General features: G+C 38.2%; 4 protein-coding genes across 8 annotated transcripts in view; 3 read left to right on the top strand and 1 right to left on the bottom strand.

The window, feature by feature from the left end:
• Nucleotides 1–23,269: 23,269 nt before the first annotated feature.
• On the top strand, nt 23,270–48,972 carry etv4 (ETS variant transcription factor 4). Of its 2 annotated transcripts, none has more exons than XM_079851761.1 (12): nt 23,270–24,103; nt 24,697–24,787; nt 25,010–25,057; nt 30,106–30,159; nt 41,134–41,263; nt 42,233–42,442; nt 42,933–43,219; nt 45,731–45,799; nt 46,375–46,422; nt 46,814–46,986; nt 47,867–47,968; nt 48,519–48,972. In XM_079851761.1, exons 1-12 carry the CDS (start codon nt 24,047–24,049, stop codon nt 48,744–48,746), a joined length of 1,497 nt encoding a protein of 498 aa, XP_079707887.1. In that variant the 5' UTR covers nt 23,270–24,046; the 3' UTR covers nt 48,747–48,972. The 2 variants fall into 2 exon arrangements, with proteins under 2 accessions (XP_079707887.1, XP_079707888.1); XM_079851762.1 differs by lacking the exon at nt 23,270–24,103 and adding an exon at nt 24,122–24,302.
• A 377-nt stretch (nt 48,973–49,349) lies between these two features.
• Nucleotides 49,350–61,781, bottom strand: dhx8 (DEAH (Asp-Glu-Ala-His) box polypeptide 8). Of its 2 annotated transcripts, XM_079851760.1 has the most exons (24): nt 61,618–61,777; nt 61,013–61,098; nt 60,833–60,905; nt 60,489–60,580; nt 60,100–60,206; nt 59,637–59,990; nt 59,360–59,504; nt 58,335–58,538; nt 58,143–58,230; nt 57,901–57,998; nt 57,632–57,779; nt 56,574–56,755; nt 55,533–55,727; nt 55,243–55,428; nt 54,296–54,506; nt 54,026–54,207; nt 53,765–53,905; nt 53,521–53,676; nt 52,597–52,734; nt 52,344–52,472; nt 52,014–52,210; nt 51,451–51,630; nt 51,122–51,355; nt 50,604–50,681 (listed from the first exon to the last, which is right to left on the bottom strand). In XM_079851760.1, exons 1-23 carry the CDS (start codon nt 61,724–61,726, stop codon nt 51,136–51,138), a joined length of 3,621 nt encoding a protein of 1,206 aa, XP_079707886.1. In that variant the 5' UTR covers nt 61,727–61,777; the 3' UTR covers nt 50,604–50,681; nt 51,122–51,135. The 2 variants fall into 2 exon arrangements, with proteins under 2 accessions (XP_079707885.1, XP_079707886.1); XM_079851759.1 differs by having other exon boundaries at nt 49,350–51,355; nt 61,618–61,781.
• A 295-nt stretch (nt 61,782–62,076) lies between these two features.
• spata20 (spermatogenesis associated 20) lies at nt 62,077–106,585 on the top strand. The gene is made up of 16 exons (XM_079852223.1): nt 62,077–62,356; nt 63,549–63,686; nt 63,796–63,860; nt 63,938–64,092; nt 64,171–64,314; nt 65,218–65,419; nt 65,626–65,756; nt 65,846–65,950; nt 66,226–66,300; nt 66,901–67,113; nt 69,498–69,690; nt 70,681–70,849; nt 78,919–79,127; nt 81,683–81,882; nt 83,987–84,067; nt 105,910–106,585. Exons 1-16 carry the CDS (start codon nt 62,151–62,153, stop codon nt 106,078–106,080), a joined length of 2,457 nt encoding a protein of 818 aa, XP_079708349.1. The 5' UTR covers nt 62,077–62,150; the 3' UTR covers nt 106,081–106,585.
• Nucleotides 106,586–127,523: 20,938 nt separating this feature from the next.
• The window catches only part of cacna1g (calcium channel, voltage-dependent, T type, alpha 1G subunit), a 211,292-nt gene continuing 194,636 nt past the window's right edge, over nt 127,524–144,179 (top strand). For all 3 annotated transcript variants that reach the window (XM_079851286.1, XM_079851287.1, XM_079851288.1), the window contains exons 1-2: nt 127,524–128,012; nt 128,555–128,862. In XM_079851286.1, the coding sequence (XP_079707412.1) occupies nt 128,562–128,862 (301 nt within the window). In that variant the 5' untranslated portion in view covers nt 127,524–128,012; nt 128,555–128,561. The remainder of the gene's footprint in view (nt 128,013–128,554; nt 128,863–144,179) is intronic.

Consider the following 144,179-nt stretch of genomic DNA (forward strand, 5'->3'; position numbering starts at 1 on the left):
TTTTTGTCCCCAAAACTATAGCTAGGTCATAAATACACTTATTCACACAAGTTTCACAACTAGAGATTCATAAAAATGACAGAGGTAAGCTTATCAACAGTATTCTGACATTTTTCAAACAGTTAGCATGTATGCTAGCATGTCTACAGGAAAGCTAGCAGACTACAATGCCATTTAGTCACCGGATTTTTGTATAATCACAAGTATTTAGACTGTATTTATTACAACTAAACAACGAGGAAGCGAAATAAATAGCCCATTTTGTGTCATTTTTAACAAGTCAGCACATATGGTAGGGTGTCTACAGTTGTGCCATACATCTCTCATACACACATGGTATATACCAATATATACCAATAAAAATAAGTTGACTTGAATTTTTTTATTTAAATCATGATTATTTCCAGCACATACAAGATTCTTTGTAAATTAGGCTTATTATTATTATATCTATTATTATAGATATCTGCTTACTGATCTGGCAGTAAAGTAGGCACATGACAGCTGGACATAGTGACGGATTGCAGTCTTAATCCTGCGACACGGAACAGCCTTTTTGATGGACTGCAAACTAGCCTTTGATTTCCATAACACTGCTGTAAATTAGCTGTAGACTGGAACAAGATCCAACATGCTGTCTGCAGCCCCTTTTCCACTTGTCTCCATCCACCACACCACCAGGACTGCGTTCCCCAGTCACCTGCTTTCATTTCCCCCCCGACCATATGAATGAAAGACAGGAAATCTACCCTTGCAGTGATTACAGTGAAATTTGTTCGAGTCTGAAGAGGAAGTCTAACCAGCTCCTGCCATGCGATCGGTTTTCAGAGCAGGCTCTGGAGTTATTATAACATAGTCCATCTCAGTTGAGGACCACTCATCTCTTTGAAGCTACACGATTGTGGATCATTTGAGAATCACAATTTTTTGTTGTTGTTGTTTGTTTTAAACATCATGATTCTCCCACGACTCTGAACAGACAACTTTACAAAATAACATGTAATTTACTAGAGGTTATGACTTCTGCAGTCTATTTAAAATGTTTAATGAATTATTTGAATTTGAATGAATTAATGATTCAATGACTCACTACGAGAGCCTATATCTGAACTATAAACTTTATCCCAGTTCTTCAGTGATCTTCTGTTTGTAACACAGAAATAACGATACTGTGTGGTTTAAAGACTGTTTGTGAAGCTGTTTCATACATATACATGACAACTGCTCTCTTTGGGTCAGTGACTGATTTGAATTTTGGCTGTGATTGTACTTGTCAAAGGATTAATAGACACAGGCGAATCATTGTCATTTTGGAAATGAGATAACGTGGGTGTTTGAATCGAGATCGTGATCGTGATCATTTAACGATAAATCACGCAGCTCTAAGTCAGGCCCACTGCATTCTGCATCCACAGGTATGTTGTCTCTTTCTGTCTACCAAATCACAGTCTCTTTATTGTTTCTAAACTTGGTCTTTTGGTTTGACTCACAGTTCACATGCAGCTCCAGATTGTTTTCATTTAGCATTGAAGATCTGACCCTTGACCCGCACGGACTGCTCACTCTCCTCTCATTCGTTTTCTCTGCCTTTTACAACTCACAGCAGCTGCCTGGCCTTGGTATCCTCATGGGATTCCTCTGGAGAGGTTAAAAGAAGAGGCAAGGTAAGAGACAGAGATGAAGGAAGGAAGAGTCTGAGTCATTGATTACAGCTTACAAAGAGTGAGTTTGAGAGACAAGAAGTTGAAGTATGAAATTATGTATTCATTTTATCCTGAAGTGTGAATTCCTCCAAAATACACATAGTGTGGATCACAATTATATATGATCACAATTCATAAGTTTATATTATATTATATTATATTATATTATATTATATTAAAGGTATGGGGTTGGTAAGATTTTTTTATGTTTTTGAAAGAAGTCTAATATACTCACCAAGGCTGCATTTATTTAATCAAAAATACAGTAATAAAAAAAAACTAATATTGTGAAATATTACAATTTAAAATAACTGTTTTTTAATATATTTTAAAATGTACTTTTTGTCTGTGATGACAAAACTGAATTTTCAGCAGGCATCAGAACAACCTTTATCTGAAATAGAAATATTTTGTCTTTACTGTCACTTTTGATAAATTTAATGCATCCTTTGCTGAATAAAATAATTAATTTCTTTCTTTATTTAAAAAACTGTTATATTATATTATATTATATTATATTATATTATATTATATTATATTATATTATATTATATTATATTATATTGTTACCATGTTTTACATAATTTCTGTACTCTTATGGGACACAGTCAGACACCGTGGAGACCAAATAGACGGAACAGGAGCCACACTCTCAGAAACACCTCATTTTGTCCCTTTTGAAGACCGGTAGACACTTTGGAGGAAATCTGATACATGGCAAAAACAACTATGAAGTCAGACTTTTATTTAAGGAGCTCGACTGCCGATCTCCGATATCCCAAGTGCTGGTGCAGGGGCTGAGGGGAGGGAAAGGGGGCTCTGGGTGAGGTTTGCTCTGTTGTTTTCTGAACGGCTGCCAGGAAAAGTTTAATGGCTGTGGAATTTGGACAGGAAAATAGCAGGCTGGAAGTTTCAGAGGAAGCAGGGATTTGTGGCTCACGCAGCACCTCTGTTTGTGTTCTTCTGGGTTGGCTCCACTTCGGCCACCTCTCTGCTCCGCTTCTAGCGAGGAAGAGCGTCAAGCGCTTTTCCACATATGAGTGTGGTGCCTCAAGAGAATACCTACCGGCGACTTGCAGGCCACAGCCTATAGACCTCCACCCCTTTCACACACACGCACACACACACACACACACTGCTGGACAGATCAGATGTATAGTGCTAAAACTCATACTCACAAGCTCTAATTGAAAACAATACAAGCGTCGTCTCAGTTCCAAAAAAACATGATGCTTTAACCTATTCCTCCATTGTCTTCAGGGAATGTGAACTTGACCTTTGAACTCAAATTCCATGATGGGATGCAAAACAAATTACTTTAAAAAAATAAACTTGAGACAAATCGAAATCATTTTACTCCAATTTTCATTTAATCAAATACGCATACAAGCTCCAAAAAATCCCAAAAACATCTATAGTGGTTCTTTCTTTTTGAGTTCGACCACAGTTATGTTTCCATACATGACCTCAAACATGGTTACTTGAGTTTGTGGGCTAAAACAGCAGTTTTGCCAATGTAAGTCTACATTTGATATATTAATAATGCACTGACTTCAATGTGTATATCATATTGCTTCCATTTCTTCTTTCAATTCACATCAACAATTGTCCCTAGACATTAAAAACTCTGAATATTTTCACCATAAAAATCTCACTCCTTGCAACGTGCACGTCACCATGCTCCAGATGTTTCTCAGTCCCCGTGGGTAACGACTCAAGGAGGAGCTGGTTATGAGGAAAGGGAAGCTTGTATCACTGAGATGATGTCTGCAGTCCCTGTCAACAGTAATCACCCCTGCTCCCTATCGCTCAGCTCACACCTCCACACATTCCCTCTCTGTCTCGCCACACAGGCCCAGGCTGAAGTGTTCTATCCAGCCTCGGTCAAGCATCACTATCCAACCAAGACCATTGATTTTCTGGAACAATTTCCCTTCTAATTTGTATAGTCTATTCTGTGTTTGGATTAAAACTGGTTGTTGACAAGCAAATCAATGCAGACTATCACATACTCACCTTTCTTTTTTTTTGTTGCATTGAGTACCTCCACATCCCCATCAATAGGTATATGTCTTTAAAAATTTTCTTTTTAAAGGAGTAGTTCACTTTGAAATGAAAATTAGCCCATGATTTACTCACCCTCAAGCCAGGTGTATATAACTTCCTTCTTTCAGACGAATACAATCAGAGTTATATTAATAAACACCCTGACGCTTCCGAGCTTTATAATGGCAGTGGACAATAAAGGCCTTCTGTAGCAAAACGATGAGTTTGTGTAAGAAAAATATTCATATTTAAAATAAGTAAAATAACTAGCTTCCGGCCAAACAAACATACAGCTCCGATTTAAGTGTAAAGTGCAACTTACGCAACTTATGACGTCGGAAGTAGTGTAGTGCGTCACGGCGTGGCGTAAATGTCAGCAGTACGTCGCATTACTCGCATAAGTTGCGCTTTACACTTAAGTCGGATCCGTATGTTCGTTTGGCCGGAAGCTAGTTATTTTACTTTATAAAGTTTTAAATCTGAATATTTTTCTTACACAAACTCATCGTTTTGCTTCAGAAGGCCTTTATTAACTTCTTATATAATGGATGGATGCATTTTTTGAGCAATCTGATGGTTGCAATTCACTGCCATTATAAAGCTCGGAAGCGTCAGAAAGAAGAAAGTCATATACACCTAGGATGGCTTGAGGGTGAGTAAATCATGGGCTAATTTTCATTTTAAAGTGAAATACTACTTTAACTCATATTACACTGGATATCATTCAGCATTATATCATTAGGATTACATCTCTCTCTCTCTCTCTCTCTCTCTCTCTCTCTGTGCGTGCGTGCGTGTGTGTAAAATATTAAGCATCACAGCTATTTCAACATTGAAGACAATAAGAATTGTCATGTGACACTGAAGACTGGAGTAATGACTGACAAATTACATTTTAAAATGTAATGAAATGGAAAACAGTTAAATCGTAATAATATTTCACAGTATTACTGTTTTTATCAATTACATGCAGTCTTGGTGAGTCTGCAGCCTTGTTATTGCCAATACATACACCGATTCATGGCTATGAGCATGTACTGACATACAACTAAATTACCCGTGGCAGATCTATACAGGTGGAGCTGGGGAAGGTGAGGGGTTTCAGAGCATCTCTGAAAGTGCGCTGCAAACTGCTATAGTGAATGCTAACCAGTTGAGCAGCAAGCTCATTGCTATGTTAGCTCATAGCACAATAGCACAATATTGTTCATAGCACAACATAGCTCAAAGCTATGTTTAGCAGCAAGCTCATTGGTTGCAGATGCAACATGACCCAATAAACTTATGCCATTAATGATGTAAATATCATCAGGTTGCCCACATCAGCCCACATCATCTAGAGTTTCATGACAGAACTTGGTATATATAATTTAATTTGTTTCATTCTGTTGTTTTAAACAAATGTTACTAGTTTGTACAGATTACATATGAGTATGTTTTTTTTTGAAAAAAGTCAATACAGTAATACAGTAATTAACTTTTAAACAATCGATTGAAAAATTGACCCACAAAGAAGTAGAAATATAGAATTCTATAAAAATAGAATTTATAAATAAAGTATAAAATCATGAATTGTATTTCCTGCATTTAGTTACAATGGTTTGGCTTTAAGCCATTCATTAAAAAATACTGAAAAATTAAAACATAAAAAAAAAAAGAAAATGTATTGTTTAAACAGTGCTAATAGATATAAGGCACATATATATTTTTTTTTCAAAGCAGTAATTTCAAAATAAAAATCTTTTCAAGTACTCCCCGTACCTGTCAGGAATCATTGCTATAGACAATTTATGGCAAAAAACTTGAACAACCCCTAACAAGTGTTAAGGTGAGGCTGCCCCGCTCAACATTTGTTCAAGAGAAAGCAGCTTTGTGGGTCAAACTTTTGTTTGTTTTGAGGCCAGATTGCTCTTAATAGTGTAATTGGCCATGTGTAATGGTTTTGCGATGGCTACCCTTCACATTTGGGTGAAGGAGGCTTGTAAAGGTCCGGTCATTAGTCAAACTCAATGATCAGCTCCAGTTTGGGAGGTGTGAGTTGAGACACTACGGGCAGAAACATAAACAGACAGAGGAGGAAATGCTTATGGACAAATGGCCTAAAAGTGAAGTGAACGAGAAACACATAAAACCCTGGTGAAACACACAGAGGGAACAGCCTTCGTAAAGCTCGTACTGTCACTGCGGAAAGCCCCCTGATGAGTGGAGAGTACAACTTTTGACACCAGAGCAGCGTATAGGAAACAAACTTCTAGCACCCCTCTCCTTCCTAAACAAATAAACTAAAGCCTCATGTACTCAACAACTGAACAAGTGGATGGGATTCTCTGTGTCATCCGGAAAATTAAGATAATAATAAAGGAAAAGAGAAATGGTAAAGTATGTAAAAAAATCTCTCACTCTCTCTAAACAAAGGCCATACTAATAAAGAAATAATGGTAAAAAACAAAGTCCCAATTCCAGCTGGAATGCCGTCTGTGGTTGGATCAAGTAGGGAAAGGCGGTGGTTTTTGTTCTCTGATATCGATCTTCACCAGTGTGTCGAGACACAGAAATGTAGTAATCAGTCTTCCAGCTCAGTGCCAAATGAAACGGGCACAATCTTGAATAGTCAAACATCAGCATTCAGTCACGGTGCCTCACCAAGTGACTTATTGAAAAAAAGTTCCAGTAAAATGAAACGGCTCATTTTAAAGATATGGTTCACAAGAAAAATGAAATTATCTCAGCATTTTATTCACCCTCATGTCTTTCCAAACCTGTTAGACTCACTGTCTTCTGTGGGAGAACAATATATATATATACTTTTTTTTTTTTTTTTTGTCCATACAATGAAAGTCAGTGGGGTTAAAATCAACACTGGAACCTATTGATTTTCATTGTATGGACAAAAAACACTGAGACATTTTTCCTTTTTGTGTGTGTTGAGGGTGATTAAATAATTACATTTTTATTTTTGTGTGAACTATCCATTTAAAAATGAGGGAAAAATTTAGCACATTATGTGATTTTAGCTCCAACAAAGTTTCTCTCCTCCTGCTCTCCCCCTCATCGCCCTCTGCTGTCCCCCTGTGCGTGACGGGACCATCCCAGGAGAGAGCCAGGGGGTCTTGGGGAGTTGTGCGGGACAACCAGGGGATTTTGGCAACCTGTAGCTGAGCTCCCAGGCAAGGCTGGGCTGGAATAACGTGGCCTGTTTATTCAGCTGGTTTAGGGGAAAGAGGATGTGTTCAGGGCCTCATTAATCACGGGCGCTTCGGAAGAGATAAACAGCCAGGACCCAGTGGGGGTGCTGACGCTCCAGGTTAGGCAGAGCAGGGGAGAGTGGGGGTCTGTCCTCACCACAGGGGGGAACGTCTGAACACTTGCTGTAGAGTTGTTCGGGACAGCTTTGTGAGGCCTGAAAATATGTCTTATGAGCTATTTAAGACATACAAATTATTTAAATATAAATAATTTGTATGTCTTAAATAGCTCATAAGACATATTTTCAGGAATATTATACATTTGTCTACAAATTAAAAATGTACACTACTGTTCAAAATTTGGGGTTGGTACTATTATTATTTTTTTCTGAAAGAAATCTTTTATGCACAACAAGGCTCAAAATACATTAAAACAGTACTATTGTGAAATATCATTATAAAGGTTTTATACTTCGAATGTTTAAAAATATAATTTATTCCTGTGATGGCAAAGCTGAATTTTCAGCATCATTACTCTTTAGTGTCACATGATCCTTCAGAAATCATTCTAATATGCTGATTTGGTGCTGAATAACATTTCTTATTATCATCAATGTTTTTGTGGAAACTGAGATGCATTTGTTTTCAGGATTCTTTGATGAATAGAAAGTTAAACAGCATAATTTCTTTAATAAAAATCTTACTCCCAAACTTTTGAATGGTAGTGTAGCCTACATAACGTCACACTACACATTAATTTACATATACATTAATTGAAGTTATTGTATATTATTACACTGTTATCTTATGATTAGTCTGCATTTTGTAACTATAGTTGGTTTTCTTATTTATTCTGAAACGGTTTTTAATGCAATATTTGTTTCAGTATTTCAGTTCAGACTACGCATCCATTAAGAAAAATCCCCAAAAGACACATTTTAAAAGCATAAAAACATCAAATTTCAAATGTACACCATCTACTTTTAATATATGTTTTTTGAGAAATAAATGCCTATAAGAAGCTGTTTATACAAACAACATTGCATTAAAAAAAAGCAGTTTTTTTTATGTTTTTTACCTATATTTTTACTTTCTTTTACTCTTACTCAAAACCTTTTTTTTTTTTTTTTTTTTTTTGTAAATAGGCTATCTGTGAATAGCATGTATACAAAACTGAAAAGACTACGGAGAGCACAGTTATCATTTATGTTACATTTATTAAACATTTCATTCATACCAGTTGTCACCTAATTTATTTATAAAATCCTTTTTTAGTTTAAATATCTTTAATATACTTAAAGTTCATATGGACGGCAGAGAAACATTTAGATCTGAGGTAAATAAAAGCTAACAGACATCTGCACCTGTGACAACAAACAAGACAGAAAAACACAAGCGCTGACAGAATATGAATGATGAATATGGGAAAGGGTCGTTTATCTGACGAATTTCAAGAATGAGAAGTTTTGCTTCACTTGTTTCGCTTATTTCAGTGTTTTTTTGTTTGATTGTAGTCTTTCTTCGACATGTTTGGAAGTTTGCGCAACGCCTTCATAAAAAGTCTTATTTGAACGCAGGAATATTCCACAGATGCATCAGCAAACAGGCAGAGGAAAAATACAGAATCTGTCATCTACTGCAGCCGCCCAGCCAAACGGGTGTTATTCTACACTTCCAGATGTTCTCCTGTCTTCTCTTCTTTTCATCAAAAGAATATAAAATGCTGCTGAAATCCTGGTCCTTTCCAAAAAAGCCTGCCATTATTACCTGCCGACCTTGTGCTTCTCGCACGGCCCATGAGGTTCACTACAGGCTGGCTTTCACTCATCCTCCTGTTCATATTTCACCAGGGATGGGGGGAGAGGGGGAGAGGTGGTGAGGAAGGCGGGAAAGAACAGAGGGCATGAAAGAGATGGAGAGGGAGAATAATGAAAGCAAGAGGAGGAGATGAGAAGTGTATAGGTGCATGCTGGGAGGAACGAAGCACATAAATGAAATGTTTTTGAGGTCTAATGACTGATACTGTCTACAACCTGGTGAATGTGTTAAAGATTTTGAATTTCTCTGTTTAGGTCTGATTGGTTTTAATGTTTATATAGGATTTTTTATACAGTAAAGGTACGTGGATGTGTGTCTGTGTACATTCAGATGTTAAAGTCTAATTGGTTTTGAAAAGATCTGGAAAGAGCAAGACACACTTTTCTATAGATTTCTCTTATTCACATGGTATTAGTTGTGAAAGTAGATCAATGCGAATTCTTGTTTCTTATTATTTCACTCAAACACGCATACAGACTTTGGATATGTTCATGCACAAATTATGTTTATAACTATTATATTCGTATCATGACTATAGTTTCATGCACAGTGTGCTTCGCAGTACATGTTCATGTTTCCATCATACGTGTCTTTCTGCAATATGTCGGTTAAATGATCAATGGGAATCATGTTAATTTTCTTTTATTAAAATGTTACAAATAAGTAATTAACTTAAAAAAGAAAAACTGCCATTTTGTTAATAAATATGTCAGGTGTTTCTCTTCTCCTTTCTTGAATCAAAATTGTATCTTTCTTTTTCCTTGATAATATTGTATTTTCCTTACATCATCGGTATAACTTTTAGACTTGTTAGACTTTTGCAGTATCACTTTAACAAACAGGACCCTAATGACATCATTCTCCAGAAAATGACATCATTTTGCTGGGAAAATGACAGCAGCACTAATAAATAAACATTTCCTAACTACATCCTGTTAATGTTCTTACATTGTGTAAATAATCAGGTTATGTTTAATAAAGTTTAAGAGCTTTGGCCAGAAGATATCGCTGACAGTTTGGTATACCATATTTAAGTATTTTTTTTAATAGAACTACTAAAATTACAACAAGAATATTCTTTTAATGAGATATTTCATGCTTACCCTGCCATCTACTGGATAATGTAGGTATGTATATACAAGCAAAAATACTTAAGCTTATTTAGGTCTACTAGTTGATTGGATTAAAGAAAAAAGTTATTATTATATATATGTATTCTCTTTATTATACAATCACATTAATGCATGCAATATATATTTATAATTAATAATCCTTAATGCGACAGTAGTAAGCAGTTTCTGACGTCTACCAGTGGAGTAAAATACAATAAGTAGGCTAATCCTGTTGCCACTGAAAAACAAAAGTTTTAAATTTTCCCAAAGAATTTTGGCCTAATTCAGTTTTTTGGCCCAATACAAACAAGCCAAACTGGAACAAACTGTTCTCACAATGACCACACGGTGGCGCAACCTACCACAAATATGGTGGTTGGAGAAGGTCAGCGCCGCCACATTAATGGTGTGACATTACAATGATCTCATTGCTAACTGACTCACTCTAAAAAGGTATTGCTTTACCTAAAATGTCAATGTATTGTTATGAGGCCATTAAAACAAGTAGCCTACTTTCAGCATTACTATAATGCGAGGAACCTAAAATAAGCTTTTTCCACAAGAAACTGGCTTGTTTCTCTCGGGTTAATAACTATAGCATAGCCTACAGCTCAACTGTATAGCGGAAGACAGGTGCTTTACTGAAACCCACAGAGCTTACCTTATGTTTACCTCTGACAAACAGGCCTCTGGATTTATTTCATTGGATTCTGTTGCTGTGCGATAGAGCCATAAACCTTATCGAGCACTTTTGCTGAATGACCCCATCTGTTCCACTGACATCCACTGAAATATGAACGTAAAAGTGAGAACGCTCAGGCCTGGAACGATGACGACGTGGGTACATAACTGTTTAATGTTTGCTCAATGACCTAAGCCTATTTTGCCACCTTCGAGCATTACAGAGGCTGTATTGACTTTCACCATGGCAGTGGCTGGATGCTCAGTTATGGGTAACAGGAGATGCTCCCAACTCCCAGATTGCCCAGGGCTGAATGCGACATGATAGTCTCAATGAAAGATGATGTGCCCAGCTATTCTGTTCTGTGCATGCAGGGGTAACAAAGCTGACATTAACCTTGGTGCTTTGTCCCACATGAGTTGAACTAAACTGTAATATAAAAAAAAAACTGAAAATATATTGCAAGTGTATTTGAGAAGATAAAAAAAAGAATGTGATATCTGAATGTCCCAAGAAACAGGGCCACCAGTCACAGTAGCAAAGGTGAAATGAATCCTACCACAGATATTCTCCCACGGACTGTGATGCTCTACACAAACAGGTTCTCAAAAGTCAAAAGGGTTTAAATAACAAGCGGCGACTTGTTTTGAATCTCCGGTGATTATGCAATAGCAAGTGTAATTGAATAACTAAAAATAAACGCAGCCGGTCAGACCCACCCATTCACACTAAAACATATTTGGCAGAAGAGTCACACTCATTTTATTTTGTCTAGACCTAATTAAAAAGTCAATCATAATGTAGAACAAAGCCCCAACAAAATAATGAAAGGCTTGTAAAGAAAATCACTGTTCATTGCTTATTAATATGTCTGCCAAATCAAAGTCATGTGGTGCAACCAACATGCAGACAAATTCAGAAAAAAATAAATGAATTAATAAATAATAAAATTTTAAATAAAATAAAAACCCCTGCAGACTATCTCTGTCTATGGATCGAGGTCAATAATGTTTTTTTTTTCTTTTTTAACTATTAATATTAACATTAACATTATTTTAAAACTCCCTAAAAACTGAATTAATAATAAAAAAATATAATTATCAAATAAAATAATACTTTTTGACCTTGAAAACAGTATAAACATTTTTCAAAGCTAGCTATGTAAAATCAGCATGAATACAAAGAATACAAGACCTGGTACATGTATTCATTTTGAATTATTTATTTATTTTAAATGGAGTCACCATTAAAACAGTGTATTGTATTCTGGGTTCCAGGTTTGCTGTAAGCCCACCAGTAATGATTTGCTACTCAGATAGGACAGAGCAGGTGAATGTAGCAGATGCTGTGTGTGATATTCAATGGCTAAATACAGCAGACATCAAATGCTCACTGCTATAACTCAACTGAATCATCACCTTCTGAACATCAGAGAGATCAAAGTTAGATGGCGTATACTTTGTTCCTCATTTAACCCGAGATTAATTTAGTTCCTAACTGTACAAGGGTCACAGGAAGGTATAACATCTGATACCATTCTTTGAAAATGTACACAGAGAAAACTAGTCGCTCCCTTTTACTCTATGTAATGAGATTCCCAGCTAATCAGTGACTTTCCTGCGTTATCTCAGCCATCAGGACACTGGGGAGGATGTGTAACCGAGACAAGGGCTGATGTCATGGCGTGATGGATAAGATGGAGGTTTTGAGGGAGAGTGATGGAGAACGTTTTGATGTTGTATACAGCCCTATTCGATATGCAACCCTCAATTACAATCAGATTATTGTGAAATTGCACGGGGAAGTGGATGCGCTTGTATATGAAGATAAAATATGGGCGTGTGTTAGTGTGTGTGTCCGTCTTTCTGTGCGGGGGGTGATATCTGTAGAGTGAGGTTTCGGGAAGGTGAGAAAACATGATGGTGTGCACTCATCTAATGATCTAAATTGAAGTAGATGAGGTTCTCTCACTCACTCTGAGTGGAGGTGTCTTTTACACTGAACTTCTGTGCAGCATGAATGGAAAAATGAGCTCATGCCTTCAAATACCACTGACTTCATTTACTGACGTTAGACAGAGGTCTGAGATCAGTCACAGGCTACCTGCTACACTCCTGGAACAGAGGGCGATGTTTATTTAATATAGCACTACACTTAAGCGATGCAATACACCCATTTTGCATTCATTAAGTGAACAACAAGACTAAAGGTCCACCTTAAAGAAAAAGAATTCATGTTTTTTCTTGTCCCAAAAAAAAGTATTCATATTTATAGTTTATTTAACCATGTTACATGTGGTTATTTTTAATTTATTACTATATATTGTTTAACCCTTGTGCATCCTTATGGGCATTTTTTGTCTTATTCAGTTTTGTATTTTTTGATAATTTTGCCTGTTTTAATGCCAACTGCATACATTTTGGCACAAGTGTGTATTTTTATTGGCATTTTACTATTTCACCCTCATTTCCTTTAATTAATCAATTTTACACTAGGTACACAAAATACTTACACTCAGGACTTTAAGGGCAAAAATGTCCCCATTGAAACCCATTAAAACTGCAATTTTTTTAATCCCAAGGCCATTTAACTATAAAATGATGCAATTTTTGTTAATAGGCCTTCATTCTGTTGGCAAGGCTTCAAAAATTTATATTTTTAAAAACATTTTTTACCAGATGGTGCCATTATATCAGGTTTAGCCTATAAAGCATATATTCGCTTCATTCCTGTTTTCTGTTTTTTGCACATTATAGGGCCAATTGGATAAATTATGCAGCTATAGGTGTTGGTGTGGATGTCAGAGTGTGGTTTGCATGTGTGTAATAAAAAAAGTGTGTGTGTGCGTGTAATATTTGAGAGAGAGAAACACTACTCTACTGCAAATCACAAATCCAACCACTGTGCACCAGTGGAGCTTTTCTGGCATCTAACGAAAAAAAACAAAAACAAAAAAAATCTTACTTTAAGCAAATTTTTTGAGATATCAACTTCAAATTTGGAACACAAATTATTTAGATGTATGGCTTTGATTTTCTTGCAGTTTTAGAGTTCAACATGTTTCATAAAATATATATTTTACATGAAATAATGTTCATAAATTATTTTCATAAACTTAAACATCTATAACTTTTTTTTATTCACTTTTTAAACTTTTTTTATTTAAACAATAATCTGCAATGGGTCTTTTTTAAAATGAGGCCGAACTTAAACTTATTATGCCACTTTTCACAAGATGTAATATAAATCTATGGTGTCTCCAGAATGTGTCTGGGAAATTTCAGCTCAAAATACCCCCCAGATCATTTATTACAGCTCGTCAAAGTTTTGGGTGTGAGCAAAAACGCTCAGTTTGTGTGTGTGTCCCTTTAAATGCAAATGACCTGCTGTTCCCCGCTTCCGTTCAGAAGACGGCCGATGCTTTACACGGGCTTCGGATACTCTGCAATAACAAAACATGCCATTTATCTCAGATATAACAGTAGTGAAGTGCAGCCTTACGAGAGATTCAGGAAGAGGTTGCAACTTTCAGACTGTACCTGGACATTTCTGAATGGTTAGTGGATACATTTATGTAACGTTAGTTGTTGTTGTTATGTTATGTGGAGTTACATTGTTTCATCTAATCGACTTGCATGTACCATCATGTTTAACTTTTACACAAGTTTACACAGTTCCATGATTTTTTATAAGACAGCTGTTAAATTTTTTGGTGAAATAGTGTTCTGTGCTCGGCTGTGCAGCCAACGGCAGAACAGTTAGCATGCTTTGCTCGAACTTTTGCCATTGCTAACTGGTTAAGTGTTGACGCTTGCGAAACCCAAATGGCGGCTCCGTGGGTGGAATTGTGCAGATTAAGGGGCAATATTATAATAAAATCCCCTTCCTAGGTCAGAAGAAGGGGAGCGAAATCTGATCGGCTTATTTTTTGACATGCTTGCATAGAAAGGCTTAACGTTACCAAAACAAAGTTACTGGGCTGTCACTTTTCACGTTTTCTGGGTTGATAGATTTCCAAAAAAAAAAAAAGTATGACAATTTTGGACATGGACCTTTTATCCTCTAGACCTACTATGTGTAATTTTTTAATTGACGCACAAGGGTTAATAACCCTACACTAGCGTTAAAAAACAAAATTGCATGTCAACCTAGTTGTGACAACTAACCAACTCCCACATCCAATACGCGGCAAAGTAGACATTGCAACTTTTCTCTATTTAAGGATATGAAGAAACACACTGGTGAGTGACCTACTCAATTTCCCGCGGTCTAAAATATAAATATTATCTGACTTATTTGTTAGTGTGAACTCGTGCAACTTGTTTAGGAAAATATTTAATACATTTTATTATTTGAATGATTATTGTTTTTATTTAATTATTCATATCAGGGATGGGCAACGTTGGTCCTGGAGTGCCGCTTTCCTGCAGTTTAGCTCCAACAATGATAAAAAAAACAAAAAAAAACGACCTGCCTGTAGCCTCATACCCAAGGGGGTAATCCAGCACCCGGAAAGCATACCTTCCTTGGAGGCCGCCATTGGTTAGCAAGCCATCACCTGCTGTTAGCATTCCATTGACTCCCATTCATTTTGGCATCACTTTGACAGCGAATAACTTTACATCTGAGGCGTTTAAAGACTCTATTTGTCCATTGTTTATTTCTAAAGAAACACGACAATGTATAAAAGGCTCCATTACCTTGTATCTTACGTTATGGCCCCGTAGAAGCTGTTTTTGTAAAAATAGGCTAACGATTGCATCATAACCACGCGACTCTTTGTCGCACAGTAGAGAAATTACCGTATAGACAGGAGGAGAAGCTCGCAGGCAATCGGGGGGATGTGGAGGCAAAATGACAAAATAATTATTCAGAATACTTAGCAAAAGTTGCTCCTTCTCCTAGCTCATGGACACCACCTACTCGCGCTCTCCGTCTCTGCAAGTTTCGTAAGGGAATGATTCAGATTTCTCTTGGCACAGCTACTAGAAGACCGACAGGTTGCTCACGTCACATCTACGTCGCCAAGCTCACTTTGAGTCTGCGCAGTACGCTCAGCCATCAGGAAGTGAGTGCTTCTAATTGACTTCACTTTTCTCCGTTGAAGTCTATGGGGTCGCTGTGTCCATTTCTTTTACTGTCTATGCTCGTACCCAATACAAAAACCTAGGCAGCTGACTTCTTGTCTTGCTGCCTTGAGTTAGGACTTTGCAGGCAGCATTTGCGCACAAAGTAGCCTATACCTCACAAAACTGATTTCAGACAGACTTCTGAGGCTGCGTAATGGTTTAATGAATCTACAGCAAAATAGAGAGAGCTTTGGGGATAACTAAGCAAATGTTTAAAGGAGAACTCCGGTCAATTTTAACATTGAGCTCATTTTTTTGTAAATTTGGAGTGCTGTCAATACAGAGAACAACGACAAAAATCGGTGTTGCCTACACCGAGTTATTCTATTTTTAAAATTTGCACCCTGTTGACTTCAATGGGGCAAGTACTAAACCTGCTTTTAGCCTCTTAACATCCTTGATGTGTCATTACAAGTGCACAGAAAATGTGAGTGATTCCTTCAGAGTGAACACGAGTGAATCTGACTACAGTAGATGTGAAAGAAATGTATAAAAATGATGTTATTTAAGCCAGACTCCAAGACCGACATTGCCCACCCCTGATTTATGTAATTATGTCATGTGTGCCTTTTGTTTTTGCATGTGATGACCTCATGCCTCCGGAAAATTTTGCAATTCATAATAATAAACATGTTTAGGAAAATACTGTGATGTTTTTGTTGTGGTTTAGTGTTTTTGGATTTTTGGAGAAAATAAATCAAAAGAGCCTTTTTCCTTTTTGGTCAAGAGGCCTATATGATCTTTGAACAGCAATAATCAAATTCTTGATAAAATCAACCAGCTGGTTGAGTTAATTCTAAATTCATGTCTTGATTTATTTAATCCTAAAATGTAGCACTCTTTCCTGACAAAAACTGACCAGTCAACTGTTTCTGCAGCGAATGTGAGCCATCACTCCATGTGGACACATTTCATTACAGGGGGCTGCATGAAATATGGAGGCATTTTCAGCCTTGAATGCTTCCCATAAACAAATGCCACTGTACTAGAGCTCAGGTTCCACATGCCAGACATGCAGATCCCAGCCGCCTTTCATGACCAGAGCTCAAGGCAAGCCTGCGTTTAACATGGTAAAATGTTCACACCATTCTTCACATGCATGTCCTTTGTTGTGATTGACAAGGTTTGGAGAAAGTTAATGCCTGCTCCTTAAAGGATAGTTCACCCCAAAATGAGACTTTTGTCATTACTTACTCACCCTCAAGTTGTTCCAAACCGGTATGAGTTTCTTTCTTCTGTTGAACACAAAAGAAGTTATTTGAAAGAATGTTTGGCAATCAGACCGTTGACGGCACCCATTGACTTCCATTGGAGGAAAAACTATGGAAGTAAATGGGTGCTGTAAACTCTCTGGTTACCAACATTTTTCAAAATATCTTCTTTTGTGTTCAACAGAGGAAAGAAACTCATACCGGGTTTGGAACGACATGAGGGTGAGTAAATGATGACGCAATTTTTATTTTAAGGTCAACTATCCATTTAAAACAAGAACACATAGGAAGTAGGCTATCTTTAGGACTCATCAAAAGCCATGCTGAAAAGGTTGACAGTTTTGGTCTAACTTTACATAATTGAACATACATGCAAAATGCTATGAGATATAAATTATAAAACAGAATCAATGAAACCCAGTGAAACATATTTTCTCAGCTGTAAGAGGGTGTCAAGTTATACATCTGTGGTCAAGCTGAATGTTATCAGGCAACACAAAACCGGATAAGCCTAAACTAAACACTCAAACCTTTTTGTTTGCACTCCCAAATGGGCTTGTGTTCATTTAGAGGAAAATCTGGAGACATTGTTTATATTGCTCTGTTTGTAAGAAGGCTGACTAATTACAACTCAAAATCGAACTGACTTTACAGTAATCCCTTCAGAAAACTCAACAAAAAAGAATCTGGATGGGAATTGCTATTCAGTGATTACAAACAGAGCCAAAACTCCTACGGCGCACTGTTTTGTGCACACTTATATTCACAGACCACATGTAACTCAGAGCATCATTTATCCCTTTATACACTTACAAACACACTTACACATTTTATTTGGTGACTGCAAATGGCAGATTAAAAGAAATTGTAACACTAATTTACAGATAAAAGTGCCAATTGCCTGTTTGTTTGTTTTTTCCTCGCATTAGCATGAGCATTAGCTGACCTATTTTTTTATGACACCATTGTTGTCTGATTTTATGCTTGATTTGAAATATGTTGTTTGAACATATTGAACAAAGTTTTGGAGATTTCAGTATTTGCCTATCATATGCGAGCTGTACAATATGACTGAAAATAGCTTTTTTTGGAGGCGTTACCAAAATGGCAGCCAGTGCAGAGTGACCCGAGTTGCTTTAAAGCAGTGGTTCACGACCAGGGAGCCTCAGCAAACTTCCAAGGAGGCCTCAAAATGACTTAAATGATTTAAAATAAGTTAAAATAAATAAATAATCAAATACATTTGTTTTCTTCTTTTAATTCATGCCCTCACCCCTTTTGAAGAACCAGGGTTTCCACTGGAAAAATCATATATTTTCCACCAGTTAATCAATTCTACCAGTCAATAAAAAAATCCACATAATTTCATGGGCATCTTTCTAGTGAATATGCTTTTTTTAAGATATGCCAGTCACTAAAATATTTTCGTTTAGAAATTGTGAGGAAAATATATTTCTAAAATCCAGTAAATCACAAATAACTTTGAAAAGTCATGGGGCCTTTAAATATTGTTGTTGACAAAAGGGGGTTTAAGAGTCAAAAAGACCCACTACCTTAAAGGGACTTTGACAATATAACAGACATACTGATAATATAAAATAGTGGATTCTTTGCATGTTGTTTTGGTAACACAGGAACTTTGAGTTGCTTCAGCATTGCAGTTTTCAAGTCTTTCATATCGCTCTTCCCCATGACTCCTTCTGTGGACCAGACACAAGTGGATTACTATAGCTGGTGTACATGTGATTTTGTTTTGTCCTTAAATTAGCATGGAAATGGGCTATAAATGGAAATGTCAGCTAGTTGGCTGAACCAACAATTGAGCATGTAAACAAAAGCCGCATTGTCAGAGATGCTAACAACACTCCTCTGTGTCTTCACGCTGCCCCGATCCCACCAGACTTAGAAGACACACACACAAAAAACGGTCTTCTCCATGGACTCCTGATGTGCTGCTGGCAGCCAGAGAAAAGCTGTCAGAGGGAATAAGAGGGAAAGGCCATTGTGTCTGATGTATACATTCAGCTGGGCTGGTGCAGCTGTGCGGGCATCAGAAAGATCTCGCTGGAGGACAGGCCTATTGTGCCAGTCTGATTGATCCTCTATGGCACTGAGCTTACGGAGAGACCCTGACTTTAACAGGGACAGGGCCTGTTGACAAACAAGCAGGCCTCTGTCTGAAGCAGGAGACTGAGGCTGCAGGTGCTTGGGCCATGCTTGGATTGAGATGCGTATGCCTGCTCAGATGCCAGCGGAGGCATTTCCTGCCTAGTCTGACATAGGCTGGCATCCTGGCAACGGCCAAACACCAAGCAGGAATGAATAAAAGGCGAGGACCGGTATCGAAGCCACATAAATGCCCATCAGACTTACAAAACTTAGACAGAGGCACACTTAAAAAACATCCACACAGTGATTCAGCTGTACAATTTTAAAAATAAAGGTTCTTTATTGGCATTGATAGTTCCATGAAGAACTTTTAACATCAATGGAACCTTTCCATTGCACAAAAGGTTCTTTATAGTGCTTTAGGTTATTGAAATGTTCTTCAAACTAAGAAAAATGCTTATTTTATGAACTGTTCTGGTTCTTTGGGTTCTCCAAAATGGTTCTTCTATGGTATCACTGCGAAAACCACCTTTTGGAACCTTCTTTAGGTTATTGAAATGTTCTTCAAACTAAGAAAAATGCTTTTTTTATGAACTGTTCTGGTTCTTTGGGTTCTCCAAAATGGTTCTTCTATGGTATCACTGTGAAAACCACCTTTTGGAACCTTCTATTAAAATGTTCTTCAAACTAAGAAAAATGCTTTTTTTATGAACTGTTCTGGTTCTTTGGGTTCTCCAAAATGGTTCTTCTATGGTATCACTGCGAAAACCACCTTTTGGAACCTTTTTTAGGTTATTAAAATGTTATTCAAACTAAGAAAAAATGCTTTATTTTAAGAACTGTTCACTGAATGGATCTTTGGGGAACCAAAAATGGTTCTTCTATGGCATCACTGTGAAAACCACCTTTTGGAACCTTCTTTAGGTTATTAAAATGTTCTTCAAACTAAGAAAAATGCTTTTTTTATGAACTGTTCTGGTTCTTTGGGTTCTCCAAAATGGTTCTTCTATGGTATCACTGCGAAAACCACCTTTTGGAACCTTCTATTAAAATGTTCTTCAAAATAAGAAAAATGCTTTTTTTATGAACTGTTCTGGTTCTTTGGGTTCTCCAAAATGGTTCTTCTATGGTATCACTGCGAAAACCACCTTTTGGAACCTTTTTTAGGTTATTAAAATGTTATTCAAACTAAGAAAAAATGCTTTATTTTAAGAACTGTTCACTGAATGGATCTTTGGGGAACCAAAAATGGTTCTTCTATGGCATCACTGTGAAAACCACCTTTTGGAACCTTCTTTAGGTTATTAAAATGTTCTTCAAACTAAGAAAAAATAGTCATTTTAAGAACTGTTTACTGAATGGTTCCTTGGAGAAGCTTTATTCTATGACATTGCTGAAAAAAACCCCTTTTGGAATCTTTTTTTGACACGATGATACTCAAACTTTCAGATACAAAGACAAACAGCTGCAAATAGGCATGATCTCTGGCTGCGTCTCGTTTTATACTATCCCACTGAGTTGAGTATTCCACGGGGGCTAGACAGAAATCATTTAATGTGAGCTGGTGCGGAGCAGCAGGCAAAGACAGTGTGACACAATGACCCGGTGCCAGAGAGTGTAAATCTGGCACAGCGTCTGCCATCACACCACACTATGATTTACAACAGACCGCAGAGCAACTGTAGACAGACCGATCCGCTCCTTTTCTCCTCTATATAGCATTTGTATCTGCTACAATCATGGATGAGATGCTTCAATATGGTAAATAAATGAATGTTTCAAGCATCTACTAATCTAAGATGAACACAGCAATGCATGGTTTAAAATCAGCTCAAACTGAAGGAAATCAGAGGACGTGCGCACAGGCGCCTTGGTTTCTGCTGTACAGGATACAGGGCAGCCTGGCTCCAAATTTGGCAACGTGGCATAAAAAGGATGTCAGATAAGTCAGCGGCCAGCCAGTCTGTGGGGCTTATTTTTAGTCATAGAATTTAGTAGAGGATTGAAGAAAAAGTTTGCCCCCATGCACTGTTCCCGAGTTTCACACGGCACTGTTTGCACTGGGAATCTCCTTCCAGTTGACATGGCCCAGCCCGGTGAGCTGCCCTTCCTCACACCCTCAGTGCACTGTAAACATCCCAGGGTCAGCACCTTACCAAGCGCCTGCCTATGCACACACTTTACTTCCTGTTTACTCTAAATGCTACAAGCCCCACTGGACATGCCATATTATTGTCTTATGGTGTGGAAAGTGGGATTTTGTCTCATACGCGGTCTGAGAGAGTTTTATATGATTTATTATTTTATATAATATATAAGACAATGGTCAAGAGAAAAGATAAATATTTGGCAGGAAAAATGTGAGCATACGTTTCATGGCTTGAACACATGGCTCTGCCCTGGCAAGGGAGATAATGGAAATCCCAACAGGAGGTCAAAGTACAGATTGTAAGCCAAGGCTTCACATTATTTAATGTTATTTTGATGTTTTAATGCTTAGTGTTATTCTTTACATTTATTTACTTATTTTTATGTTTCATAAAATGCATTTAAGTAAAAAATATAATAATAATAATAATAATAATAATACAAATAAATAAAATAATTTAGAAACCTTAAAGTCACCACAGAGTCAAAATGGACAATTCTTGCTTTCATGGAAAATTTTAAATATATATATATATAATTTTTTTTTTTTTCATTAATGTGCCCTCGTAATTTTTAATCAAAATAATTTCCCCTACCATGACTTATGTTCTGTTCTTCATCTTCACACTTTTCGGCTGGAAGGCGGGACAACCTGTTACCATCTGTCTCACCTGAGAATAGCTATAGCAAACCTCAAAGGATCAAATCAATTCCCTATGGACAAAATCAAGTCACGCCTTACATTTTTTCTTGTTTGTGAAGCCGTTTCATAGGCCTATGTCACTGTTGGGAAGAAAAGACTATCCCAACTTCCGTTTCATGCCGACTTGAATGGGTTTTATATTTTATATTTTGTGGCGAACATTTATTGCTTTTCAATTAATACAGTAACAGCCCCTTGAAAGAGCATAATGAAGATCCCAGCAAGTCTAGGCTATTCCTTTTTTATGTGCATGCTATATATTTAGTTGGGAGAATATCCTCACAAAGCAGTGTTTTGACTACTAGACTTAAGTTACAAGCTACCTTTGGGAAATCTCTTTTTAATCAAATGCGTACGAGTAAACATTGCTCTGACACGAAGTTGAGAAAGAATGGAGGGCTTGTTCTATGATAGGGTGGAGTGTTTATGTGTGTGCTAAGGAACAACCGTCCTTGGCTCCTTGTATTTCTCATTCATCTCTCACATCACATGGATGACTGGTACTAACTGAAAACACACACAGTATAGGACTAGGTTCTGTGACCAGCAGTTCAGGTTCAGAGAGCTGCCTTATACACAACCAGAAAAAGACAAAGGCAGTAAGTGATATTAATCATAAACCACATTTTAAAAGAAACCCCCTCTTTGTACTATTTTAATATTATGCAGTATTACTATGCTATTTCTTTACAAACGTATAGGCTACACAAAAAATATATAAAACACACACACACACACACACACACACACACACACACACACACACACACACACACACACACACACACACACACACACACACACACACACAAGTTTAACATATGGGGCTTAAGTGTAACACTCTTTTAAGTAGTTTTAGTTGGCCACAGTTTTTACAAACACTATTGTAATTAGGCTAGTTCGCCAGAATCGACACACAAACTGCTGATGTTCCAAGATGTCCGCGCACAGCGCATAAAATGGCCAAACATTACAGTACGTAACTTCCAAAACGCTGTTTACAAGACGTTTAATGTTCTTAGAGAACGTCATTGTTTTGCACCCGTAATTCTGATTTATAATGGAAATTATGTGTCGCTGTTTGCGCATTTCGCTGGCAGACTGTAGGCTCATTTAAGTACACTTCTGAGATTGCAACCATCCACATGCTGTTCCGAGCCCAGCAGCTACCACGTGATGTTTTCGCAAGCTGTATCTGTTGTTAATAGAGCAAACGCTGAAAACAACCATAAAAACATTCCTGCTGAGGCAAGTTTTTATGAATGGCATTTTTCCTTCCTCGACTTTCCCCTTTTTTTGTGAATGAAAAACAACTGGAAACGTACTAGGGAAAACCCTTGGGATTCTCAAGCGCCGATTGGCTAAAAGAATGCAAGCTCTGCCCTCTGTTGTTAAACGTTGAAACGGATTGGTTGAGATTTGCAGAGAGGTTTCATTCATAAGGAAGGACAAAGAGAAGAAATTTGAGCTCTTGAAAGAGAAAATCCACCAATCAAAATCCTTCAGACTAAGCGAACATCCGACAGCAAGAAAAGCAAGTTAAAGTCAGCAGTATGATTTAGTAAAAGTGTTTTGTTTTTTTTTTCTTTAATCAATGCACTGTGGCCACACATACACTGCATATCCCACTAAAATTAAAAAGTTGAGTTTTATTGCTGCCTGAAATTTTCAAACCTAATTTACAGTGATCCTGCAGAGAAAATGGTGTTAGAAATAACATAAAGTAGCCAATAATGACAAGCTAAAGAATTAAAACAAATACGTTTTGCAGCGTATAACATCACTTAAATCGATATAGATTATATAAAACAATGTAAGTTCCGATCCTTTTAGGCCAGTGGTGAAGAATATCACTATACCAGCATAAACGTGGCATATACATCAGTTAGTTGTCAGATTATACGTGTAAAATGTTTTCACCCCACAAAATCCATTGCAAACTCTTTAGACAATAGCGTCTTGCCTCAAATGAGGCAAAGAGCAGGTCTCGAGCTGTCCAAACTGTGATTTAGCAGAGACCAGTGTGTGTTTATACGCACGCTGGTGGTTTTTTGTGAATGGAGCTCATTACGTATGCAGCCTTCTCGCGCTCCATTCACAAACTGCTGCTGCTGCTGCTGCCTCTGTCCGTCTTCCTTCCCCTCTCAGTCTGCGTGGATCTCATTAAAACACAGCCTAAATGACCACAAACGGTTAAGGCATGGATTATAAGATGGATGGATATCTGGACCAGCAAGTGCCTTATACTTTAGCTAATGTGAGTATGGCTTTATTCACTTCAAAGCTTCGTTGCGCTTCACGCGGGGATGTTGTGCTGTTTCTCTGTCGTCGTTGCATGTGATTTGTTTTAAGCAAGCGCTGTTGGTTTGAAAACTGCTTTCAGTTTGAACTGAAACAAAGTAAAACTGCCTGCTAAATATTGTACTTCTCCACATGTTGTACGTTGTGCTCAAAAGGTAAAGTTTTTAATCATTTCAGCAAAAGCTTTTCTCAAATTTGAATTCTTACTTGAAAGGAAATCACAACTTCCCTTTTCAGGATGCTTGAATTGTCAGCATTTGCTAATGTAAGAGGCAATGCACTGAATTAAGTTTTGATGTTGAATGGGCATCATCCTAAACTAACCAATGACAAAAAAAGTATTTAGTCTCAACAGTATCCTGTGTTTTTGTACCTTGTCATAGTGCATTGTAACAATTGTAAAAAATTTTTTTAAAATTTTTTTTTTTACTTCTCTATAGTTGGTTCTAAAATAAATAAATATCCACCCTTTTAATTATGAAGTTACACTCTTCTTCTTCACTGTGCGTATGTATTTTTCACTTACATAATGTTGTTTCTGTTTTGTAGAGGTCGCAAGGAAATGGGCCCCTAAATAGACTGTTGATGGCGACGAAAAGGAAATACATGGACACCGAATTACCCCCTCAGGAATCTGAAGGTAAAGTAGCAAGCAAGTTTAATAAATTTGATATTTTGTTTCATCTACACTGTACCTAGAATAGTCAGGACGGTGTCAGTAAAAAGGCAGATTTTACAAGTGAATGAGTTAATATATGTTGGACTTATTTTTCTTATAATTAGATAAACAAATGCATAAAAAAATGAAATAAATAGTTCATAAAAGAATAGATCAGCATGATAATGACTGTTTCTTTTTTAGATCTCTTTCAGGATTTAAGCCAACTTCAGGAGACGTGGCTCACCGAAGGTATGCACCTATTCTAAGCATTTATTGTGTCTATATTGTAATAAATATGTCCCTCTAGTGGTAATGGGCTAGGAAATGTCACATGAGGACATGCTATAGAAAGTGCACACTGCTCAGTGAGATTTACACAAAAACAATAGATAGACTATTCAGACTGGGATGGCTTATTTGCCCAAATAAGGCAGAACAGCAGTTACAAATAATTCATGTTTTCAATTTAGAAGTTCGGAAACAATAATCTTTTTAATAGGCGTGATACAGTATTTAAGGCCTAGATTTTACGATTCATTTTGATGTACGTCAGGACAATCGTCGTGTCAACATAATAGTGGCAAATATGTTGCTTGTGATAAATGTACAAAAATGCCTTGATTGCACAATGCTGCTGGTTACATTTTATAGAAAAATCCCAACAAAGGCTCTTAAAGCCAGTACACCCAGGCAAAGCAAACAAACAGCATCAAAGCTAGACAGTCAGGAGGCAAATAGTTGAAATGAACCCTGCCAGAAACAATTTACTGTGTACATGTCAGAGTGTGGAGAACACAAAGGCTGCTCTCAATGAGACCGGGTGGCTGGAACCCTGCTGTTTTGAATGAATTATACATCTGTCCCATAGCAGCAAACCCTCATATGTATTTTAGGATAATAATTAAGAGGTGAAATGAATGCAATTTAAAAAAATGATTTTGTGCACATTTAGCTTATGAGAATGTTTAGCCTTAGTGAGAATGTTAATGCGTAATTTTATCTTATGCGCATATCTGAAATTAAAACAGCCTGGTTGTAATTGCATACAGTTATATGAGATGGCATATGGCAAATACGGGATCCAAGATCCAAGGAATGAATAAGGGAGATAACACAATAATAGGACACTATTAGGACATTTACATTTAGTCTGGAATACCTTAAAAAGTACATTGTGTCCATAGTCAAACCAGAGTTCTCAATAAACTGTGTCATCCTCAGAGCTATCTGCTATTATTATGCAGGGTCAAACTGTGAACTTCACACATCAGTCAGCAGACAGAGACGAGGCAATGACCATAAACTAGAAACAATAGAGAATCCTCCTTGACTCCACAAGTACACAGAAATTTAACAGGTGAAGCACAATCACTTCTTGTATTACTCAGTTGTAAGTCACTTTCAGTGTCTGCTAGAAAAGGAATAACACTTTACAATAACAAAATGATTTTAGTGTTTTGAGAGTACAGAGTAAGAACAACTTTATTGGTCACACTCACTTGGTTTTTAAAAGCAGCTACATTTTTTTGCCGGCCATGAACTTTTTTTTTCCTTTCATCTGGTTGGAGGGAAAGGCTTATAATCAGGTGACTATGATGAGTAATTCATCATATTGTTAAAACAACCACCGCTGCAGGGATTTTGCACTTTAAAGGGAAAGATAAAACATTGAAGGAAGCCAAAAGTTGTTAATAGAAAAGCTTGTCCAGTCATGTGAGTATTCTTTACATTTTAAGACAGACCGCCTGGCTCCTCCCAGGATCTGCCGAACCAAAAAAAAAAAAAGTCATTCAGGTTCCCTCAAAGAAAAAGGAAACATGTCTCCATGCGTGCACAGACAAACTTTGGTCTTGTGCTGACTTGCATTTCAAAGCCCTTGACAAGATATTCCTGGAAGCCCACTGACACACACACACACACACACACACACATGGTCTGATGCGACCACGTATGCTTTCGCATACACACACACAGACTAAATACTCTGAGAAATCGGGTTGGTTTCAATTAAAGAGCTTGAGGGACTCACATTAAACGGATTTTTTTTTTTATCTGTCTTAAAATTGCGTGTGTTCCTTCTCAAAAAAAGTTGAAACATGTCTAAATGATTTATTGCATGATCTGGTGGGCCAAAATAGTGGCTTCAGCTTTGTCTCATAAAAACAGCCTTACTAATCTTCCTCGGGGCAGAAAAGAAGAAAACTTAAATGGCTCTAATATAATTACAGTATAGCAACAGGATAAGAGCAGCATCTATGAAATTAATGTAATTTCTTTGAGCATGCTCAAAGGGGCATCAGTACTGTTTCCGTCACACAGGAAGTGCCAGATTAATGTTAAAGAGATGGATTTAAATCTCCCATCGTTCTGGTTTTTGTGTTTATGGTCGGCTGGCTGAAAGGGGAGAGGGAATACGTCCAAGAAAAAAGGAGTATGTTGAAGTTTCAAGCGTCTTTGTCATACACTAGTCCACATAACTAAGAGCTATAAATAAGAGGAATAAAAAAGAACAGTGTGCAAAAGAGGAAGAACTTATGTTTCTTTTGCTCGTGCCTTTATTGAGCCAGAAACACTGACGATCCTTATAATAATTGATTTTTTTGGCACTAGATTTATATATTTTTTTCATTATTATTCATTATCATTATTAAACGCCAATTTAAGGGTAAATATTTTGTGTTGCTTAGGGAAGTTGGTTTGAAATAGAGCTGAGAATAAAGGCCTGTTCACACTAAAGACGATAACGATAAAGATATAGTTCTAAAAATTGTTCTACATATAAAAGAACAGAAGACTCTACACCACAACTATGAAAAAAGAAGAAAAAAAGAAGAAGAGCAATATGACTATGACAGGAAATTCAAGCTGCTTAATTTAAAGGCAACTCAATGTGGCTACTTTTATTTATTATTTAATTTATAAGCATAAAAACAGTGACTTGTCGTGCCTTTTTGTCTAACTGTATTGAGTGGCAATCCTTGGAATTATATTTCATTATTGAACCAGTTTGCAAATATACAAATGCACAAAAAGTAGAGTCAGCAATATTAATACCCTTTATGGGACATCATTGATTGTTACTGTACATTATTATGTAATCGGTATGCAAGACATATCCATTGCTTTCGTTTGTGTCTGGAGATTTCACCTAGCACAAGCTTTAAAGAAACACACAGCCATTTAAAGCTCAACAGAATCTATTCGCATTTAATTTGTCTATAAACACCTAAGAAATGACTGTACTCAATGGCAGGCACATTAATCTTCTAATCGTATGCACGCAACGTGAAGAAAAGGTTCAAAGCAGTCTTTTCCTTGTCTGAGGCTCGTTAAAATTTAGGAACTGCACTCTTCTTCTATACTTTCCCTTACCCTTATCTTCTCTATTCTTTTTCTTGCTCCCTTTCTCTCCACAAACACTTATTGCATGACCTTAAAAGCCAGCGTTCAAAGACTTCAAAGCAGGTGATGAATTCCAGAACACTTCACCAAGCAGAGCTCATCAACATTGTCTGAGAATGTCCTTCAGTTTTTTTTTTCTTCTATGTGCGCAGGAAGAGACGTTTAGTATTAACGCTACACTGCAACATTTACTCTGAATCGTTTCTTATTCTGTTAAAACATGCTTACGATGGATAAGCGAGGCAATTGGCTACATCAGCTTGAAAGTCTGTAAATCCATCAGCAGGGTCGGGCTATAGTGTTGGCGATGAGTAGGGGGAGGACATCACTTCTTGTGGTCTGACATTGATCACCATTTTATGTTTGAATAAGGCCTATATGTTACAGATGTGTGGGAGTGCTGGACATGCAAGTTTTGAACCAAGTGAATTTTCAATGCAGCATTTTTATCTTTGATAATTAGGTTGCAGGTTTAGCATAATGATGTGACAGGACTCACTCTTTTACATCTAAATTTAGTCACTCCAATCAAGTCAGTCCTTCCACACGCCCTCGCAAAATCACTGCCTGTTATTTTCGGTTGATGTTAACCTGGAGAATTAAAAGAGAACTGTATCACTTAATTAACAATCTAATATATATATATAATTTTTTTTCTGCTTTTGTTATGTCACTTAAGAATTAAGGGTACGTTGACACGACAACAATGTACTTAAAACAAAAGTTTTTGTTTTGCGTTTTTCACGTACAAACAATGTCAAAATAATCCCTGTTCATATGGATCAATGAAAACGTAAAAAAAAAACACGCTGTATTATGCATGCCAGACCAGTAGTTGGCGATACCACTGTTGTAAAGAAACACTATGCGCCTATAGGCTGAACACAATAGGCATGTGCATTATTATTTTAACAAATTCGCATTTTTGTAGTTTACATTGAGACGATCACGGTATCATTTTCAAAAACTCGTTTTCATGCCGCTAATCTGGCGTTGTCGGGTAAATGAATGGCCAAAACGCAGAAAAACGCAGAAAATGCACTGGTGCTCCTTCAAAAAAAAAAAAAAAAAAAAAAAAAAAAAAATAGATTCAATAATTTTTTTTAATATTAATATAGATAAAGCTAAAGCAGTCAGAAATACAAGTAAAAAAAGAGGCAGAGAGCTAATTTTTTATCGAAGAGTAATAATAGCCCATCTACTGTTCATCTGATGGAATTCAGCAGTAATCAAGATATCTGCACACACACACACACTCAGTGGTGATATTGATCTGCTGCCTGTGGAAAAGTGCTGGCACATGGAAAAGTGGAGGTGAAGGTCACGGGCTGTCCAGAGGCAGTAACTCAGGTTTCACATGCAGGGATGATGAAGGGATACATAGGCTAGGCTAATGGACAGCCCATCCCTTCATCAAATCACAATGTCCATTTAGGCTATGTGTGCTCAAGAAAAATGACTTGGTTTGAAGGCATATTTTGAGTCTGATCTCTGAGTCAACGATGCAAAAATTACGAAACACAGGAAACCATCAATAACATTTGAACCCTAATGGTATGTTTGTGGTCAGAAAGAGAAACCCCAAATTGGTCAAACAACATATTTAACATTAAAGTATGAGGTTGATACTAAACGATGGTTTAATTATACTAAATTATAGTTATTTATAAATTCAAATTATTTTACTTTTATTTTAAAAAAATTTCCCCACAAATTCCTCCCAAACAGAAACAGCACTTCTATTTTGCAAAAGTGCATCTCTACTTAGTGGTAAAACTTCAGTAATATACTGGGTTTCAGAGGAACTTCATAAAAGAATATAAAGAGATAAACCTATTTGAAATTGTCATTATATAGTAATAATGCTTATTTTAATGTTTTGGTGGTCTCTGCAGCTCAAGTTCCTGACAACGATGAGCAGTTTGTTCCTGACTTCCACTCAGAGAACTGTAAGTACAGCATCCCTTTTGATTTACGTCTTAAGCATGAACATTTCTGAACTTGAAACCCGAGAGGGTGAGAGAGGTGACAAAAACAAAAAGATAAAGAAAAGGAAGTAGGTTTGTCCTCCAATTATTTGTCCAAAAAGTGACTGATTGACAAACTGCTGGAGGCTGAGGCGTGGAGGTTTTCAGGAGAACCGTCCTGTTCTCATGCTCTCTGTAACAGAAACATTCGATACATAACCTGCTACGCTTACACTGACGCATTTAGATGTTCATACTAAAGAGCACCTTCCATTTGCATGTGCCTGAAAGACTCAATTGAGCAGCCAAGGAAGCCGGTAAAAGATCATTCATGAGTCAAGCACAAAGATTCCCTTTTTGTGTCCGTCAGAGGTGTAAATGGGGAAGCAAATTCCTGTACCGCGCAACGCAAATGCCGCCTTTTCAACTGCTTTCCTCATTTTGTTGTGTCTCCTGTCAATGGCGTGCCGGGCTTTGTGGTGAGCGCTCTGTAAACACTTCCCCTTGAACCTTTTGTTAGAGCCATTCACAACATATTGGGTTGGGCCTTTACCACTCTGTTATGGTGACATTTTTTTCAAAGGTTGCAAAGTTTATGGTATGAGTCAAGATCTTGTTTTTTTCAGTAACATGAACTGGTCCTTGGCTTCCTAAAAGACGCAGGCCAGTCGCAATCCCAAAACTCATGTGTGCAAACAGTGCTATAGTACCCCATTCTAGATCTGACCTCAAGTGACAGATGCTCCCCATAACATATTGTTCTTGTCTGTTGTGCAACAATGAGGGGGAGGAAGTGGAGATGAACTCTGGGGCAGGAAAGGGTCATGTCTACTTAACCCCATCAGGACATAACCAATCACCACTGCTCTTTGCCATTGACAGCCTTTCCTAATACTCACAGAGGAGATGGGAGTTCAGGCTGACAGGCTTGTCACATTAGTTAAGTGGAGCAAAGCTTTGAGTGACAGCAACACCCGCCCTTTCATTTAGACGTAATGGAGTAATAACTCACGGATTGGTCGCCGTTTGAGGTCGCTAGTTGAAAAAAATACTTGAGTTGAGAAGGCAGCTATAAACATAAACATATTCTCCCACGTTTGTGGTCTCTATGGTGTGGGTCAGTTTATGCCACCGGCTAAGATCCAAACACAGCCTCCTCCCTATCGCTTGGCTAGGTTCAAACTCTCTAAGATTACCATGACACTCAGGTGAGTCAGATGTTTTGCTAAACCGTGCCAGCATGTTACGTTTCATAACTGTCTCTTGGCCTTTTGTCTGTAAACACATAAGGGAAAACAAGATACATAAAGCCAAGAGTTCGGTTGTTTTGCCAGTCAAGTTGTTTCCCATCTGGGCACGACCGCGAGTCTGAGACTACGGGACAGAACGGAATGCCAGATTAAAGAAGTGGGGGAGGTGCTGGACATGCTGTTGTGCAACACCTGCACATCTGGAAAATCTATCCCCATCCCTCTCGTTTTTCCACATTGAGAGTCTCCATTTGGCGTAACTGTGACCTCTTGTTTGTCATTATTAGAGATGGAACTCAGTTATTTGGTTGAACGCTTCTACTTGGTTCATAAACTTGGGCTATAAATGTGAACATGAATAGTTTGACTAGTTAGGGAATCATTAGCACGTTAAACACTTTAAAATGACTCCTTTAGGCTTTAAACTACTAGACAGTGCAGAGTGGCCACAGACAATGAATCAGAACAACAGATCACAAAGCAAACACCAAACTTCTCATAAATTGTAATAAAATAAAATTGTACATTTTGTCTTTTATCATTTGTGAACGTTTACATTTTTTTTCATCTAAATAAAGCAAGCTTTTTTTTCTTCTTTTTCCCCCAGTTTTTCGCGTGGAAATAAAACAAGTTAATTGAGATTTTTTTATTTATTATTTTACTTATTGACTTAGTCATTTATTTTTTCCACTTAAGTCTGTGAAATATATTTTTTTCACCACAAAAATTGTTAATATATATTTCAAAATCTCTTTTTTACTATAGATTAGTACAAGGAGTTTTTCTCCTGTTTGTAATGGCACTCAACGAACAGGATTCTTTCTCTCCTTTCTCTCATTCATGAAAATGCCCAAGAACAGAACTGACTCCACCCTCATGGTTCCTTTTTCTGAATGGAGGTTTTAACCCCACCCCCATCCTGTTTCCCCTCCAACTGTACTGAAATGTGATAATTTAGGCTGCCTTTTCTCTCCCGTTCTCTCTGTCTCAACACTGAGTGTTCCAAGATGTGAGTTAATCCTGCAAATGCTGTGTTGTGAGAGCCATTGTTTGGTTTTGTGCCTTGTAGTAATTATATAGGAAGTTGTGGCTATAAATCCAATTCCAGAAAAGAGAACTCTACAGTAAAAAGAGCAAGAGAGATGAAAACGCAAGAGATGTGCAAAGGGATTTCTAAATTTACAGTCCCAAGCTTGTTTGTATTGCGTTGCCCTTCCGCTAGCTCTCTCGACGTGTCTGATATATCACTGGATCGTGCTGTCGTGCTCGCCCTCCCGCCCCTTCTCAAACAAAATATGCAGCTCTACAGCTTTCAGCTTTCCAAAATACAGCTGCTATGCAACAAAGTCTGCAAAAACAACCTCAAGAGTGCCAGAAATGTACAGAGACCAGTCATTCTACCCCATAGAGGGGGCCAGGCTTTCCTCTTTCACTAACTTTTTGCAGAGAAACGAGCCACACGCGTACACACACACCGACACACGCGCACATTTAAGCCCCACGTTTTTTATGAATGGGCTGGTTGTGAGGGACTGGCTGAGGCAGCACATTAAGAGAAAACGGAATCTCCATTCATGATTTGGACTGACTGAGAGCTGCGCTCAACACAGCCGTTACAGCGATGTTTTTCCTCTACCTCTTCTTTCTTCACCCTCTCTCTCTCTCTCTCTCTCTCTCTCTCTCTCTCTCTCTCTCTCTCTCTCTCTCTCTCTCTCTCTCTCTCTCTCTCTCTCTCTCTCTCTCTCTCTCTCTCTCTCTCTTTGCTGTTTCGCTCTTTCTTTGTGTTTTTTTTCTTTTTCTATGTTGCTTGTTCTTTCACTTTTCTGCTCTCTTTTTGTCACTCTTTTTTCTTTCCTTTTTTGCTCTCTCTTTTACAGTTTGCTCTTTTGCTTGTTCCGTTTTCTAAGGCTTCACAATATGTGAATGTTACAATTAATTATAGGTATAATGAACTATAGTTGTTGTTTTTTTACAACATTTATTAATGTCAGTTCATGTTAATTTATAAATACACGACTTTTCCAAAGTTTGTGGTCAGTGAGATTTTTTTAAAGAAAAATAGTTTATGTATTCAGCAAAGATGCATTAAATTGATCAAAAGTGTCAGTCAGTAAATACATTTATAATGTTACAAAAGACTTATTATTGTAAATAAATGCTGTTCTTTTTAACTTTCTATTCAATCCTGAGAACTAAAGTATCGCAGTTTCCACAATATTGAGCACCACAACTGTTTTCAAAATTGATCATGAGAATCACCAAATCAGCATGAATGATTTCTGAAGGATCATGTGACACTGAAGACAGGAGTAATGGCTGCTGAAAATTCATCTTTGCAATCGCAGGATTAAATTACATTTTAAAATAAATTAAAATAGAAACAGTTATTTTTTCAGAGGTGGACAGTAACAAAGTACATTTACTTGAGTACTGTACTTAAGTACACTTTTTGAGTATCTGTACTTTACTTGAGTATTATTTTTTCTGAAAACTTTTTACTTTAACTTCACTACATTTGAAAGACATATATCGTACTTTTTACTCCACTATAATTCTGTCAGGTCCTTGAGTAGAAAGTAGTAATGTCAGTCAGGGGATGATTTTGGTTGCAGGGACCCGCAGGGGTTGCATTTTGGCTGGAAATGAAAGTCGGATTGACGTCAGAAACCGACTGATGTTGGTTTCTGACGTCAACCCGATTTTCGTTTTCAACCACAATACAATGTCTGTCCAACGTTGGAGATAAATGTCAATCTGGCGTTGGATTCTGACATCAACCTGATTTTCATTTTCAACGTTGGGTTTGGTCTTCTAAATGCGAATTTTGTCATTGTTATGGAGCACACTAGTTTATAGATAACAGCAAGGCTAACATATTCATACTAAAAGCAAAAAAACTTTAAATAGGGCAGTATTTGAGGGAACAGACATTTGGGTGTCCGAAACCATTGTGGACGTTATTGAGTGCACTTATTCAATCTCACATTCAATCTGGAACTGTGTTCTAGAAATAAATTTGATATTGATATGAGGGTAGGTAGGCAGGCATCGATTCAGAGGCATAAGGTACTGTAAGTATTACACACAACAATACAACAATGCAACAATAATAAAACAATGCATTGAAATTTACTTTTGATACTTAAGTACTTTTAAAAACAAGTACTTCTGTACTTTTACTTAAGTAAAAATCAGTCTTTACAACTTTTACTTGTAACGGAGTAATATCTGACAAGTAGTATATACTTTCACAAAGCAAGGAAGTTGTGTACTTTGTCCACCTCTATTTCACAATATTATTGTTTTTACTGTTAAATGCAGCTTTGGTATGCAAGAGACTTAAAAACACAATTAACCAAGATTAATACATTCTATAAAAGTATTGTGTGTAGTTTGTAGGATCAATGTTCTTTAAATGATGTTTTTAAGATGTTTTTGCAAGTGGATACTATAAGTACCAGTAAACAGCAGCTCAGACGCTTATGTAAAACATGAATTTAGAAGCTTGAAAACAGTGAAAAACAAGTTAGAACATCTACTGCACAGGGTGAGGTATGGCCGCCAAGGCATTGAATGGACAGTAGTGTGTATTTTATTGAATTGTGAGGACAGAAGCAACAGGGCCAACACTCTAAACCTACCCAGGCAATTATCTTTTCTCTCTGCTCACAAAGAGGGGCTCTTTTCCTCCCTTCTCCTGCTGATAGAAAAGAAACGGAGGTGGGGGGGCTAATGATAACATAAAACATATGTAACATAACATACACACGTCCACACACATCAGAGATTTCCAGCGCACTGCGAAAGAGACAGTGTTTGGAGACACTGAGTCTTTTCAAGGTAAATAGTGCAAGTCATTGCTGGTCTAAATCACTTCGCTCAGTTCATTGTTTCAGCATAATCTTAGGGCAGTTCTGCTGAAATGCAACGCGCCACGTCTCGTATTGAAAAAGCAATGATGGATCTATTGATCCAGGGTGATCTCAGGAGTAGATCAGGCACCTTAAGAAAAAAGCTTGAGTGTTTCTTTATCTCTCCCTGTATAATTATGATATCAGCCCAGATGGGACTCAGAGAGACAAGTCTCGGTAGAAATGTATTTCTCACCGGCTTGACAGAAATTCAATGAGCAGGTGTTATCTCCCTTCGGAGATAAAAACGTCTCTCTCTACACATCTCCATTCTCTACAGAGTTCATTATATAATTTCTGCAATGAGCAGAAAATCAATATATGCATTAAACATTAAGAGCGGACTGCAATATAGTGATGGCTGATGAATGTGAGGTTGAGAGTTTGATTACTCTTTCCACATGAAAGCACGCATAAAACACTATCATGTTGCCATGGATGACATCATTCTATTGCGTTTACAGATTATGGTCATCCACCTTTCGCATTTTCACTTTCATTTATGTTTTTCCTAAGTTAATCTTTTGGTAATGGTAAAATATAGCTTAATGATTCATTTTTAAAGGCGGACGGTGCATTTCTTTTATTGGCAAAGGGTGTCATAGGGTTTCATCGGAAAAAAAATGAATCCAATCATAAAGGGAAGTGATACCGTGTGGTTAACAGAAACGTGTCGATGCCATTCAGACGTCTTCAGCCTGTCTCATCCACACCCAATAACGATGTGACATTTACTACTCAAAAACACTAAAAAACCATCCAAAAGCTATGCAAACAAAGGATGTATTGAGAGCACACAATTTAGCTTCACACGAGACTCAATTTATCCTGTCATTCAAGTTTGTCAACAAGTTTGAGCTACCAATAGTCGTCTGATACCCAAAAGGGAAGTTGCTGATACTCTGAAGTGACAGTCCAACCCAAGAAAGCATTTTTTGATGGAAAACCCCTGGCCAATCACCATCTGAGAGAAGCCAGAACTTCCTCTTTTGTTTGCGTTCTCTTGCTTGCACTCTCTTTCATTCTGATCGTGTTGACATGGACACCACATGTCCGCCATGTGTTGCTGTACTGTGCTGAGATGACAGCATTGTTTCTGCAAAATCTCTAGCTGAAAGAACAGTCTTTTCTATCATTCTTGTCCCTCCCCGGACTTTCCAATGATCATTTTAATAATGGTGGATTTATATAAACCTCCTCAAATGAAAAAATCAAAATAGCTTCTTTTCTACTTAAACCAAAAACAAGGGGTCAGTAAGATTTTGTACATTTATTCAGAACGGACATATTAAATTAATCACGTGTCAGTAAAAAATACATTTATAATGTTACAGATTATTTCTATTTCAAATAAATGCTGTTCTTTTAAACTTTGTTTATCAAAGAATTCTGGAAAAAGAGTATCACAGTTTACACAAAAATGTTAAATAGCACAACTGTTAATTTATAAATGTTACTTGAGCATATTAGAATGATTTCTGAAGGATCATGTGACACTGAAGACTGGATGAATGCTGGAAACTCAGCTTTGCAATCAAAGGAATAAATTAGATTTTAAAATGTATTAAAATAGAAAATAAGTATTTTAAATTGCAATATTTAACACTATTACTGTTTTACTGTATATTTTTTATCAAATAAATGCAGCCTTGGTGCACATAAGAGACTTTTTTTCAAAAACATTTTTAAAAATCTATATGATTGTTTGGGTACGTTTACACGACAATGATACTAAAAACGAAAACGTTTTTCTTTTGTTTTTTCGCGTACAGAGAAAACGACAAAAAAGGTTGTATTGTGCATGTCAGGCCAGTAGTTGGCGATGTCACTTTGTAAAGAAAAACCAAGCGCTTGACAATAAAAAATGCGCGTGACGTCACCATTTCCACAAATTCGTGTTTTTGTAGTTTACAACCGCACAACTTTTTGTAGTTCACAACCGGTTTTGTTTTCAACCGCACTTTGAATCCCGTTTTCAAAAGTTTATGTTTTCAGGCCCCTAAAATGCCGTTGTCGTGCAAATGAACAGCCAAAACATAAAAAGTTTTCCGTTTTTAATTGAAAACGGTGTCATGTAAATGGCCCCTTAGACAAAATAGTTTTGAATATTATTATTGGCCATAAAAGTACCCTAAGCACTGCAACGTCTACAATTAGGGGTCTTTGGCTGACTAGAATTCTGTTTTGACATTCCCAAATGAATTATTATAAGAGTGACATTCTGTTTTGCGATGCTGTCACTTTTATTTCAATTAAACACTTGATGTACTTCCTATGACAGGCTGTACTTAAAAGGAAACAAGCAAGCTTTGAGAGCCGTGTTAAGTGGGCTGCCCAAAATCAATACTGCCATTTCAACCTTTAAGCCATTCAGACATAATTGGCATCCTTGTTGTTCTTATTGATTTGTCATTGTTGGTCTCAAATGGACAGTGGGAAGCCAGGTGGCATCTCTTCACTGACCGTCAGACTGTTATCATAATCTAAAATCCGATTTTATCACATCAGCTCATATATCAAATGCGCATGAAGGATTCGTTCACATCACTCCAGACTAAAGCAATACGATAATCCTTTGTTCTGTGTTTTTTATCAAACAGTCTTTGCATAAAGACTCGTTCTGCTCAGGATTTGTGTTTTATCTGACGACAGGCCACAGCAGTCACATTCCTCTGGTACGATATGAAAGGTTTAGAGTCTTGAGATATTATTACTCAAACTTTAGCTCATTGTACCTGTTGAGCTGATACGGTTGGCCTCAACTGTAGCTGTCATAAGCTGAACATTTCCAGGATGTGAGCCTGACATGAATATACAATACTGTCCAGATGATCAGTAGAGTTATGGTTTAACTCAGAAACAAAGCTGTCTTGTCTTAACAGTGACTGAAATCTGATTTTCTTCATCCAAAGCACTGCTCAAACACTCCCGATTTCAACAATGGTACTTTTATTCTAAACAAATGTACTAGTGATTGTACTAGTTGTAGTTCTCAGAGGACGATCCCCAAGAGCGCTTGGCTAAAGCCACCATACCTCCATCTGTCACAGCTGGTGGATCTTTTTTTTTTGTTTGGGGCAGGGGGGTATCGGGGTCCTGAGATTTGTTTGTGGTGGGAGTTGACTGAATGGCCCTCCATAATGATCCCCTACTTCCTAAAGCACTCAGCCATGACCATCACCTTTCACCCCTTATCCTTTGCACTGAATCGTGCTATTTACATATGTAAAGTCCAGCTCTCACCTCTAGCCCAGCCTGTCTCTAAAGGCTCATCCTGAATGGAGACACTCTTGTCGTTTAGGTACAATGCTACTGGTTTTTCACACTTAGATGTGGCTTGAAGGGAGGTGTGAATGTTAAATGCACTCGTTTGTAACGAGAGCATTATTTAAATCTACATGTCGCCAGATTTATAGCCTTATGTGGCAGATTACATTCACCTGAGGCGTCAAACTCATTTTAGGTCAAGGGCCGGAATTCTCATTCTTTTTTTTTTTGGTCAAAACTTTAATGTTTAAGAAAACGTGCAATTAATGCTTTTCTATCTAGAGGATAATAATTCAGAATAAAATTTGTGTTTTAATAATATTGGGATAAAACAAAAGGGAGCACATATAATTTATGAATTTCCCTAATCAGAGGCTTTCAAATTAATATAGGGTCTATATGCAAAATTGGTAATTTAGAGACATTAATAATAAAAAAAAAACATGACTGTTCTAGGTTGAATAACTTCAGTATACTTTAAAAAGCCATTTGAAACCAAACATTGGTAAAAAGACTAAACAGCTTGCCAACAATATTTTTGATAATTGAAGTCATTACAGTAAAATCATGAAGTCATTATATTAAGTCAAATATGAAATCATGAAATCAGGATGAAGACTCAATGAAGAAATATGAAGACTTTTATATGTAAAATATGAAGTCATTATATATATTTATAAGAACAGAACACATATACGTTCACAACCCTCAACCCCCCTCTTTTTTCTCGAGAAACACAACCTAAGAAATATGAGTGGTTTTAGGGAACACTGATGTAACCTTCACATGAATCGCCAGGAGAGAAAGCAGAAACTAAGAGCTTTGGGCAAATTACACCAAATAAAGAACAAGAGCTTCCTTCATTGTCAGATCTCTGTTTACTCGACTGCCTTGAGTCTGTAAACTCAGGGAGATTTAACGACAGACGGATATGTCTTGACAATGTTACACGTTCCCGAGGTGTCCCCTTTTGAAATCCTAGATTGGTGCTCCATCCCATTTTAGTGCATTTAGAGAGGAATGATTCATTACATTAATAGGATGGTTTTAGTGTCTACAGTGATTTTATGTTCGTAATGAATTTCTAAAAGAACTTGCAGCCTTATTGATCAAATGAGCAGTCCATTATAAAAGCATTGTATTGATATAAGATTATTTTTCAGTCTGTCAAATCTTTAAATATTTTATATTCAATTGACATTTATTTTTAAAGCGCTTTTCACAATACATATCGTTTCAAAGTAGCTTTACAGAAAATCCATGTGTCTACATTACATTTTAGAGTGATCTGTTATCAGAGGTGACTGTGTCCAAATAATGCATTTCAGAAATGTATATAGACAAATCACGCAGTTAGCGTTAAGAGTCTTTATATGCAGACTCATTACTCATTCTGTTCAGATTTCGTCTCTTTCTCTTTCGATTTAAGTATTGCCTTTGAGAGGGCAGGACGCTGTGCTGCTGTGTTACAGTATTGGAAGGCCTTTCCCCCATTTTTTTCTTGTTTTTGTGAATGAAATATGCAATTACCTGGGCTTGGGTTTCAGCAGTGCCTGTTCTGTCAGGTCTGCGCCCACGACAAATCAACACATAAACAGCCATAAACACAGAGCTGCTGCTCAGCTGGAAGAGCACAGCTGCTGCTGTTTACCCTGAGCGGCCCAGAAAAACATCCTGTACCGTGCCGTCTTTGAGCCTGGCTGCTCCCCTCCAATAATAAACAGCACTGCGGTTTAGACCCAGACCCCACGCATGCTGGGCGGCTCCTCTGCTACTCCTCAACTAAATGCCAAAATCTCTAAAAGCTGGACTGAAGAAACAGAAAAAAATTCTTATGTAAATGACCAGCTGTTGATGCGTTTATTAAAGACATACACATTTAACCACAGCCAATGAATGTTCTTTGAAAGGGTTGAAGGAAAACCTGGAAATAATTATGAATCTAATGCACATTAATAATTAAACTAAAATGATTATGTCCACTTTTCAATATTGATTAATGGAAGTGATTTTAAAACAGCTTTTTTATGCTAGTGGATGTTTATAGTCAAGTCTAGGGGACAATGGCCTGGTTTCACAGACAAAACTTAGATTAAGTCAGGATTAGGACTTGGTTTAATTTGGACATTTATGTAGCTTTTATAATCTTGCATTAGAAAAAACATTACTGGTGTGCATCTTGAGACAAAACAATGACACTGTCATATTTTAAGATATGCCAGTGCAAGTTGCTTTTCAGTTAAACCAGCTCAAACATGCATTTTAGTCTGGGACTAGGCTTAAGCCTTGTCTGGGAAACCGGGGAATACATTTTATGTGTCAACTCTGGTGGAGTTAAGCGATAACGTTTGCATGATCTACTGCCCTTATATGGCTAAGGACAAACTAAGCCCTTTAAAGTAATTGGAATACTAAAATGTGTATCTTTACTCTAGATTGTATACTCTTGTTGTATTTTTAGAACAGTGTGTCATTTCTCTAGACTGGAATGTTGTTCATTAATGAACCTGTTTCTCTGTGTATCGCAGCAGTGGCATTCCACAGCCCGCCTGTGAAGATTAAGAAAGAGCCTCAAAGTCCAGGTTCAGACCCCAGCCAGTCTTGCAGCCACAAGCAGAGCTTCAGCTACCCCAATGGAGAGCAGTGCCTTTACACCAGGTCAGTCAAAAGCCGGAGGCTGTTAGATGCATCTCACACGATTTGATTCTTTTAATGACTTAAACAGGTGTTTCTTCATCTATGGGCTCTTTAGGCCTTAGGGACAATAAGCACAGAAAATTGATTCTTAAAACACACATTTCACACTATAATAATGCAGGGTTCCTCATCCGGCCCTGGGGTTCACTGCCCTGCAGAGTTTAGCTTTAACCCTAATCAAAGACACCTGAGCAAGCTTATCAAGGTCTTTACAGTTAATTACAGGTAGGTAAGTTTGATCAGGATTTGAGCTAAACTCTGAACAGTGGTCCTCCAGGGTTGGATTTGAGGAACCCTGCTATAAATGTCTTAATCTATAAATCAGTATATTTGTCTTAACAGTAACACACAATCTCTGAAAGTCATGAACTTTCAGAAAGTCATGAACACTTCCACCACATTGTCATTTCTGCATCTCAAATGATGCAATGTGTTTAATAATATTCTGTGGTGGAAACGTTTAAATAAAAAAAATGTATTAATAAAATGGCAGACTTGTCTTGCTATGGCTAATGTCACATTTTATTTAATTAAATACAATTAAATAATATTATTTTTTCACATAATTGGAGATAGCAACAGGGTCAGAATTTGTGTAGAAAATGATTAGAAATACTTTTTTTTTTTTTACATAAATATAATAGTTTATGATTGTTTCACTCTTTTAGATCATTTACAAATTAATAATGGATATTTTATTTAGCATTTTCATATTTTAATAATAAAAGTCTCATGTGTAAAGCAAAAGTAAAATCTATACTCTTGTATGGTTTTAATGTGGCCTTTATTTAAAGAGAAAAAATATCTCATTCTTAATACAAATCTACCCCAGAGATATAAAAGTGTTCATAGCCGACGATACATCAATACATGATCTAAAACTGTAAAGAAATGCATTGTTGATTTTGAAAGTGTCTGTGTGCCCTGCAGTGCCTATGAGCAGAAGAGAGCAGCTGTGGCAGCAACAACAGCATCAGCAGGAGGATCTAAGAGCTCTTGTCCCGGGACACCCATGTCCCCTATGCAGCATTACTCCCCTAAACCAACAGTGGGAACTCGGCCGGAGTCAGGGTACATGAATCCACCCTCAGCTAGCCAATCCCACGCCTGCCACAGCCACAGTTACCCCATGAACCCCAGGTAACAGTAATGATAAAGAATGTGTAGGTGTGTCTACTTTTGAGGGATTTGATCTGCATTATATATCTGTCTGTACCATATCAGTTATGGGCTGATAAACTAAAATCAATGATTTTGAATACTACATGTGAATCCATTTAGATATTTAATTGTGAATGCTCATTTCTTCTGTTTACATTTACATAAAAAGGTGGTTAAATTTAATAGCACTGTTAAATGTAATATTTTTTTAAGATGTGTAGCAAATCTCAAAATGAATATCCAATATTCATACAGTATATTATAATGTTGTGATGTCAAATTCACTTTAACATTTAAAATGATTGACTTTAGTTTTTAGTGCTTATAATATTTATCATGCTTAATAAGTGATTATTAGTATTGGCCAGAATTGTAATATCAATGAAAGCATATTAAGAAAGCATACTTGCATTGTAACAGCGTTTTTTAAGAACCTGTGTGATAATCAAAGCTTAATTTTCCCTCCCAGTTCCAGGTTCCCTTCCGGCTCTGCAGAGATGTGCCCACCATTCTCTTCCCAAGGCCAGGCCCTGCAGCGCATGCATCCGGCCCACACCAGCGGGGGCGGAGGCGGCAGTTACCATAGGCAACACTCTGACCCCTGCTTGCCTTATCCTCCTCAGCAGAACTTCAAGCAGGAGTACCTGGACCCTCTGTACGACCGAGTGGCCCACATGGCCGGGACACATCCTCAGAGGTTTCCTCCTGCCCATATGATGGTCAAACAGGAACCCACTGACTACACTTATGAACCTGGTACGTGAGTCAAAAAACATTCCGATGAAACAAAGTGAAGTAATTTGCTTTAAAATGGTGTCTTCTTTCCTCTCTCTTCCTGGATAATTAAACCACATTAGGCCAGTAAAGTAATGTTTACAAACTGAAAAGTCTCTTTTTTTAAAGAGATTTTGTTTGTTCTTCTCTGCTTCCACATCCACTGACACTTTGCAAAGGTCTCAACAGTGTTTCTGTACTTCTCCCCGCTTCTGCTCCTTCACCCCTCCCCTTCTGCCTGTGTTCTTTGAGAGGGAGGGAGGCATAGGAATTTCATTGAGAAAATGGAGGGCACTGGAAAGACTAGAATCCCCAGCGGAGCGCTCGCGGGTGTAGGGTTGCAGCAGCGGCTTCCTTTTTCTGCAGGCAGATGAACTCATAATGGAAAAATGAGCGTAGCCTCAGTAACCCGAGCCCGTGCGCCGGCTTGGTCGAGCGAGCGGGAGGTGTGTGTGTGTGTGTGTTTGTGTGTGTGTGGGGGGGGGAGCTGTGTTGTAGCCGGGGGGCTCAGGCCATAGACTCACAACACAGGCGAGCTCACCTCCTCCCACTCGACTTAGCGACTGACACAGGGTCGAAACACAACACCTACGCAGGTCCAACTTATCAGTGCTCTGTGAAAGACTACAAACAACAGTGATCTAACAAACACTGCACATAGATGAGCATAAATAACAAAGTTACCAGTTCAACTGATCCTTTAAATGGAAAAAAATACAAGCATGACCTTTTCTGGGTTCTTTTGTTCCCTCCTAGTTTTGAGGTAGGCCTACAAGTTGTCTTATTTGTGCCTGTGTTGTTATGGTTAACAAAAACTAAAATTAGTTTTCTGTAATTGAAATAAAGCTGAAATCAAACAATATAAAAATAAGCTGAAGTACTAAAATGACTAAAACTGAAATTACAAATTAAATCTAAAGCTGTATATAAATAATAATACTAAAATAACACTGTTTGATACTAATGCCACTGAGAAAGGCTGATACTACTCAGATTCATACATGCTGATATGTGGCAACTTTGGATGCGATAGTCTGGAACAAAAGGATGTTTGTGCGAGGACAGACCGCCCTATCTGAGGTGGAGTACAGCATGTTATCAGTAGATTCATCCCTGCCCAGGCCGCCGCTCTGCTACAGACATATGCCAACATCAATATGCAACCAAAACCATGAATAAGAGACACTTTTATAAGGCAAAAAGTGCTTCTTAAGTAAATATTATAATAGTAATGTTAATTATTGTGTTTATATTTTTTATACTAATAATAATAATTATTATATTCCCCAAATCGTGCAGCCCTTCCATACTGGGCTACGTTTCCCAAAATCTTGAGCTAAGTTGATCGAACACTGGTGGCAACGGTCAGCATGATCAACTTTTGGGAAACGCAGCCCAGTTTGTATCAGAAGGGGTCCAGTGACAGTGTTTCAGTTGAAAATGGAATAAGTTACAGCCGGACAGCTCTGTCAACAGTGACATTAATTTGAGCTCTATCATGTATGAGAAAAGTGCTCTAGTCCCTCAGAGCTCTTTCTCCCCTGTGACACCTTATCATGGCCTCTGCCACTGCATTCTCCAGCCATGAATCATGGCTCCACCTCACAAACTAACCGTTTCTTATTTATCCAGTACATATAGAAGGAGAGAGGGGAGACGGGGAGGTGGAGGGGTTTGGCTACGACAGTTATAAAGCTGTGTAACTGTGCAAGATCCACTGCTCTTTACTGCCTAAAAATAAAGCTGACGACAGGTGATATTATGACAAATGACTTTATGACAAATGGACCTTTTGTCCTTGCAGCACTCAGTGGCAGAGGTTATCAAATCTGCAGATGCACCAGCCTCACACCCTACAGAAATAGTGCCTAAAGAGGACTAGCAATGATTAGCTGGGTTCTCAAACATAGTGAGCTGCCTCGCTGCCGACTGCCTATATAGACAGCTTCCTCCTAAGGTAGCATATCGTAACCACAACATAACCACATGAGCGACTGTTTTGGAATTCTCTACATAGGCCACGAATCACACAAATAGTGCTTCATACAGTAGAGCAACTTGAAATTGACTTTAGTAGTGATAATGGTGATACATGCTTGAGGGTTTGAATGTAAAGAATACTTTTCTTAATAATTAATCTATGAATATTTTTTATCGGTACCTTTCAGGTTCAAAGTACTACTTTATGTAAAATCAACATTTATTTAGTCTTGTCCACCATCTTGGATATATTTTTTCATCCATCGCAATTCTGAAATTGCCTTCTTTTCAGTATTAAATGACTTTTTTCACTATGCATTCTGAGATGCATTCTGTGTAGTCTGTGAAGAATATGTGATGCTGCCTTAGAATTCAGCTAAAGCTGGGTATCTTAGGAGGCAACATAATCAAGATGATTACCAGGCCTTAAAATGCTGCCTTTATGCATATAGGTTTTGAAATCATTTGCATGCATCCATCACTGAGGGTCACAAGTTTGTGTTTGCCCTACAGATGTGCCTGGTTGCCCATCCATGTACCATCACAACGAGGGCTACCCCAACCCACAGCACAACAGTGAAGGTAAGGACATCTAGAACATGCCGCTCTAGTATGGTTCTATGAATGTACATTTCACTCACTCACAACACGTCAGGATTGGCCGGTACTGTGCGGTCACTGGCTAACCAGGCCAGAGGGGCCGTGTTTCTGTTGGCGTGGACATTTGTTTCTCCCTTGCCTAAAGAATTCCAGGGTAAATATTACTACTGGAAAAGACGAGTATTTTTCCTGGAGCGAAGAAAAATAATCCTTCTCTCCGCTCGCTGCATTTGCAGCACCATTTTGGGTATTTTCAGTTGTTAGCTGATCTCTGTAATGAGCCATTAGATACAGAAAATTTTGTTCCTTGCTTCATATGTGTACATAACTGAATAATAATAATAATCAAGAGTCCATGTTTCCCATTATAAGAATTCATAAATGTCAATTGAAAAACAGTTGCTGTATTCATAGATCTCAATCTGAAAAGTCAAACAGGAGAATGCTTGTTATTATTAATGACTGCCATTAAAACATTAGCACAGTATAACTGATGTGGATCGTCTTTGTATCCACATTAAACCAGTGTACTAATTATTCCCTTGTCCTGTCCTCAGGTTACATGTTTGAAAATGATTCCCGCGTTGTTCCTGAGAAATTTGAAAGTAAGTCTCACTTGTCCAGATGTTATTTTCTTTCAACTAGTATTAATTTCAAATAGAAAGTCTCTTCAAATGCCAATCTCAGTGACGTAATTAAAACAAAAATGAGATTAACTGTATACATGGGGTCCAAAAGTCTGAGAACCCTACCAAAAATGCATTCATTTATTTATTTAGATGTAATGCACTTTTTTTCCATTACAATTGTTTTCTTACCAGCATCACAATTAGAATGTAAAGTTTAATTAAAAAGTTAATATGAATTTCTCTGACGTTTGGACCACACTGTATAAATGTTTGCAATTTCAGTTCAAATCCTTATCACCATGTGTCTTATGTTAGATAAAACAGTTTTTAGATCTAATTAAATGACAATTTCTTTGCCTGTGTTCAGGTGAGGTGAAGCAGGAAGGGGGCGGTGTGTTTCGTGAGGGTGCCCCGTATCAGCGCCGTGGCTCACTGCAGCTCTGGCAGTTTTTGGTAGCCCTCCTCGACGACCCTGGCAATGCGCACTTCATCGCATGGACCGGCCGTGGCATGGAATTTAAACTCATTGAGCCAGAGGAGGTAAACATAAGGCTTTTAAGAGTTATCAGGAGGCGAAATATGATTTTCATCCAGAAAAGCAATTGATCATACAAAGATCTAAGAGGAAAATATGAATATTGGGTGTTTCAGATCAATTCGATGCAGTGTTTATTCAGCTTTCACAAACTGTAGAGAGAATAAACAATGGGTTTCAGAGATTTGCTTGCGATCAGCTCACACTTCCCCAGGGTCTAAGAACACATCCACACAATGCCAGTTTTCCATTAGCTGCCATGCATTATTTACCCCACTTAACAGCATAGTGAAATAAAATGGAGAATGGCTCCATTACCAAATATTACAACCTTCCATTTTGCCGGAGTCTAAGCACACCGCAGTGGTCGAGACAAGAGCGTTAACCTCCTATTGTCTGTGGTCAGTAGACGGCTAAATGGCATGACTCAGCAAACTATCATGCAGAGATGCATCCATCAGTTCTGCTCAACTGTACGTATGAATCATTCATCACAACCGAAGTTTTATTATCGCAATTAAAGCGTACAGTCAAACAAACAATCAGTTCCTCAAATGTCAGCAGACCCACAAGTTCACTGGCCCAAGATGGAGCAACAGTTTTTCTCAAGGACCCTCAAGTTGAACCTTGAAGTTTAGGATAAAGAAGTATTTCCTCTAGGTTTGACAACTAGCAGTTTGTGCTAATCGCCGTGTGGTTTTGGTCAGAGTTTAGTGGTAACTTGGTTATATAAAGGAGAACTGCATTATTTTGTAGGGACTCGCCCTTCCTTTTCATAGTTCAGTGTTGTACAGTCACCAAGGACCTCTTGTGCTCAGATTAAGGCACTGCAGTACAGTCCTTTCCTGCTCTTATTGTTTGTATTGTCTTATTTTGATACTCTAGGTGGCAAGACTGTGGGGGATGCAGAAGAACCGTCCAGCCATGAATTACGACAAACTGAGTCGCTCTTTGCGCTACTATTATGAGAAGGGAATTATGCAAAAGGTATTGTTGTTGCATCATCATATTTTATGGTTTCCTATGCTGTTTTTTCCCCACTTCAACCCTCACATTGAGTTGAGAGTGACTTTACATTTTGGGTCCCAGAGACTCCAAATATAGAGTCCAGAATGATTTGCGTAAAACGCAAAAAAACATTTCAAAATTAGCCTTTAAGGATTCAAATGTTCCTACACTTTCTGAAATGTAAATTTCATTAAATAAAGTAATGTTGTTTCTTTTTGACACCAGCGTAAACGCACTGTACAATTCAAGTACAATATTACAAAATTAAATCCAATCTAGGTGTGTACTTCTAAAGTATCTATGTGCATCATGTGAAAATTCATTGCTTTATTTATAACTAATAGACCCCAAACAGAAAAAAAAAAAAAATCTTGGAAGATCTCAGTTTTAGTCATGATTTATCAACCTGTTACTTCAATGTTGTTATTGAGATGTTAAAAGGGGGTCCTAATTATTATTATTATTGATTATGAAATATTTAATTCTTATTGTTAGTAGTATTATTTAATTACTCTTTTTTCCCACCTAGGTGGCAGGTGAGCGTTATGTTTACAAATTTGTGTGTGAGCCGGAAGCACTGATATCCTTGGCTTTTCCTGACAATCAGCGGCCAAGTCTGAAGGCGGAATTCGAGCGCTACGTCAATGAGGAGGACACGGTGCCGCTGTCTCACCTCGATGAGGGAGCGTCTTACCCTCCCGAACCAGCTGCCACCAACATGGGCCCTCAGTCCTACTCCAAAGGCTACATGTACTAATGCCACGATATTCTCCCAAGTTCCCCATCCCAGTTTACTACCCGCTGCACCTATTGCACATGCCCACCCCATCCACTTGTATATAAGGTTACGTTTTTTTTTGTTTTTTTTGATTAAATTAATCTCATTAGGGACTCTGCATTCCTCTCACTTCTGAGGCCTATCTAATCTAAACACATTACTGTGGTTCAAGAGATTGCTTAATAAAGACCCAATATTACTACTATACCATGAGATCAGTCTCAGTTTCTTATGTTTGCAACAAATGCAAAATGCACAAAAGGTTTACCTGTGACTTTACTAGATAGAGAAACCAATTCACGAATTAGTAGGCTGCTTTCATCTGGCTGTGCTCTTGATCATGTGAAACTCATGAAAACCATTCCAAGTTCATCTTTCGCGCTATCGACTTTGAATGATTAACAAGCTGACAGAGACACATTCTGATTGGCTAAAAGAAGAATCTCACCAGGACCTTTTAAAGGAGTTATTTCATTGATAACTTTCACAGAGAAGTTGAGTATAATTTTCCAAACAATGTCAAAAGTTTGCCAATTGAATTACAGAAGCTTTGAATAGACAAATAGCCATGTGTACTTTGTTCACGAATAAAAAATGATTTTATTTTCAGGCGAAGAGATTTTTATTCCTTGCAATAATGCAGTTGTATTTTTTATGTATTGTTGATCCAAGTGTAAATGAGAGTCAAGGCTTCCCTAATTAAATAGCATGTTATTCACCTTTTTCCCATTTACTTATAATGCAATCCTGGTTTTATCATATACCATTAAACATTTTTTTTTAATGTGAACTATACAACAGTCACTTTTATTAGGTACACTTGTTCAACTGCACGTTAATGCAAACATCTAATCAGCTAATCACATAGCAGCAACTTTAAGCATTTAGACATGGCCAAGAAAATCTGCTGAAGTTCAAACCAAACATTGACTTTGAACATAGCATGGTTATTGGTGCCAGTCGGGCTGGTCTGAGTATAGAAACTGCTGATCTGCTGGGGTTTTTACACACAACCATCTCTAGGTTTTACAGAGAATGGTCCAAAAAAGAGAAAATATACTGTGAAAATGCCTTGTTGATGCCAGAGGTCAGATAAGATTGGCCAGACTGGTCGAGCTGATAGAAAGGCAACGTTAACTCAAATAAGCACTCATTACAACTGAGGACTGCAGAAGAGCATCTCTGAATGCACAACACGTCCAACATTGAAGCAGAAGGACTACAGCAGCAGAAGACACACCGGGTGCCACTCCTGTCAGCTAATAACAGGAAACTGAGGCTACAGATCGGACGGCCTCACTTTCATGTCAGTATGGACCAAAATCTCAGAGGAATGTTTCCAGCACCTTGTTGAATCTGTCATGGAGAATTAAGGCAGTTCTGAAGGCAAAAGTGGGTCCAACTCTGTACTAGCCAGGTGTACCTTAAAAAAAAAAAGTGCCCGGTGAGTATATATCTACATGCAATAGACACTAACATTAGAAGCTCACCCAAAACAGAAACAACTCAAGTGACCTTTTGAAAGGACAGTTTAATTTGACATCAAAACGACTCCAAGATATTACATAACATAAGCTGTAACCATATCAAAAACCGCAGGACATTTCCACCCCCCATTGTTTCCTCTAATAAAAGAGCTATAATACAAAATCTCCTCTGTGATCCGATACACTGATCCTGTGCGGAGTTGGTAATTTAAACATTAAAACAGAAGAGAGGTCCCAAAAAAGGATGAGATTGGAGTGTGATAAAGTGGTCTTAACATCCTGTTCACTTGTACATGACCAGACCTCTGCAGAGGAACTAACTGAATTAATGAAAACCCTTTCCCTTGCAGCACTTTATTTAACATCAACTGACCAGACGGATGTGCCATCCACACATTCTGTCACACAGATGGGTCGTCCCGAGAGCCTGGACGAAAAGGAGATGCACTATGAAAATGCAAATATTAACCGGTCTGTTTTGTTGGGATGAAATTGGCTGGACTTTTTATTTCATAATTTGCTCTTTTTTCTTTCATTTTTAAAATACAAAGAACTCCAAGACTCAAAGTAGAGACAATTATAACCACCAAGCCTTATGAGAAACATACAGAAGAAACATAAAATTAAATGCTTCTGATGCTTTAAAGCAGAAAAATCAGGTCAGGTTTCATTTTTGAGGGAATGTCTCCATTAAAATCAAACATGTGGTTTGACAGCAGTGGAAAGGATCTTATCTTTGAAAATAGGGCACCTCATGTTCTTTAAGAACATTTTTAGCTTCTGTCCATGTTATCCTCCACTCTGCCAACAACAAAAAAATGATGTTTTGTTCAGCAGCAGTATCAGACACTCGCAGTCTATGAGAACCTTGTGAGAAGCTTCTAGCGTCGTCTGAAGGCTCTGGAGATTCTCCAGGCGTTTGGTTCCTCATAGCGGTTATAGAGGGGCTCCAACCGCTGCTGTTTCTTCTGCTTGCTGAGGCGTGTGGGATCAGACACTTTGAAGAAAGCTGGAGCGAACTCTACAAGCCACCTCGGGTCAATGGTGGTCACCTCCCTCATGTACTCCTTAGTGGTCAGCACAAGCTCATGGTACACCACCCTGAGGAGAAGAAGAGAGTGAAACCAGCTTTAGTACAAGCAACATTGATATTAGTTTGGTGGTTAATACAATAACAATCTCGTTTTGGTACATACCATTCTGGTTGGCGATTGAACAATGCGCTGGAGGGGTGGATGTAGACAACCTGCTGGTCTATGAGGGTCCTGTAACCTTCTTGAGGGTCCTTTTTGGCAGCATTCCGGAAGAAACCACTGCATATGGCCTTCTGTACACGCACTGTGGCCTTGCCACAAGATACCACATCCAGCTTGTGCCTGAAGACAACATGCAATTTTGTATAATTATTAACAATATGTATAATTATGGAGTGTAAAAGCCTGTTCATACCAAGGACGATAACTATATCTATAGTTATAATATCTAATTCTATGTGAATAGGGAAGTCCACACCACAACTATAACAATAACAGCACAGAGGAACAATATTGTTTAATGTGGCCGGTTGCATAAACTGCTAAGACTAGTCAATTTAGTTTAAGTTAATCTATTTTTAAGGCTGGTCATAGGTTGATATTGGTGTGAATACTAATAGTTATCTTTATAGAAGTCATTCTTGGTGTGAACGTGTCTTAAGACTTACAGTGTGTTGCATTATGCAAGTAAGCCTGCATAACGTTAGATATTCTCTAGCCCTCACCTGTCCATGATGCCCAGCATCTGTTTGCGGATGTCCTGTGCACGACGGAGAGATCGCGCCTGGATGAAGTTTTCGTAGCACCAGGGGTTGGAAAACTTGTTGTTCTTCCAGGAGTTGTAGACAGCCAACAAAGTCAGGTGGTCCCCCTCAGGCTGGTGAAACTTAGCCTTCTTCTGGTCTGCCAGAGCTTGTTTGTCCTGACATTTAGAGTGAAATCATGCTTAATATCTTCAGGATCAGTCTGCTTGGATACCTCAAACTTTACTTAATGACGTAACTATTCTTGACCTTGATCATAGATCTGGTAATGTGTGTGGGCTAAAGAAGTACCTTTGGTCTGTAGAAGACATTCTGTACTGAGAGCATTGACACAATGGTAAGCATCTCTTCGCTGCAGCCAAGATGGACAGACATGATCAACATCTTACAAAGCATGGGCTCCAGAGGAAACTCGGCCATCTGATAGGAACAGTGACAAGAAACTTAATACTTTATTTTGCATGTGCAAATTGCACAGCTACATCCGAAACCTCGATACGAGCACATTCCCAAATTGAAACAAAGATGACATGTACACACTTACTCTACGACCGAGTCGTGTGAGCAGACCTTCATCATCCAACGCTCCCAGAGTGTACAGCTGCTCCATGGCTGTGATGAGTGTCTCCATAGGCGGAGCATCCATGAAATCAAATGACAACAGGTCATTGATGCCCATTGCCTGATTGAAGGAAAATCAAATTTGATGTTAAAATGCATAAAATATAATATTAGAGATGCACTGAAAATGTATTAAGTATTATTATCCCGTATTAAGGTAAATTCACACCGCAGTGACAGCGACAGAAGGCAACAGACACTTTGTCGGATCAGTGCGTTACCCTTGCCGGAGTCTGTTGCCATCTGTCGGATCTTGTTTTCGCATACTGAACATGTTGAATTGCCGTTAAAATGTCTGAGAAGTGACATGCTGTAATCTGGTGACTGTTAGCGTTGATCTGGCTGTTGGTGCAGTGTGAATTGGCCTTCAGAGATTTATTGGTAAATATTGGATACATAATCATCTACTATTGCCTATTTACATCTATTCATTTATCAGACACTTTTCTCCAAAGCAATGTACATTTATTTAACTGTGCATGTAAACATTTTTGTGTCATCTACCACTCACTTAAAACGTTACCATTTTCTTGTATCTATGGTATCTTAAAAAACACTAATATTCAATGATCTTAAATGAATATCCATTCCAATATCGAATCTATTTTTCATATTGCACATTATAAAGCTATGATGCCTAAACTGTAGCTTTTAAAATGATTGATTTGATTTTTTTTTTAACGTTTACATAAAAAAACAAAAAAAACAGTATTTTTACATCAGCCATATAATTATCTTTATCTGCCAGACTTTTAGTATTGTCTAATCTGTCATAAATTTTATATTCAGCGCATTCCTTAAAAATAAATAAAAAATATGACGATAAAAAAATAAAACAAGATTGCACCTTAAGAGACAGTACAGTGCTGGCCAAGTTAGTTCTCTGAATCTCAGGTACGTTGGTGGTGAGCATCTCATCTCTGTAGGCGCGTTCTGTGTAGAGTCTGTAGCACTTGCCAGGGCCTGTTCTACCAGCTCTGCCCGCTCGCTGCTTGGCCTGGGCCTATGGACCACACGAATGAGGTTTAGGAATCAAAATGTACTTACAACGTATGCTGTGTGTAGTCTGGGTCATTAGAAATGGATGTTACCTGGGAGATGGGGGTAACAACTAACTGATCAATGCCAGTTTTGGAGTTATAAACCTTCTGCTTGACAAAACCTGGATCCACCACATAGTAGATTCCATCAATTGTCAAAGAAGTCTCTGCAATGTTAGTAGCAATGACCACCTGAGAAAAAAAAAAACAGCAGAATGTTTTGTTAAGGTGTATACAGTGATCTAAATTTCCAGATAAATTTGATTTAACATGTCAGAGGTGACCAGAGAGAGGAGAAAGCCTGAATGGTACCTTTCTACTTCCAGGTGGTGCTGGGTCAAAGATCCTGGTCTGCATTTCACTGGGCAGGGCAGAGTAAACTGGGAGGATGATCAGCTCTGGGACATCAGGACCGAGAGATTTCATTCGTTCGTACAGGATCTCACAAGCAGTGTCGATCTCCTCCTGACCCGTCAGAAACACCAAGATGTCACCTGTACAGTAAATCATTTGAATTACAGTAAGCTCATTTTCACAGGCATTTAAAGGTTTTTCTGTGAACAACTGCGTGCAAAATGTTACCTGGAGGCTCCGTGAGGTGGATCTGCATGACTGTGATCAGGCTGGCATCCAGATAGTCAGTCTCAGGTTCTTTAGTGTACAAAACCTCCACTGGATATGTACGACCAGGGATAGTAAAAATAGGTGCTTCATAAAAGTACTGTGAGAATTTCACAGCATCCAGCGTGGCAGATGTCACAATGAGCTTCATGTCAGTTCGTTTCTGTACAGTCTAAATAACACAAGAACAAGACACTATTACATATGCCACATAAAGAGATGGTAAAATAGTGAATAGCACCTAATTTTATCACTTTCACACATGTTTAACCCATATAGAGTACAAAGCAGCAACACTGTTAAAATCTTTAAGAACAGATATTAAATCAATGCTAATTTTAATGTATTAACAATTATTCTTAACAATAGTAGCAACCTTTTATTTTGAATAAATAATATTTGAAATAATAAATATTTTACTGTTTTTGAAAGACTTTTTATGCTCTAAAGAAGACTGCATTAATTGATTATAAATACAGTAAAAACAGCAGTATTGCAAAATATTAAAATAGAAGAGTTATTTTAAATTTGTAATGTTTTTATGTAATTAATTCCTGTGATGGCAATGCTGAATTTCCTAGTCTTCCATGTCACATGATTTCTAATCTATAATAATCAGAAATGATTTATCAGAAACCACAATTATTAATTTTTTCAGTATTCTTTGATGAATAGAAAGTTCAAAACAACAGCATTTATTTGAAATAGAAATTATTTGTATCAATATCAAGTCTTCACTGTCACTTTTGATCAATTAATGCATCCTTACTGATTTCAAAGTATTACTTTCTTAAAAAAATTTAATTAAATCTTCTGACCCAAACCTTTTGAAAGGCAGTGTATGTTTCTGAATATTGACCTTGACAGTCAGGGACTGTGTGAACAAAGCCTCAATTTGTGAACCGTACCTTCTTGAGCAGGCCAAAAAGCACGTCTGTGTGAATAGTTCTCTCATGGGCCTCATCCAGCATAATGATGGCATACTGGCCCAAATCAGGGTCAATCAGACACTCTCTTAACAGCATACCGTCCGTCATGTACTTAATCACAGTCTCGGGACTTGTGCAGTCCTCAAAACGGATGGTGTAGCCAACCTGCACAGACACAGAAAGAGATTAGGGCTCCGTTTCAAAAGTTATGGTGAAATGTTAGATCATTGTTGTCTATATCATGAAAATGAATGTAAGCAAGCATCTACCTCTTGACCTAAACAGCAACCATACTCCTCTGACACTCTTTTAGCCACAGACATGGCTGCCACTCTTCTGGGTTGTGTACACCCGATCTTCCCCCGTGTGGTGTATCCTGCCTCTGCCAGGTACTGAGTGATCTGAGTGGTCTTTCCTGAGCCCGTCTCCCCAATTACAATCAGAATCTGGTTGTCATGGACAGCCTGTAAAAACACATTGGTTTAATTTATGAACACAACTAGACTGAAATATACAGATCAGAATGAATATACATTAGGGATGTCCCTAGCAGATCTCACGGATCGGTATTGGGGCCGATATTTTTTTTTACTGATCAATATCGGCTATCCTAACATCCTTTTTTTTTTTTTTTTTTTACATCAGCTGTGCACCTTTAATTGGTTTTGCCAACTGCCATTAAAAGGAAAAGAAGAAGCTCAAATGTGAGTGTGTGAAGTGCAAGAACCAATATGTTTAGCATATTTGAAGCACACTTTTGTAACGAATCACTCAAAAGTCATTTATTTACGGTTTATTTTTATCAGCAATCAGACTATCTGAGACGTCATTGCCATAATGCGTTGCTTTGGGTTGCATCTTGCTTCGGACTTGACTGACTGGCATTCTGACACCATGGGCTTCATGCTCTCTAACCTTGAATCCACTTTTTTTGTTGCAGTAATTCTGCTTATTGTACATACAAAATTCAAGGTTTAAATATCTATATATATATCTATATCTATATATATATATATATATATATATAGAGAGAGAGAGAGAGAGAATAATAATAATAAATAGACCTGTAAATATAATTACTTCACTAACTAGATTTAGATGTACTCTGATTTAGATTTTTTTTTACATTTGAGCCCCTGGCCATGAGAAACTCTCGGCACATCCCTGTATACACTGGATTGATTTCATTAACTTTAATGTACTGCGTGCACCAGGCACTGGGAAAATACAAGTATCGGATCTGGACTCAGTATCGGCAGATGCTCAATATTCAATGGCTCGGATCATACACATATTAGATGAAGTCACACCTGAATGAGCTGCTCTTTCAGCTTGTAGATGGGAAGACTCTCTCTTTGCTCGAGGATAGAAAGTTGAGTCTTTTTTCCATAGGAGGCCTTGTTGCCGCCAAAGGCATGTTTCTTCCATTCTGGGATATCGTTGGGCATCATACCTATGCCTCTCATGTTGGCAGCTATCTGCCTGCCGTCAACTGTATGGATGGTGAGCGTGTGAGGACAGAAAAAAGCATTTATTATAGATGCACAAAGATGATAACAGACTTGAGCTCATACAAGGCCAGAGGGCATATGAGCAGCAGAGATATGCTTTTTATGTGCAAGCCTGATTCGATAGCAGACATCAGGAAATCAGATGGCCATCTACGAACTCACTAAACTACGGTATGGGCAAATAGGAAGGAAGTTTATCTGGAGTGATCAGTGTCTTAATTTTGTGTTCTTTTTTTTTTTTACTACTGGAGGACATGGAGCACAAAACATCCATTTATTATCCATACAATCCTACTTCACTATACAAGTAATCAGACTATTTTATTTTCTAGTCTTCAATTGCTACTACTATTCCATGCAGTTTTGGAGTTGTAGTTTAGTTCTAATCAAAATTCATCAAGAAGATGATGAATAAAAAACAAAATTGCAAGTCTACTCAGAGTTGTAGGTGTTTGATTGTCAACAATGAAGTCTTTAAATTATGTATTTGTGCTTATGTATTATTTGAATTCTATTTTATTAAATGTAAACTGTATTTTATTTTACAGTTTTATAGTGTCATTGTTTTTTTTTATCTGGGTAATATAATTCCAGATTTTCAACTTGTTGTGAATGTGAAATATCTGTAACTTGATATTCTGAGTGGAAAAATCCAAAAAAAAAAAAAAAAACAAGTTCATTAAAAGTAATATTTAGCATTAAAAAGTATTTGCAGGACATCAGAATCAGTTGGAAGCGTGGCTTGAAGTGCCATTCTATTGCACTTTTCTGTAGATAAACATTTTGACCTCCTGAGTTGAATGGAGTACAACATAATTTCTTATTTCAGATGCTTGGAATAAGTCTGAATGTCTTACCGTCGGGCAGTGGGTCAACCCAGTGTTTATTAAGACCCATGGGGATTGAGTCCATTTCAGCCTCCCGCTGGGCCTGTTTCACCTCCCGTCGCTCTTTGGCCAGGGCACTCTGCATCATAGCTGCTTGAGAGAGAGATCCGTCGGGGTTCTGACAGAAAACAAAACAAAAAACAGAATTTAAAGTCACAGGTTATATCTACTTCAGTAAAACCAATAACTTTCTTGGCACCAGGCAGCTGTAAAGTGAGAGTACATGAGTTTTTAACTACCTTGACGATCTTGACAGGACTCATATCCATGCTCTGTTTGGTGTGTCCCCGCAGGAATGGAGGCTCCTCTTCTACCAGCTCAATCTCCAAATCCTCATCTGACAGTCAAACCACAACATAGACAAAGTTTGAGGTGACTGTTCAGGCAGCTAGAAGCGACTTATTGCGATAGACTCCCAAAGGAAGTAGGAATTTATTTATCGGCAAATGTTGGGTTAAACAAAGGTGAATGCAACTCATACCCTCCTCATCATCTACTTTAGGCAGAATTCCTGTCTCTTCATCAAAGTCTGGGAATTCCTCCTTAGACAACACATTGGCAGCAATCATCTAAGAACGAACAGATCAAGATGTAGATTAAAATATGAACATAAAGAAAAACAAATGTTAAAACAGTGGATCAATTCAATTTCACATTAAAGATGGCCATGCACCTGTTTGATTTCCCATTTCTCCGGATCTGAGATCTTGGTTAGTCTTTTGCGTTCCAACGTGTCATCCTCTACCTCTGGAGCATGGCCCAGGTTGAGGTTAGTGGGTCTGTCAGGATTTCTCATGGATGACTCTTCCTGACCGTCTCCACCCATATTTCTCCTCCTGTTAGGGTTTAGGTCTTCACCAGTGTCCTGGTCAACATCCTTGTAAATGCAAGACAACCCAACAAAAATCAGTACACATATAAGCACAACGATTAGTCAATAAAAAAACCAAAGAAATACAGGTTGAACACATAACATCTTTTTATAAAGCAAGATATAACCAAAATTATATTTCGATATTGCAATAATTATGATCAAAACTTGCAATAATTGCTTTGAAATATTTTGAAATCATTGCATGGTTTTGTATTATCTAATAACTGTATATTCTGACAAATGGACATCACTTTGACAGTCACCTCTGATAACAGATTACTCTAAATTGTAATGTAGACACAGGCATTTTCTGTAAAGCTGCTTTGAAACTATATGCATTGTGAAAAGCGCTATACAAATAAATGTCAATTTAATTGAACTACAATAATAACAATAATAATAACAACAACATTAATATATATTATTATATAACAATTTAAACATACATTTATTTTTGTTTAGTTGCCCAGAAATAGACATGCAAGAGATATATATATAATTATTATTTTTTTTAAACGGTATACAGTGTGATCTAAAAGTCAAGGACGACAAGTAAAAGTTCTTAAATTTTTTTTATTATTATTAAACACCATCATCGTATATAAACTTTTGTTTAGTCGACCAAAAATTGCAGAATCTAAAAACGAGTTATTATTGACTTATTTCACAGAATAACAAATCTATAAATTTAATGTACAAATTTAATTTTTAAAAATGCTAATTTTAACTGGTTGTGATTTATTGGTTGTTTAATTGGTGACTTTTGAACCTCAAACCATGCAGACCTGTTCTCTCTCATGACTTCCATAAAGACACGCACTCACCTTCATACTGAGACTTGTTTTGGATCCAGTGAAGGACAACACCTTGATTTTGACCCTTTGACCTTTGCTGACCACATCTGCCACATTTGCCACCCGACCTTCTCTCCTGAGCTCAGAAATATGGACCAAGCCTTCCCAACGTTTCCTTTACGAAAGGAGGATGAGAGAAAAAAAGTTTAAAAGCTAATTCTAAATATTACATTTACAAAGAATACATTGTAACGCCCACATCAAATTCAGTAGCCTTAATAGTAAATTTACTGTATCTCAAACATACCTGAGACCTTCCAACTGCACAAAGCAGCCAAACTGCATGATACTGGTGACTTTGCCATTGTAGATATCCCCCACAGACGGCTCCTCCGGTGGGGGCCGGTCCACATGTTTGTCCTTCCACCGGTCTGAGCTTTTGTCTTTGTCTCTGTCTCCCCGTGCGGGACTCCTGGACTTGCTGCGAGAGTGCCAGCGGCTCCTACGCTTCCTTCTGTCCCTATCATTAGAGCGAGATCTAGAACGAGAGCGAGAGCGATGCCGTCTCCGTCTGTCTCTGTCTCGATCTCTGTCTCTATCTCTATCTCTGCTCCAGCTTCTGCTCCTGCTCCTCCGCTTCTTCTTGCTGCTGGTTTCAGATCTAAGACGGATGATACTTACATGTTAAAAGGCGATAATATGATGCAGTGAGGAAATCATAGCAGCATCAACTTCAACGGTATCTATTTTATGTTAGAGCAGGTCCTCACCTGTGTTTACTGCTGCTAGGTTCTGTTCCACTAACACTGGGCATAAACATCTCTAACTCTTTCATGGCATCAGCAGCAACCTTCACGTCATCCTCATCCAGCATAGACTAGTTAGAAGAAAAGATAGTTTATGACCCATAATTGGTTACTGTGGCTAAACTCACCGAAGCTGAATTTATTTGAACAAAACAAAAATAACAAAAAACAGTAACACTGCATTTTTTGACACTGAAGACTAAAGTAATCAAATAAATTGTCCACAATATATTAAAATAGACAGCAGCTATTTAAAACTGCAATAATATTTTACTGAATTTCTTATCAAATAAATGCAGCCTTGGTGAGCATAAAAGGCTTCTTTCAAATGAAATATATATTTAAACAATTACCCTGGGAATCGGATTGTCAGGTCTGCACAGAGCTGGAAAGAGCTCTTTCAGCTTGTCCTTTTCACCCTTTGGCTTAGCCTCAGGATAAGAAGCTGTACAATAAAAAAAACACCATACAATTATTATCAGGTGAGATGAAAATATGGCACTGTGTGATGAAATGTGCTGCATGCTGGCCTGAAGATATTGTTCAAATCAAAATAAACAGGGCTGCATTTCTCAAAAGCATTGCAAGCCTAAGTAGATCGTAGAACCATTGGCACTATAATCAGTTTAGCTCACAATGCTTTTGAGAAATGCAGCCCTGATTTATGTATGAACTAAAAGATCCTGAATATTCTTACCTTTACCGTTAGATGCTTTTGGAGGAGGACGCATGGTTTGAATGAGACGCAGCAAATTGCTGACAAGTGAATCCTAAAGGACAGAGATGACAGAGTGGGTTAGATATTCCTAAAATTGCAACAATAAAACCACAAGACACAAAATTGAAGGAACAAATAGAGATTACAAAAAATGCTTACTGTGAAATCGGCTCCATTTTTAACCAGCACTGACTTAAAACCATCAAAGGTTGGATTTTTCTCAGCAAGACTGATTACAAACTCAGCTGAAAAACAACAACCAGCAGACTGTTACTACAAGCTTCTATGAATTGTAAAGCTGCAGCCAGAGAATATGCGTTTGTTTTTAACTTTGGTCAATATTTTTTACTAACCAGCCCCTTACCAAAAATGACCACGGTAATCACAGTCTTAGCCAAATTATCAGTTATTACAGTAGCCTACGTTAATTGTTACCTTTTAACATTTTTCAAATAACTCCATAGTAAGGAAGACGGTTATATTTCCAAATACACAACATGCTCTAACTTACATAATAAATAGGACCACGTTGCTGACAGTAACCAGCCTTTCTTTTAATTATAAAAGGTCCGATTCTAGATAAACTAAACGTGTAACATGATTGGGGAACTGAATATAATTTAATAACATAACTATGACTGTTTATTCCAGTTAAATGACGCACAAGTACTGACTAACTTATACATGTAGAAGGAGGCTAACCAGCTAGTTACGAGTTACCTAAAACGAAACACAGTGTCGTGTCGTCTAGTTTCTGAACTCACCAAGGTCCTTATCGCTGATTCCTAAATGGTTGTCAAGTTCGGTACAAACTTTAGACACCAAAGACAAATATTCGAGTTTTTTAAGCTCATCATCTCCGATCTCTGCCATCTTCAGCAATGTTGTTTTTTTTCGTTCACCGGAAGAAAGTGGCAACGCTTCCCCTTGTCCGGGAACTTCTAGTTCCGGGTTACATTACAGGCGCCCTCTAACGGTCAAATGAGGAATTGTTGTGAGTGGGGAGCAATTTGTTTCTCCAGGGGGACCCGCAATAATAAATAATAATAATAAAAAGAATAATAATAATAAAAAGAAACAAGATTAAAATGTTTTTTTATTATATAAATATATAAATAATGTAAATATTTTAGGGTGGGGGTCCCTCACACGATGATGATCATATTTGGGGGATCTTGTGTACATGTTTTTATAACACATCTAGTGCGACATCTAGTGGCGCATTTCAGGACACTCAGGTCATTCCACTGACAGTTCTCTGCGTGAATCCGCACCGCTGTCAGGTTGGTGCGGATCTATGATGCTGAGATTGGGCTTCGCATGGTCTTCTACATCATCAACCTCCATCAAACACATCGCACAGGCTAGGCTCTTCACCGGATCCTTTCTACGAAAAGATAATCATACTTTATGTAAGAGCCAGTGTTCTGGACAACAACAAGCCCTCCAGTTTAGCCAAAAGTCAGTTCTTGCCAGTACTAGATTGTCCCGGGACAACTTCAGGTAGGCACTGACCTCTGACACGGTCATTCTCCCTGACTGAGTGCTTCATGCGTGCTTGCAAAATCGCGTAATCGTTTTCGTTAGCACTGCTGCTAACACAGAGACCTTGTCCAAATACTAGTTTAAATGCCTAGGTTTCTAAACACTGATCCCAAAATAGTAGCGTTCCGACGTTCATTGCGTAGATAATTCTGTCTAGATAGGCAGCTTACTAAGATTTGAGACACAGCACTTGTTTACATGGAGTTAGTCGTATGCTATTGGACTGTAACCGTTCCCTAAGTGTGTTTACAAATAAAAAGCTGGCATTCCCTGTCTAAACTGGATTGCTGGCTAGTTTAAGCTGGTTTTATCTGCAGTAAGGGCAGCCACATGAAAAAGTGCTCAAAACCTTTCTAAAACCAGGCTGTGACAGGACACTTATGGAAGCAAATGGGTAGAAATATTCAATTTGAAATGAATTATGCTGCAAAGTTGCTTTTCAAGCTTGTTTTGTTTCATCAGATGTGCGTCATTTCATTTCATACTGCTTGCTAATTAAAGTCACAAATGAAGTCAAAATTGACAATTGGGTTGCACTTTATTTTACAGTATGTGCTCTTATGTGTGCTTACAGTGTACTTACCTAAGAAAGTTCTGTGTAATATAAAGTAACTACATGGGTTAGGGGTAGGTTCAGGGTTAGTACCTAGTTCTAGTATGTGCATGGGGAACAGGACTGTAAAATAAAGGGCTACCAACAATTGCTATGTTTTATGGGATATTACAGTATTTATTATAAATTATTTATCCGTGCACTTTTTTTTTATTTTTTTTTTTTTAAAGATTTGTATGCCCTAATAACTTCCCCTCACTCCTGCTCATCTCTTCTCTTCTCAGGCGGGACAACCTGTCACTCACATGAGATCTTAGCAATAGCAAACCTAACAATCCAATCAATTTCCAGCGGACAAAATCAAGTCCCGCCCTACATTTTTTTCTTGTTCGAGAAGCCGTATGTTACTAATGGGAATAAAAGACTATTGCAACTACGGTTTTAATGTTGACTTTATGTAGTATGGATTTCATCTGTCCTTTACTTATTGTATTTTTTATTATTTCCTGACACCCTGTTTACTAAGGCCATCTAGTCAGTGGTGGCACTCAGTTAGGGCAGTTTCATTTACCACATTATATTCTCTCATTGTTTTAGGTCTTCTGGAGTGGTTTTCTTCAGCATGGCATCAGGGAGTGATGGACTCGACAGGTTGAACACCCCAAAATACACCAATCGCCTGAGTAAAGAGAAGTCCTCCTATCTATTACAACATGCACACAACCCTGTGGACTGGTGAGTGGCTCTGAGATCTTCAGCCTTGCTGTAAAACACATAGTTATAAGCTATAGTATTCCTAATATAACTTCCCTTTATGTATTTTCTCTCCTTTCTTCATTCATAGGTATCCATGGGGGCAAGAAGCCTTTGATAAAGCGAAGAGTGAAGACAAGCCCATTTTTCTTTCAGGTAACAAAATGGTATACTTGAAAACAAATTGGTTGGTTGGTCCATGTTTTATCACACAGTCTTATTACTGTTTACAGTGGGTTATTCCACCTGTCACTGGTGTCACGTGATGGAGAGGGAATCGTTTGAAGACGAGGAGATTGGAAAAGTCCTCAGTGAGAACTTTGTGTGTATAAAGGTGGACAGAGAAGAGAGGCCTGACGTAGACAAAGTTTACATGACATTTGTGCAGGTTTGGACTTGTAACATTTATTGTTGTAACTTACAAAGTGTCATGCTGATTGAAATACAATTAATGCTTTCTGCCCAGGCAACAAGTGGTGGTGGTGGCTGGCCAATGAGCGTGTGGCTTACACCAGATCTCAGGCCATTCATAGGTGGCACTTACTTTCCACCCAGAGACAGTGGAAGAAGACCTGGACTGAAAACTGTGCTTTTAAGAATTATAGAACAAGTAAGAACAGAGACAGACATTTCCTTGTTTGAAATTCCCTTTGTGTATGTATTCATCCTTCATTCATGTCATTTTTTAAAAATATGATTTTATCTGGTCCAGAAGCCACAAGAGGGTGCTAAGGAGTCAGTGTATTAATATAATAATAATGATGATGATAATAGAAAAAGTAAAAATTTACCAAATTGGACATTATTACTATTATTTTATTATTTTAACAGTGATAGTTTTATGTTTTTCTTTAAGATTATAAGTCTAACAGTAGCTTTAAACCAATAAAATTAATAGGAAGTAAACAGTACGGTAGATAAATACACAGTTTTTTATATTCAGAAAGGGTGCATTGAATTGATCAAAAGTCACAGTAAAGACTTTTAAGTTTTTACAAAAAATAATATTTTTTATATAAATGCTATTTTATTGATTTTAATTATAATCAAATAATGCATCACGTTTTCTACAAAAATTTTAAGCAGTAAAATTGTTTTCAACATTGAAAATGAATGTTTCTTTAGCACCAGTTTAGCATATTAGAATGATTTCGGAAAGATCATGTGACACTGAAGACTGGAGTAATGGCTGCTGAAAATAAGGGATCAGTTACATTTTAAAATATATTTAAATAGAAAACATTTATTTTTACATTGTAATAGTATTCCACAATATTAATGTTTTTTTTTTTACTGTATTTTTATCTAATAATTGCAGACTTGATGATAAGCATAAGAGCATAAGAGACTTCTTTCAACAACATGAACAAATATTTTTTCACAGTTTAAATTGACATTTTTCACATTTATATTTACAAATGCACGGAGTGCACAGGGTCAGTGATTTTCAAAGTTTGACATCCCCATACTATGGTGCTCTAATGTCTGAGGACCTTCATACTATGTGTTTTAGTGGCAGAGTAACAGAGAAACCCTGGAGTCCAGTGGAGAGAAAGTGCTGGAAGCCCTCAGGAAGGGGACAGAAATCTCTGCCAGCCCTGGAGAAACTCTTCCATTTGGTCCAGATGTTGCTAACAGATGTTACCAGCAGCTGGCTCACTCTTATGAGGAAGAATATGGAGGTTTTCGAGAGGCGCCGAAGTTCCCTTCACCAGGTAAACAAATACCGGGATGAACTGAAAGGATTGATCTCCAAAACTCGTACAATATTCACAGTCTGTCACTAATTTGTTATTAGAACAGGCTCACAAAGAGAATGAACACAATATCCTGTTGACCACCTGTCTTGTGAGTTAATTACCCGACAAATACTCATCAACATTAATAATGAAAACTGGCCTTGTGCTTTTCTTTTCTGCAGTGAACCTGATGTTCCTGATGTCATTTTGGGCAGTAAATCGTGCCAGCTCTGAGGGAGCAGAAGCGCTGCGAATGGCCCTTCACACTCTCCGAAAGATGGCACTAGGGGGCATTAATGACCATGTGGCACAGGTGACATGCAAAAATTGTGTATTCAGAACCTATGATGTTAAATATCAATTCTTCGCTTTTACTGAACGCAGTGAAATTGTTTCTTTCAGGGCTTTCACAGATACTCCACAGACTCCTCCTGGCATGTTCCTCACTTTGAAAAGATGTTATATGATCAAGGCCAGCTTGCTGTGGCCTATATCACTGCGTACCAGGTGGGAATATGTCTGTGTGGGGTACTCTGTATTTTCATGTATTATATTTAAGATATTTTCTGTCTCTTTTCTCTCCCGATAATTGCTTATGTTCAGAAAGCCATAATGAAACATTGTTCTGTACTTCTGTAGACACAATAATGACTTATTGGTTCTTATTCTGTGGTTCTATATCAAAAGCCTAAGTTAAGATGATTTTAAGAGTTGTATAAGGAACCAAAGATATATCTGGCATTGGCTGGGTGTGGTGTTATTGTTCCTCTTAATCTCTACAGGTATCTGGGGAACGCCTATTTGCAGATGTGGCTCGCGACGTGTTGCTTTACGTCTCCAGAGACCTCAGTGACAAGGTGAGTCTCCTTCTCCCTCATTAGATCCCTCATTTGGCATCAGTCATGCTGAATCAGCACCGACCCACAAAAGCACTGAAAAATCGCCCAGGTCGATGCCCTTTTTGAGGTCATTCCTCCTCCATTCTCTAGCACTGGGCGCCAGCCATCTTGTGATGATGAATGGTTTGACGACACACACAATTAAAACCCCCTCAAATTTTGAAAATCATGTTTTTGAATATTTATGGAGTAATTAGGTACCAACAAAAGCATACCGTGAACCTCATTTTGTTTGGTTGTGAGAGTTACATTAGAGGTTAATGTTTCCCTTTGACCCAAAATATACAAGTTTGTAAAAAAAATAGAGATATTTTTCTACATTCTCAATTCATTTATACATTCTCTCTGTACTGTAAATCATCCCATTGTTATTATACTTTCAACAAGTCCACTGTATGCTGACCTTATGTACATAACATATTTGAAATGTATTAGCTAGAGAACTTGTGGCCAAGAAATAACGATTCCCTCAAGAAACCACAACGTAACTTTGAAAATAGCCGACAAGTGGCAAAAAATAAAACAAATTTGATTTGAGAATTGTGCTGCCCTCTGCAGTCTGGCGGCTTCTATAGCGCTGAGGATGCAGATTCCTTTCCTACTGCGGAATCCACTGAGAAGAGAGAGGGAGCGTTTTGTGTGTGGACAGCAGGAGAGATCAGAGAGCTGCTTCCTGACATCGTGAAAGGCGCCACAGGAGGCGCAACACAGGCGGATATCTTCATGCATCATTACGGTGTGAAAGAGCAAGGCAACGTGGACCCTGCTCAGGTTTGGGAATTTGAGGTTTTTGATGAGAGACAGAACCTTTCTAACCATGTTACACTGATTCTTGACTACAACACTGAAGCAAATAAAAGTTTATGTATAGACAAATTATTTTGGATTATAATGATTATACGCAAGTTTTTTTTCCATTTCCTTACAAAATGTTTGTTTTCCATTGCTGTAATTCAAAAATATATACACAAAAATATGGTAAACTAACTAATAATTATAATGATTGTTTGCAAATTGAGCATTCAGCTACTAGAATAGTTATTGAAATACTATTACAAAAGAAAAGTCTTGCAAATATCTTTAATTTCACATTGTCGGTTGAACAACTGGTCAACAATAACGTTTCGCGGGCCATAACACAAATCTTGCTTTATTTCCGATTTGCAGTTCAGTTAGTGAATCAGATTCTTCAGAAACTGCTCTGGCCGATTCAGTGAGTTTGTGCAATGATTCAGTGAGCGAAGGATTTGTTAGACTGTAGTTGTGTCCGAAATCGCATGCTGTCTGGTAGGTTGCTACTACATTTAGTTTGAAAATGTAAGCTTATTTCACAACTGTTAAAAAAAGTATAGTATGAATTTGTGTAGAATGAATACAATGTGCACGTACTACATCCGCCATGTGACGTAACCAACCAACATCAGTTCACTGACATTGTAAAGTGTTCATCAGATGTGCACTTCAATATCACCAGAAGTGGTTGATCATCCCAGTTAGTGCTGCACGATTAATCGTATCGCAATCGAAATCGCGATGTCAAGCTTACGCGATTATATGACGCAAAATGCTGCGATTTTATATTAAATAAACAAATCAGCGCTTTTAACGCACTTATTAATGCAAATGCTTTAAAACCATTCATGCGCGATAAGACATAAGAGGACGAGCTGCCTGTGAATGTCCTCCTAACACACACACACACACACACACACACACACACAGATAGACGCGCGCCAGTATGAAGTTCTCTTTCGCAGTAGAACGTTCAACACACATGTATGCCAAAATGAACACGCTGCCTGTGAATGTCCTGACTGTGACAGACAGGAAGACTCGCGCTAATTTCGTGCGTGCGCACAAAACAGCATGACAGAATACAGTTATCTTTCGAGCTTGAACGAACAATAACACACCCCATTATGCCCAAATGTCTTTTTGTCGAGTGTCTTCATAACATAAGAGTAGTCTTATGATGAACATGAAGAGGTGTGAGGACTCGTGATCGTGAAAGAATGAGGCGCGTGTGAGATCGCGTCTCTGACAGCGGCTGGTCTTAAAGGGACAGTACAGTAGCCACAAATGTCGCTAAAGTTATTTATTTTTTTATTTTTCTATTTTTATTTTTTTTTTATTATTATTTTTCTTTACCCCTGACATGTATGGTTATATGTACTCTTGTATGTAAATTATGTTTTGTTCTTGTTAAAATGCAATAAAAAAATAATAATCTGTCGCTAAAGTTAATCAAAGAACAAAGGGAACAGAGAAAAACACTCACTGCTCTTGACTAAAGAACTTTTTTCTTTAGGCTGATTATCACTAATCTGTGTGTGCATTTATTTTCCTTGAGAACCAAGCAAGACTCATGAAACCATTTGTATATTATATCGCATATCACAATCGTAATCGCAATATTGACCTCAATAATCGCAATATGACATTTTCCCCAAATCGTGCAGCCCTAATCCCAGTTCTTTTCACCTACTGTTTTTATGAATACTATGAATTTGGACATACTACTTGTCTCACATTCTGTTTTTCACCTACTATATAGTAGGGAAGTAGGCATATTCAGATGCTGGGTGTGAGTCTATTTAAACAGTTCATTAAAAAGAACTAGCTCATACGAGTCATTTGTTCGTGAAACAGACTACTCCGGTTGACCTGTTTAATTCATTAAAAGATCCAGATTATAAGAGTCATTTGCTCATAAATCGTCCTTCACGATTCGTCCTTCATGTGCAGAGAGAAATTTCTATTATTTTGCGGTACTCTTATGCTTTAAGAGTGATGAGACGACAAAAAATAAATTAATTACACAACAAAAATAAATAAAAATTAAGGTCATGAAGGTCCGACGACAGGTGGTTTTGAAGAAATAAACAGTAAATAAGATAAAATAGGTAATTTGTGCAAATAATATACTAGTTATCTTCCAATTGAAAGCAGGAGGGCAATTATTTCTATTTTTAAAACCAATGGCTTGACATATTTTGTTCCATTAAATCTCAAGAATCAGTGGTTAGCATTTAATGTTTGTGACACCTAATTTGTGAACAAAGCAGATTTTATGATGGATATTCACTTTTAATATTTTTTTATTATGTGCATTTACTGATTTGTTTCTGATTCTTATGTTCTTGGTGTTTTTGTAGGACCCCCATGGAGAGCTGCAGGGTCAAAATGTGCTGATCGTGCGTTACTCAGTGGAGCTCACCGCTGCTCACTTTGGCATCAGCGTGGACAGACTGTCCGAGCTGCTGTCCGATGCCAGGGCCAAGCTGGCCGAGGTACGGAGAGCCCGCCCACCTCCTCACCTGGACACCAAAATGCTAGCTTCCTGGAACGGTAAGTTTCCTGCATTCTGATTGGAAGAATGTATGGAAGTGTCATCCACTAATATACTGCTTGAAATCCCAAAACACGAAACAGGGAAAAGAATCAATGAAAGGCATGTAGAAAATTTGCAATGCTTGCATCCCCTGAAGCTATGTGCACCCCCTTCCTATTCTTACAATTTTATTGATTTCACTTTGCGAACAAGGTCCAGTGTTCGACAAGCTCCGTAAATTAAGGTTTGCCTTAATAGCAACACTATAATGTTAGAGTTCTTTCATGGGGTGCTTAGATGTGGTGCCAGGCCTTTAAAAGCCCACGGAGGGGACCTCTGGGTTGTGGTCTTTGCCCTCGTTGTCTTTAATGAAAGGATATCAAAGCCTTCACAGGGTGCCAAGGCCCCTTTGGAGCTTTAGCTGACAAAAGTGCTCAAAGAATAGTGACTAATGAGCTGATATCTTAATTAAAGAAAGCCTGAGACATTGTTTAATGAAAGCGTTCCTTCCAGAGCTACGCTCCATTACATTCTTAATGCATACAGACTGGATATTGCTACCTGCAGAGTAACCCTTGGCATTAATCAAACCTGATAGGCCCACTCGCATAGCTGTGAGACATGTCTGGGATACAGTCACACAGAGCTCTGACAGGACTATTGTTAGTGATCCTCGCCCCTCTGAACACATTGTACTTTAGATCTTATAGACTCAGTGTCTCCTTTCAAAGTTCCTCTGTCTTGGTTAGCACCTATTGCACCTTTATCAAAGGTTTTTAGCTCTTGTTGCTGTTGGTGGAGAGTTTCTGTGGGGCAGAACTCTTCCTGAATAGTAATCTAAAATTTTGCAACAATTCAGAAGGAAGGTGGAGAAGTGATTTGTGGTCAATTAACATGTATGCTTCATAACAGTATTGTTTACTGAAGTACTTTTCCTGAAGGACAAAATGTAATATGGTCAGGTTTTCCAAAGCTTGTAATCTGTCCATTCCCATTTCTTTGGTCAGGGCTGATGTTGTCCGGGTTTGCTCGTGTCGGAGCTGTGCTTGGTGACAAGGCTCTACTAGAAAGGGCTGAGCGAGCAGCTTATTTTCTCCAAAAATACCTGTGGGACGAAGAGGACCAAAGGATTCTCCGTTCCTGTTACCGTGGAAATAACATGGAGGTGGAGCAAGTGTAAGTAACATTTCTGGCTGCCAAAAAATAAGATGCATTCAGCCTGCCATAGCACTGAGGTTGAGTTGTAGATTGTGAACTGTTTGTTTACTAGCCTACATCTAATATATTTTAAAAAATCTAAATATTAGATATTTAAAATGTTGCCTTTGTAACTAACTGAAATAAAATAAGTTCTAAAACGACCTAAAACTAAAATAAAAATAAACCTAAATAAATAGAAACATTAAAAAAAGCTAATAAAATTTACAAAAGCAAAATTACAAAATTATAAAAAAATAAAATAAAAGCTGATTCAAAATAATGAATTCTCTTATGGTATATTCATAATACTAAAATTATAACACTGATTTTGATGAGTTTGTATGTGTCTTTACCGTGGGCCAAGAAAACTAGCACACATTCTGTCTTGCTTCCAAGTCTTAATTGCCTTGGCACATATCCTGCAAATGTAGAAATGACCCAGAATCAGCACAATATGAAGCTTTTCACGTATGAAATCACCCACAGACACACACACACACACACACACACACACACACACACACACACACACACACACACACACACACACACACACACACACTCACACACACTCACTGGCCTCATTCTTGGGGTAACCTCTCATTTGTACCTCTCATTACCAAACTGTGTCAGCACATCAGTCATCCCACAATGCTGAGTGCGCTTCTCAAGCCACGCAGATCATTTTTATGAGTTAACCCACACACCATTTATCACTGATCTAAGCTAGATATATTTTCACCTTCATTTTGAACCTTTTTGTTTGAGTGTTCATCAATGGGATAATGGAAAAAATAGCTTCATTGTGCACTTTGCATAATGCTTAATCAGGAACACTCTCTCTGTAATCACCTAATTAGCTTTACTTAAGTTAGCATAGGATGTGGTGTTTCCTCTCTTGCAGCTCTGCTCAGATCTGTTTGTATAAGTGAGATGTAAAAATCTGCATCGGTTTGTTTTTAATCACCTTCGGAGGATTTCCCACAGCACCAAGAATAATTTATCAGGAGTCCCAGCCAGAAGATGATTTACTGGGAAATTACTTGTGTTTCTGGCCACCTGATTTCATCTTCAAGAGGAACTACTCTCTTGCTTTGTTCTTCACTTTGAATATTCAACATCCACCGTTAAAGGAATAGTTCTCCGAAAATGAAAATGTCATTGTTTACTCACCCACATGCCGTTCAGGATACCATTAAAGGTCCCATATTGTACACCTTTCTGATGTTTTATTTTAGGTTTTGATGTCCTTAAGAATATTTATTTGCGGTATAAGTACCAAAAACCATCTCAATATATTTGTACAGCTCCTTTCTCAGAAGCTCTGCCAAGAACAGGTCAATTTTGGCCTGTCTACTTAATATTCATGAGCCTCTCTTCTGATTGGCCTGTTGTTTTCTGAGTGACCCACCATTGGTGGGGGTGGTGACTGTAGGCGGTGACTGAGTAGTTCTGACATCACATTTATACGGAAGTCACAACGGCTCATGAAAAGGCACAGCTACTTTATGCAGGCTGTGTGCATTTGTCTGTGGATCGACTGTTTTGAAACTTATATGGTAGTTTCATAGCCCCTAGAATTCTGTTATCATCAAAAAAGCCAGGAAATTTCAGTGTTGACAATATGGGACCTTTAAAAATTCTGAAAACTGTACTGGTCACACTTTTCCATGCAGTTAAAGTGAATGGTGGCTGAAGCTTTCAAGCTTCAAAAAAGGACACAAAAGCAGTTTTAACTGTATTATAAACTTGTCCATGCAACTCATTTGCTATATTCCAAGTCTTCTGAAATTATATGATAGATTTGTGTGTGTAAGAGTTATTTTTTGTTCTGTTTAAAGGTGCAGTATGTTATTTCTCAAAGTCGTTGCTGAACATTGTTGATATTTGAAATCAACCAAAACAAACACACCCCTCTCTTCATTGCTCCGCCTCCAAAGTTCACCCTCCAATCCTAACCGCTCTGAGTCGGTCTATTCTCTAGCAGTCATCAGCCTGCACAACTGTCACTAGCTGTCCTCCGTTACACACGCAATGCAAGAGTGGACGTCTATTTGTCATTGCAGAAGTGCAAGAAATTAAAGCTTATCGAAAAATAAGGCGAAGATGATGAACGAAGGACAAGGAAGTACAAAAAATTAACATACATACACAAGAGTAAATACAAACAAGAGTTCGTTGTTAGTTGCCAACAGCCCAGCAGCTCCAGACAAACAACACTCAAAACCAGTGTTACTCACGTGTGGAGCAGAATCAAAGCAACCTCCGCGTCTGTTTTCAGGCCTTCCCGCTTAGCTCTCTCCAGCACTGGAAAACTTTTCTAATATTAACGCGGGCCCTAAAGCTCTTTCCTGATCATAAGCCTTCATTTTCCAGTGATATTCTTATGAGCTTTTCTCTTTTGTAATGTCTCTCAGTCATCTCTCTTTCTACAGCCGTTCTTCAAATCTCCTTCTTGCACGTTCTCTCTCCTCCACATTCATACGCCCCCTAATGCTGATTGGCTACACGTTTGTTGTTGTGTCTGGTTGTGTCGGTCCGACCAACTTTCAAACAGTGTTTTTCAAATATCACTTACCCCACCTTTACTTTCATTGTGCTTTGTTTTACCTTTTCCTGCCTGTGTTCCTGGTCATTATTAGTTTCCATAGTTACTCATTAGTACCACACCTGTTCTGTTTTCCTTTGATTACTCCCTGTGTTTATAAGCCCTTGGTTTTCTCAGTTCAGTGTTCTCTGTGTATTGAAATACTTCATTTGGATTCATTTGGATTCGAACGTGTTCATCTATACGTAACAGTTTGAGAAGTAGTCTGAAATACATTATTCACTGATAATCTTCCACTCCATTGAGCTGTTGAGACAGTGAGTAAACTCTTGAACCAAATCAGTTTACTTTGTGAATGAATCATTCAGACAACTTTTGTGAACCAAATAGACCAATTCAACTCAAAAGAAGGATTCATTCACAAATCAGACATATTTCAAGACATCCACCCTAATGCTCCTTGTCGAAGATTTTCAGTGAATAACGGCTTAAAATCCACTCTGCTTCTCATACAAAGTTATCATATGACTTGGAATATAGTGTGTGATTCACATGGACCACTTTTATTATACTTTTATTGTGCTTTTTGGAGCTTGATAGCTTTATACTCTGTTCATTGTAATTGCTTGGAAAAGAGCATGGAAAACAGCCTCACCTTTAGTCTTCTGCGGAAGAAAGAAAGTCATGTGGGTTTGGAACAACATGAAGGTGAGTAAATGATGACAGAATGTTCATTTTGGAGTGAACTAATCCTTTAAAGAGCCCTGTGCCATGCAGTGAAAACATTTAGAGACAATCTGGCTTCAGTGTTTGATAAGAATGAGACAGGTTACCTGACTGTTGTAGTTCTCAAATGGAATTAAGGGCCTTTTATTGTAATAGAAGAAATATGCTATAGTATTTGGGCCAGGTAAAAATGTAGTGCCAGGTGAATTATTCATGAACCATCCAGTGGCTGTGCTGTTATTCCAAGGAATGTGGCAAACGGTCCAAATCTTGTTCAGCTGTATAAAAATCATACTTCATTGTGAGTAGATCTATCAGTTTGGAACAAGAAGCCCTCTGGCTCCTGAGATAGGTAGAGGTTAGGCTTTTTTTATGACTTCGGTCTCCTGACAGGTTTGTGTGGAAGTTATGATGTGGCTTTGCTGCACTTTGAAGAGACTGTATCACCTGGTGAGAATACAGAGAATGAACAAGGAGGGAATGGAAAAATCCAGGGAGAGCTGTTCATTAAAAATTGACTGGCAGGCTGATTTGTTTTGTTGTCTCACTGGGAAGAAAAAAAAAAACTGAAACAGATGAGTCATATTTTTCTTTGAGCCCATAAACCCTGCTGTGGGTCGAGAATACCTTAGTAGAAACTTACTTCATAGTTCAATAAAGGGCTAGTTAGCATGTTTCAGTTAGCCCCTGCTGGGGGCTAGCAGATCCTTTTAGTCTTGCAAGTTGCGAGGTGGGTGCTTTTACTATTTGGCCCTTGTCAAAGTCACAAAGTGTGTGTATATATTTGTTTAGTACCTAGTCACCTGGTTCTTCTCCAAAATCACCTAGCACTTATTCTACATGACATTTGAATAGTGCATTAGATCTGACAGCTTGAGGCAATGACATGGAAGGGGTCAGATGTTGAGTGCGATCTTCTCACTGGCACCTCATGACATTTTTCATCCCCTGGAAGGCCAGTTGTTTAAACTAAGAACCGTGGAGGTTAAGTTCCCAGCGTTAGACCCGCCTCGTCCATCTTGCTGCCGACACTGTGATATCTTCAGACCTGTCACTATCTGTTTCCTCGCACTCAGCTGGCTACAGTGTCACCTCTGTTCAAGGGTCTAAGGACAAGGGTTGATGTGATCTGAATCAAATTTATTTTAAACTTCAAAGACTTTTGCAATCTTTTTGGGTGACACCACCTCAAAAGGAATTTTGAATGGATTTTATAACTCAAAGGTCCTGCTAAATGTCTTTGTATGCATGTCACTCAATTCACAGAGCTTTTGCATCTTAAAGGGGACCTGTTATTAGCCTGACTACGTCAGACTTCGTTCTTCCGCTCAATTTCATTTCGCTTCTGTACTCAGTCTGAGACAGCTTCAGAGCTTTCTGTTTGCCACCGGTCTGGAAACAGCCGGGCCAATCAACGAACAGAGGGCGGGCTGAGAGCCGTGACGTACACGCTGATTGTACCGTGGATGCGTAGATTTACTTAACTTAACCTGCAAAAGTCGTTCACAGCCATGTTCACTCCGGTATTTCACTCGATGGTTTTGTTTTCGCATCATACATGTGTTTACAGTGAAAGTTAAATGCGGCCGAGCATGCGCATAACACACGCCATAACCAAACGTTATGTGATTGGCTTACGGGTAACCAATGATTTTAAACTTCAGACAAGCGCCCCCTAGCAAGAGAGAAAACACTTCTCTGTTATGCCATTCCAGACTCTGTCTACGAAGCAAAGCGAAGTAGCAGAGTCTGGTAATACCAGGCTAACCTGTTATGCCCCTTTTTACAAGATGTAAAATAAGTCTCTGATTAGTATAGTGTGTATGTGAAGATTTAGCTCAAAATACCCCACATATAATTTTTAATAGCATGTTAGAATTAGCATTTTTGGGGCGGATGAGCCAAAAATGTCCCTTTAAATGCAAATGAGCTGATGCTCCCGGCCCCCTTTCAAAAAGAAGTCGGAGCTTCAATTCTCATGCTCTGGCATGCTTTGGCAACAACAAAACAGGAAAGTCTCACGCACTGAAAATGTCAGAAACTGTCAGTAGTGGTGTTTAGCCTTATATGTCTAGTCATCTAACTGTACTGTGCATAAAAATTGCACATTTATGAATTACGCAGATGGGGAGCATGGCAGGATAATGGTCTCTCAGTGCCTTCACGTGCTATCAGAAATTTCATAATTCCCACTTCTGAAGTCGTGATTAGTGATTACTAGCTCGTCGCATTCATGTGCATTTCTTTACTAGGAAACTCGTATTTACGATAATTCTGATAGCACGTGAGGGCAGCATCAGTGAAAACAGGCAGATACAATGGTAGCTTTAGCAACATTAGCAGCTTTAGCAACATTAGCTGTTCATAGTGCCAACAAGCTCTTTCAGAAAGGTAATTTGGAAGGACTCACAAAATGTGACGTGTGATACTTAATTTGTCTGGATGTGATGTTTGTGCACAAAGTGTTGGAATTGACCCATCTTTTAGAATTAACCTTTTTGAAAACCTAGCGTTGAAAAGAACCTTGTTTGTGTAGCAATTCTCTTCAGGACCTATCCTTCGAAAACGAAATATAACCACATTGTCCTCAGTGACTGATGGCGGGAGTCTATGGAGACTCTTATGTGCATTGGTACATCCCAAAACACAACACTTGTAATGCCTCTTTGGCACAGATATTGTACAACTCCAGCTGCTACAGCGAGGATATAGAAATGGCGGACTCTGTGCTTCTCTTTGATTTATGGGAATTATGAAAAAATTAGTGAGTGGATTTTGGTAAGGCGTGTCATACCTACTGACTGTTTTACCACCTGGATCTCACCCTCTTCTGTCACGCTCAATGATTAAAGATATAGATCACAGAAAAATTTTAATTAAATAATAATTTTCTCGCCTTCATGTAATTCCAAACCTGTTTATTGAGCAAACTTCTGTTTTTCCATACAATACAAGTGTAACTTTTACTTCCATTGTAAGAAAATGTGTTTTTTGTTTTGGGTGAACTGTCCTTTTAATAATAGAAGTGAAGCAGCTAAATGACTGCTTCTGACATTTCCCTCCGATTTCATGTCATGGATTGCAATAGCCAGTTCTGGCAGCAAATCAACGTGAAGCACTCTGAAATAAGAACAGGAGTACCATGTGGACATAAGCAATTGTAATTGTCTGAAATAGGATACAATTCATGCAGTAACATTAACCTGTGAGTGTGTGTGATGTGTATTTTTCCCACCAGGGCTGTAATGCATTCATGCGGCGCTTCACTGAGGAAAAAGATTCACTTTCAGTAAACAGACACTTTACTGCCTCTGCTTTTTTTTTTATTTAGACAAGTAAGTTTAGGAGAACTTTGAAAAAGTCCAACAGTCCAATAAACAGCCCAGTGACAGAACCAAGTCTCGCCCTCATTTTTTTTTAATAATCCATTTCACTCAAATGTACATCACAATACAGAAAAAAAGATATGTCTCTACTTACGTTACATCGTGAGGTGTGTCATTTCAGCACCACTACTTGCATCAAATGGAATTGCAGACTGTTTGTTTGAACAACATATTTGAACAAACATTTTTGCTGCAATTCCGCATGGTGCCACTAGTTGAACAGAAATGACATGCTTCACTAACATATCAATGTATATTACACACACATTGTCACATTTGTATAACCATAACACTTATTACAATTTTAGCAACTTAGCGTGGTATGATAGTATTGCTTTATAAAGGTTATATCCTGGTTTATTATATTTAATTATTATTAAAATTAAATCTAAAATCAAAAAATAAAATACTTAAAAATAAACATTAGCTGAATTATAAAATATAAAAACTTATTTTTTTTATTTCAGCTAGTTGCCATGGCAACATTTCTCATTTTGATTTAGTTCAAATAAACTACAATTTAAAAATAAAAACTGAAATAAAAAATTCAATAAAAACTATATACCGGTAGGCATTTAAAAAAATACTACTTTAAATGACTAAAACACTCAACAAAATTACTAAAACTTTTTAAATAAAATAAAAACTAATTTAAAATTTGAATAAAAACTATAACAGTACCTCAATCATACCAAAATAACACTTCTTATATCCACCTTATTTTTTACGTGCGAGTGAGTGTGGCCATTTTTCTGTCGAATGTGAAAGGCTTCCTTTGAAATCTGCTTCCAGCTATTGTAGCTGTACAAAAACAGTCCGCTATACTGCTTGAAATTGCAAACTGCGACTTCTTACCATCCATCCATTCTCCAAACTGCTTATGTTTTGTAGGGTAATGTGGCATTATCATATTATTTTAATTTATTATGATCATAAACACGCTGGTTTGTAGCGCAAGTAGTTTCACCATTTTCTGCACTTTGTTATTCTCCTAGTCATTAACCCAAGCAGCTAATGAATCGGAAGTCTCGCACATTCACAAGAAATGGCAAATAAGGCGTATATGAGGTATCCGTAGAGTTTACAATTTTCGCATTCCTGCTGTAAACTCTCATGATCTCTTGTCTCTGTGGCTTCCATTGGTACGTTCATCACTGTAAATGCGTTTTCCAGTCTTTTGGAGTTCAAATTATTTCTGTGGTAAATTGGCAGCATGCCAGAGTTGCAATCAATAGAGCTTATGTTATGTCGATCAACCCAGCACAAGTTAACCTGACATTATTACACAGGTCAACCCGACATTAACAAAAAATTTAATTTGTATTTGTATAAGAACAAAAGATCTTGACCTTCCCTACTAATGTTCTTTATAATGTTCTCTCCAGTGCATCTCCCATTTCAGGCTTCCTGGATGACTACGCGTTTGTGGTTTGTGGGCTGCTGGACCTGTTTGAGGCCACGCAAAGGGTCCGCTGGCTGCAGTGGGCCGAAGAACTCCAGCTGAGGCAGGATCAGCTCTTCTGGGATTCCCAGGGCAGCGGCTACTTCTGCAGCGACCCCTCAGATCCGACACTGCTGTTGGCTCTCAAACAAGGTGAGGAGTGACATCATGACGGTACCCTGCACATAGAGCCTATGGACTCCTAGGCTTTTTGTTCTGGGAATGTGTGGGTGGTTATGAGTCATGGAAAGGATGATGAAGATCTGAAGCTGTCAGTCTGCATTCTGAATCACTCCACCACTGAGCTGTGCTGTCACCGCTGATAGCACCACCACACTGCGCTCTTACGGACCCTCGCCTGGGTAACTCTGTTTCAGTCTGACGTACCCTGCTGAAACCGCCCGATTCTCTCCTTACGTAACCTCATCACTGTCTTTTATTATGCTGTAATGTCCCCCTCTCTTTTCAATCTCACCCAAACACACTGTCTTTTTCTCGCCATTTCTTTTCCACTCCACCTTCTGATGAATTTTAATATCTCCTCCTCCACCCGTCTCCATGTTTCTGGGTAGAACTTGACCAATATAGAAGACTGATCCAATACATCAAAGCCTGCTTTGTGAAAGCAGTTGATGTTTCCTTGAAGACACATCCCTTTTATTTCACGCCGTGCACCATTCATCACATTTCTATGGAAGTGGTATGAGAGAGGGATTTTTCATTCTTTTTTTGTCTCCCATGACAAGCCAAATAAAGAAAAAGATCCACACACATACTTTCGAAGTGTATAAGTGCTGGGGCTTAATGTCCCGAATGGCTTGGCTCCATATTTTCTCCCCAGGAATTGGAAGTATGAGCTGATGTGAGCGAATAGTCACACCAGCGCGCCTGGGTTGTGACTGATGGCACTGTGAAAATGGCACTGACACCAATGAGATATGGATAAGGGCAGAGAAAGCTAACTGTTATGTTTTTGTTGTTGCTTCTGATAAATTGAAATGGACATAAGGCAGATTTTTCATCTTTTCTGAGTGACTGGGCCATTATATAGTAAAGCCAAGCGTGCAGAGTTGGCTCCATTAGGAGCCTTGCAGTGCCGTCACGTGTCAAATCCGAGTCCCTTCACCTCTCTCTGTCGGTGGAAGACGGATTGCCTCCCAAAGCATCTGCCACTCTACATTTTACGCCTTGCTCAAACTAGACAAAACCAAAACAGGTCAGCTTCGCTCTCTCAAAGAAACCACAGGCAGTGTAGCCACTAGTTTTTTTTTTGTTTTGTTTTTTATTAAATAAAGCTATTCGGTTTCTTTATTTTGGGCTCGAGTCCTTCAAAGTTTTTTGTTGCTGTGATACACTTTAGTATTTAATGGAAAACCTGTTTTCCATATTGACCGCATGTAATGCTGTTGCTGTGTCCTCCTGGGAAGTTCTAAGAGCATAATAATAATCATAGTCATCTTTTCTTTAGCTTTTTACCTTCCCATCAAAGGCATTTTAAGAAGCTTCATTACCATACATGTTTTAGGTCGATAAGATTTTTTTAATGTTTTAAAGGTCTCTTATGCTAAGGCTGCATTTATTTGATCAACAAAACAGTAAATGTTTGTGAAATGGTATTACAATAACTACTTTCTATTTTAATATGATGTATAAAGCTGAATTTTCAGCAGCCATTATTTCAGTCTTCAGTGTCAAATGATCCTTCAGAAATCATTCTGATATGCTGATTTGGTGCTTAAGTCGTGCTGCTTAATATTCTTGTAGAAACAGTGATACTTTCAGGATTCTTTGATGAATAGAAAGTTCAAAAGAACAGCATTTATTTGAAATATAAATGCTTTGTAAAATTAGAAGAGTCTTTACTGGTGCTTTTGATTCATTTAATGCATCCTTGAATAAAAGTATTATTATTATTATTTTAATCTGACCCCAAACTTTTGAACTGTATTGTATTTTGGGGAGATAAAAAGAGATGCAACATTAAATATGCAATTAATGCTTTATCTGTACATTTTGTGCAAGAAAGAGAATATAGTTTGGTCACAGTATCCTGTCACTTTATAAACTAGACAGATTAGTAGTATTTTGTGGCAAGCTTTATCACTAAACATCATTAACAGTACACAGAGGCCATACAAACCAATTATACTGTCAACATTCATAATTACAATTTATTATGATCAATACTTATTTTCTTCCACCATCATTTGTTAATTCATTACTCGAAACTCGAAAACCAAGATTTATGTTTCAGTTTATGGTTGTTCATTCTGACGTGACTTCCACACAGTAAATGGCCACGCGTGGTGCATGTGTCTTTTAAGGAGTGAGCTACCCGATATCATCTGCATGTGTTTGTTTGGGACAGCATTGCTGCTATTCATCAGTCATCACTTCCGTCTCTCTCAGCTCCCAGATGCAATCGACTCATTACATCGTGACATGCGGCCCGGGAACCCACTCCCAGCACTCTCTCTGCACACACACAAACAAAGAGCAGATAAAGTAAATCAACTCACAGCTCTAGAGCCACTTCACTCGTGATATCAGGCACTTTTAGCTCTGCTTAACCTGATAAATGGGCTCTGGTTAAATTGATATTGTAACCATCAATGTTATGATGCCACTTTTTCCAGGAGCAAGACTGTTTACATCAGTGTGCTGGAAAATATGGCTTCTGGGTGTCTGACTGTTTTTTTTTTTTTTAGATCAGGATGGTGCCGAACCCAGTGCAAACTCTGTCTCAGCCATGAACTTGCTGCGGCTCTCCCACCTCACAGGCCGGCAGGACTGGATTCAGCGCTCTCAGGAATTACTGATTGCTTTCTCTGATAGACTGACTAAGGTGCCAATTGCCCTGCCAGACATGGTCCGCGGTGTCATGGCCCAACATTACACCCTTAAACAGGTAACTGGACCACAGCTACTGAATATGAATTTTAAAAGTCTGGTTTCACTTGTCACATCATGTCCAACTGATGCAATGTCAATGAAATGTTTTTACTCCTTGACTGTGAATACTACAAGTCCCTAAGGTAGAGTCAGACTCAATTCTCAAGTCTCTCAAGGCCAGGTCTTTTTTGGTAGTTTTCCACTGTGTGCTCATCATATATATCATATCATATATTACACACACACATATACATATATATATATATATATATATATATATATATATATATATATATATATATATATATACTGTTTATATACTATATATATATATATACACACACACACATTTATTTGTTTATTTATTATTTTAACACATTATTATTTTATTTTATATCGTTTACATATAATTTATATAGATTTTATTATGCAGCAGTGTAGTAAGTAAACAGTGATGGAACAATGGTTTTTGCCAGAAAATAAACTATGACTCCTGGCAGAACTGAGAATAGATCATTGATCAAGGTTCTCCCAATGATTTTCCTGTTCCATCTGGTGTAGATGTCCTGCAGGTTAGACCGATACACCCGCGGTGTTATATGCAGCTGACCGCACCACCCTCCACATGTCCTTGCGGTCCAGTGTTTTGCTGCTACTGTACCGGACAGTAATACAGCCTGACAGGAAGCTTTCAATTGTGCACGCAAGTTTAATGATCACAGCATCTGGGGAGCCATCTTGAACTTCCCTAGGCATGTGTGGGCCATGCCAAGCCTTCTGGAAGATATTCGATCTATTGATCAGGAAGGTGTCAAAACCAACCTGTGAAGCTGGTGGACCATAAAAGACTTGCTGCTTAATAAACCTGTTTGGGACAACAGCAAACTAGCATGCGAGACACAGCATATGCTGGTAACAAACCATGGCTTAATGTAATACAGTTCCACCGAAGAACCTCCTCACTTCATGCTCCGAAAACCTGAAAGTGAACTTCTCTCCAGTGGGGACTGACACTTCTGAATGCATCAGCCTCCAGGCTAATGTTATGGCTAACACCATAAACTAGATTAAGTGTCTTTGCCATGCTGAAGGATTTTACTCAGTTCTTGCCATATGCTCTCATTTCACATTACTGGATATTACAGCCCTTTCATTCGATGCTCTTTTGTATTCATTCATATTTTCTTCCATGTTTAATGTTTATAACACATGTTTATAAAAGCTTAGATATAAAATTGTTTGTATATATATTACTGTTAAAAAGTTAGGCTTTGATAAAAAAAAAATATATATATATGTTTTTGAAAGAAGCGTCTTAAGTTCATTTATTTGATGAAAATTACTGTGAAAACAGTAATATTGTGAATAAAATAACTTTTTTTTATTTTATTATATTTTACAATGTAATTTATTCCTGTAATGACAAAGCTGAATTTTTAGCAGTCATTACTCAGTGCCAAATGATCCTTCAGAAATCATTCTAATATGCTGATTTGGTGCTCAAGTAACATTTCTTATTATCATCAATGTTGAAAACGGTTGTGCTGCGTATTTTTGTAAAAAGCATGAGATATTTTTTTTTAGGATTCTTTTATTTTTAATTGAATTTTTTAGTGACATCTTTGCTGAATAAAAGCATTTCCAAACTTTTGAAGGTGTATCTGATCCCTAAATAGCTTTTTTTTTTTTTTGGATATCAGTATGACCCTTGCTATAGCTAGTTCAGCAGTCCTCACTATGAGGATCGTTAGTGAACGAATCTGTCACATGTCAACTAGACTGGATAAAAGTTTTACCTGTCAGGGCCTTTTTCCAAATTTCCTCCTGTTTCCTCCTGTTCACAGTTGTAAGAACTGTGAACATGTGTCATGGCCATCAGAGCTCACCAGCGGCAGAGAAGTCATCAGAGTTGGAGGAATAACAAGCTAAAGGTCCAGCTAAGGGCAGCGCGCTCCACAACACACCTGCCCACCTCATTACAGCACCATACGAGCAGCTCTGACCCTTTCTTCATCTCTTTCATTCTCTTCTCATTTGTTCATTCGGTGGTTCATACGTCTTTTTTGCTCACAAGTTTGTTGTTCTGTTCTTCATAACAGTCTCTTATTTTTTTCTCGTAGATCGTTGTCTGTGGCCAGCCTGATGCTGAGGACACTGCAAGTTTGATTGCCTGTGTCAACTCCCTATTTCTGCCCCATAAAGTAAGTGTGCTTTACTCTCTGAAGAAGAGTTAGGACTATTAAGGTCACTCTAATTGGGAGTTTAAATTTGTCCATTCGACTTTGAAATACTACATGAGGCAATAGCAACATAAATGTTTTAGGAATATATTTTTGATAAACCTTTAAACAAAGTAAAATAATTAATATACATTTTAATTTTGAACAAAAAAAGCGCTGTGAAATTTCAATAAAGTATTTTTGGGTGTTTCTTCATCTCTGGGCACTTTTAGTAAATATACTAATTTAAAATACACATTGCACAATCTTACGGTCACATGCGGCTAGAGAGATAAGGAGAAAGAGGATTATATATATATATATATATATATATATATATATATATACAGTATATATATATATATATATACAGTATATATGATATATATTATGACATATTATATGAGGATAGATATATATATATATATATATAGTTTGATTGTAAATTATACATAATACTAATTTTATGCTCACAAGTGACATTTAATTTTTTTCTTAATTTTTTCGCCTGGGTAAAGTAATTTGAAAGTGGAAGAAACACTCATTTATGAATCATTTATGAAGCAGCAATATCTGCTTTTACCTCAAAATGTGCTGATATCCACCACAATAATACAGGTGGCACAATAGAAAGTCACATTATGACTCAATTATGACTAATACCATATGGTGCACAGGGTCGTACACACAAAGACAAGTTAAAATAAAATAATGCAATAAACATTAACTAAATAACATTAAATGACAAACACAATGCTCATTATTGATAACAAAAATAAGAAGAAACAAAACTATTTAAATTAAATATAATCACACAGGGACTTCTTATAATATCCGTTTACTGTTTTTCTCTGTAAATTATATGGTAATTCGAAATTTTTACTTCCAAAAACCATACATTTGACAGGATTTTACAGTAGATGTGATGTTAAACAATTTATAGTTTCTTTTAAGGTAACTTAAAGTTAACCAATTAACAGGTTTTTACTTTAGCATTGGTTTTATTTTTCTGTAAAAATGTGTAGATTTATTTTGAATTTGTTGTGAAATTAAATCTACAAATAAGCGAATTGAAAGGCGTTTTTTAATCTTGCATAATAGACATATGCATAATAGATTCATTTAAAGCAACACTGACTGACTTATTTATCATTTGACCTTTTTTCAGATTGTAGTGGCCCTTCCCTGTATGTAGATATTTTTCCCCGTACATGACACGTTCATTGGTTTACACAGAATGCCGTGTGCGTCGAAGCACAGTCATGCTAATGAGTTCACTAAAGTAATCTCCAGCAAAAGGTCAAGTTGTCAGATTTTTAACCTATGCATGCTGACACACACACTTCCAGGCAAAGGGCTTGAACAATGGCTACCCACCACACTACGTTTTAAATTTCGGAATAATTAGTAAATAGTTGGAGTTTTTTCTAGATTTTAGCCTTAGGCTTGGCTTTGTGGTTTTTTTTTCCTTTTGCTAAAGGTCATAACTCAGGATAGCATTTGCACTCTTTCTGTCCTTTTCCCCAGTGCTTCTTCGAATGCTCTCTTCTCTTGCACGACGGCAGAAAGAGCAAACACACACATGCTCAGCACACCTGGCCTTACAGCTTTTAAGTGTGAAATACCAATAGCAAGCACAACAGTAGACAGACTGGGGTCTAACCTTTTGTCATTTATTACAGTAGTCTAACATCCTTATTGAATGTGAAAACCCCTAGAGAGGTAACCCTCCCTTTCCTTAAGGGTGGAATAATGAGTTAGTTTTTAAGCGGAATGGATGAGAGTGGTTGTGAATGGAAAACAGGCTGGGGCCGTCCCGTTTCTCTCTATTTCTGTTGTTACAGTAGGTGGCTCTGTAGGATGGTGTTGGGAGGACAGCTGACGTTGTTAGCATGTGACCTTACACTCCATCAGTGAACCTTGCATGTCACATCTTGTGTCAAAGGCTGAGTTTGATCTCCTCACAGTGCATCATTTATTAACATTGTTCCTCCCTGGTGGGGCAGACACCTTGGTACATTCATCTTCTTTCTCATTATACCTATACTTGTGTAATCTTAATGATACTGACTCTGTGAGTGAGGAATATAAGGTCACATCACATTCATTCTTTAAGCTGGGTCCATGACCTAGAGGTTTGTTTTTGTTTGTATTTTATTTAAAGACTTAATTTAAAGATTTATTCACTTTAATATCCCTCTTATTGTGCATGTGCATTTTTGGTTTTCATAATCTTTCATTAGAATTTAATAACTTTCTTTGCTTCTAAAACAAATTTTCTGCTGACATAACGGAATCTGCGTAGGCAGGGAAGATAATACTAGCAGTATAATAATATTATTAAACCATTTCGGTCTTATCGAGATCGATAAAATCAAGTCCTGTTCTACATTGCTTCCCATCGTATATTCTCTCGTAAATGTCATATTTTGGTAAGTTAATCGCATTATGTATATCGTTCTAGGTGGTTTCATGTCTGAAGAATTTATATATTGATCCTTTTGGTTTTATTCTTAATAGACTACTTGGTTTAGAAATGTAATGTATCTTTCTCATGGTCTAGTTATGATCTCTTGTTTCCATCTGCACAATATGTCATAGCATGGTTCTCTTTCTGTATTTAGGAGATACTGGAGTGTGTGAGTGTGTCTCCCATGATGTGATATTTGAAAATCCGTCTCTGCCACTCTGGTCATAAAGCACATAGGCTGTTGGTTACTTATGGGAGTTTAAAAACAGTTCACCCAAAAATGAACCTTCAGGTCATACCAACTGTGGGGCACAAAAGGTACATTGTTAAAGAATATTGTGGCCGGTCACGGGTGGAATAATAGTGAAGCGAGGATTCAAGTGCAGGAATGAAGGATCTATAATTAAGTGGTAAAATAAACAAAAATACAAACAAACTACACCGAGGGGGAAAACAAGACAGGCATCTCAAAACTTGACTTTGGCAGGACAACCAGAAACACAAGGATACAAAAGTGACAAACCAGCACAGGACTGCAAACACAGGGAGACTAAATAAGGAAGCAAACAAAAGAGGGTAACGAGGAAAGCAGGTGGGGCAAATGAAATCAATAATCAGGTAACAAGATGGGAGGGGCTAGCCAATCGACAGGAGAGCACATGGCACAAGGAAACACATGACAAACCATATGCTCACAACAGACAGGACTATAACACAAGCACATGACAAACCGGGAGTGTCAGAGCTCTGTCACCAAACCAAGATATAAACTAGACAGAAGTGACAGAACCCTGACACTACCCCCCTTCAAAAGGGACGCCACCTGGTGTCCCTAACGAGTGACATCAAAAACGAGACAGGAACATAACCATACAAGACCAAACACAACAACAGACAAGACAGGCAGATCAAAACACAGAGACAAAGAGGGTAGGGAGGGGAGCCAAGACAAAGCCAGCATAATAGTCCATACAGTTCTTGGGTGGGACGGGAGGGTTGCAACAGGGAAACTCAGGCGGGTCTGGAGTCCTGGCTGAGGGCCAGGGTAGTACAGGCTGTGTAGGCGACCAGGGCGGATCAGGCTGTGCAGGCGACCAGGGCGAATCAGGCTGTGCAGGTGACCAGGGCGGAGCAGGCTGTGCAGGCGACCAGGGTGGAGCAGGCTGGGCAGGCTTGGTAGGCGTCCAGGGCGTAGCATGAGTTCATGGCGGAGCAGGCTGAGCAGGCGTTCAGGGCGGAGCTGATGTTTCAGGTGACCAGGCCGGATCCCACACTTCAGGGGCAGAGACGGCCATCTTGTCCGAAGACACAGGCGCGGAGGTTGCCATCTTGTCCGAAGACACAGGCACGGTTGACCTGGCGTGAACAGTCTCTGGCTGGGCAGGCATGACGTGCACGGTCCCTGGCTCGGCAGGCCTGACATGAAGATGCTCAGGCTCGGCAGGCCTGACGTGAACAAGCTCAGGCTCGGTAGGCCTGATGTGAACAAGCTCAGGCTCGGCAGGCCTGACGTGAACAAGCTCAAGCTCGGTAGGCCTGACGTGAACAAGCTCAGGCTCTGCAGGCCTGACATGAAGATGCTCAAGCTCGGTAGGCCTGACGTGAACAAAATTCAGGCTTAAAAGGTAGCATGGGCGGAGCCGGCAGGGCTAGGAGTCTTGGCGGCGCCAGCAGAGCAAGGAGCATGGGCATGGCCTCCAGGCCTTGTGGGATGGAGGACGACTTCCTCCTCCTCCATTTATGAGAGTGTGGCGGTACTGCAGCCTCTTCGGCCACCACTGGGGGCGCAACAGGGAGAGTGGACAACTCTGGGACAACCGGGCCTGGGACCACCGAAGTCGGGTCCACCTGGACCACCGGACTGGAAACCTCTGAAGTCGGGTCCTCCTGGACCACCGGACTTGAGACCCCCAAAGTCGGGTCCTCCCGGACCACCAGACCTGAGACCTCCGAAGTCGGGTCCTCCTGGACCACTGGCCTTGAAACACCCGAAGTCGGGTCCTCCGGACCACCGAATTAGAGGGAGCAACAGGAGCCTTCCTCCTGCACTTGCGGTGAGGCGGTGTGGCAGTGTGGGAATAACCAGCTCTGGAGACGCTGCCGCAATAGCTCCCACTTCTGGGGGAACTGCAGCTTCCCTAGCTGGAGGATTCCGTTGACGATCCAGGGAATTAACAAATTCCCCAAACGTCAAATGCTCCAGCCCTCTCATCCTCCAGTAGTTGCTGGGCTCATCAATGGCATAATTAAACAAGTCCTTTAGAGCCGCATCCCCAAGCCTCAGTCCCTCTGCAGCCGCGCTGAAACTCAGGGCAAACTCCCTCACTTTGGTCCCCTGTTGACGGAGGGAAGTTAAGTTCCTAAACTTCATTATGCATTTGTAGTGAGGGCAGGAGACAGGGGAGACCGGTGGATGGCGTGAGTCCTTCTTCCGCTGAATCCCCATTATGGCTGGTTCGTAATGTCACGAGTGGAATAATAGTGATGCGAGGATTCAAGTGCAGGAATGAAGGATATTTAATGAAGTGGTAAAATAAAACAAAAATTCCCCGAGGGGGAAAACAAGACAGGCATCTCAAAACTTGACTTTGGCAGGAAAACCAGAAACACAAGGATACAAAAAAGCACTGTATCCGTTTCTCGTTTCCATAACCCTAATTGAAAGATTTAATGATCTATAGGGACTAATGACTTAAATTTCAGCCTGTTTGTCACACATAGCTATTGTATGATTTTAGAACTCTCACTGTCATTATATTGCAAAAGAGGCCATGATATTCTTTGCCTCATTCAGTATGTTCCAATGAAGAAAGAAGGTTTTTGAACAAAATTATGGAATAATGAGAGTTTTTCATTTTTGTGCGAACTGCCCCTATTTTATAGCTGTTACATTGGGTATGTTATTGTGCATTAATCAGCGACACAAAGTCTCATAGAATTTAAAGTCACCCTCTAGTCAATCATTTTATCCTTTAAAACTCCTCTTTGATCACCAAAATGACATATTTAAGAGTTTATCCTTAAAAAAAAATTCTTCATGCCTTAAATAGATTGAATGTAACTCTATATCCTTGCCTCATTTAGCATACACGGTTCTATGAATATGCAAATTAGCCCCGCCTCAACTCACTCACACCAGCTCAGAGATCCACTCATTGAGGATCACACACTGACGTGATTGGTTACAAGGTAGTTTGTGACGTCAGAAACACCTCTGTTTTAGAAACACTGCAGTTTTAAGGAGAAAATACTCTCCTTAAGCAATGGTGTTGACATGAATTTACACATGGTTTGTCCATATTAAAATGTGAATATTAAAAACACCACATAGATTTTTTCACCACAGGAAGACTTTAAGTAAACATCTGGATAGGTTATTTGTCTTGGCCAACTAAGTTAACTCACTCATTCATTCTAGGAGCATTTGAACTCAAACATATCCATCAATCTCACTTGTCATTTTGGAGCGAGAGCATCTGCAAAAAGAGCATAAATTGTACAGTCTCTGGAAACACAGCAGCCCAGTCCCGTTTTCATTTTCAATTTAAATTCAATCGTATGTGCTCATGTGTTCAATTCACATGTTAAACAGGGCTCACATATCGCTTGGAATTGATACAAGGAGAAAAGAACTTGGCCCCGTTTCTTAGGCACAGCAAGACGACAACCAGAAGAGGCTGCAAGTAATGAGTTAGTGTAAGTGAAGCCAGTAAAAAATAAAAAAATAAAAAATAAACTGCATAGAATTTCATCTGGTCAGGGACTGATAAAGGAACTGCTCTCTCTCCTTTCTCTCTCTCTCTCTCTCTCTCTCACACACGCACGCGCACACACACACACACACACACACACACACACACACACACACACACACACACACACACACACACACACACACACACACACACACACACACACACACACACACACACACACACTTATTGTCTGGCTGTGACTAAGCCTCAGATGTACCCTGTTCTGAATTGTTTGTTTAATTGACTTGGACATGATCGAAAGATCGCCTAGGCCGTTGATTGCAAAGTTGGAAGGGCGTACTGAAAAATAGATGACTCTGCTATTGAGTTGAGCCTGCAGTCAAATCATCAGCCCTGCCTTAAATCCCTCGAGGTATCACTATTCTTAGACAAATGAATAAACTATGATTTACCGTGTCATATTCTGGTAAGAGATCAGCTATGGTTCAAGATGGTTTATGCTAGTTGGTGCTGTTTTTATACACAACAAAAAGAGGGTTTTCACAGCAAATGCCACCGAAGAAACATTTTGGGTTCCAATGGAAAGGTTCCATGAATATTAAAGGTTCTTCGTGGAACTGTAGATATTAATAAAGAACCTTTATTTTTAAGGATAGTGCATTTGTAATTTCCGGGATTTTGTGTAATTGAACTACTGTCTAATATTAGCCTTCTGCATCATATTAAAATGCAAAACCAAATATAGTAGTCAGTTGTCTGGCTATATAGCTCCTCAACATTGAGGCTCCTCAACAGCGAGACAACATTGAAAATGTACCTTTATTTTCCCTTCAGCTTCTGGGGTTAATTATATTTTGCACGCCACCTCTGTCTTTTGGAGCAAGCACACAACACCAAGGCCAGTTGTAGTCCAATTAATGCATATACATGCATTGAAGCATTCCAAAATTTGGGCACGATTTTTGGACATACTTTGGGCAAAACATTAAAAAAAAAATCTTACTGGCCACAAACTTTTGAATGATAGAGTAGATGTTGTTACATTTTAAAAAGATGAATTATTGCTTTAGTGGCTGAAATTGAATTTTTAAAGTTTTTGAATAATTTTGTCAGGAAAATGCTCTCAATACAAACAGAGAGGGATGTTGAAGGCGCTTTCGTGTATGGAGAGCTGACATGTCTGCTTTCAGTTAAATGGTAAGATTAAGCTACATTTCTCTCTCTCTCTTTCTAATCTGTTTTTTTCATTTGTAACAAGAGAGACACGTAATTAGAGAGGGATAAATGGTTCTCACCTGCAGAGTCAGGACATGAATTAAACGTAATGAGAGCCATCATCTTAAGTCACTGAATCAGCCAGAACCAGCACTTTGTCTCCATGGCATTGGGTATTCTTTATAAACAAAGGAAAACAGAGCTTGCTCTCACTCATTATAGTCATATAAATCCTGGCAATGGAAAGATCATGCATCAGTGTTCCTCAAATACACACACTCATCCATACATATTACTTTCAAATATTAAAGGCACGATCTGTTTTCCTGTGTGAAAAATGTGAAATTGAATCTGAGGCCTGGAGACTGTGGAGTTGATGAGATTTCCTGTTCGTACATTGCGAGAGCGTTTAGAGTGCCGTTGCGCTCCGCTTCCCACTCTGACTGTCCATGTGACACTGGCTCACCTTCCGTGTTTGTGTAGATATAGCTGTGATAGATTTAACCTGAACTCACCAAGGGTTATCAAAACAGCATTATCATTTAAAGTTGCACTGTCTGGGTTGCCTGTCTGCAGTAAGAGGCTGTGTTTTGTGTGCGCTTGATAGTAATTACCCTTTGTGTTAGCCAACATGTTTGGTTAGTTTAATTGAACATTGTGATTCCATTCTGTCCTGAACTGAGCATATCCAGTTCATATTCTATAGTTTTATTGTTCTATCTGTCATATCATTCTATGTCATATCATTCTATCTGTTGCATCATTCTTTCTGTGGTTTTCTCTGTCATTTCATCCATCCATCCATCCATCCATCCATCCATCCATCCATCCATCCATCCATCCATCCATCCATCCATCCATCCATCCATCCATCCATCCATCCATCCATCCATCCATCCATCCATCCATCCATCCATCCATCCATCCATCCATCCATCCATCCATCCATCCATCCATCCATCAATGGTTCCTTGTTAGTTGATTGATTAGTTCCCACCTGTGACTTGTTTTATTCCTCAGTTACCCTGTGTATTTATAGCCCCCAGTAGTAGTTTTTGGCCTGTTCTAGTTGACTCAGCCACCTGGTGTCCTATAGCGACGGCACCTTGAAGACATGTTTCTGAAGTAGGCTGGATGACTATCTTTTCCAACTGCTGCCAGCAGGAGCTACCACCTGCACTCTGGTACAATACATGGACTATGCTCTTTTGGCGGAGTGGCCACTCCCCTTCCCACTCCGTCTACCCAGCCCACTTCCATCATCTTGTCACCCCCATCCTCACTCCAGTGACCCCACCCACTACGGACCTCCTCCCAAGTCATTCCCCACTCCTTCAAACGCCTGCCACGAACCCAGAGCCAGTGCCTATGCCCATCAAGGACCTAAAGCCTGAGCCCACTGCAGAGCCAGAGCAAGCACAGTCTGACCAGGTGTGGGAGCGGGCCCCAATATCCATCCAGGAGCTCAAGCTGGAGCCAGTGTTTATCCCGGAGCCTGAACCTGCACTCTCTATCTTCAGGGACAGAGAACCAGAGCCTGCCAAGTCTGACCTAGTGTGTGAGCCGGTATTGGTGGTCATCCCCTGAGGGAGTGCTGGTGGAGTTGGACATTGTGGAGCAAATCCTCCCAGCCCTGAAGTCTGTTACTTCTCGTGTGAACTTCTGGATTCCCTGACACCAGCCCATTTTCAAGCCCTGTCTCCGCCGCTGGTCCCACCCAGCTCCAAATCTCTTTCGTTGGTCAGCTCCAAGTCTTCTTTGTCAGCCAGCTCCAAGTCTCCTTCATCGCATCCAAGTCTCCATCTCCGCCTTGGTGTGTTGATCCCATAGCTCCACCTCAGGCCTGCAAGCCATGGACTCCACCTCGGCCTGTCAACCCATCAGCTCCACTTTATGCACCCTCTATGCAGGCTCTATGCACCCTCAGCTCCACCTTAGTCTGTCATCCCCGAGGATGCCTCGTCACTCTGTCTCCACCATGGTTCCCACCTGGCTCCTCCCTCCATCAGTTCTTCCATTGGCCTTCATCCTGGCACACAATTTCAAGAATTTGATTGAAATTTAATTTAAATGGCATATTTATTTTTTTGTTCTTGGTGCACAACTCTGATATTTTTAATGGCTGATGCTAGTCTATGTAAACTGATTTGGCTTATGAACATGTGCGGCCCTGCAGTGATCTGAGAGACACAACTAATTCTCTGTTAGTGACCCGAGACCTACTACACGCTTCACTGAGTTCGACAAAATGAATTATTCCCGTTCCACTGTAAGTATTAGGTATCCTCTGATCGGCTCTCGCTGTGCCTTCAATGTGATAATGGAATGTTCAACATCATTGAGCATTTGGTGCAAAGTATATTAAAGGTTTATGAACACAGACATAGAGAGGCTCGAGAGTGTGTTGGAAGGACTGTAGCAAAAATGCATTTTTCACGATACATTAGCCAAGCAGACTAGAAAATCTTTTTTAATTTAAATCCAATTATTGTATAATCTGTTCCTTCATTTTGGGGCACAGGGTTTAATTGTGGAGAATGCACTGTATAAGAATCTCCTGCTTTTGCAGTCTCATCTGTTCTTGCTTATTTCATTCAAATTTGCTAGAGGACTCTTGAATTCAACACTCTTCAAAATCAATTCATCCCAGCCGTTGCGATCTGTAGGCATGATTAAAAATTGTTGGAATAAATTTATCCATACTTTAATTAGGCCAAAACCTGTGTTGATTATAAAGGTGGTGCGGGTGCGAATCCTCGTGGGGCTTGTTACAGTAAAATATGAAGCATTAGAACAACCACTCCATATCCCTGATGATGGCAACCAGCTGCTCACTACAGTCATATGATTTTCTTGTGCTCAGTCTGTTCTGAGATCAATTTAGTCCATCCATATTAACGCTGTCCAGGTGTACTGTTGCCCAACAAAGAAAACGTTTGTTCGTGTAAAAGTTAATTTAATTATAACTATAATCCAGGGATGTGGTTTTCATACAATAATTTCTTTAAGTACATAGGAGACTGGAACCATTTAAGTGCTAATATTTCTAGTGTTCATCTGAGATGGGATTTCGGCAGTACAGTAGAGCATGGCCCTTTGGACCGAGAAGAGTTCTCGACTTCGTCTGATTACTGAGACAAATGGTCCTGAATCCCTAACAAGGCCGCTGAGACATGACAACAGCCAGAGAGGTCCCGAGGCAACCCAGCGAGAACGAAGGAGTATAAAGCAAAGTCTTAAAAAGGCCTTAGAAACTCAAAAACAACACAATGGAGAATTATAGTAGATCTTAGAAAACTCTGTGATTCATGTTGTAAAAGCAGTTACACACATTACCAGCACATTGTTTTAAAAAAGCAGTATTGTTCCTAAGCATTAATGAGATGAACTTCACAATTCTGATTTTCAGAAAGAGATTGTGAGTCTGTGATTTCTCTTTGCCTTGTCTTTATAATCATAATTAATGTCAGCTAATCTCCTGTCTCATATTCCAAAAGTCAGGTCACACATCATCATCATCACTCATGTCTAATGAACAATCTAACTCTGCATCTTCTTCTTCAGGGGAGATGCTAAAATACACCCACGCACGCGCCGCAATCTGTCACACAGATTTTGTGTTTAGAAACAGTTCCTTAAAGTAATACTTGGTAAGTTTAGCTTGTAATATCTCTTTTATTTATTATTGTTTCATTCTGCTTTCTAAAGAATGGTCAGAAATCATGAGATTAATCGTGATAATGTTCTTTTGGCAGCTTTTAACAACAAAGTGTCTTTAAAAAGTGTCTTATTTTTTCTAAACTATACAGCCACAGATTAAAATCTCAAATTGACAGTTTAACAGTTGAGCCCAAACCTTCATTACTTATTTTAAAACGTCACTTTAGAACTAGCAACCAAAGAATGCTGAGTTGCTTTATTGAAGCTTATTGAATTAGAGTATAATGAGAGAGATCGACTAAGCGAGTGTATTATCTGTATCTGATATAGCATTTATTCTTCAGTTCATTCTTCAAAAATCAGTTTGAATGTTCGCTGAGGAAAGCGATATCTTTGTCTTTGTCCTTTTAACCGTTAAGAGGATTTCCCATGACGGCGCTAGTCAATGCATTTGTCAGTTGCATCCTATAAGTTGTTTAAAGTTTAAAGTAAAAATAATGTCCTTGTTTACATCCTTGTTTCAGTCTCTTTCAATATAAAAGTCTTTGCTACTGATTCGCTTGTCGCCTTTTATTGTCGTAAAAATGTAACTTTCAGTCGAAATCACAATCATTAACAGACCCTTTTTCAATACCAAATACTTTTATATTATTTATTGTACAATAATATTTAAATAAACAACAATAGCCATGAAAGTATAAGAAATTTGTACAACAGGAAATAAACACAAGCAAAGAATTCAGTCAAAAGCAGCACTCTAGTTAGTTTGCCCTTAGCCAAATCAATGCTCTGGAACAAGTAATAGATTAATAAGACCAAAGATTGCTCGTTTTATATACTGTAACCAGAACAAATTGATGTTTAATCAATTTAATCTACTATCTCTGTTTATATATAAATTGCATAGTTGAGGTCTAAACAAATACATTCTTGAAACCATAACAGTAGTATTTGTGAAATTATAGTGGGTTTGCTCGTCCGCCATTGACGCTCGCTGTGAGAAATGCTGCTAGTATAGATCCAGCAAAAACAAGTGGAGTGATACAAACAGTGAAACAGTTTCTGTGTCATATTAGTAGAATGGCTCTGTCCCAAATGGAACCTTAAGCCCTTGCAATCGTCCTCCAAGCCCACATTTTTGTGATGTAATGCTGCTTTAACTGTCAGGTGGAAGTCTGCTGCGGAGCTCGTGGGCTTGGCAAAAGTGCGTACAGCATTATTGGATCTTATATGAAAATATATAATTTATATACATTTTTAGAATAAATTTTACAATCATATTTTGGGGTTCTGGATATGAAACGACTGAAAACCCTTGTACTAAAGCATTATTGGATATTGTTGATGAAAGTAATGTAATTGAGCTTTTTTTTACTCCAAACTGAAACAAAGGAAACAATGAAAGATTGATTTCAAAATCTCATTGGATATTATGACTGTTTGGAAATAAAAGGCTGTGCAGCCTCAACTCACAACTTGGGACTGTGTTCAGGAATATTATTATTATTTTAATTTTTTTGTCCTGATATAAGACCATGTGGCTCAGCATTTCAGCAGCTGTCAAATGTCACTAGCTCTCTGCATTTAACACTCTGCATTTAACACACTCTCACACTAGACAACGTCAGCCTATAAAATAGCCTTAGATGTGGCCGACCATGAGATAGATAGACCCTGAAGGGATGACAAGTTGCTGTGTCTTTATCCATCTTCTTTAAATCAACTGCACTCAGATTAAACAAGGTCTTTGTCTGTGTTAATCAGCATAAAAATCAAAAAAAGCTTCTACTTTTGTCTGTCTCATTTCCTCAGAATGTTTTGAGATGCTCTGAAGCAGGTAATGGGAGTGAAAAGTCTGCAAAAAGCTTTTAGAAATAATTGAAATCAAATTCATTTGATACCATACTTCCTCTAACAGTAGAGAGGAAAATCACTTTTTGGATATCGTTTTCCAAATCAAATCTTTTTACTGAAAGTGCTTGGTGAAAGGCTTTATAATATACACATGTGGTCATTCTGAAGAGAATTGTATAATATTATTGCCCACCATGCAAGATACTTCCATTTCCTGTTACTTTCCTGAACTTAGTTGAGAACTTAATGATTCGATGACCTGAAAGCACCCTCAAAAAACCTCAGAGAGAGAGACTTTTAGCCGAACACAGTCAGACAATTAAAATACCCTGCAAGTCTTTCATCCTCCTTATGAGAGTATTTCCGCAGGTGCTCCACCTCATGGGAAATTGTCACTTTAGAGTTTCTTTGCCACCGGATGAATCCCTGACAAGCTTTAATGAGCAACCCAAGAGAGATCTGAGTGCTTAATAGGAAATGGGCTTCAGACGGACAAGCTAATGTTCTTCATTTTTAGCTAGCTTAGGCTTTTTATTTGTTTGTTTGTTTGTTTTAAATGATGCAATCTGATTCATGCTTGCCCTACGTATTGCCCAATTGGGATCTAGACAGGGTCAGGGTTAGAGATGCTTTGGCCATCTTGTGAGTTGATCTTGATGTATGCGTAGACCTATTTTTTACAGTCTATGGCGTAGACCCGACCTATACATCAGCCTTGCAGGAATAGTCAACCCTTAACATCATTAAGTCCTCCATAGGATCATGAGCACTCAGACCAGAGAAGCAGAGTCTGCAGAGGTCATGCGCTAGATCAGATGAAATGGAAAAGAAGAAAATGTTCTCTTCTTAGGTGGTTGCCCTTTTCACCCTTTTTTCACTTTGAGTTGTGGCCATGCTGGAAATCCTTGTCGCATTGCTTTTTGATCTGTTGAATGTGGTTGTAAGGGAGGAGGTCTTATTGTCCACACTTTTTACAGATTTTTCTAAAAGCACAGTTTGTTTGTTTATGGGTTGTGGTCCTGTCCACCAGTGTTTTATCACAGTTTCAACATGCCATATTCATTAATTATGACTAAAAAGATATTTTACTCTATTTTAATTAGGGATGCACCGATGTATCGGCCAATAATCGGTATTGGACGATAAAAGCTTTTTTTTTTTTTTTTCAGTTATTGGCCAACGGCCGATTGTTTAAAAACACCATATGATCAGGGTCGATTATATCCTGTCAATCAAAAAGGGGTGGAAAAATGTGTCAGACTGTAACTCATACTGTATGTGTGAACAAAATCTTTCGTGTTGAAATAGGCTGTCGAAGTTAAAGGGACAGTTCACTTAAAAATTAAAATTCTGTCATAATTTACTCACCCTCAAGTTGTTTCAAACCTGTATGAATTTCTTTCTTCTACTGAACACAAAATATGATATTTTGAAGAATGTCAGTAACCAAACAGTTGATGGACCCCATTTTTCCCCCCTTTTTTTTCCTCATAGTTTACAGCATTACTTGGGAGAGATTTTTTTTTTTCCCTTACGAAAATCAAACTATCAGTAGAGGCATCATCAGATATCATTCAGAAAAATTGGCTATCGGTATCAGTGGAGAAATTTAGAATTGGTGCATATCTAAATTTAATCTTGTCCACACCAGTGTTAATTTTTTTTACAGCATAAAAATATATATATATATATATTTATACATATAAATAGATTAAAATTTTGCAATTTCATTTTTTAAAGTTTAACGGTTTAAAAGTTATTTTTTTAATCTCTTCCACACCAGTGGTATTTTTGTTTTACATTTTTTTTAATGAAAATATCAAAAATTTTCTCAAGATTACATTTTTTTTTATAAAGTTTTACTAATTAAAAACTGTTTTACCCTCAATTTTGTTTTTAAATTTTCTTAACACCAGTTTTAATTTTTTTAATTATTATTTTTTTTCTTTTTTAATTCATTTTATCCTGTCCACACCTGTATTTTCTTTTACACATTTGTATTTTTTATTTTGTCTTTGTTTGGACAAAAATATTATTTTCTATTCATATATGCTGTAATTATCTAGAGCAAAGTGTTTCTAAGCACTTTCATCTAATGAATTTTATATTTCAGCTGATCAGTGCCAACATTAAATGACAATTTATGTTTAATCAAAATATGAAAAACTCCCATTGATGATTTATCATTTAATATGTCACAGAACCACTGACAATGCCTTGCACTACATACTTATTCTGTACAGTGGCCTTTACCTTTGAGGGGTGTAGACGAAGACAGGGGAATCAATGAGGTCATGATGCTCCATTCCTCTCCAACCAAGAAATAAACTTACGGCAGATAATTAAATGACTAATGGCTGTGTGCTCCACTTGTGCGCGCTGACAGCCTCAAGCTCTCCAGAGAGGCTCCATCCTGCCAGGAGAAGAAGCTGATGAAATTCCCCAGACTAATCAACTGTTTGTGTGTGTGAGTGTTTGTGCCTGATTTTGTGTGTGTTTTGGTGAGAGTAGGTAGGAGCTGACAGTCTAGAAGAAGGATATCAGTGCATGGTAGCTGGGATGGAATCATGGCTTAGCTCATGGGAATATGTGAATCAGAAAACAGAGGAGTAGGAGATGGATTCATGTGTAGCAAAAGCACAAAACACAGAAGCTGAGATGTAATGCAAACAACACCAGTAGAGCCAGTAGTTAGAGATTGACAAATACACTACCAGACTAATCTGTGAGACTCTGGGCTAAAATAGAGGCTCAGACAAGAGATTTGGAAACAAGATAAATAACAATGTTCAGAATTGCTGCCATGTGCAATACATCTAAAAGAGTACTACATCAGAGTATATATTAGACAGAAATGAGGAAAAGGTGAACCAGTAAACGCTGGAATACATTGCACAACTCAAAATCGTAACAGATTGAACACAAAAACTCACCCACAAACATGCACACAAACATGAAAACAATATGTGTTTTACAATTGTCTCAAAATATCAAACATGGAAGTAATCACAGTCTGAAGCTAGATTTGAGTCTGCCCATCATGCAATTTTGTGTGAAAACGGTCAACTTCGACTGCCCAAAATCTACAGATCAGCTCTGACTTTCACCAACTTGCGTCGACTTGTCCAGGCTGCAAATCGGGGCAAAAATGTGTACAATGGTAGTATATTCCAGCCTTAAAATTCACTAAGCTCTTTTAAGACAAAGATCCAATCAATTGCTGGCGGTCAAAATCAAATCCCCTCCTATATTTTTCCTTGTCCGAGAAGCCATTTCACATGGATATAAATCACAATAGTGAATAATTGACACTTGCAATTTCGATTTCATGCAGGCTTTAAAGGGTTAGTTCACCCAAAAATGAAAATTCTGTCAATACTCACCCTCGTGTTGTTCCAATCCCGTAAGACTTGCGTTCATCTTCGGAACACAAATTAAGATTTTTTTATGAAATCTGAGAGCTGGCTCATAGGCTGCTAGGTAATTGCATCTGCCGGCCCAGAAAAGTTAGTAAAGACATCGTTAAAATTGTCCAAGTGACTACAGTGGTTCAACCTTAAGTTTATCAAGCGACGAGAATACTTTTTGTGCACAAAAATAATGACTTTATTCAACTATTCATTTTCTTCTGTGTGGGCCTCTGACGTGAGTTCACGAGAACGCCACGACGCATGCACGAGAACTGAGAAGATGACGCAGATGGGTCTCGATGTACTGTTTAAAATGGTTTAAAAGTGTGCATTTCCTGGATGTCCGAATCGTGAGAAACCAACGAGAAAACGTAAAAGTGCCTTACCAATGGCTTAACTTTCACACTTTCCCATCAAATGATCGTGAGCGTCATCTTCTCAGTTCTCGCGCATTTCATCAAAAATATCTTAATTTGTGTTTCGAAGATGAACGAAAGTCTTACGGGGTTGGAACAACATGAGGGTGAGTAATTACTGACAGAATTTGCATTGCAGCAATGATGCATTTTTTTAGGCAAAAAGCTAACCCAGAAGTTAGCATCACCCTGGTTCGACAAAAAGCCAATATGATTTGTCCATTGACTTTTAATTTATTGCAGAAAATAAGCTCTGTGACCAACAAAAGTTTATGATTCTTATTCCAATTGTTGATTATGATAATCTTCACAAATGAACAGAATTTTAATGACTTTTAAAGCCTAAATATATAATCGGCAGAAATAAAAGGATAAAAACGTAGGCTATAAACAAACTACACCACGGTCGCATGACTTCAATGTCACCACCATTAAGCTTTCAACAACTCTTGTCAAATCTTTGTTTGAATAGTTTGCAAGAAACACAATGAGGCTTGAAAAAGTGGACTAGTGAGTAGATGAGATTACCTGTTCACCATGATGACATTTAATGTCCCCGATAACCTAGCCAGCAACTGCCTTTTTCAAGACAAGTAAAAGCTTTAAAAAATAACAGGGGTATTACTGATGTATTTAATGTCATACTATAAAACCTGAAAATATCCACACAACTTATTTCAAGCATTTAACCAGAAAACCATTAAAAAAAAACATTGACTTCAGGACGATGGCACTCTATAGAATGTTATTTATTAGACCTCTCTTAGCTTTATTTAATATGATGCACTGAGAACCAATGACAGCTTTTTTAGTATCTCATAAAAATATGTAAGATATTGAGAATAAAGTTGTAAAATTAGGAGATTAAAGACCTTATATTCTGAGACTTTATTCTTGTAAAAGGCCTATTATGAGATTATTCTCTAAATCGTATATATTTAATGTGGCACTAATATGTTGTTGTGGTTTTACACTGAGAATTATTAAGGGTGGTTACCACGAACTTCGCGAATGAACTGCGAGAAAGTCCAGCCTTTCCTTAACCCCAGGCTCCATGCATCTTTTCAGTCTATGTTGTGTCTACTTGTCATTTTTTATATGTTGCCTCAGTGGACTGTCACAGTTCTTCGAGTCAGTCTGGAGACAGCCCCGCGTGAGGTCACGACAAATATGACAAAAAGCCTTGCCAACCTGCTAGCGGGAAAGTAATGATGCGGAATTGTCTCGGCCCCTTGAGATACAATAAAGGCAAGATCCTCGCAAACAGACAGTAACAAGATATTGTGCTTATAAGTCCAAGGACAGGTTTCGCAGAGTTGAGTTGTTAACCATGCCTGTCAAAAATCACACCGAGTGTGTCAAGACCAGAAAGCAGAGAGAATGTCTGGCTCTTGGTACACCTGAATATCCTCCAAAAAAGCTGGGTCTAAACTGAGCCTCGAGAGCTGTCCTAAGGTTTAACCTCTGTCACATTCACAAGTCCTTTCCCGTTCCCTCCTCTTGGATCTCACAGAGCTTTAGGCTTGGCAGTAAAATCGTCTCGCTGAGGAAAAGTAGATTTACACTTTCATCCTTTCCCCTTTGGTAACTCTTGGCCAGTGGGCAGCTCAGCCTCTTGCTTTTCTCTCTTTGCTGTCTCCCATCCTGCGGTGGTATTGTTCGGTTAAAGGAGGAAGAATCTAGTGTAGCTACCACAGTGTCCTCCCCTGCTGCTGTGCCAGTCATCCCCCCTGACTGGACATGGCCCTGATTGAGTTATTTCAGGAGCGGGAGGGGTGGGATGCTACAGTCTCAGGCCTGATAGCACTCCGGCGCCACGGCGGATTTCCGGCGTACAGACGTGTCTGCGAAAAAAAAAAACGCAGACACGTTCGCGTGATCTTACAATTATCCCAAGATCTGAGAGGCGCTTTCACTAAACCACACCACTAAGCCTACTTCAGCCAATCGGTAATAGGGTAGGGGCTGGTCTTTGGTTTTGGCCAATCAGATTGATTCAGCAGTCACTCCACGTGCAAATTTGTTTTGTGTTTCCCATACACTACGAATGTGTTTCCCACACTGGCAGCGCGAAACATAGCCAAAGTCATGGAGTGTAACTTTATGAAGCCAGGGGAAGACACCAAACTTGTTGATAAAGGCATAAAGAATAAATGGTTTTGGATAGAGGTGGTGGGTAGAGACGAAAAGCCCTTTGGAAGCTGGTGCCAAAAACTCCGGCAACCAGAAGCATGTTTCTGCACTTTGTGCGCAAGGAAAAAATTATATGGAACTAGCGGGGAAAAAGTGCTGCCACGACACGAGTTAGAACCTAGTAATCAAGCAGCTGTAGCTCGTTGCCTGATTTGAGGTAGCTCGCCAACAGGCCGTTCACATATCGCGTCTTTTGCGCGCTTAAGTATATTCAAATGTAGGCGCACTTAGGTAAGAGCGCTCATAATTGAAGCGACGCGCTCGTTTTTTTCCAGGCGTTTTTCGGTGGTGGAAATCCATTAGCCACTAAAACTTTATCATTGTGGAGAGCGCAGTGCATGGTTGCATAGCAACGACAGACGCCACGGGAAAGTCAGACCTAATTTTACTATTAATAATAAAAGATAAGCTAAAGTGCATTGTAAATGTCAGTAATTTATCTTTTATTGACTCATTCTTTTTATAAAAATCATTTAAAGTCTGAAATATGTGAGGTTTATCTTTTTATAAAAAAAATTGTCAAAACTTTATTTGAACTTGTACATGTTAGTAACATGTTGCAAGACACTTTTAAAATCTGGCTATCATTTTTAATGGTATTATTTTAATGTTTATGTAAACAAAAAGTGCATATTGATGCTTTATTTGTTATTTGCTGGTTTTCGACATAAAACTTGGTGAATTGATTTCATTGTGTAGTATTAGTACTTTTTGAACAGGATTCTGTGATAACCGTGATAAGTTTTTGACACTAAATCATGAAATGTTCATGCCAGTTCATATCTTATGATCAACTAAAATCAACTAATTATGTGTTTTTTACAGTATAATATGCAAAGTACAATTTTCTATAAAAAAATGATATCTGATTCTGTTCTTTTCTCTGACACGCGTTGTTGGGTGTGGAAGGTTACTAATGTGATTGCTTTATCTGTAAATTAAATTAATGCTTTTTCAATTACTGAATTCATTGAAATAAAATGAATTTTTTGGCAATACGTCGTGTAGGTCTTAAATTTCAATCTTTATGGTCTTAAAATGTCTTAAAAAGGTCGTAAATTTGACTTACTGAAACCTGCTACTGTAATATTATAGGCTTGTATTGGGTTTGTTCATCTCATGTCTGAATGATGTCCATTTATATCCACAAAAGTCACCAGAATCTATAATTTAAAGGACTATTTAGCAAAATGTTCTCCTAGGGGAGCACACCCCTGACAATTATGTTGATCAGGGCATATATCTTGGCTTAGGGGTCCGCTTACCTCCCAGGGAAAAAAGTTCAGGCTCAGGATTTTTTTCTACTATCACCCCTGCAGTCTGCATGGATCAATAGAATTGAATTATTAAGACACAAGCTTTATTGCACATAGCTTTTTAGTTCAAATTAATTGAAAATACTATTATTATTTTTTTTGAATAAACTTGTGATTTAACATTACGAAATTAAAGTATTAATATTTTGAGATTACATTCCAAATTAACAAAATATATTTGTAGCATTATTAGATTAAAGAAATTTGTTCAGTTAAATCCTATATGATTTACATAAATCCTTCACATCCATTTCTTGGTTTGATGAAGGTTCTGTTCCTATTCCTGTTGTGATAATTATTAAGACTTTTCTCGTAATATTGCGTTTTTTTTTTTTCCCCTCTAAAAATATTTCTTTATACTTTATTCACACGCCTGTATTATTTTAATTTCAAGACATTATTCTTGTAAAATTATAACTGTAATCTTAAAACATTACAATTTAATTCTAAGGGGCTGTTTACACGACACCGTTTTCACCTAAAAACGTAAAACTTTTTATTCGTTTTGGCCGTTCGTTTACACGACAACGGCGTTTTTGGTGCCTGAAAATGCAAATTTTTGAAACCGGTGTTTTCTCTCAAAATATTTTTTTAGACTTTATTCACACGCCTTTAATCTCCCTTATTCTTATAGTATGATGGTATTCTCAAAACCTTACAACTTCAATCTCAGAAAATTGACTTATTTTCAAAACATTACTAACAAACTTTATTTTTTTAACATTCTTTTCCCCTCAAAATATTTCTTTACTTTATTCACACACCTTTAATTCTTCTTATAGTATTATGACTGTATTTTTAAAACATTGACTTTATTTAAAAAAAAATTATTACTAACACACTTTATTCTAAAAAATCTTTCCCCGTCTCAAAACAATTCATCATACTTTATTTACACACTTTTAATCTCCTAGTTCTATGACTTCATTCACTTTTTTTGTAACATTACAACATACTTCTCAAAACATTATGACTTTCAAAACATTACAGCTTTATTCTTGTAACATTATGACTTCATTTCTGCAGAATTTTCAGATAATTACAAACATGATTTCATTGTCAAACTTGGAATACATTTTTAATTTTAACATGGCACTAAAATGGCGTCATACAACGCTCTGGGTTTCTGAGTTTATTAAGTAGTCACTGACTGCAACATGCAGGGGTGTAAAATTGTGTTAGTAGTTGAAGGGGTATGAAATAAGATATTTTATATGCTGATGAGTTGAAGGTGTGAATGTAACCAAGGACAGGTCAAGGTTATCTCATTCCATAGAAGTTGCTGACTCTGGGTTGCTGGAACCCCCAAGAGAATAGAGAGGCCAGATTTAAACAAACTGTAGAAATGAACCATTGATGGGGCTGTCACTATAATCGCCCTGCCCTGTACTTTATTGTGGGTTATTACTAGCCAAGAAAGCATATGGAGCCCTTTGAGTCATAAATTTTACATTAGAGCAAAAGTATGACTCTCCCACTCCCACCTAACTGACATCACAATGACAGTTATGGCTTTCTCTCTCTCTGTTTCTCTTCCCTTCCCCCTCTTTATCCTCCCTCTTTCTCTTTTTCAGGTCTTGATGTTGGCAGATGGTAACACAGAGGATTTCCTTAATCAAAAGCTGCCTATTCTCTCCACCCTGGTTTCGCAGGACGGCAAAGCCACCGCGTATGTGTGTGAGAACTTCGCCTGTGCCCTCCCGGTCACCTGCCCGCAGGAGCTGAGGAGACTTCTGCTGGAGTGAGAGCCGTCACACCACACAAACATCACTGTGGGAACTTTCCATAGTCGGGCCGCTAGATATCTCAGATTATTACGCCAGTAGCAAACTACAGCCATCAAAAAACTGTCATAAATGAAATGCACTGTAAGACATTATACAGTGGCAAGGCAAACCTTTAGGGGTTGCCTGAGTTGTGATGTTCCACCTCATTCTAGACCTATCATGCAAGACGGTAGTCTTGAGGGATGGAAATACAATAACATTGTAATGTGAGGAGGAACACTGAGGCTAAACCTTTCATAGGTTTGTCTCGTGGGCTCAGTTGATCTCTGACAACCTGCTTTCTAAAAGATCAAGCATGTTTCTTCGCAACCTTTCTATGCAGTGCAGCTGATCAGCCCTCGATAAGCAACATGCTGCTGAACACACTAGATTTAGAGTGGAATTAGACATACGATGAATGTATACTAGAGCTCAGACTCTAGTAGTGGAATATAATAAAGACTCACTGAGTAACCCTTTTGTGATCTGGTTTATCTGTGCATTCCTTTAACATACGGATCAAACTTATGAAGGTCTCACACCGGATGTGACAGGCATCCTAAAATTCGAAACCACTGATGGCGTCCAGATGGGAATTTGTAGGCTGCTCAAAATTCTCACACATAGTTTTTAATTTAACTTGATCTAAACAAAACACTCCAAAATCGTTATTTAGGTACATATACACACCGCTGCTGAAAATGTGGGGGTCAGTACGTTTTTAAGTCTCTTATGCTCACCAAGGATTAAAAAAAAAACATTAAAAACAGTAATATTGTGAAATATTATTACAATCTAAAATAATAATTTTCAATATTAATATATATTTCAAATGTAATTTATTCCTGTGATGGCAAAGCTGAATTTACAGTCATCAGTGTCACATGATCCTTAATATCATTAATCATTAATATGCTGCTCAAGAATTGAAAACAGTTTTGCTGCTTAATGTTTTTGTGGAAACTGTGATGATTTTTTCCCCTCCAAAATTCTTTGATGAATAGAAAGTTCAAAAAAGCAGAATTTATTTGAAATAGAATTTATTTGTAATGTAAAAGTATGTACCTTTTGATCTATTTAATGCATCCTTGTTGAATAAAAGTATTGATTTCTGTTCAGACTTATTGACCCCGTTGTTGACTTTTGATTGGTAGTGTACATAATGTAAGATACAATATACATTATGTGCAAGTTTATATTTTTGTGGTTTGACAGCTTGAATAAAGACTGCATTAAACATTTCCATTTCTAATCATTCGATTTACGCAGTTGCACCAGTTTTGACGTGCAAACACAAAGGGGAAAGTTTCATTTTTAGCTTTGGTAATATTATGCAATGTGTAATTTAAAAGCTATTAATTAACATATTTCATGATTAAGAAGAAATACACTGTAAAGTGAATCCATAATCTCTAATTCGGCAAAAATAGTAAAAAAAATTATACCCAATGAAAAGTTCCATGTTCTTAGCCAATGGAATTGTTTAGGGGTCCAATGAGGATAGGCCTCTTTTGGGTTGATTGGATCTTACAAGACACCGGAAGACTTACAGGGATCAGTGCAGTGTAAACATCTAATGCTAAGGAAACAAAAAAAGATTAAAAAAAATGTGCCATTGCAGTCACGCTATGCAAATATGTCTAATTATAAGGACGTTCAGATCTGTGGAGAGGGAGCACCACTATTTAACTTGGTAGGATTTCTTGAGCTGTTGAGGGATGCGTCTGTTTCACCGCGACAGCTCCTTCCTCTTCCGCCCACGCGACTTTACCAGCCGTGGGTGACACAGAAGACAAAATTAACCCATCTGCAGAGCTACAGTACCAGTCCATTGTGAAAAAAATCTCATGTTTCAGTGCGCTGAATATTTCCTTTGTTGTCCGTATGAGCACTGCATTGTATAGATGGTGGTATAGCAGTGACACTGTGATTACAATTCCAGCCCAATAATGGGAAGTAGACAATAAAGGCAAAAACTCCACCATAATCCAATTCCTTGTGTGAAAGAAAAGGAGAAAATCTGCCCTACACATGCTAAGCAACACAGCAAGCATATCTGCCGTCAATGCATGATGATTTTAGCTGCCAATTCCTCTCTTGTAGAATTGCCGGGAGCCACGTTTCCCAGTGTTTGTGTGCAGACGAGTGCAGATTTTTTTTGCTGCGGAGAAAGGTGAAGAGAGGGCTCTGCTCCAGTTATGTCGAGTCCTGTCAGGAGTTTGTACAACCATGCTTTCGTCTGTCTTATCATTTTTTTTCTCATTCCTTTACCCAGCTCAGGGTGATGAAGAGATCATTGGAAACACAGTGTCTGCTTGTTCAGGAACCTATGGAAACTCAGTTTGGTAACATCATGGTAGGACATCTTTTGTTGTGACTGCGGTCCCTCCAGCAATCAGTATTTTGTTTACAGCTATTCGGTGACAGCCTCCCTGTTGCAAGAGCCTTCGTTCCTGTCACATTAGAGGGGCCTCCATGTTCAGATCTCTCTAGTTTAAGTCAGTTTTGAAAGAATATCTGCCGTGCAGCTTAAGGGCCGAGACTCTAAAAGAATAGTCCCTTTGGAGATCATTACTGCATAAGATTTGTGTGTGTCTCTGAACCCTCCTTACCTTTACAAGATAGCTGAGTAATAAGGCCACATGAGGCTCACCGTACCCCCAGTCTATGAGCCACCCAGAACCTACTAGAACGACAAAGTATGAAATATATTATAGTGAGAAAATTTGAAATAGAAAATTCAATGTTAGTTTCAATTGTTACTAATCATTAATAGAATAATACAAAACTGAGAAGAGTTATAATTTAAGGTTTAAGGATTTTTTTTATAAATATTTATGATAATATAGCTTTTATTTTTTATATTTTTAGTTTTCATTTTAAATGTAGTTTTACATGCCTTTGTCGTTTTTATTAGTTGTTTAGGGTATGTTTTATATAACATTTTTTTATATATAATGTTTTCGTAATTTTAGTAATTCAACTTATTTATTTCAGTTAATTGCCAAGGCAACATTTCTAATTTTATTTCAGTTAAGTTTTTCCAAAAATATTTTTTTTTCTTTTAGAATTTTCTTTCATTTTTGTTTGAGACACACTGTACGCTATATTTACAACATTTTGTGAAGAACGAATTCATCATGCTTTTATTGACAACCATAACTTCACGTTAATGATCTCTCTTTATCAACCTGTCCACCTGTTTCCAGCAATCCCATCTCTTAAAAACAGTCATCTTTAAGCAGCTTCCAGTGGCTCTGAGTCCTTGACAGACTAGGCCAGAATCGCTCTTCAGCTGCTGAGTGTATATATGAGTGTGTGTATTGATTCTGCTCTGTGTGAGTCCTTGGTTTATTGGCTGATGGCTGGTAGGAGACCTGCCCCAGAGAGAGGAACCAGCCGCTCACAGTTGATTGATTATGGACCTCAGTGCTGCTGATTTCAACTACACATTCACACAAACAGCCATTCCTCAATACATGCATTGAATGACCTCAACATCACAAAATGATTGTGGACAAAATGTACAAATGAGCAATAGCGATTAACACGTTTTCAACATTTATGTCACATCATTTCTAACAGTGATTTTAAGATTTCAGTATTTCAGCCTTAAAACTTTTGGTCACTTTTAGTAAAGGACAATTCATCTTTATCAGTTTCTGTTTTTAAAGTTAACTTTCTGTCTATGCTGAAATGTCCTATACTTGCTAATGTGGAGACTAGTCATAACTATAAGTAAGCCATTTGTTGACTCGTCATTTGCTCAACCAATGGTGTGCGTTTGGGGGAGGACCAGAGTTTTGTATTTTTTAATTTGTTTTTTATTTCTATAGTATTTTCAGGTTTTATTACTATTTTTTAAGTTTGAGTTTATTTATTTTTTAATTGTTGTCAAAGTTTGGCTGTCAAAGATAATGTGCAAACCAGTATCATTTGCGTTAAATTCCTCTGTCTTGTGTTTATTGGTATCTAGTGCCATTTTCATATTTAAACCAGGCAGGTTGGAAAAGTTTAACTTTATATTTTATACTATGTATAAAAAAAATGGTTGGCCATTTTATTGTATTTCGCATACAGTTTAAAATCTTGCTGATTACTTACAAAGCACTAAATGGTTTAGCTCCTCTGTACTCTGTACGCATTACAGTCCTTCACGTCTATTGCAATCATAAAATTCTGTCCAGTTGATAATACCTAGACAATCAACTGCAGGCGGTAAATCCTTTTCCTATTTAGCACCCAAACTCTGAAACAAACTCTTCCTAGCCATGTTCGGGAAGCAGACACTCTCTTGTCAGTTTAAATCAAGACTAAAAACACTCTAAAAAGAGTGGCCACCGTGTATGTAAAAAGAGTGGCCACCACTCTAAAATCTCTTTAACCTGGCATACACATAACACATTATCACATTTCTATAATTTACAATTTTTATCTATATAATCCTTTGTATTATTTACAAAGGATTGTTATGCTGCATAAATTAGGTCAACCGGAGTCGGGAACACTTCCCTTAACACCCAGTGTACTGGTTACATCACAAGAAGAATGGCATTAGTCTCTCTGTTTATCCCGAGGTTATCGTAGTCAGCCTTATCTGGTCTGTGTACAGATGGTGGAACCGACCAGAACACAGCATGAATGTCAGCAGAGATCCTGTCATCTAGACAATCCCAAGTGAAGGCTTCGTCGACATGACAGCCATTGGCACCGATTCTCAGCAAAGACCACAAGACCAAGACAAGAACTCTGCACTGTATGAGCAGCTTTGTCTCCATACTGTTGTGATGAGTCTGATCTTCAAACCAAAGGAACTTGATGAAATATTTGAATGCTACCGATCCACTATCTGATTTCTGACTTGTGATGCAGCCTGAATCATAATGACAGCGTGTTTGTTCGTTGGCCAGAGAAGAACTGCCCCCGACATAGCCTGGTTTCTCATAAGGTTTGTTTCTCCATTCTGTCACCTGATGGAGTTTGGGTTGCTTGCCACTGTCATCTCTGGTTTGCTTAGTTGGGGACATTTAATATTCAACAATATTATTGATTTGACCTCACTGACACTATAGGGTGAGACCTGAACTCAGTTGGATGACGACATCACTGTTTTTCTGCAGAACTGACTTATAGATGAAATTAAGTAATTAATTGATAATTGACTAATAATTGATGATCTTTACAACAGAACTGAATCATTCAACACTGAACTGACTTCAGCTGAATAATGACACTATTTTCTTTTAGAGCTGCTGTACAGCCCGAAATTGAACTGTTTGCATCATTGAATCATTTTCCTGTTATCACTGCAAAGCTGTTTTGAAACAATCTGTATAGTATAAAGGGTTACTTGACTTGACTCTGTTGCTTTTAGAGTAATAAAATCGCAGTTATGTTTTTATTTTTATTTCAGGCACAGTGTGCAGGACATAATCATCTGACCAATGGAAGGGGTGATTAAGAAACCTGTTTGGAAGTTGTTTTTCCAATTGCTTTTAGTGTGCAGAAAAAGTGCTTTGTTTTAAAGTTAATATATTTGCCTTTTCCAAAACCATTTTCTATTTTTTCCCCTTGCTGGCTGATTGGTTGTTTTCTCTTTCAATTTTCTAGGCTCTTTTTTGCAAGCGCATCAAAGCTAGCTGGCCTGTCTTCACAGTGGAGCATTTCTGCCCTGGTCTGCTCTTCCCAGAGGAGACAATTAGCCATTCTTCTGCCACATGCTCACATACAGTTTTCACTCCCTGACCAACAGTGTGTGTCATCCAATTGGAAAAAGGCTACCGTAGTGGCAACAATGTGACTCCGTGTGTCATCAGCTGGTTGGTAGTCTAATTCTTCAGCATGTAATTTAATGCTTTCTCTTCTTTCCAGTGTTTTCAGCTAGACCAAGTAGATGTGGTCCAGCGCTGACACTGCCAGTGATTGATCTGATTTTAGTATTCTCCGTTGCCCCAGTGCCCAGCGCACGAGCTGTTGTTGAGGAACGGACCTGGCCATACATATTCATCAGTGAAGAAGGTCAGGGAAGAGAGGAAGAACACAAACACAAGGGACCGTGTTCAGGCAGTAAATTCACTCCAGTGCGCCGCGGCGGTCGGCGTAGACGTGACATTTCGTAGTGTACACACAGAGAACGGCAGGCGGGGAAGGAGAGGTCTGTCGTTTTTGTTGCGTCGCAATTGGGTAATGATATACAGGAAGACACGAAGGAGTTGATGTGGTCAAGTGAGGTCAGTGAGCTCATGCCAAAAGATGTCTACTTTCACTCCGCATCCCTTCAGTGTTTAGAGAGGTTGCCTCTGTTTCCTGTCCACTGTTTAAAACCATTACATAAATCAAAGGCAGCCACGGCTCTCTCTCTCCACTGTTCCTGGCTCGGTTTCTGATTGGTTTTGGTTATTACATGTCTGTATTCTTGTTCAGGAAGATTCAATTCTACAAGGTGAAGCTGTCCCAGAATTCAGAATAAGTATAAAAATAAGATAAGTATTCAGACCCTTTGCTTTGACATTTGAAATTTAGCTCAAGTACATCATCCCATGATGTTTCTACACATTGATTAGAGTAAATCTGTGGCAAACTCAATTGATTGAACTCAAAATAAACAAAAATCGGCACACTGCCACTTCTGCTCCCAAGAATTTATTAAAAAGAACAACGTTTCGACCCAAAGGGTCTTCGTCAGGCAAGCAACAATCATAGAAAGGTACAATTTATATCAGTGTGAAAAAAAAAAAAAAAAAAAAAAAAAAAACAGAAAAATAACCAACATGATATTTTTTTTTAAAAAGGCTTCCCTCTTTAGTAAGATCTTATTAATGTCACCACCCCTTCTGGGCCGCTATTTGTTTATTTTGAGTTTGATGCTTTATTTGATCGAGCTTTTTTAAATTCAGTTGATTGCATATGATTTGGAAAGAGACCCACATAAGGTCTAACATCTGAAAATGTATATCAGAGCAAAAATCAAGTCATGAGATCAAATCAGAAACAGGATTGTGTCAAGGCACAGATCTGGAGAAGGCTACAAAAAACATTCTGAGGCACTGAAGATTGCCAAGTGGCTTCCATAATCCAAAAATGGAAGAAGTTTGGAAAAACCAGGCCTCTTTCTAAAGCTGGCCATTCGGCCAAACTGAGCAATCAGTGGAGAAGGGCCTTGATAAGAGAGGAGACAAGGAACCGGATGGTTACTCTGGATGAGCTCCAGAGATCATGACAGGCGGAACTTACAGAAGGACAACCACAGCAATATAGTGGTGAAGGTATGACGTCACTTTGTAGCCCAATCGGCAGTTAGCATCACACTGGTTCCTTTGACAAAAACTCAATAGGATTTTTCCATAGGATTTTGGATTATCGCAAAAAACAAGCTCTGTGATCAACAAAAGTTTATGACACTTACACATTTTGTCCATCAAGATACTTTTCACAGATGAGCACAACTTTTATGAAGCCTAAATGCAGTCGCCAGAAGTATAAAGCTAAAGGTAGGCTATAAACCGTCCTTCGGATGAGACGTTAAACCGAGGTCTTGACTCTCTGTGGTCACTAAAAATCCCAGGATGTTCTTCGAAAAAGAGTAGTTGTGTAACCCCGGCGTCCTGGGCAAATTTGCCCATTGTCCTCTGTCCATCATCATAGCCTCCTAATCATCCCCATATACAGATTGTCTTCATCATTCTGTCTGAGAGTGGGCGCTCTGGCGCAATATGGCTGCCGTCACATCATCCAGGTGGATGCTGCACATTGGTGGTGGTTGAGGAGATTACCCTCTTTCATATGTAAAGCACTTTGAGTGATGTCATACCTGCACTCCTCTATAATCCACTGATCTGGGCTTTATAAGTGAAGACACATGAAACCCCGCTTGGAATTTGCAAATAAATTACTGAAAGTCTCACTGAGAGAAACAAGATACTCTGGTCTGATTAACCACAATTCCAAGCGTTATGTCTGGAGGAAACCAGGCACCGCTCATCACCTGTGCAATACCATCCCAAACCCCAGTAGGACTGATCAGGGTAGAAGGGAAGCTGAATGCAACAAAATACAGAAATATCCTGGTCCAGAGCACTCAGGACCTCAGGCTGGGCAGAAGGTTCCCCTTCCAACAAGACAATCATCCTAAACTCACAGCCAAGACGACACAAGAACTCAGTGAATGTCCTTGAGTAGCCCAGCCTGAATCCACACTTGAACCCAATTTAATATCTCTTTGGAGACCTGAAAATGGCTGTTCACCATTGGTCCCCATCCAACCTGACAGAGCTTGAGAGGATCTGCAGAGAAGAATAGCAGAAAATCCCCAAATCCAAGTGTGCAAAGCTTGTCACGATGATGTGACGCTGTACCTGCTGCCAAAGGTGCTTCAACTAAAGCTGCTTTTCCACCATCAGGCCAAACGGTTCTAAGAACGTTAAGGAACGGTTCCAGTTATGTTTCCACTTGAGCCTGGTACGGCATGGCACGATTACAAACCATTCTCGACCGTAATTCTCAGCACGGTTAGCTAACCATGCCGGTAGAATGCATGTAATGACGTGGCCACTCATGATTGGTCACTTGTCTGTTGCTTGGCTACCAGTTTCTCTGTAGCTGACTAATCGTGCTATTTGAGCGACATAAACACAAATTAATAATAAAATTAAAAGAAATATCTGATCATCCTCCATAACACAGTCGCTATTTACATCCCATATCATGTTTTGCTTTATCATTATGGGGTATGTAGATCAATATGAAGAAAAAACATTCAATTATTTTAGCCCAAGGCTGCAATATAATTAATTGTGAAAAAAAGAACAGCATTTATTTGAAAATAGAAATTTTGGTAGCAATCTAAAAGCCTTTCCTGTCATTTTTAATCAATTAAATGAATCCTTCCTGAATAAAAGAATGAATGAGCCTGTCTAAAATAGACATTCTTTGCAAGTTTCTGTGGGAATTTCAGTTAAAAATGCAAAGGAACTGCACATTATTATTGAAAGACTGCAAATTATAATAATTAAAATAGCCTAAAAAAATGGACAGAGTAGTATATTTTTGTCCATTTAAACAGATACTGTATTGTAGAAAAAAGTACCAATCTTGACTAGAACAATGACATTTAACAAATGAGTGAAAATGTAATTATGATCATATTTGTAACATATCCGTCATCCTTTACATATGCAAAGAGTGTCCACAGGGTAGTTTGCACAATTTGGCACACTTTGAATAATTTATCTGTATCAGCGATATTCCCATGGCCCAGTGTTGTTGTTGGGTCTGTTTAATCCAGGTTTGTCATTCAGGAATGGACACAGTGATTATACATTTATGATCCAAATGTCTTTCAAATTTACTCTGTGTAGCTCCTTCTTGGCACTATTTATTTGCTGATTATTAAATAAATATTATTTATTAATAATATTAATGAATTAATTATACTTTATATACAGAGAATTAACTTTACCATAAGAAAACCTCCACATTAAATTAGCCACAGATATAACCAGGCAGGATCTCTCATCTCTCATACTTGTAAGATTTATTGGGTTTGACCAGAATTATTTTGCATGCGGGATTCATGCTAACTAGAGCAACAAGGGCTAGTGGGAAAATGGAGGGACTAGTTCATCATGTTAGCCTAGTTACCTGAGGCAGAGAGAGACGGCAGGAAAATCAATCATGTCTTTCATATGCAATGTCACTGCCTTCCTCTTACATATACTTCCCGATGATACAAATGACCACAAGGCATATGTGGAGCATGTCATATTTAGTGAACTCTCTCACTCATTTTCTCCAGAACTGTTCACGGGTAATTATTCCACGCTTAAACTAGCTTATTTCAAAATAGGTCATATGCGTTTTATCTATTAAAATCTCTGCTGTGAATATTTACATATGTGCCAGAAAGAATGTTTTTCTTTACACTATTTTATTGATAGGATGAGGTTAACCAAATGCCTTTTATTTGCATTTCAGATTATTTTATTCATTACATATTGAGATTCTGATAACTTACATGAGCTCATTCTGTTACTGTCATCCTTGGGGTTGTTAAAGGTCCCAGGACACTTCGAAAAATCGGGAATCGAGAGCAGGCCAGTGCTCGACCAGAAGTGTGGCCTGGCAAAACTAGCCCTTGACATTTCCTTGACATTTGTTGACATTTCTGGACCCATGTAGACAGAGGGAAAGAGGAGTTAATCAAAACTAGTGGAGAATATTGATGTGCAACTGTCAACAGGCAGTGCCATCTGTACCCGCACGGTCATGGAGGTTAACTGCATGAGGAACAGCTGCTGTACTGTTGTCAAGGATGGGTGACTGCACACATCAAGACAAGAGTTAAAGGTAAAGTGTACAGTTTTTGTACTGCTGATTTTGCAAAACAGATTTTCCAAATACTTCTCTCCATGTCCTCTGCTGAAAAAGTAATTGTGAGATAATAATTTAAAATAAAAAATAAAGTATATAAGTATATAAAGATAAACATAAATCACTGTAAAAAAAAAAAAAAAAAAAAGGTACTGCACATTTTCTGCTCGGACATTATCCGTTAAGTTTACGGACATTTCCTTTAACCCTTAAAACACAATGCAATGCGTAATTCAAAATATAGGTAAAACACCTGTAGCCTCTTGTTTTCAGGACTTTTATTTTGAAATTTAGTCTTGGTCATGTTTCCTGGTTTGTCATGTGATTCCCTCATGTGATCCTGTCATGTGCCTCCTTGTTTCTTGTGTTATGTTCTCATTGGTTTGTTTTGTCATGTGATTCTCTGCTCTGTTTGCTATTGGTTCATTGTTTGAATATTCACAGGTGTTCCTTGTTAGTCATTAGTCCTTGTGTGTATAGCCCTCATGTGACCATTGTCTTTTGTCTAGCTTTGTTCCCTGTACTGCTGTTGGTGAGTCCATGTCAGGTTAAGACCTGGGCTGCGTTCAGCCCCGACAAAACGTTGCACAACGTTTTTTAAACAGAAACGGTGATGCGTTGAACACACTGTTCTGATGAGGCAAGAGTTGCAACTATGGCAGCTGAGAAGGCCATTCTTTGTGTTCTTTGTGAAGAATTTTCGGAGACTGATGAAGTCGGTATAAATATGTGTTTAATACTACAGAATATGCCCGATGTTACAGTTACTGCACTTGTCGCCCAGAACAAAAGAGAATCCTAATCGAGTGAAGGGTTTGCTGAAACTGAAGCACACATTTTACCTAATTCAGACTAAAACACATCTATTTAGCCTCACATACTGACTTTATGTGTAGTTCATACTGTTTTAATACCCTGTATTTTCTTTCTCATTTTTAGGAAAAGCACTTAACCATTGTTTATTTCTATACCAAATGTCATAGGCTACACTTGCAATGAAGCTAAAAATATAAACAACTACATCATTATGTTGATATCCGACAAACATGTCTTCTATATCCTCAGTTGTTGCGTATACCGAGCTGCTTCGAACACATTTGTAAATTACTTTCCTTGAACCCATTGTGCGAGTTCACTTTAATACCGCGTGCTTTATATACATGTTGCTGCTGATTGGACTGCAGTTCTGACACACCCACCAAACAAGAGAAAACGTATCTCAAACCCCGTTGCACACCGGTGCACGCCGTTTCCAGGAAACATGACGTTCAACCCGGAAACCGTAGCAAAACGTTGCGCACCGTTTTGAACTTGAACGTGCCCCAGGTTTATGTTCAAGGTTGTCATGGTCATGTTTCAATTTTTTGGAAGGTAGTGTATGAAGTCATTTTATACATTATATACACAATATAAAGACAGAATACATAGCAATAATGTTACAATTATGAGGTCTAAATTGGCTTCCATACTAGATCTGAGTGAATGATTTTCTGTTTAATTTTTAAAATAGCTATTTCTAAAACTGTATTTTAAAGAAAAATACAAAGCATTCCATGGAGGCATTTTCATGATCTCATGCTAGTTCAACGAAATCACTATATGAAAGTGGCCAGCATTCTTTCCTGATGTGCTCTCTTGGACATTATATCGCGGCAATTAAAACCAGCCGATGCCCTTTGTACAAATATGGAGTAAAATTATTTAGAAGAATTTTATCTAGACTCTCTTATCGTCATTGGCAAGTAATATGACTCATTCGGGCTTGTTCAGTGTGCGACAGAATGCATGCATGTTTCAGCTTCCCAGAGTGTTGGCTTGTCCTTGAGAGAAGATATGAAGATATGGTTGAAATGACTTGGCTAATCGAACGCAGGGATCTCCAGGAGAAAATCACTTCTTTTGGCAACACTTCCTCTCTCCATATCTCCTCTGACCGAATCACTGCTTCCCTGCCTTCATACCAACTTACATGCAATGAGAGAATATACCCTCAGTGATAAGGCAAGGGATAAAGTCATAGATCAAGCTGTTGCCCTAATACGTCCTTCCTTGCACTCACTTACCATCTTTCGCAAGGAGCCTATTCTGAGGGTTTGATAGCAGGGTAGTGGGATTTTATCGCATATCTGTGCAGATATGGTAGCCTACATATGTTTTAGGGGAAACTCCCAGAAAACGTGTGTGTGGTTTAAAAATGCAGGACTACACATTAGTTTTTACGTTTACTGTTATCACCACTTTAATAAAATAAAAATGTAAAAAAATCACCTTTAATAAAAATGCTTTAAAAACATCCTGCATAATAGATTTGTTTTAAATAGATTGTAATATATTTATTAGGAAAACTTTGTTCGTTAGTAATCATTAAAATATTATAAGCATATTAAATATTTAAATAAAGTGCCATTAGTTCCATCAATGTTCGGCGGTGTTTCCTGCGAGCAGCAACAAACAAAGTAGTATGTCCGAATACATGTGTTGTGTTCCAATTCACCTACTTATACTATGCTCAAAGTATGTAGCCTACTGTTTTTGGGAAGAAGTACATACTTTTGAGTGTGTAGCAGAATAGTAGGAAAGCTTTGGGACATAGGCCTACTACTTCGGACCGCTCTGTCGCTTACGTTCTAATGCATTACCTACTCTCAGACAGCATGTGATTTCAGATGTGCCGTGTGACTCTTTATGTCCGATTGAACAAATTAATTTATTCTTTTAATGAGAGCACTCAAAAAGATTCACCAAAAGTGGCTGCGTCTGAAAGCTGAAACATTATGTCTAGGTAGGAAGGCAACAAGGCAATTCTGAATCCAATGATCGTGTCACATCCTTTCTATTAAGATACCTTCATCTGTCCGATTTTTGAAGGCAGCATAGATGTATCCTTCTATATTATATCCCATTATCCTGTGCATTTTGTTTTTTGACAGTTGAGCTAAAAAATAAACATGGCATCTGAAAGTTGGTGTTGGTGGACAGTTTGTGTGTGAATGAAAATTTGTTTGACCAACTTTGTCCACTTTTTATGTAGTTTCCTGCAAGAAATTACAATTGTAGTAATTAAAAATTTGCTAGTTATCACCAAAGCTTTCTCTATTTTGTTGTAGATTATTAAACTGTTGTGCTGCCACTGAAGTCTGTCTGAAATCAGTTTTGTGAGGTACCTTTAAGTACAAACGCTGCCTGCAAAGTCATTTTCTGATAAGACCGCAAGGCAACAAGTCAGCATGCCTAAGCTTTCGGACGCAGCCAGTCTTGTACTTGCAACTGAGTACACGGTGAACTGTTCTGAACCATTACTGAGATCGCAACTGGCTTCTTCACTGAACTGTGAGTCACTTTTCAGTTAGTGTACCTACCATTGTATGTTTGAGAGAGATAAACAAATAGTTTATCATAATAACTACTTGTTTATTGTTCATCAAAATAAGAATGATTACAGTGTAATTTGTGAATTTAAAATAAAATATTTGGGAGCTAAAACTACTGAGATGATAGTCTGGACCCAATTAAATTATAATTAAAATGTAACCTCTTTCTATTTTTGAATCTTGCAGAAATAATCACCTTCTCCTATAGAGATCCCCCATGAATGCACCAGCTGGTGAGTCTTTTCTCCACATGATGAGGTTGACTATAAAATAGCATTAATCCCTTTTCGTTTTCTTCTTTTTTTGGCTTCTATTCACTTTCCTCTACACCTCATACGTTGTTCACATTCTGTACCTTAAACAAGTTGGATTTCATCAACTTTATAAGTTTTCTTTTTATCATCAAACATCAACCCCAAATAACCACAACAAAAGTAGTATAATATGTTTTTTGTTCGTAAATATGAGTGCCTTGTGCAATACTTTGACCACATTAAAATGCACATGGGATGGAAATAATTTTAACAAAATCTGACTTGGTATTACCTCTTCTATGCTTCATTGTAGGTTTATTCAAAAGCTCAATCATTTTATGTCACTGTACATATTCTCATACATTCCCACAGATTCTACAGGCCAATAAAAAGCTTAAAAAACAATAGGTGGGAGGCCTGAAAAATGTCCTGTTCAAGCTTTAGTTGGTTATGTGTAATAACATCAAATCATACATATGTATCTAAGAGCTGAGGAGTGTGTGTGAGTGATGTAGATTATATTGTACCTATAACATCTGCTCAGCCTGCCCTGACTCTCTGATCTGCTTCCAATTTACATTCCTGCCTGGTGATTTCTATCGCTCCACTTTGATAAATCATACAGTGATTTACATAAAGGCAGCCCCACGCTTGGGCTCAAGGAGTCACGCGATGGTAACTGAGGTTAAGCTCAAGACTGAAAGGATAGTGACTTTGTATATATGTGTATATGTATATACCCTGTTCAAAAACCTACGGAGGCAGCACTTTAAGCCACCATAACTTCCATTGCAATCATGATATATTTATCATTCATATTTGTATGTTTTCTCTCATGGGAATCAAACCCACAATTTTGACATAATAGCATCTACCAGTCTACCACTCATAATTCCTTGTTCCCACTTTACTGTCTTACACTCTGCTATCCTATAAATACAAAAAACACCCAAACATTAAATAAATCTGACAAAAAATAAAATAAAATAAAACTGTGCATGCCGAAGCAAAAGCATACACACATTTAATTCTATACTGGTGCTCTCTCTCTGCCCTTGATGTTCACATGCAAGAATGTCCAGCACATGCTCCTTTATTACTGAAATGAAATTTATTGATTCTATTCTGTGTACCTGCACTGAGACAATTGCAATGCTTTATTCAATATTCATTTGTGTCAACATAGGCCTATGGCTATATGTTCAAATAATTTGTCAATTCTTGTTTTTTTTTTCTTCGATTTATGTTTATATACAATACATTTTTGCTTGTTTAATAAAATTGGAATGTGAATTGGAAATATCAAAATTCCAATCTATTAAAGGCGTTTAATGGCTGTTGATATGATAAATGTGCTTATTAGGTTACAGTGCTATCTAGAATACTTAATTTTGATTGTCCAATCAACTCAGTGATCAGATTATATGGTAGTGGTAAATACAACTATTTTATATTTTAACAGTTGATTCATTAATTGATTTTATATACATAGCCTATATGTATATATTCTTGTTGTCACAGTTTAAGTCCAATTATGAAGAAGCTACAAATGAGTCTTTATTAAACATAAGCCAACAACCCAAAACAGTGTGCCATGCACAAACAATACCAGACCAAGAATGAATGAAGGTGAGGAACTTAATTACACATGGTGATGAACAAAAGTGACAGCTGTGATGATTAAATGAAGATCCATGGTAACTCATTGTGGCGAGAAAAGGAGAACAAAAGAACCCAGGAAAACAGGTGATTAAACAGACTGATAGAAAACATAACCAAAACTAAGCCCTGGTGGAAGGAACCAGGGAGGTGGTTCAGGAGGCAGACGAAGCCCTGGTGGAAGGAACCAGGGTGATGATGATGGTGGGAAGAGCGGCCAGGTGGTGGGGGAGAGGAGCCATGATGGAGCTTTGGCCGATGACACCTAGGGGACGCTCACACACTTAGGGCCCTATTTTAATGATCTGAAACGCAATTATCAAACACGAAACGCAAGTAACTTTGTGGGCAGATCTCAGGCGCTGTTGCTATTATACCGGCGGGATAAATGACTCTTGCACCCGACACAAATCTAAAATGGGTTGGTCTGAAGTAGCTACATTACTCATAGATGTGGTTTGGGTGTAATGTAAAATAAACCAATCAGAGCGTCATCTCACATTCCCTTTAAAAGCGGGCACGCATGTTCCATGGCGGATTGCTATTATAACGGCGGATTTGCCAGGCGCACGCCAGGAGCGGTCAAGAGCCGAGGAGACTGGTGTTCTCGTCAGGGCCGTAAAAGACAGAGAAGTGACATTGTATGGGCATGGGAGAAACCCACCCAAATTAGCTTCGGTTAAACAGGCGTATAATAATTTGGGTAAATGTGTAACCTAGATTTATGCCTATTTTTTCACATCTTCATGGACACCACAATGATTTCCCTTGTTTGGTAATATTTTTCCTTGTAATTATGTATGGTTTGCAAAAATGTCAACTGCTGCATCTGTGTAGATGAGAGAAGCAAAGTGTATGCGCGTTGTGCACACGCTACATTATGGCCAAGCATGCGCCCTTAAAATAGCATCTGAATAATGCGCCACTGACTTAAGACTAGGTTTTTCCTGGTCTGTGGCGGAATTATTTTCTGAAACTGCAAAATAGCACCAGGGAACGTTTGCGCCGGAACACGCCTCTTCTTTTCGCTGAACCACCCCCGGGAGCGCAAGTTCATTCCCTAATTTACAGATGTGCGTCTGCCGAGGGAAAAGTCCGCTGTGCGTCGGGTGCAAAATAGGAATGATATATGCGTCGGTGTACAAAGTCAATTGCGCTAGATATAGTGGAGCGGCTAAGTGATATAATCGTTCAGTTTATGATACAAGCGTGAAAATTGGCTTGAGCAGTCTCCATGGGTCACTTGACAAGAAAATTGTCCGAGCCACTTGAAATTTCAAGATTTTTCATTTTTCAAGATGGTCGACACCTTAGTGGAGCAGTTAAGTGATATAGTGGTTTATTTGGTGATACAAGCATGAAAATTGGCATGAGCAGTCTCTGATGGTCACTAGACAATAAGCCACCCACAGCTACTTGAAATTTCAAGATGGCGGCCATTTTTCAAGATGGCCGACACCTTAGTGGAGCAGTTAAGTGATATAGTGGTTTATTTGGTGATACAAACATGAAAATTGGCATGAGCAGTCTCTGATGGTCACTAGACAATAAGCCACCCACAGCTACTTGAAATTTCAAGATGGCGGCCATTTTTCAAGATGGCCACCACCTTAGTGGAGCAATTAGGCTCATGGCAATTTTCATGCTTGTATCACCAACTAAATTATTTCTTAAGCCTAATTGCTCCACTAAGGTGGTGGCCATCTTGAAAAATGGCCGCCATCTTGAAATTTCAAGTAGCTGTAGGTGGATTATTGTCAAGTGACCCACAGAGACTGCTCATGCCAATTTTCATGCTTGTATCACCAAATAAACCACTATATCACTTAACTGCTCCACTAAGGTGTCGGCCATCTTAAAAAATGGCCGCCATCTTGAAATTTCAAGTGGCTCTGACAATTTTCTTGTCAAGTGACCCATGGAGACTGCTCATGCCAATTTTCACGCTTGTATCATAAACTGAACGATTCTGCCAAACATAAGCACTTAGCCGCTCCTCTAATAGGGCCCTTACAGTGTGTGACACTGCACACACTTACAGACTTACTTTGGGGCTCAGGGGTGTATGTGGCTGAAGGCTCAGGCAATGTCTACATTAAGCCGGACAGAAATGAAAACAGGTTTCGTTTCAAAACGCTCTCATTCCACATTAGCTTTTTCAAGCATTTTCAAAAAGTTTCTCATCCATACGGAAAAGTCGGAAAACGCTAAATTCATAAATGCATAAACCATCACAAAAGCTTACGGAGATGATACAGACAGAACAAGACAATCAAGTTATCACAATTCTTCTGGCAGGATCATTTTATTTTATTAAATTATCTCACCATTCACTGATCGCACTGGTCGCACTATTATATATTTGGTTTAAACAAACGCTCTCATGTTTTGCCGCAGGATAGCAAATGCGAGTGAATTTTCTGTCATCTTTGCAGGACTGTGATATGATTGTGCAAAGTAACATATTTTAGCAGATGTGTGAAAGTGAAAAGCACATAACAGGCACAAAACCGGTATAAACATGAAAATCTATGAGTTCAATGTGTCACATGACTAAACATACGTCATCATTTTTTAATACCTCCATTTTCACAGTCCACACTACAACATTTTCAAATGTATCCACATTGGAAAGCGTTTTTGAAAAGCTTTGTTTTTGTTGCTAAGAATGCCGTCTCAGTGTGGACGGAAGGCCAAAACGGAGAGAAAAAGATGTTTTCAAATAAAAACAAATTAGTGTGGACAAGGCCTCAGGCTCCTTAGCAGCAGGTGTAATTTCCCCATCTGCGGTGACTGGCTGACTGGGCTCTGGGCTTGGCTGTGAGGTGGGCTTTGGGTCTGCAGTGGCTGTACCAGATATTATCAATTCGGGGTAGGCACCAGAGAACTGCTTCTCTCCATGTTTCCTCCTTCAGGTCAGGCAGTGCAAATTTGCCCCTGTCCAGAAAAGATATCTGATAAATGTGAAGTGAAAATTCAAACAATGCAAACCCAGCACAGGCAAGGGACATAAACTGTTCTGCTTGAGTCATAATCCTTTTTAGGTCTGATATTCTGGGTTTAAGTCAAAGGATAAAGAAGAAGGTATAACGACAATCTTTATTTGAACATTAGCCAACAACTGGAAACAGTGTGCCATGCACAAACAATAGCAGACAAATAATGAGTGAAGGTGAGTAACTTAAATACACCTGGTGATGAACTAAACAACGAACAGCTGTGATGATTAAAGGAATATCCATGGTAACTGATTATGGTGGGAAAAGGAGAACAAAGGAACACATGCAAACAGAGTGAAAACGAAACATTAAGCACAACTGTGACAGAACACATGGACTTACTATCATAACAGAGGTTGCAAAAAGTGCTGAAAAGGTTAGAATTTGTCTGGAGTTCATAAGCTTTCACCACTATAAATTCAAATGCTACACAAAAGCATGAACATTATATCATCTTAACTGCATATACGTAGGCTATGTAAGACATTCAGTATTGAACGCTGTAATTTATTGATCAATATAATTACCTTTGCTGGATGGAATGGAATAAAAAGACTTTAGTATAATCCAATGACTGGTCATTACGGTGTAATCTAAAAAAAGTGTTTAATCAATTTAATTTTAAATTCAGCTGATTATTGACTCATTTTTTACAGACAGACACAGGCACAAGATGAGTCACAGCAGGTTCTCTGTGTCAATTTTCTTATGTTCTGTAACTTGGTTTAAATGAGTTTATTGCCATATTCTACATTAAATATAATTCATGTCACACTCAGTTTATGCGAAGCCTGAGGATAACATACAGTATGATCCAAAAAAAGAAAGAACCCACAGACTCATTCTTAAGTTTATTTTAGATTATATTTTTTACATAATATGAACGTTTTAATATAATTTTGTTTCAGTACTGTAGACACCTTGAGATCAATTAATATTTCATCCTCTGTGGTAGCAGATTACTTGTGTAAAATATTTTCTGTAAGTGCTGCTGCCACAAGAGTCATGTTTTTGCTTGTCTTTTCCATTTATACCATGTTTTACAACCCATCACTTATTTCTATTGCAGCTGGCAAAACTGTATTGCGTCAATGTAGTATTTGCTCAATTACTTTTTCTTTTTCTGTGTGTGTGCCTTGATGTGTTTTTATTGTTTTACCATAGGTGGCAGTGAAGAGAAATTTAGGGTTTATCTACTCTTACATGCTATTGCACTTTAAAGTGTAAAGTAGAGCAGAGCTGTGCAGAAATTGGGTTTTTACAGTTGATCATATTTTACAGACATGATTAAAGACATTCTACCTCTGTGTTACAAGGTGTTTCATAATGTGCAGCCATAGTTGCGAAGTAGCTACTGAGCTTTGTACCTCTGGGAAAAAAAAAAAAAACATACTTACAAAATTCTGTAAGTACAAATAACTTAATAATAAATTATTTAAAAAAGTACTAGATAATGCACTGAACTGATATTTAAGGTTAAAAAGAGAAATGGCTTTGGGAGGATCCGTTTACTGTAACTTCAGATATGTTCACCCATTCCAGCTTCCATCTTATTAAATCAGGTCATAATTTCAAGTACATTGTAATCAAAGGAAAAAAACTAAAATAAAGCTATTTTTAGCTATAAGGAAAATCTCAAATCTCTGACCAACTGCTATCTGAAGAAGCTAGTTTTTAGTAAGCCTGAATTTCAAAATGCTACTTTTTGCTGAGAACATTCAAAATCTTGTTTTTATATAGTTCAGAATGGTGCAAAGCGTTAGAAGTTGCATGAAAAGTCTCCATTTCAAGAAACATTTAAGGAAATAAACATTAAAAGTTATAAATTCACATTGTAAAACTATATAATTTTATAAATAATTATCACCAGTAGGGGGCCCTTAAGGGGCAACAAGGGGGTGTGCTGAAAATTTGAGAAACATTTACAAAAGCCACTTTATAGGGCTGTCAAAGTTAACATGTAAACTCACAATATTAATTAAATATGGTTAATAAAATATTTTTGAATTTAAATTTTATTATATAAATTTGCTTGCGAAAGACTGGGCAGAAATCATAAGATTATATTCAAATAAAAATATTTGTGTTGTGGTTTATTTATCTAACAGTAGTCCACTAACGTGAATAATAATTCGACATTAAATAAAGTAAACATTTCCCGACAGTGTTTCAATAATTTGCTTTGACTTCATTATACTTACAATATAAAACCTATGGGAAACAATGCTATTTTTATGAGATCGTTAAAATATTTTTCCCCTCACACTGTATAAATGAGTCTTGCACATGTACTGTACAGCTGCATTTTAGGAAGGGGTCCTTGGCGTCAATTTGATGCGCTGGTTGTTCTCATCACAAATATATCGTTTCCTTTTTCTTCCTTGACAAAAAATTTCCTTGCATCATAAACATAGGCGAATCATATAGCAGGTTTGGTCCAATCCCAAACTTTTCCTAGTTTTATTGGTTCAGTGTAAACAATAAGGTTCCAGCTGTTTCACCAGACATGCTAGTACAGTGTTGATTGACATTTCTTTAATGCAATCAAAAGAGAAGCTGAGTTATTGTCGCCTCCGATTGGTGGACGCGCCTTCAAGGGGCGGGAATTGGAAGTTGAATCCGAATCCAGCTGTGAATTGGTTCGCATGAGCGGATTCGTGCTATAGACCGTTTTGCCGACTGGTAGAATCATAGGAGAATTGTGTGTTTTCGCAATAATGGACAAGTCTTCAGCATAGAGAGCTCTCTTGCGCATCCTTTCAGCACAAGCTTAAGGTTTTCCTTTTCATATGCAGACAGAAAATCACTGCCTGCACCTTTAGAAAAGATTTCTGAAGGATTTTACTAATTGTCTAAGGATCTATAAATGTCACTGTTGTGAATACTTTTGAGCATTAGATCTTGCGGTTATCTAATAGAAAAAAACATTGAATTCTAACCTTTGTTGCATTACTTTTTAAGTGCGCGCACACGGAGAAAGCGATCGGAGCGCACAATTGGGAATCGGGAAGCAGTTTTGCAGGACTTGTCTTGTTTTTATCTGGTGTTGGTCATCGAAATACAATGTTGAAATTTTAAGGCATGATGACCAAGTCACTGAGATGCCTATAAACCTGCTTGCGCTGTAACTACCACCTGGAAACTCAGCCTGCGAGCTCCTACTGATCCTGTTCAATACCATCATTTGGACTGCTTTTGCAACAGAAATGATCATGCGATGAGTAAGCTCGATTTGGGCATATTTTCAGAAGCAATCACAGGTAAGAAATCAACATTTACAATATTATACTGAATTATTGTTGAAGCTTAATCACGCTCATTGCTTGTTCATTATGTGGTGTGTAATCATCAAAAAGGTACTGCCAAGTTTTAAAGTCCTAATTAGTGTTTATTTAAAATGCAAATTATGTTTTTTTTTAGAAGATTTTATTTGTTTAATGAGAGGACACCAAAGTACCATATCATATTGTTACCATGGCTTATTGTTTTCCCCTTACAGTTCCATTAATCATTACTGAATACCAGCCTGTAAAATTCCAATAGTCTCAAAAGTCTTGCCTATAATATTTTTCTATTGTTCAAATGCACCGACCTTAATAAATAATAAATACAAAATACAGTTATTCTTAATGCATTTTAATCAAATATAATTTTATTTACAATCATGTAGGTTAAAATAAACGGACGTGCATGCTGTTTTACCATTTCATTGCATTTTGTCATATATTTTTCCAGCATTTCATAATTGCAGAATTCCTTTTCGATTGTACAGCTAGTAATGCATGCATTGTTTCTCCTCAAGGGGGTGAATGATGGCTGAAGATGGAGAAAATATCTCCGAGGACCATCAGCTGAGGGAAGCAGAGGGTAGCTCCTCTCTTCCAAGGACTTTTATACGACTTAACGACCTGTCCGGTGGCGGAGAGCGCAGTGAGCTTGAGGCTGATGGAGGTGAAAGGCGGGAGAGCGCAGCCGGAGGAGAAGCGGTGGAGGAGGCGTCCGCTAGCGGCGAGGAAGCCTTGCCCTATCCGTTATTGGCACCGGTTGTGTTTTTCTATCTGAAGCAGACCACACGTCCAAGGAGTTGGTGTCTGAAAATGGTTTGCAATCCATATCCTTTCAAACCCAAATGCATTTTGCCTCACCTGGATGGCATTCACCTGTTCAGGTAGGACGCGCTACGGTGAACGCCGCCGGGCGCTGTCTTAGGTTTGAAAACAACGTGTTCGACACAATATTAATAAATAATTCTGGCTTTATCATGTTGTCCTCTTCGGAAATGAGTTAAATAGACGAAAAAAAAACATCCCCCCAAACAAAGAGAAAATATATATTATGTTTTGAAGTCCCCATCGTGCTGATAGTGTGAAATCTACAAATTACAGAGCTTTAATTCCGCTTGTGGTGTGGAAGACAACACAATCCTGCAGAATATCAGAGTTTATGAGACTTGGCAAGCATTAATGTTACTGCAACAGTCTCATAACTGTCTTAACGCAGTTGTTTGCGTATGTATGACTTACAAGCTCGAAAAGTAATTTTATTCCATTAACTGGCCAACAAGGCATGGCTCTGAGGCAATTTGACATCACCTCATTTATTAGCACTGATGAGTTAAGTTATTTGCTTGGTTTCATGAATTCCTAGAGCTAAGAATCATGCACACAAAGTGCCTTTGGCTGCATATCATCTGAATGTACTATCTTTATTAGGCAAAAATCATAGTATAAATACATGTCAATGAATGTTATCGGTTTATCAGATGGCAGTGCCAAATCTTCATGGGAAAACGCATTTTACAAGGTGCCGATTTCGTATGAATATGTACAGTGTGATTGTTCAAAAATATAAGCATGAAGGTGCACCTCTGAGCCCACCCCTAAACCTAACCATCAATGGGACGTAAGCAGATTGCACGAACTCATACGAATTAGGCACCAATTTGGCAAACCGTAAAATATGGCTATGAATTACCATGAAATTGTATTGGCAGTGCCTAGAATTCAGCCCAAATTGTATATTGGGCAATAAGTCTATTGCTTTTTACTTTCTAGAAGATCAGATGGATATTTCAAATGACTCCCTCTAGGAGTAATTTGAGAAGAAGTCAATAGCAACATATTCCTGATTTCTTAACTTTGTGATTAGTTAATTATTCAAGTGAATCCAATCAATCCTTGCTAGCCTTTCAGTAAGAGCGCCTAACAAGTGGTTTAGATTAGTTACATCTATCTAGTCCAAATGACAGTAATTTTTAGGGTGTTGTTAAAGCTCTCATTCCCTCAGCAGCGAGATTATTTCATTTGGTGTCTTAAGAGGCTTCCCTGTTTAGCTGCCAGTCGTTTAGCAGAAAGAGGAGAAAACGGACCTGATTGCGAGCGTGTGAGGAAGGGATGTGGTTAGCATGTGTGAGTCAGAGGTGTGCACTTGCAGTATGACTGATTCTGGGTGTAGGTGATCTGTTTGGTTTTCGACGGACTCGCAGCAGCCTCGCCGAAGGAAAGAATGCTCTTTTGGATCGAACGAGCTGGCTGGATGTGATTGTGATGTCTGGGTTCAAATGCTTTGTTTTTCTTCAGTAGGAAATATGATGAGCCTTGTGGGCTCTGAAAGGCTGCCCAATCAAACACACTCATCTTTCCCCCATTCTTGTTTCTCAAACTCCTCACGCTCTTCCCCCATTAGACAAGCCCACATCCCTGAAAAGTAAGCCAGGCTTATGAAACACAGTGCCACTGGGTGTGAGTGGGCCTCGTGGTTCTCCGGGCCTGATGGTCTGGTATTCCTCAGAGATGATAAAGCAAGCTCTTGCCATCGCATTTCCATATTCTTAAATGCCACTGTCTCCACCGAGTTCCCGTTGATCCTGTGCACTCATGCGCTTAGGAAAAGACTGAGCCAAAAGGGATCCTATTAACTGTGGTCAAGAAATAGATGTGGAATTCCCTCTCCTTGAATCATCCTGCTGCACTCCTGCTTACACAATCTGTTCACCGTCCAGTCGAGCTCAATGAACAGGCTGGCTGTGTATTTTGATTTTATTTGGCTTTGAAACAGTGAGTTTAATTTTTTTCAATTAATTAAATGTACATTTTTTTGTTCAGTAATTATAATACAGCCAAATGTGAACAAATCAAAGCGTGCAGTGACATTTGCACAAACGGGAGTGTCCTCCTCATCTCCTCTTGCAGATTTATGTGTCGAGACAGTTCATCTCTCACGGTGCCATCTCATGTAATGATTCCTCGTATGGTAATTTCTGTTCTTAGATCATTGTTGTGGCGTGGAGTGGGGCCTGAATCTCTGGGACTCATTATTAGCGGGAAGATTTATTTATCTGTATAGTGTTCATAGATGACCTTTAATGCATCTCTGTGGCCATTAGAAAAAGGTCACTGTTTTTTAATAGTTTGTAAAGTATCTCAGATCGATCTTCTGTTCTTCCCACTGGAAGCATGTAAAAGTGTTTGTCCTATTCGAGAGTCTTTGGACAAACTCATTTTCATACTTTTTTTTCCCACTTGGGATGTAAAACTAGAATTTTGATTCAAAAATGATTGATTGTCCTTGTTGCGACATCTGACAATCTCATTTGCAATTTGGCTTGTGCATCAGTTGATCGCTCAATCAGTTCATCAAAAAAATCTCTTTGTATTATTGATTTGCAAGTAATGAAGGAGTTTTCTTCTTGTGCGTCCTTGTGCGTCTGTTTGCCATTAGAGAATGATTCCGCAGTCTTTGTGATTCATCATTCTGTGTTTGTATCCTGTCATTCATTAGATCTTTTTTTTCCCTTGAGTGTTACTCTAGCTTATTGAACCTTTGACTTGTCCTCCGTCATGGGGTTTTCTCTGGAACCACCAGCATGTTAACTGTAGCGTCGGCATTCTGGGAGAGTTTGTGTGTATTTAATAATGCCTGTGTTTGCGTGTGTGAGAGGGAGAGAGTTTGAGTGACTTCACTTTTGAAAGTTGGGTTCTACTATTGATTGCAATGAAATCTAAATAGTGTAAGTTCAGTTATTGATTTAATTCTATAAATATCTAATTATAGAATTTGTAAGTGATTTAATTATATAAATGTTATATAGTCCGCATGTGCTGCATGCTTCAAAGTCTGAGTCTGTGTATAATGTGCATTGAAACACAAAGCAATCAAGGTTCTGGATTACTGTATTGTTTTCAAAAAATATCTTTGACTGCAAGTAATTATACAAATTAAATGCAAACAAACAGAAATTGTACCTTAAATCACTATAAAAACTGTTGTAAAAAGTAGACTGAGATGTTTCACAATTAGGCTAAATTGAGGAAAAAGAGATCTGAATCTCCTTGGAACAATGTGAATACATTTTTTTCCATAGTTTTTTCCACATTTGAATATAAGCAACAGAAGTAATTTTTTATCGTATTGCAACATTACACTATACAGCAGCTCAATGAAGTTCAGCATGGTGTGCCAAAAAAAAAAAAAAGAAAGAAGACAAAATAAGTTTTATTTTTTATTTTTTTGGTCTCCAAATTCTACAGCCAAAATAAATAGTTGTTCTTCAAGGATGTTCACACTCCACACAAACCCAGGCCTCTTTCAGTTTTGAATAGAAATAAAGCCATACTCTTTGCATTCACATTGTACCTGAACTTAAGTGTGTTTAGATATATTTTTGTCTACCTTCTACCTTACCTTCTACTTTCTTTGAAAAAAGCAGTCACAATTTGCAGAAAATTGGAAACTCTTCCACCATGATATACAATTTTGTCATGTGCACTTTGTGGTCTTTAGTGTAAGGAGTATATAATTTCCTATTAATTAAAGAGAAGAAATTAGACAACAATTTTGTAATGGCCAATTTCAATGTTTAAAATAGACAGAAAGATGTGCCATAGCAATACTATCTGTGCAGCGAGATTCTCGGATTACTGATGCAGCTTTAGGAAGGAAAACCAAGTCTAAAGTTTGTTTATTTGAAAATACTGATAAGCTGCCAAAGCGCAAAGTGTATTTCCGCTTTTTCAGTTACAGCTGCTATTTGGATTTTAGTAACAGTTCTAGCTGAGCTATACTGTCATCAAATACATGTATTTAACAGTCTCTAACATTCAGATGTACCCTGTATGTAACATATCAGGGCACTAAAGAATGTAAATAATGCATTAATTGATGCAAATAATTCCAGAAGAAAAAGGGAGATTATTCATGTTGTCAAAGCGTAAGAGAAGGACCTCCCTCACTTACGAGACAATGTGCCCTCAAGGCGTCGGAAATAACATATCTTCCAAAAAACACTGTACATCCTTATTATGGACTTAAATGCAGTGCGTTTTTTGCACTTGGCCAAAACACTACTAACCATCTCGAACAAGCTCCGCTATCTTGATGACACTGCAAACCCACCCCACAATAGCTATTTCTGTCTCCAGACCATCTCCAGACCTTAAAAACTGAGTTCAGTAGATAAGCGTGTGATAATGTTTGTACTTTGGGATGTGTCAAAATCCGTGGTTTTTTCAGTAAAGACCACAGTAAAACACATTTACCATGGGCGGGTTCATATTTAGCTTTGAGCGCCTCGCATCTCTCACTTGTGTCTTCTTGTGAATTTAATAGATAACAGAGAACTCAAACCCAGTAAACTCCTGTGCTGCACCATTAGAGCTCATCTAACAGCCTTCAGTTTGAGCAGACAGCGGACATCTTCTCTGGACATGGAGGAGATTTCAGTTTTGTAACTGTCGGTCAGATCACTGGCACTAGACAGATTCTAATCTGTTCTGATGTATAACTATTAATGGGATATCATATAGCAATTATTAGGTCTGTCAATCTAACATGTTCATTTAGCATTGTTAATTCTAAAACAAATTATTGATTCTAATTGTCATTGATACAATATTTACCAATACCTCAAAACATGCCGCGATACAATTTGATTTGACTCAAGGGCCTGTGATTATCAATATTACGATGTGCCTGTTTTACACAAAGTTTTTCAACTCACAGATGTAACCAAATATAACTAGACATTTAATTGAACCCAATTGGGACCTCCACAAAAATACATTAAAAACATTGGAAAATTAAATAATAATTAAAAAAGAAAAATGTCACACATGCGAGAACATAATTTGTCTGATCCAGCTCATCATTGGCTTGTACAAAGCAGCGACAACAGTCAAGAAAGTCTTTCAATCTTTTGTGCTCACTAAAATGAGCAAATCTAGTATCCCAATTAGGACATTAGGACAACAAACTAAATCTAGAGGTAGGCTACAAACTAAATCTAAATAATACATTTCATAAAGTTGTTGACAATTAAGTAAGTTTGGGTTAACATGAGTGGCGTCAATTATATCAGTAGTCATTTTATCGATGCATTGGTTGAAATCGATTATACAAATAATATATGTATTTTTTTTTTTTTTAAATTAATTGCACAAGTAAAATAATTATGGAAGATTGTTTCCGCCACGGAATAAAAAAAAAGATAATTGCGACTTTTTATCTCACAATTGCTAGTTTACATCTCGCAATTCTGACTTTCTTTCTCTCGCAATTGCGAGTCTATATCTTGCAATTCTGACTTTTCTCAGAATTGTGAGTAAAAAAAGTCCGAATTGTGAGATAAAGTTGAGATTACCTTTTTTATTTTTTTATTCAGTGGCGGAAACAAGCTTCCTTCCTTCCTTCCTTCCTTCCTTCCTTCCTTCCTTCCTTCCTTCCTTCCTTCCTTCCTTCCTTCCTTCCTTCCTTCCTTCCTTCCTTCCTTCCTTCCTTCCTTCCTTCCTTCCTTCCTTCCTTCCTTCCTTCCTTCCTTCCTTCCTTCCTTCCTTCCTTCGAACAAGCAACAGTTGTTGGCATATCTGATTTGTTAGGCAAAGAATAGAACATGAATTGAGCTCTTATTTAATCAGCAGAAAATGTTACTCTGGGCACCCAGCACATCCAGACAGAGCAGGCAGAAAATGGAGGAAAAGCTTTACAGACCAGCATATATGAGATATTAAAATTTATTTTTGAAATATAACCAAAGCTTTGAAACATGAGATTTTGTTGATCTTGAAATCAAATAATGTCATCAGCTCTATGGTAATATTCCTCTCCACGGTGTCACGGCGACTCTATTCTCTACCGCTGAGCACAGCCAGAGCTCCCAGACCTGGAAACACGGGTGAAAAACATGCCTTGTGTGCATCCTTTTCACCTGCTATAGCAAATAACAGACTTCTCATTAGTTACCAAACAACTCCTGCATATTGTCACAAATTTACATCGCTTGTGTGCCAAGTATCTGATTTACATCAGCTATATATATATATATGTTTCAGGTTGTGAACGAGAGCATGCAAAAATGCTGTTCATTAGAAAATGATCCCATCCTGAGAGCTACTCTCATTTTTTTTTTTCAAAACTGTTTGTTACTGGCACGTCCTGCTACTGTCTGTTATGTACTTTTATAATATTGCCAATGTGCTTGCCTTGGCAGCACTCTGTTTCTTATGCATTGTTACTCCTGCTATAATTGGTGTTTTTGTTGCCAAATGCTCATACTGTTGATTTATGAAGACAGATTTTGACTCTGGAGGCAATCATTGCACTAACTATTGTCAATTAATCACAATTTAGCCCTCGATTCCTTCATTTGACAACCAGAAACTGAGCATAAACATAAAAAGCAGCTTAAGCTGGAGGGATAAAGCCAATTTTGCCATGCAGAAAATGGTCATTACTTCGTGCTCAATATTTCATAATTCCATCTTTTCTTTTTTCAAGGCCTTCCCCCATAACACATTTCAGGCTGAATCCCATATCTGTGAATTAATGTACAGTGGCTCATTACAGGGTCCTGTCAAAGCCAGACATATATAAGCCCTCTATTTGAACAAAAAGGGAAGTTATAATTACATCCAGACTAGTCTATCCTTTAAATTAGTCCTCTATTACATATCTAACTATCAGCTGAGAGCAGCTGGTGCAATATGCTTTGCTATATCTAATAGCCTCAATATAGAACGTATAGAATAGCCTCATACAAAAGGTGACGTTTTTTTGTTTGGAAAATATACTTGAAAATTAGCTTTCCATATGAATATAAAGTTAGATATTTGATCTCATAAATGTCCTTGTATGAAAAGTCAGATCCTTTGAAAATAAAAAACAGACTGATTTTCTCTATTTTACTGTATGTGGTAAAGTAGAATGATGGTTTGTTTGAGTTGTGCGTCTCCGAGCAATCAGTGCACTTGTGTGCGTTGCTGTGCTAAATTTCTTTTTTTTTATGTGCATTTATATAAGCTATTGCCATTTTTGATTCATTAAATCATGTGTGAGACCTTCTGGTCTATTCCTGAGAGTTTGCAGATATAAAAATGGATATAACTTGATACGTAGATGGCGAAATAGCGTATTTTTGCATATAGTGTGTCCAAAAAGAATATGCATGTGTATAGCCTTGTTAACCCTGGAGCGTTTCTTAGTGGGCAGTTTCCTCCTCAATCAATATATCCAACTGCTTCATTTGGAATATTTACTCATCATAATTGTCCATAAATTTGACCTGAATTCACTCTAGAAAAAAAGAAAAGAGAACGAATGAATCAAGCTGAATTGGTTGTTTGACAAACACCCATTATTATCGAAATGTCAGACTCTTGGAAAGCTCTCTGTCTTTTGTATTCTCCTTTGAGTGTGTGTATATATTTTTCTTCTATATTACATTTTGTCACTGTTCTTGCTTGGCCGCCCACTGCCAATCTTCAACCTCTCAACACTCTCTCTACCTCTCTCTTTCTCCCTGGGCTGTTCCGTGAGATGTCTGTAAGTTTATATAGGAATCAGTCCAGGATTTTCCTACCAGCTTTTTCTCATTAGAGAATTGGAGGAGACTGGAGAAGTTGAGGGGAATGGCATGAGGCAGAAGAGGTGGGGGAGGGAGAAAGAGAGAGAGGGAAACTGGGGAAAGTAGGGGTGAGATGTATGTTGGCCCACCTAACCGAATTCCCATACGGCCTCTGAAGCTCATTACCTCTACCACTTGTGTTTACTTTCCTTTAGTCTTATTACCAGTTAGATCTAGCCTTTCCTTTCCCTCTCACACATCCCCCATCCTCTGCACGCTAAACCTAGCACATGATATTTATTTATGTTGCTTCATTTGTCATTAAAGAAAATACAAAAATGGTGATCTTTTTTGTGGGACATTTGGTTATACACTAATATTAGCCAACATATACTTGGTCAAGAGGGCGAACTTGTTCCTTCAGTTCAGTGTTTTTCACTAGAGAGTTTGATAGAGTGGATTAGTCATTACATGTGTGTTTTGTAGGGGTGGGTGGTATGTCCAAAATCTTGTATTACAGTATGAGCAATTATTTTTCTGGAAATTCATATTTATACATTAAATAACCCATGTAGTAATGCCTATTTTTTGGGGGTATTTTGAATTAAATTAGGGATGCACAATATAGTGGTACCATTAGTTATTGGCTGATTATTTGATTTCTTTTTTGTCGATTTTGAATATTTAAAATTTGCATGCTTATTTCACATTTTCACATTTACATTAACAGTATGTGAGAATTAGATGACAACAATGGTAATCTCTGAAACCACTAATAATTCAATAACACTGTTAGATGTACTCTTTTCAAATTTCAAAACTATACATTTTTTATACTGTAGGTTTCCAGTGCCAGAGGATGCAAAGCAGCCCCAGAGCATCACCAGACCAGCACAATGCTTAACTGTAGACAGTGTTCTTTTCAGAATATGCTTAATTCTTCTTTCTCCAGACACACCGCTGATCCATAGGGCTGAAAATTTCCAGTTTTATTACATCGCTTCTCAGAACAGAATCCCAAAACCTCTGTGGCTTATTTATATGATTTTGAGCAAATTGGAGCTGACTTTTCTTGTGTTTTTGGGTCAGTAGTGGTGTAGGCTACATGTTGGAGTTCTGGCATAGAAACTGCATACGTTTAGTACGTGCCTTACTGTGCAAGCGGAAACCTCAGAGCCTGTTGCCACCAAGTCTTGCTGCAAGTCTTTTGCAGTCACTCAAGGGTTTTTCTGATCATGGCTTTTCAGAGATTTGGTTGCAGCCATTGATAGCTTCTTTTTTCTGCCCCGTCCAGGTAGTGTAACCACCAGGACTTGACATTAATTTCTTTGCTCACCAGCCTCTGTGGCTAGTGGTTTTCCAAAGTTACTAGCCACTCAGCATTTTCACTGGCCACAATTTTGAGGTGGATTACCATGGGGAAAAACTGCCATATAGATATTTTTAATATTATCTCATGATTCCAATATTTCCATAATTTGGCAGCAGGTAGGCTATATTAGGGCTGCTGTAACTTTAAGACCTGACGCACGGACCCATTATTCTGTGTGCGCACTTTGGATGTGAGTACAAAATATGCAGTAATAAATAAAATTTAGCACAATACGTGCAATCACACACCGAAATTCAAGCCCTGTAACAGTGACAATATTAATCCGTGAGTAAATGAGTGAGTAAAGGGACAGTTTGTGTGTCCACTCTCTGTCTGAGAGATGAGAGAGTGAGAAAAGCGCAGCTGGTATTGTGTATCTGTTCTGTGGAAAATTAGTGTTTTATATGTTTGATATTTTATATCAAAAATGTATATTTTTGACAGCACTATTGTGCTTTTTTAAAAGTTTATTATTTTCAGATGCATTTTTAAAAGACTACAAATAAAGAGTGTATAGGCCTATATATTATATATAAAATTCAACCAGCCAAAGTGGCTAGTAGGAGTGACTGCACTAGGAACATTTAGTGCCTTGCTATCTTTTTGTATCTTCTTCCTTGTTTGTGAAGGGCGATGATATCTTCTCTTAAAGGGGCATTCCACCCATTTGAACATTGTTTTTTATTTAAAGTGGGTCATATATGTAGTCGAAATGTAAAATAAATTTTGAATTTGGTGCCTTCGTGACCGAGGAAAGACAAAAAATAACTTCAGGACGCATTTGTATGAAAGACAACAACTCCCACAATGCACCACATTGCACAGCTCCGCAAGCCACTCCCACTAATCCAGAAAGCGCATATCTGCCTATAAGAGAAATCACTCTTCCGTCTACAAGGCTAGCTACCACCAGAGCTTGAAATTCATTTCACATTCACACAAAATGTCTAGTTATTTGGCGAACTCATTAGTGCATTACTCCTCGTTTGTATTTCTTTCGAAAAGGTGAATTATTGCATGGTACCTGGATGTTCAGTCAGAACATATGCGGTGCGAAACTAGGATAGTTCTCAACACAAACGTCCGTGTCCTCGTCTGATTCAGAGATTTCGTCCAGGAGAAATTGTCATCGTTGAAATTCTTTGCCGCAGACGGACTCTATCTCTGTGTTCGTAGTTGCATCTTACAGTCTATGAGTTGCATAGTGAGATCACCGGCGCCACCAGTCCGCCCTAACTCGAGCCAGTCCGGGCTCCTCGTCCACGGCAGGCAGGTCTTCTGCCTCGGCTGCTCTTCGCTATAATGCGGCTTGTAAAGGTTGCCACAAACACCTGATTCAAGCATCAGACTTCCGAAATCCTCTTCTTCTATATCATATTGAGCACTCTCCTCCGCTATTGTCATTACTTTACATCTGTCTACACAGCGCCTGTTAGCTTAGCTTCAAACAAGATGGAGGATATTGCTTTCAGTTTCAGAGAGTAAAGTCCCACCCACTGATCTGTAATAGGTCTGTAGCGTGAGCGGGTCCCGCCCCCTGGGAAAGATAAGGAACTAGTGTCTGTAGTCTCAACAGAAATCCCCCCCTCTTACACTTCCTCCTACAATGACGCAAAATTACGATTTTTGCGTCATTGTAGGAGGAAGTGTAAAAGGTAAATAACGGATTTCTCCCGTCTCAGGGGAAAATGAGAGAGTGTTGCACGACCATTCAATAGTATGACTGGGTTTCTAACAATGCAAAGCTTAATGCAAATGGGTGGAGTGTCCCTTTAACTTTTTGGACCATTCTTTTGAGTTAGCCATATTTATAACATGCATTCAAGCATGACAATCAACAAACCTAGCCAGTTCAGATATTGCATGTGTTCTAGCTCAAGCACACCTGGTGCAACTAATGAAGCCCTTGATTCGTTGCATCAGGTGTGCTTGAGACCTGTTTTGCAGATTTGTGCTGTTGTGAGGGATTCTATTTAGGGGTTGAATAATTTTGAGACTGCAGAAGTCATTAAAAGTTGCATTTTCTGTTGAATTTTGGGAAACCACTTGAAATATTTGTTGTGTTGAGCTATTTCAATTACTTTTGTTTGATTTGTTCAGTGCAAACAGCTAAAAGTCTGAAATTTTGCCAATAAACCTGATTTATACCTGATATATACATACATACATACTTGCATACATACATACATACATACATACATACATACATAGTTGTAATTAAAAATATTCAACCCCCATTGCAAATCAGGTTTATTGGCAAAATTTCAGACTTTTATCTGTTTGCAATGAACAAATCAAACAAAAGTAATATATAATATAGGTTAGAACTATAGTATATACATATAGATTATATACATATATAATATAGGTTAGAACTATGGTTTTAGACAGGAATCTTGTTCCAGGATCAACAAAAGATACTTGGCAAAACTCGACAAAATCAGTGCATCCCCATTTTAAATACTTATAAATGAAAATTAATTCCATGACGGCCATGAATATTTCTTCCTGTTGTTTCTGATTGGGATTTTCATTAAAATTGATACATTTAAAATAGCAGGTACTACAGTCCAGTATTTACTTGTGTGAGGGTATCTGCACTATGTGACTTGTCAGGAGGTGAGGCATGCCTGGTTGCTTTTGTTGTACCCGTCTGGGATGTCTGACTGGCCTTGAGAATCCCCTTTTTTGGACATGCTTGGTTGGAGGGGTGTGTCGCAGGTGGCAGTGATAGACCCCAGGACTGACCCGCACACTTATCAGCAGCGTCCTCTCCTCATGGCCACACTTAGAGGCCCCTCAACCCACCCCGTGTCATCACAGTCCCAGTCACGATGCTCAACCCAGTGTCTGTGCAAAGAAAAAAGAGATTTCTTACTGGAGATAAAACCTCTTAGGTTATTAATATCTCTTTAAAGCAGTAAGCATTGTTATATAAAGCTGGCATGATATGTAGTTACGGCCACATTTTGATTTTCTTCCTTGTGAGAGATTAAAAACATCTGCTTATATATTTAATTCAAATTTGACCCAAAAAGGACTAAAGAAAAGGAAAAACACTTTCCTACACCATCCAGTCCAGTGAAGCTGATGTGACTTGGTTAAAAGGAATCCTGTTGTGCTCTAATAATTATTGTCCTGAAGTTGTCCAAGCAATCCCCTGCAGCACGTGTAATTAAAAATGGCTTCTAGGCGGCACACCTCAATATTCTCTCGCCGTAATGCTGCCAACACCTGAAAAGTGAGTGAAGGGGGTGGGAGCCTGGGGAAACCTTCCCGGAATTCCAGCGTTGTACAGTAATTACAGTGTAAAGCTTCATTGGCTTTTATTGGGATCCATCTTGCCCTTGCCGTCGCTAACAATAAGACAGCTTATCTGAGGGAAGTCTCAGTGTCTCGCAGTCCCACTGCTGCTGTTTCCTGTAGTTGATGAAAAGCCACAGTGACATTTACAGCTTCCAAACCATTATAGCCTAATAGCCGTAGGTGATGCCGTCCACACTGGCAACAAATAAGCCGAGCAAATTCGGCAGCTACTACGTTACGTTTGAATGTCATGCCATCACCTGAACAGCACAGCGCAGTAATGCGAGCGACGGAGGGAGAACTATAAAAGGGGAAACTTTAACCTTTTACTGCTGCGAACAGGAGGATGTTAGTCCTGTAGATTTGGCAATTATGACAAGACAAACCAGCCACAAACAGAGGTGGCCTGTTGTCTCCATGTGGCTGTCACAAAGAACCAGACTGCTTGCTGTTCAACGTCCTTGGTTGGGATTTCAAAACAGCTCGTTTTCACTCGCATGGAATATTCATCTTATGTTCTATAGTTTTTTCCACCTTTTGGTTTTGATCTGTTGCGTTTGGTTCAAGGATATCTTAAGCAATAATCTTTCTCTTCAGGCCTCGCACGCAGAAAATGATCAAGGCCGTCTGTAATCTGGCCTAGATTAGGTATCGCAGTCAGGCTTCCCCCACGAAACGTTTGCTCACGCCCCTTTCCTCACTTCTTGCCCCCCCCACCCCCTGTGTTTTATTGGGAATTCATTGTGGGGTTGTAATTTTGTTAGTTGGAGTTGTTTTGGACCTCTGGGAGTGTGTTTTAATGTTCAGTTCTTTACATTAGGCAGGGGATAAAGTGGATAGATATTGCCTGTGTGTGTTTTTCCTGATAGAGCTGTCTTGTGTGTACGTGTTGCCGTCACACTGAGTCAGGGGGAGTGGGGGAGACACAGACCTCGTGGTTTTCGTGTCTCTTGTTAACATTTTTTGTTCAGGATTTCCTACAAGATGTGGCTACAAAAACAGTTCCAGACACCCTCCACATCTCCCACTTGCTCCCTCCCTCTCTCAGAAGACAAAAAGACAGAAAAAAGAAAAAGAGAAATCTGCTTTTAATTTAAATGCAAACAGCAATACACTGGAGTCCTCCGGGTCCTAAAGTCCTCCTTCACTGTAAAATCAGATACTGTACAGTGTGTAGTACTGTATTGAAAAAACAAATCAAAGCAAAACACTTTAAAAAAGAGATAGGATGACCAGACATCTTTTTTTTAAGCTGTCTTTGGCTGAGAATTAAAAACATCCTGTAGAGTAAAATAATGCCTTAGTTTATTTTCAATTATTATTCTAATTTATTATTTTTCAGAAAAAGACAATTATCAACAGAGTTATATTATGTTTTTATTATTAATTTACATTTCAGAGCGTTTTTTTGTTCAAATATCATATTTCAATGCATTTATTATTTATATACTATATAATTTTATTTTGAATAAGCTTTTATTTATATCTTTTTTTTTCATTTGTTTTAGTAATTTAGTTTTTTTAGTCACACCCATTTACATTTACCATGGTGAAAATACACAACCACAACTGTCCCCTTTTTTTATTAATATCTGACAGCTCAGTGACGTATTCAATAATTCAGTAATAGCATTCCTAGTGTTATTTGTGAACCCTGTGCACCAAGTACTAGAGGATGAATAGCATGAATGATATGTAAAAGTGCGGTCACATTGCTGGGCAAAATCCAGTCATTTCAATATGAAATCCACACTATCGGGAATTTCACGTTTCCACACAGGTTTTGCAACAGGTACAAGTTGGGCACATGGATTCACCACGTTGACCAACAGAAGACAGCTTAGTTTGAAAGTGTAGGAGTATAAGAGGCCCTCGAGTATTGACAGAGGAATTAGTAAAAGTCCATTGGATGTGAGTGTGAATAATGAAGAAGACAGGGTGGAACAAATTGATTCTAAAGTGATAAGTGGGCAGTGTGTTGAAACAAAGGCAAAGGTTGTGTGTTCGTTGAGTTCCTCTTGATTTTTGTCAGTCGTGTTGTGGGGTGGTGGGTGGGTGAGGTACAACAGAGCCTCGTATTTTACTACTACCATCAAACCCAACCTGTCCTAATGATATTAACTTGATACAGTATGTGTCCTCTTACATCCTTGTCCTTGTGAATCATCCATAACATCAAGGCCTTTAGAGGTGACAGCTACTGAGATGTACAGTGACATCTTCAATATTTTGAGCACTAAATCATGCATGTATGGGGAGTGCTCTTTGATACTTTAAAACAAGCAAACAGCCTGTCAGAGGAGATGAAAAAGGCCACAGTCTTGGAGTGTTGTACACACACTGTCTCATGGGAAGCAAATGAGTGCCTTGGCCTCAGACACGCTCACACCACATCATTTATCTTGTCCTGTGGAGTGTAATTATCGGAGTGCTGCGCAGTCACTCGGGCGGTCTGTGTCCGGGGAACACCCCAGGGGGGCTCCCGCCTCGGAGTTGTCCTCACTGCATGGTGGATATGCTGACCTGGAAGAGAGCCGAGACACTGGCGGTTTGATCGGTAACTATACATGGTAGAAGTAAGGTTAAAAAATCAGTTGCAGCCCAATATGGGATGTCATTTGCCAAACTTTGGTAATCAAACAATTTGTCTGGCAGATGCCATAACTACACTGTGATTCTAGAAAAAGGCATGTTTTGACCGTCATTGACAGTCATTCAAAAGTAACCACATATTCTGCCTTTTCTTTTTAAACAACAGAATAACGAATAGCATACTACTCTTACAATCTCTGCCAAATAAAATATAAAAGTTTTTCTAAATTTACTAAATATAAATAAATAAAAGCTGAATGGAAGTATTTAAAAAAAAAAAACTAATAAAAATGACAAAGCTCATTACAAAATTACCCAAAT

This window comes from Squalius cephalus (genome assembly GCF_949319135.1).
Source record: "Squalius cephalus genome assembly, chromosome: 19".
Taxonomy (NCBI): Eukaryota; Metazoa; Chordata; class Actinopteri; order Cypriniformes; family Leuciscidae; genus Squalius; species Squalius cephalus.

Excerpts from the sequence above, each read along its gene's own strand:
- etv4 (XM_079851761.1), top strand. The coding sequence starts at position 24,047 with ATGGATTATAAGATGGATGGATATCTGGACCAGCAAGTGCCTTATACT. Across the intron at positions 41,264-42,232 it reads GAGCAGTGCCTTTACACCAG|TGCCTATGAGCAGAAGAGAG; the intron begins GTCAGTCAAAAG and ends TGTGCCCTGCAG. Across the intron at positions 46,423-46,813 it reads TGTTCCTGAGAAATTTGAAA|GTGAGGTGAAGCAGGAAGGG; the intron begins GTAAGTCTCACT and ends GCCTGTGTTCAG.
- dhx8 (XM_079851759.1), bottom strand. The coding sequence starts at position 61,726 with ATGGCAGAGATCGGAGATGATGAGCTTAAAAAACTCGAATATTTGTCT. Across the intron at positions 61,099-61,617 it reads AATCAGCGATAAGGACCTTG|CTGAGTTTGTAATCAGTCTT; the intron begins GTGAGTTCAGAA and ends GTTGTTTTTCAG. Across the intron at positions 60,906-61,012 it reads AAAATGGAGCCGATTTCACA|GATTCACTTGTCAGCAATTT; the intron begins GTAAGCATTTTT and ends TCTGTCCTTTAG.
- spata20 (XM_079852223.1), top strand. The coding sequence starts at position 62,151 with ATGATGCTGAGATTGGGCTTCGCATGGTCTTCTACATCATCAACCTCC. Across the intron at positions 65,757-65,845 it reads TTAATGACCATGTGGCACAG|GGCTTTCACAGATACTCCAC; the intron begins GTGACATGCAAA and ends TGTTTCTTTCAG. Across the intron at positions 69,691-70,680 it reads AATGCTAGCTTCCTGGAACG|GGCTGATGTTGTCCGGGTTT; the intron begins GTAAGTTTCCTG and ends TTCTTTGGTCAG.